This window comes from Somniosus microcephalus, unplaced genomic scaffold, assembly GCF_052327205.1.
Source record: "Somniosus microcephalus isolate GS21.2 unplaced genomic scaffold, FLI_Smic_1.0 unresolved_chr1, whole genome shotgun sequence".
In the NCBI taxonomy this organism is placed as follows: Eukaryota; Metazoa; Chordata; class Chondrichthyes; order Squaliformes; family Somniosidae; genus Somniosus; species Somniosus microcephalus.
Window position 1 is genome coordinate 82,006,924 of NW_028225179.1, and position 142,633 is coordinate 82,149,556.

Sequence of the window (142,633 nt, forward strand, 5' to 3'; positions counted from 1 at the left end):
GCTGAACATCAGTGTGGATATTATGGGATGCACTCTACACAAACCCTGCTCCCTCACTGGATATTCAGAGCTGAACATCAGTATGGATATTATGGGACGCACTCTGCACAAACCCTGCTCCTTCTCACTCACTGGATATTCAGAGCTGAACATCAGTGTGGATATTATGGGATGCAGTCTGCAGAAACTCTGCTCCCTCACTCACTGGATATTCAGGGCTGAACATCAGTGTGGATATTATGGGATGCACTCTGCACAAACCCTGCTCCCTCAGTCACTGGATATTCAGAGCTGAACATCAGTGTGGATATTATGGGATGCACTCTGCACAAACCCTGCTCCCTCACTGACTGGATATTCAGAGCTGAACATCAGTGTGGATATTATGGGATGCACTCTGTACATACCCTGCTCCTTCTCACTCACTGGATATTCAGAGCTGAACATCAGTGTAGATATTATGGGATGCACTCTGCACAAACCCTGCTCCCTCACTGACTGGATATTCAGAGCTGAACATCAGTGTGGATATTATGGGATGCACTCTGTACAAACCCTGCTCCCTCACTGACTGGATATTCAGAGCTGAACATCAGTGTGGATATTATGGGATGCACTCTGTACATACCCTGCTCCCTCACTGACTGGATATTCAGAGCTGAACATCAGTGTAGATATTATGGGATGCACTCTGCACAAACCCTGCTCCCTCACTGGCTGGATATTCAGAGCTGAACATCAGTGTGGATATTATGGGATACACTCTGCACAAACCCTGCTCCCTCACTGACTGGATATTCAGAGCTGAACATTAGTGTGGATATTATGGGATGCACTCTGCACAAACCCTGCTCCTTCTCGCTGGATATTCAGAGCTGAACATCCGTGTGGATATTATGGGATACACTCTGTACAAACCCTGCTCCTTCTCACTGGATATTCAGAGCTGAACATCAGTGTGGATATTATGGGATGCACTCTGTACAAACCCTGCTCCCTCACTGACTGGATATTCAGAGCTGAACATCAGTGTGGATATTATGGGATGCACTCTGCACAAACCCTGCTCCCTCACTGACTGGATATTCAGAGCTGAACATCAGTGTGGATATTATGGGATGCACTCTGCACAAACCCTGCTCCTTCTCACTCACCGTCTCCTCACTTGGTTTTCAGACACTAGCAGGAAATGAACCAGCTGCGGAAGAGGAGGAGAGAATGGGCAGAGAGGGTGGGCTCTGTGGTGTATGTAACCTGTTCCACCTTAAGAGAACTAGTTTAAGAGATGTACTACTTTCTCTTGGCTGCTGTATACTGTAATACCGGTGGTGACCACACCGGTATATAAGTGTTGTGTAGGGATTTGCTGGGCAGTTCAGCCCTGACCTCCGAATAGTAAAGACCTGTTAAAAGTTATTCTTGTTGTTTGTGTCCAGTGATTGATCCTAAACATAACTGGGACACACAGACTCAACAGTGGCGACGAGTCCGATCTTACCCTGCGGCAGTTTTACATCCAAGGCAGCTTCATCCTCAGAACGGGCGTCGAGAAGAGGCATCTGCCCTCATCATCCTGCTGAGCACCATCGCACGGGAGGCATCGAGAACCCGAGTTAAAAAAAAAATTCTGACCACGAAGCCCTCCATCAGCGACAGGCAGTGATCATCCCTTCCACCACGGTGGTGGGTAAGCAGATCAGCGACACGAGCAGAAAGTTGGCCGCGTTGGCTGTGGAGTAGGGGAGGGAAAACGGAGGAATAAGGGCGGAGAACTCGACCACGGCCGGTAAAAAGGGTCGGGCTGCAATCGAGGCCGAGAGGCGCAGCGACTGGGGCAGCTTAAGGCACGAGAGCCGTGGAGAACTCAAACGCAGCCGGTGTAAAGGACCGGGCTGCAGCGGGGCTGCGAGGCAAAGCAGCGTCGGGGAATTGAGAACCGCTGGGGAGGCGAGAACGGCAGCAGCACGGCAATCGCCATTGCAGCCAGCGGGGGAAGAAGGCAAACGCGGGAATCCACCATTGTAGTCGGCGGGGGAAGAAGACGAGCGCGAGAAAGACCGCCAAGCACGGGAAGCCGCCATTTTAGTAGGCGGGGGAAGAAGACAAGCGCGGGAAGCTGCCATTTTGACAAAAAGAAAAATTTAAAACTTGCAAGGATGCCTAAACATGGGACCATTAATACCTTTGATAGCGATATCGAAGATTGGACCACGTATGTAGAACGCATGGAAGTTTATTGTAAAGCAAATAAGGTACCAGATGATGAGAAAGCACTAACCTTATTAAGCTCAATGGGTGCGAAGACATATGGGCTATTGAAGCACCTTCTATCACCAAATAAACCGGCAGATCAGACTTTCGCGAATATTGTTACTGTCCTGAAAAATCATTTAAACCCCGCGCCGCTGATGATAGCGGAACGATTTAAATTTTACAGAAGAACGCAGCTGAAAGACAAAAGCAACGCTGAATTTTTAATTGAACTGCATAAGCTATCGAAGTACTGTCAGTTTGGAACAGGACTAGCAGATGCACTGAGAGATAAATTTGTGTGTGGATTGTTAAAAGAAGGAACACAAAAGCGACTGCTTGAGGAGAATGATCTTACGCTTGATAAAGCTGTCACTATTGCAGCATCGCAAGAAGCCGCAGCGAGAGGCACGGCGGAAATGCAGCTACGGTCACCGGAACTCAGCACCAATCAAATGGTCTTGGGTACAGTAAAATGTTATCGATGTGGAAAGACAACGCACGATCAGAACCAGTGCTGGTTCAAAAATCAGGAATGCAGAAAATGTGGCAGGCTTGGTCACATAGCTAAAGTATGCCGGTCAGGAAAGAAGACCAGCAACAAAAAGTCACCGCAGGAAAAGTACAGAAAGGTACACAAGGTGACAGAGAACAGTTCGAACGAACAGAAGTCAGATTCAGACTCCAGCAGTAATGAACTGGGTAGTCTAAGAGTACACAATGTTGGTAAGGAAGCAGACCTCCAAACAATTTGGGTCACACTTCAGATAGCAGGAGTCCAAGTGAAGATGGAATTGGACACTGGATCGGCATTGATGGTCATGAATAAGCAAGATTACAAAAGGTTATTCCCACATATTCCCCTACGGGATACGGAGATGGTATTGAAAACATACACGGGGCAAAGAGTATACCCCATCGGGAAGATAGAGGTAAAGGTGGTCCACAAGGGCAAAGAAAGCCGAGGAATGGACTTATATGTGCTACCTGAGGGAGGTCCACCACTACTGGGACGGGAGTGGATTAGGAAAATAAATATGGACTGGCATTCCTTAAAAGCACTAACGGTAGATTCCGGTAAAAAAGATGTCAAACCTAAACGATTGTCCAGAATATTGGACGATGCTAAAGAGGTGTTCCAACAGGGACTGGGAACACTGAGAGGAATTACAGCAAACATCAAGGTTGAAGAACATGCAAACCCGAAATTTTTCAAAGCCAGACCTTATGCAATACCACCTGCTGTGGAAGCTGAGCTGGAAGGGCTAGAACGTTCAGGAGTACTGTCTAAGGTAGACTGGAGTGAGTGGGCCACGCCCATTGTTCCCGTCATGAAGCGTTCATCGAGCAACAAGCCGGGGGACCCGGGGAAGGTTCGCATCTGTGGAGATTTCAAGATCACTGTTAATCCGGTGCTTCACACGGTGCAGTAACCGCTTCCGCGGATTGAGGATATCTTCGCTTTGTTGTCTGACGGGAAACACTTCACCAAGATGGACCTGGCGCAGGCGTACTTACAGATGGAAGTTGAGGAAGAGTCACGCCAGTATCTCACGATCAACACGCATAGAGGCTTGTACCGGTATAATAGACTGGTTTTTGGAGTGGCATCGGCTCCAGCAATTTGGCAGAGGGCCATGGAGCAGGTATTACAGGGAATTCCAGGTACACAATGTTACCTGGACGATATTCTGATTACAGGAGATGATGATGAGGAACACCTTGCAAATTTGGAACTGGTGCTCACCAGATTGAAAGAATATGGACTTCGAGTTAATCGCCAGAAATGTGAGTTCTTTCAGAAGAGGATCTCGTACTGTGGTCATGTCATTGACCAGGAGGGGCTTCATAAGTCTCCTGACAAGATCGAAGCTGTTGTGAAGGCTCCCGCTCCAGATAATGTATCCCAGTTGAGGTCGTTCCTAGGGTTGATTAACTATTACCATAAGTTTCTGCCAAATTTATCCACGGTGCTGCACCCGCTGAACGCTCTTTTGCAGAAGGGAGTACCATGGAAGTGGAGCGAGGACTGTAAGAGGGCCTTTCGCGAAAGCAAGGCATTGATCTCCTCAGAGGAAGTGTTGGCTCACTTCAACCCAACGCTGCCTATTCGTTTGGCTTGTGATGCTTCTCCATATGGTATTGGGGCAGTACTCTCACACAAGTTGCCGAATGGCCTGGAGAGGCCAGTTGCGTTTGCATCCAGATCATTGACCTCCGCTGAGCGCAACTATGCTCAGATAGATAGGGAGGCTCTCAGCCTTGTGTGGGGAGTAAAGAAGCTTAATCATTACCTGCAGGGCCAAAAGTTCACGCTTCTGACAGACCACCAGCCGTTGGTATCCATTTTTAACCCTAAGAAGGGTGTTTCGGTGATGACAGCACAGAGACTCCAGAGATGGTCCCTTTTCGTAGGGGCACATCAATATCAGATTGAATTCAAAGGTACAAAGCAGCATGGTACTGCTGATGGGCTGTCGCGCCTGCCACTACCTACAGAGGAGGAGGCACCGACGGTTGACCCTGTTGAGTTATTTCACTCGACCATCATCGAGTGTTTACCAGTCACCAATGCAAGTATTGAAAGAGAAACCAGGAACGACCTGACACTGTCCCGGGTCTACGAAGTGACAGTGAAGGGATGGCCAGCACATGGTGATCCACTGTTACCGGCATTCTCAGCAAGACGAGAACAGCTGTCCGTCTGTCAAGGAACATTGATGTATGGAACAAGGGTGATTATTCCTCCTAAGTTAAGAGAGAGATTTCTAAAGGAACTGCATGAAGGTCATCTGGGGGGAGTCAAGATGAAAAGCCTTGCTCGGGCTTATGTGTGGTGGCCGGGTATCGACCAACAGATAGAGGATCTGACAAAAAGCTGCTCAGGGTGCCAAAAAGTGCAAAATGCACCTTCGATTGCACTGCTGCATCCATGGGAATGGCCTTCAACCCCATGGCAATGTGTACATATTGACCTTGCTGGTCCATTCATGGACTCCATGTTTTTAATTGCGGTGGACGCACATTCTAAATGGCCAGAAGTGATTAAGATGACTACCACTACCTCGGAAAAGATGATCGCGGTGCTAAGAACGATATTTGCAAGAAATGGATTGCCAGAACAAATATGTTCAGACAACGGACCGCAGTTCGTGTCAGAAGAATTCCAGAAATTCATGAAGAAGAATGGGGTGAAACATTATACCTCTGCCCCATATCATCCGGCTACAAACGGGTTGGCCGAGAGATTTGTACAAACGTTCAAAAAAGCAATAAAGGCCATGAGCGAAGATCAGATTCCACTACAACACAAGGTGGACAAATTCCTACTTGTGGTGTATGTAACCGTTCCACCTTTAAGAGAACTATTTTAAGAGATGCACTACTTTATCTTGGCTGCTGTATACTGTAATACCGGTGGTGACCACACCGGTATATAAGTGCTGTGTAATGATTTATTGGGCAGTTCAGCCTGACCTTCGACTAGTAAAGACCTGTTGAATTTATTCTTGTGGTCTGTGTGCAGTGATTCTTATTAACAATAACTAGAACACACAGACTTAACAGTGGCGACGATGACGATCTTACCCTGCGGCAGAGATATATCCAAGGCAGCTTAACGGGAGTCGAGAAGAGGCATCCGCCCTCATCATCCTGCTGAGAAAAGACTCGGGTCTGAAGAGCAAGGAAGAATCCTGACACGAAGCCTTCCATCAGCAACAGGCAGTGATCATCCCTTCTACCACGGTGGTGGGTAAGCCGATCAGCGACGAGCAGCAAGTCGGCCACGTTGGCTGTGAAGTAGGGGAGGGAAAACGGAGGATATAAGGGCGGAGAACTCGACCACGGCCGGGGAAAAGAGCCGGACAGAAGTCGGGGCCAGAGGCGCTGAGACTGGGGCAGCGTAAGGCACGGGAGCCGCGGTGAATGCAAACGCAGCCGGTGTAAAAGACCGGGCTGCAAGCGGGCTGGGAGACGCAACAGCGTCGAGAGAGAGCTCGACCGCGACCGGGGAAAAAGGCCGGGCAGCTACCGAGGCCGCGAGGCGCGGGAGAAAATAAAAATAATTTTTTTAAAAACCGCGGAGAACTCAGCCGCAGCCGAGGGAAAGGACCGGACTGCAAGAGGGGCTGGGAGGCACGATTTGAGAACCGCTGGGGAGGGCAAACGCAGCAATATGGCAATCGCCATTACAGCCAGCGGGGGAGAAAGGCAAATGCGGGAAGCCGCCATTTTCGTAGGCGGGGGAAGACAAGCGCGGGAAACCGCCATTTTGAAAAAAAAAATAAAAGAAAAATTTCTTTTTGTTTCTCAAGAAGATTGCGAGGATGCCTAAGCGTGGTAACATCAACGATTTCGATGCCGATGTTGAAGATTGGGCCACGTATGTAGAACGCATAGAGATTTATTGTAAGGCAAATAAAATATCAGATGAAGATAAAGCACTAACCTTACTAAACTCAATGGGTGCGAAGACATACGGGCTATTGAAGCATCTTCTATCACCAGCTAAACCGACGGATCAGGCTTTCGCTAATATTGTTGCTGTCCTGAGAAATCATTTGAACCCCACACCGCTGATGTTAGCGGAACGATTTAAATTTTATGCGAGAACGCAACTGAAAGAGGAAAGCAACGCGGAGTATTTAATTGAACTGCGTAAGCTAGCGAAATACTGTCAGTTTGGGGAAAGACTGACAGAGGCACTGAGAGACAAATTCGTGTGTGGATTGTCGAAAGAAGGAACACAAAAGCGGCTGCTTGAAGAGAATGATCTTACACTTGATAAGGCTGTCACTATTGCAGCATCGCACGAAGCCGCAGCGAGAGGCACTGCGGAAATGCAGCTGAAGGCAGCGGTACTCAGCGTAGATCAAATGGCTTTGGGTACAGCGAAATGTTATCATTGTGGAAAGACAACACACGATCAGAACCAATGCTGGTTTAAAAATCAGGAATGTAGAAAATGTGGCAAGCTTGGTCACATAGCTAAAGTATGCCGGTCAGGAAAGAAGACCAGCAACAAAAAGTCACCGCAGGAAAAGTGCAGAAAGGTACATAAGGTGGCTGAGAAGAGTTCGGATGAACAGAATTCGGATTCAGACTCCAACAGCAAGGAACTGGGTAGTCTGAGAATTCATAATGTGAGTAAGGAAGCTGACCTACAAACTATCTGGGTCACACTTCAGATAGCAGGAGTCCAAGTGAAGATGGAATTGGACACCGGATCGGCGTTGACGGTCATGAATAAGCAAGATTACAAAAGGTTATTCACACATATTCCCCTACGGGATACGGAGATAGTATTGCAGACATACACGGGGCAAAGAGTATACCCCATCGGAAAGATAAAAGTCAAGGTGGTACACAAGGGCAAAGAACACCAAGGAATGGACTTATAAGTACTACCTGAGGGAGGTCCACCACTTCTGGGATGGGAGTGGATCAGGAAAATAAATATGGACTGGCACTCCCTAAAAGCAATAACAGTAGATTCCGGAAAAAAAGATGTCAAACCTGAACGATTGTCCAGAATATTGGATGAGGCTAAAGAGGTGTTCCAACAGGGACTGGGAACGCTGAGAGGAATTATGGCAAAAATCAAGATTGCAGAACATGCAAACCCAAAATTTTTCAAAGCCAGACCGGTACCTTATGCGATACGACCTGCTGTGGAAGCTGAGCTGGAAGGGCTAGAACGTTCAGGAGTACTGTCTAAGGTGGACTGGAGTGAGTGGGCCACGCCCATTGTTCCCGTCATGAAGCGTTCATCGAGTAACAAGCCAGGGGAACCGGGGAAGGTCCGCATCTGTGGAGACTTCAAGATCACGGTTAATCCGGTGCTTCACACGGTGCAATATCCGCTTCCGCGGATTGAGGATATCTTTGCTTCATTGTCTGGCGGGAAACACTTCACCAAGATAGACCTGGCGCAAGCGTACTTACAGATGGAAGTTGAGGAAGAGTCGCGCCAGTATCTCACAATCAACACGCACAGAGGCTTGTATCGATATAATAGACTGGTTTTTGCAGTGGCTTCGGCTCCAGCAATTTGGCAGAGGGCCATGGAGCAGGTATTACAGGGAATTCCAAGCACTCAATGTTACTTGGACGATATCCTGATTACAGGAGATGACGATGAGGAACACCTTGCAAATTTGAAACTGGTGCTCACCAGATTGAAGGAATATGGACTTCGAGTTAATCGCCAGAAATGTGAGTTCTTTCAGAAATGGATCTCGTAGTGTGGTCATGTCATTGACCAGGAGGGGCTGCACAAGTCACCTGACAAGATCGAAGCTGTTGTGAAGGCTCCCGCTCCGGAAAATGTATCCCAGTTGAGGTCGTTCCTAAGGTTGATTAACTATTACCATAAGTTTCTGCCAAATCTATCCACGGTGCTGCACCCGCTGAACGCTCTTTTGCAGAAAGAAGTACCATGGAAGTGGAGCGAGGACTGTAAGAAGGCCTTTCGCAAAAGCAAGGCATTGATCACCTCAGAGGAAGTGTTGGCTCACTTCAACCCAACGCTACCTATTCGTTTAGCTTGTGATGCTTCTCCTTATGGTATTGGAGCAGTACTCTCACACAAGTTGCCAAATGGCTTGGAAAGGCCAGTCGTATTTGCATCCAGATCATTGACCTCCGCTGAGCGCAACTATGCTCAGATAGATAGGGAGGCTCTCAGCCTTGTGTGGGGAGTAAAGAAGTTTAATCATTACCTGCAAGGCCAGAAGTTTACACTGCTGACAGACCACCAGCCGTTGGTATCCATTTTTAACCCTAAGAAGGGTGTTTCGGTGATGACAGCACAGAGGCTCCAGAGATGGTCCCTTTTCCTAGGGGCACATCAATATCAGATAGAATTCAAAGGTACAAAGCAGCATGGTAATGCTGATGGGCTGTCGCGCCTGCCACTACCTACTGAGGAGGAGGCACCGACGGTTGACCCGGTGGAGTTATTTCACTCGACCATCATCGAATGTTTACCTGTCACCAATGCAAATATTGAAAGGGAGACTAGGAATGACCCGACACTGTCCCGGGTCTACGAATTGACAGTAAAGGGATGGCCAGCCCATGGTGATCCACTGTTACCGGCATTCTCAGCAAGACGAGAACAGCTGTCCATCTGTCAGGGAACATTGATGTATGGAACAAGGGTGATTATCCCTCCTAAGTTAAGAGAGAGAGTTCTAAAAGAACTACATGAAGGTCATCTGGGGGGAGTCAAGATGAAAAGCCTTGCTAGGGCTTATGTGTGGTGGCCGGGTATCGACCAACAGATAGAGGATCTGACGAAAAGCTGCTCAGGGTGCCAAAAAGTCCAAAATGCACCTCCAATTGCACCGCTGCATCCATGGGAATGGCCTTCAACCCCATGGCAACGTGTACATATTGACTTTGCTGGTCCATTCATGGACTCCATGTTTTTAATTGCGGTGGACGCACATTCTAAATGGCCAGAAGTGATTAAAATGACTACCACTACCTCGGAGAAGACGATCGCGGTGCTAAGAACGATATTTGCAAGAAATGGATCACCAGAGCAAATATGTTCAGACAACGGACCACAGTTCGTGTCAGAGGAATTCCAGAAATTCCTGAAGAAGAATGGGGTGAAACATTATACCTCTGCCCCATATCATCCAGCTACGAATGGGCTGGCCGAGAGGTTTGTACAGACGTTCAAAAAGGCAATAAAGGCCATGAGCGAAGATCAGATTCCACTGCAACACAAGGTGGACAATTTCCTACTGGCATATCGAAACGCCACCCATGCAACAACAAACCAAAGTCCTGCCATGATGTTCTATAACAGGAGGTTGCGGTCCAGGTTGGACTTGTTAAAACCAAATGTGCGGAGGGAAGTCGAAAACAAACAGTTCCAGCATATCAATAACAAGCCCACTCGGAGTTTTGAAATAGGACAACCGGTGTTAGCCAGGGACTATAAAAATGAGAAATGGCAGTCTGGAACAATTCGGGCCAGACAAGGACCCCTGATGTACACGGTAGATGTTGGTGAAAATGTAATGCGACGTCATGCTGACCAACTGGTGGGATCGAGAACAAGGGTCGAGCCCATGGTTACGACAGAGACAACCGTGGAGGAAGTTAGTGAACCTGAAGCATCTACCTCAGAAGTGAATATACCTGATGATGATGTCCTATCCATAGGGGATCAACTAGATGAGTCACCCCAGCAACGAGAACCAGAGACCCCTGAAAGGCGTTATCCGTCTCGGATCAGGAGGCCTCCTCAGAGACTGAATCTGTGAACTGTTTTTACATGAAGTTGTGTATATATGTTATTATGTTATGTTAAATGGGGAATATATACTGTTAAGCTAAAAAGGGAGGATTGTGGTGTATGTAACCTGTTCCACCTTAAGAGAACTACTTTAAGAGATGTACTACTTTCTCTTGGCTGCTGTATACTGTAATACCGGTGGTGACCACACCGGTATATAAGTGTTGTGTAGGGATTTGCTGGGCAGTTCAGCCCTGACCTCCGAATAGTAAAGACCTGTTAAAAGTTATTCTTGTTGTCTGTGTCCAGTGATTGATCCTAAACATAACTGGGGCACACAGACTCAACATCGTCCTATCTCGACTCTATCTTTTCTCCCCTTGTCCAGACTCTTCCCACCTACATCCGCGACTCTTCGGATGCCTGCCGTCACTTTAACAGTTTCCAGTTTCCTGGCCCCAACCGCTTCCTTTTCACCATGGACGTACAATCCCTCTACACCTCCATCCCCCACCAGGGTGGCCTGAGGGCGCTCCGCTTCTTCCTTGAACAGAGGCCCGTCCAGTCCCCATCCACCACCACCCTCCTCCGCCTGGCTGAACTTGTTCTCACATTGAACAACTTCTCCTTTAACTCCACTCATTTCCTCCAAATCAAAGGTGTTGCTATGGGTACCCGCATGGGTCCCAGCTATGCCTGCCTTTTCGTGGGCTATGTGGAACAATCTTTGTTCCAGTCCTACTCAGGTCCCCTCCCTCACCTCTTTTTCCGATACATTGATGACTGTATTGGTGCCGTTTCCTGCTCTCGCCCCGAACTAGACAATTTCATTCACTTTGCCTCCAATTTCCACCCTTCCCTCACCTTCACATGGTCCATCTCTGACTCTTCCCTTCCCTTCCTCGACTTCTCCGTCTCCATCTCTGGGGATAGTTTATCGGCCAATATTCACTACAACCCCACTGACTCCCACAGCTACCTGAACTACACTTCCTCCCACCTTGCCTCCTGTAAGGACTCTAGTCCATTCTCCCAGTTTCTCCGTCTCCACCGTATCTGCTCCGACGATGCCACCTTCCACACCAGTGCTTCCGACATGTCTTCCTTTTTCCGCAAACGAGGATTCCCCTCCACCGTGGTTGACACGGCCCTCGACCGTGTCCGTTCTATCTCCCGCACTTCTGACCTCACCCCTGCCCCTCCCTCCCAAAACCACGATAGGGTTCCCCTTGTCCTCACCTTTCACCCCACCAGCCTCCACATTCAACGGATCATCCTCCGCCATTTCCGCCACCTCCAAAATTATCCCACCACCAAACGCATCTTCCCCTCCCCTCCCCTTTCAGCATTCCGTAGGGACCGCTCCCACCGAGACACCCTAGTCCACTCCTCTATCACCCCAAACAGCCCAGTCCCCTTCGCCTGGCACCTTTCCGTGCAAGCGCAGGAGATGTAACACCTGCCCCTATACCTCCCCCCTTCCCACTGTGCAGGGCCCCAAACACCCCTTCCAGGTGAAACAGCGATTTACTTGTACTTCTTGCAATCTAGTATACTGTATTCGCTGCTCACGATGCGGTCTCCTCTACATTGGGGAGACCAAACGCAGATTGGGTCACCGCTTTGCGGAACACCTCCGTTCAGTCCGTAAGGGTGACCCCGAGCTTCCGGTCGCCTGTCATTTTAATTCACTGCTCCATTCACACTCGGACCTCACCGTCCTTGGCCTCTTGTATTGTTCCACAGAAGCTCAACGTAAACTCTAGGAACAGCACCTCATCTTCCGATTAGGCACTTTGCAGCCTTCCGGACTCAATATCGAGTTCAACAATTTCAGATCATAACCTCGGCCCCTATTACTTTTTTACTTATAATTTTTTCCACCCCTTTGTTTCGGGTCTTCCCTCCACCCCACCCCGTTTCCTTTTGTATCTCTCCCCCACCTGGCAGCTGTCTCCTATCCTGCTAATACACTTCACACCTAATCTCAGCTGTCTTTTGTCTCCACTGGCCTATTACCATCTCGTCTGGTTTCGAATACCTTTTATTGTCTCTTTTACTTCTTTTGTTCGATCGCAGCCCTGCCTTCAATCTATTTTCTTTTCTTTCCAGTTTTGAAGAAGGGTTTCGACTCAAAACGTCAACTCAAATTTCTCTCCACGGATGTTGGCTGACCTGCTGAGTTTTTCCAGCATTTTCTGTTGCTATTTCGTAATTTGTAGACCCTCCTCGAACGGGCACAATCGGCGGAAATGTGCCACGCTCATTACTTCCATCTGGGGGCATGGCCAGTTTTGTGGGCGGGGCCAGCTTCCAGCGCCATGGATTTTAAACCAGCGTTAAAGATCGAGGAAACTCGATTTACACTCGATGTAACTTCCGTTTAAAATTTCCCCAATCCTTTGCGCTGGTTCGGCCGATTTCAGCCAGATTGCGCTGATTATACCAGCGCAAACTCTGGGCCACAGCCTGTGTGTTTGTGATTGTTGCATGTTTGGTAACCAGTTTTACTAAAGCCAACATAGCTTTAAAAAAAAATTGTATGTGACAAAATATAGCAGTTTTATTTAAGCATGATTGGCTTTATGATCAACTAGCTGAAGTGCCCGGCGGTGCCGAGGGATTTTTGAGGGGATGTTGTTGTTGGAAGAGAGAGAGAGAGAGCGACTGGGGGAAGAGAGAGCGCGACTGGGGGGGGAAGGGAGAGCGCGACTGGGGGGAAGAGAGAGAGCGACGGGGGAAGAGAGTGTGTGACTGGGGGGAAGGGGGGGAAAGGGGTGGGGGGAAAGGGGAGGGGGGAAGGGAGGGGAGGGGGAAAGGGGGGGAGGGGAGGGGGAACAGAGGGGAGGGGGAAGGAGGGTGGGGAAAGGGAAGGGAGGGGGGGAAGGAGGGGGGTGAAGGGGTGGAGAAGGGGGAGGGGAAGGGGGGAAGGGGGAGGGGGGAGGAAGGGGAGGGGGGGAGGAAGGGGAGGGGGGAGGACGGGAGGGGAGAGGAGAGGGAGGGGGGAGGTGGGGGAAGGAGGGGGGGAGAAAGGGAGGGAGGAGCCAGCAGACCCTCTCCCCTCTGCCGGCGATGGGGGGGAAAGGGGGAAGGAGGGAGGGGGGTGGGGGGAGTCCCCGAGCCTCGCCCCCCGATCTCCCGATGTCCCGCCCCCGATCTACCGATGTCCCGCCCCCCGATCTCCCGATGTCCCGCACCCGATCTCCCGATGTCCCGCCCCCCGATCTCCCGATGTCACGAGCCCTGCCCCCCGATGTCCCGAACCCCGCCCTCCCAAGGCCCGATCTCACGAGGCTCGATCTCCCCAGCCCCGCCCCCCGAGGCCCGATCTCCGATCTCCCGAGCCCCGCCCCCCCCATCTCCCGAGGCTGGCCACCCCCCCCAATCTCCCGAGGCCCAATCTCACGAGCCCCGCCACCACCCCCCCAGCCCCGATTTGCCGAACCCCGATCTCCCGAGCCCCGCCCCCACCCGAGACGGCTTCAAGAGTAGAGAGACGCCGCCGCGCAACCTACCACGTGAGGCCCGGCCGGACTCAAGTCGCGCGCGCTGACTCCTGCCCCACCCGCCTTTACTAAGATGGCGGCGGTGGCGACGCTCGGCTCAGGCCCGCCCCCTCCAGCCTTCACAAAGATGGCGGCGACCGCAAGCCGCTTGTTGAGAGCGATGGGTGGTGCCTAGCTCGGGCGTGGCTGGGCAAGAGACTGGAAAAACGGTGAAAGGTAGGAAAATTCTAGGTGTTAGAGAAAAGATTTACAAATTAATTAACTTTTTTTTAAAAACAATGTGTTTTAAAAGCAACTTTTTTTTTGCTGGAAATGTAGATTTGAAAAGAAACACACAGAAAGTGGGAAAAAGAAATGAAAAGTTTGGAATCAAGATGGCGGCGACTCACCTTGGTTCAGAATGATAAGGCCCGCCCACACACGCACCGATTGGTCAACCATCAGGTCACTGAACTGTAGGATTGGTCAATCATCACGTCACTCAACTGTAGGATGGCCCGCCCACACACACAATGAACCCGCCCCCACTCGATGCAAATGAGCGGATAATGAGAGGAATTTTGAAAGTTTTTTGGATACCGTCGGCACAATTTTTGTCCGAGCAAAAAGTAAATACGCCTACAAGAGTCCCCTAATGATGAGCTTTCTTTTGATATAACATATGTGTAGGTACGTTCTATAACTTTTGATTGTATAGCCGGCCAGAGAGACAGACAGACAGAGAGTCAGACAGATAGACATATCCTTTTATATATATAGATAGAAGATGCAGTGTGTAAACATTCTACAGGACAATTTCTTCATGCATTTTACTGCACAGGTTTGTGTTTCAATGGCTAGCGGGCGAGTTGTCCGGGGAGCCCAGAGCCTCAATAATTCTTAGTGCAGTCCTGCCAACAACCTGAATTCATGTGCGTGGAATAATACAGCTTCAAAGAGGAGTGTCATACTTCCTGTGAACTGGAATTTATAAACCTATTGATGGAGAAAGTAGACCAGCTCGCAGTGTCATTGACCATTTTATTGTGCACAGCACCTTTGCGGAGTGTTTCAGTGGCTGGGGACACACCATGATGACAGACCAGGTAGTTTGGGTTAAACAAAAAAACTAAATTTATTGTGAGGTGTAAATTTATACAGAAGATTGATAAATCAGCAGACAAACAGCAACACAATATTCTGCTTACAGCAAAGCTTTCAATAACAAAGCATTTGAAAATGACTGGAGACTTTTCCCAGCACACTAACTGGATGGAAGAGCATACGGCGAACATCCCTCACCATTATTACATCGAGGGACGATGGGTTGAGGGAACTCGGATCTGTAGGCCCACCCACCCCCCCCACTCAAATTCAGGAGAGTAGTGCTTACTCAGCCCCCAGACTCAGGAGTGTCGGTCTTCCCACGCACCGCACCCACCGCCCCCCACCCCAGATATAAACTACACTGTCATGGAGGTTACAGGCATTTTCTTTGGGGGACATTGTCCCTCTGACCCAGGCACCTATTGCAGGTCAGGGTGTTGATGCTGATAATGGTTAAACGGACAAACATTGCCCATGGTATTAGTCACACACCTGATGGGGACCTGTCTATAATCCACACCACCAACTAAAGCAGGGTCTGATTCTACCCCGTGCCCACCATTGAGAGCTGGCTCAGTTTATTTACACACAAACCCTCACATCAGGGGAAGCTCTCTCAGAATAAAGCTCTATTTAAAATCCCAGTGCTTTGGTCTGGCTCCAAATTCCAATGTTCAAAAACGACACAACTTTAATGGCACAGGATGGAGTTCGTATCCGTCATAAAAACCCACCAATGGTCACATGGGTCCCATGGACCAATCAGTTTCCATTCCTGGAAGACACTCTTCCCCCCCCCCACCACCCCCCCCCCAGGTGACTTCTATGGAACTTCCTAAATCCCAACTCTCCGGCCTTTGACCCTCCGTTCACCACAATACTTCTGCAACTGTCAATCTGATTTAACCACTCCCTCATGTTCACCTTCTATACCCTTGTCTCCTTGTTTACTATTTCCTTCCTGGTCAATCCCCCCTGGCATGCTCCCATCTTCAAGCCCAAGGGGCAAAAACTTGAGCATATCTGACGCAAAATTGGTTGAACCATCCATCGCCAGATCTGTCTGGGCCACATCAAGCACTATCGGACCCTGCTCTCCTCTGCCAAAGCTGCTCACTACTCCAGGACCATCCTAGAGAGCAAATATAACCCCTGGCTTCTCTTCTCCACAACCAACTGTCTCCTTATGGAAGTTATGTTACAACTGTACAAAGCTCTGGTTAGTCCACATCTGGAGCACTGTGTTCAGTACTGGGCACCGCACCTCAGGAAGGATATATTGGACTTGGGGGTGCAGCTCAGATTGACCAGAATGATACCGGGGCTAAAAGGGTTAAATAATAAAGACCGTCTACTTCCACCTCCGTAACATCACCCATCTCTGCCCCTGCCTCAGCCCATCTGCTGTTGAAATCCTCTTCCATATTGTTGTTGTCTTTAGACTCGACTTGACTATTCCACTACCCTCCTGGCCAGCTTCCCATTTCCCACCCTCCATAAACTTCAGGTCAGCTGAAACTCTGTGGCCCCTATCCTAACTCGCACACCTATCACTCCTGTAGCTCGCTGACCTACACTAGTTTCCGGTTCCCCAATGCCTCCAATTTAAAATTCTCATCCTCGTGTTCAAATCGCTTCATGGCCTCGCCCCCTCCCTATTTCTGTAACCTCTAACCCTATCACCCTCCTAGATGTCTGCGCACCTTCAATTCTGGCCTTTTGACCATTCCCTTCACCCTTCCTAATCTCTCCGCCTCTCTACCTCTCCATCCTCAATTAAGATCCTTCTTAAATCCCACTTCTTTGACCAAGTTTTTGGTAACCCCTCCTAATATCTCCTTCTTTGTCTCAGTGTCCATTTTTGTCTGATTACATCTGTGTGATGAGCCTTGGGATGTTTTATTATGTTAAAGGCGCTGTATAAATGCGAGTTGTTGTTGAAGGGCAGGCACCCTCTTTCCCCTCTAGCGTTCCCTCCGCTCCTGAAGGTGCTGACGTGGAGTACAGACTATGGGCACTGTTGGCCTCTACTGCTCTGCTCAAGTGGCCATTCCGCGTGCGTAGACCCAGACAGCGAGTGTTGCGAGATTATGGAGACTGTCACTGGGCAGTGATGCGGAGCGGGATCCCTGGCTGATTCTCCCGCTCCATAGACCAGAGGTGCTAAGGCTAACTGAAGTACCTCCACTACTGCCCCAGGAATGGCCTCTCCCCGGTGTCCTGGTGGCTCAGAAGCTGAAGCCGTTCTAACTAGCGAGCATCTGATTGTCTTCTTGCCCAGAGGGAGAGTCAGTGAGTGTCTTGTACCTGACGTTGCACTGAAAGAATGCCGAGCTTCTACAGGAGCCTCTTTGCATATCGATGGCTTCTTGAGCTGCTGTTTGGCGATCTGGTCAAATCGGTCTTCTTGAAACTGTTGGACTGATGGTGGGAGAGGATGGAGACATTCCTGGGACAGAAACTGTTGAACTGGAACGGCAGCTCCCCTGTGCGAGCACTGGAGGGTAAGCAACATGGACAGCTCTTACTGCAACTGAAGCAGGAGACCTGGCTCCAAGCCGGTGTGAAGACGTTGGTGTATGGCCAGAGAGGAGGAGTAGGTGAAACAGTCCTGGCACAGGTCACTCTGGGAGGGTTTCTATCCGGTGTGGAGACGTTGGTGTATGGCCAGAGAGGAGGAGTAGGTGAAACAGTCCTGGCACAGGTCACTCTGGGAGGGTTTCTATCCGGTGTGGAGACGTTGGTGTATGGCCAGAGAGGAGGAGTAGGTGAAACAGTCCTGGCACAGGTCACAATGGAAGGGTTTGTCTCCTGTGTGGGTTCGTTGGTGTTCCAGGAGGTCAGACAACTGCGGGAAGGCTTTGTTACAAAACTCACACCGGAAGGGTTTCTCGTCAGTGTGAGTGCGCTGGTGCACCAGGAGGTACGCTGATTGTGTGAAGGCTTTGTCGCACACCTCACACCTGAAGGGTTTCTCACCAGTGTGGATGCGCTGGTGTTTCAGGAGATACGATGACTGGGTGAAGGCCTTGTTACAAACATCGCACCGGAACGGTTTCTCCCCTGTGTGAATCCGCTGGTGTTCCAGGAGGTTCGAAGACTTCAGGAAAGCTTTATCACACACCTCACACTTGAAGGGTTTCTCCCCTGTGTGCATCCTCTGGTGGACCAGCAGGTACGATGACTGGGTGAAGGCTTTGTCACACACCTCACACTTGAACGGTTTTTCACCTGTGTGAATGCGCTGGTGTACTCGGAGGTACGATGACTGCGAGAATGATTTGTCGCACACCTCACACTTGAATGGTTTCTCGCCGGTGTGAATGCGCCGGTGATTCACCAGGCCCGATAATTGTGCAAAGCCCTTGTTACACACCTCACACTTGAAGGGCTTCTCTCCCGTGTGGATGCGCCGGTGATTCACGAGTGTGGATGACTGTGCGAAGGCCCTGTCACACACCTCACACTTGAATGGTTTCTCTCCCATCTGGCTGCCCGTGTATTACAGGTGGTAGAACAAGTGCACCTTGTGTATTAAGAGGTCTTATGACCCTGTGAAACCCTCCTCACACACCTCACACTTGAACAGCCTCTCACCTGTAAGAATGTGTCACACTCAAAGCCCTCCTCGCACTCAAAGCCCTCCTCGCACTCAAAGCCCTCCTCGCACTCAAAGCCCTCCTCGCACTCAAAGCCCTCCTCGCACTCGAATCCCTCCTCACACTCGAAGCTCTCTCACACTCGAATCCCTCCTCACACACCCGAAACTCTCACACCCGATGCTCTCTCACACCCGAAGCTCTCTCACGCCCGAAGCTCTCTCACACCCGAAGCTCTCTCGCACCAGAAGCTCTCTCGCACCAGAAGCTCTCTCGCACCTGAAGCTCTCTCGCACCTGAAGCTCTCCTCACACCCGAAGCTCTCTCATATCCGAAGCTCTCTCACGCCCGAAGCTCTCTCACACCCGAAGTTCTCCTCACACCCGAAGTTCTCCTCACACCCGAAGTTCTCCTCACACTTCTTCCCAGTCTCACCCGTTACAGCTCCCTCCACCCGCTGGGCTGACCGATCTCCCACAGCCGAACCTCCAGAAAAGTTGTATCTGATGGAAGGCGCCACACCACTGACCAGTTTCAGTTCTGGTGATATGTCAAAGCTCCCCTGACCAGGTCGATTTCCAGAAGATGGTTTTACTGCCCAACCCTCTCTGTGTCGAGCAATGCTGCGAAGCGACTGAATGTCTTCCCACGGGTGACACCGTCGAGTTGTTCTTTGGGTGATGCTCAGGACCTATCTGTGGAGTCTATCCTCTCTGTATTCTCTGGTGTAGTATGATGCAATCCTTCTGTAAAACAGTAAAATAAATCATGATTTCCTCCAACTCCCTCTCCTCCTTTGCTGAAGGTGCTGACTCCTCAGTTAGAGGCTGTTCCACAGTGAGTGTCTGTCTGCTATTCCACTGTGGCGGCATCAGATCCAAGCCCCATGTTGTCCTCACTTGACTGCCCCACACTCTCTCTTTCCAGCAGGGGCACTGGATAGTGAGCAGGAGCAGGCACTGTGGCTACTTTCTTTACTCCACCCCCTCCCCATCTTCCCTGGCATACCTGGACAATTTTCCTTTTTGTCGGGTAGATGCCAGTGTTGTAGAAGAAAACCCACTGAGCAGCAAGTGCTAGAAGCTAAGGAAAATATTCCCTCAGCGTAGTCGACTGAAGGGTACTGATTTCTCCTGGGAAATGAGATACACTGCACTTGCTTGGACTGCACAACCCAAATTCAGCTATCAGTCTCAGCACTGGGCAAAACTATCAAATCCAAGCCCAGGCCTCTGGGACAGGCTGAGGCCTTCAAGTAAAAACTTTAATTAAGGCATTAAAAGACATTTCAATAGATAAGTTTACAGGTATGGCAGCCTATAGAGCTGGAGTAACAACCCAGAGGATCGTGAGTTCAAATCCAACCACGAAAACTTGTGAAACTGATTTAAAAAAATCTGGTAATAATGGAAACTTTCAGATTGTCGTAAAAACAAAATAGTGTCCTTCATGGAAGGGAACTGTTGTATGAACGCATTAAAGCATGGAACCAGGCAGACAGGCTTCCAACTACGATGTTCTCTTTATTGGTAAAATGGCTGACTGCTGCTTTCCCGGGTAATTCCCATAATGCATTACACATTACATTACCGTATTTGTTGTGTATGTACCTTTAAGAGAGAACTGGCTTTATACTGTAGTACCGCCAGTGACCACACCTGTATATAAAGCCATAGCAGGCTTCTGTACTTTCAGTTTTAAGCTTACCCCCTGTTCAGTAAATACCTGTTATTATTGTTCTCTTGCAGTCGTGTATTATTGATACGCGGACACTACACTGGCGACGAGCAGGTTCGAACTCACCTGCAGTACTGCATCACCTCACGGGGATCTTTCCCTGAAAAGAAGCTTCTTGGAGGTCGCAGTCAGAGCAACGGGCGTCGACCGCGGGCAACCGCCCAGCGATCCATCGGAGTTCAGAGAATTGCAGGGGAGGCTGTGGAGAGCTGGGCTTGGCTCCCCAGTCAAGGTGTTCCAGCAAATCGTGCTGGTAGCAGGTCGTGCGCTGACCCTTCCGGACTGCGGCGGGCTCGAGCTCGATTGAGCGGCTCTGCAAAGGGGCCGTGCAGCGTCGTCGGGAGGAAAAGAGAGAGAGAGAGAGGGTGGAGCGCACAGGGCACGGTCGGTGCTCAAGAACCGGGCAGCGTAGAGAAAATAAAACGAGGGGAAGGAAAAGTGAGATGCGCCGAAGCCGCGGGTCGCCGCCATTACCCTGTAGAGCGCTAGGAGCAGCGTGGCAGCAAGCGGAAGAAGGAAAAGCGCGGGAGGCGCCATTTTATTCCATTGGGGAAGAAGGAAAAGCGCGGGAGGCGCCATTTTAATCCATTGGGGAAGAAGAAAAAGCGCGGGAGGTGCCATTTTAAACCACCCAAGATGCCGAAGAGTGGCAGTATCACTGCTTTCGACAACGAGGTAGAAGACTGGACCACGTATGTGGAAAGAATTGAAGTGTACTGCAAGGCAAATGAGGTGGCTGATGGAAAGAAGGCGTCGGTATTATTAAATTTGATGGGCGCGAGAACGTACGGCCTATTGCGGAATTTAAGTACCCCAGCTAAACCAATGGAGAAAAGTTTTGAAGAGATTGTTAATATCTTACAGGAACACCTAAACCCTACACTGCTGCTGATAGCAGAAAGATTTAAGTTCCATAAAAGAAACAAGCACAAAGATGAGAGCAATGCTGACTATCTTACGGAACTACGCAAGTTATCGAAGCACTGCCAGTTCGGAGCAGGACTGGCAGACACCTTAAGGGATAAGTTTGTCTGCGGGCTCCAGAGTGAAGGAACCCAGAAATGACTACTTTCGGAAAAGGACCTGACGCTAGAACAGGCTTTCAGCGTGGCAGTATCCTACGAAGCAGCAGCACGGGGAGCTGCGGAAATACAACAGAAACCACAAGAATACAGCGCTAACGAAATGGCGTATGGAGCAGAAAAGTGCTATCGCTGCGGCAGAACAACCCATGATCAGAAGGACTGCTGGTTTAAGGACAAAGTATGCAGGCAATGTGGGAAAATGGGACACATAGCAAGAGTCTGCAGGTCGGGAAAGAAAACCAACACTAAAACAACTACTGAGGAAAAGTACAAGAAAGTAAAAAAAATGACAGACAGTAGTTCAGAAGATCAGGAGAGTGATAATGACTCCGGGAGCAGGAGACTAAGTTGTCTAAAGTTACACAACGTGATCGCAAAGGAGGATCACCGAACCATTTGGGTCACCCTCATGATAGCAGGGTCCCAAGTAAAGATGGAATTGGACACAGGATCAGCCCTAACTGTCATGAATCAACGAGACTATGAGCGGCTATTCTCACAAATACCCTTGAAGGACACGTCCATTGTATTGAAGACATACACAGGGCAAAAAGTCTACCCCAGAGGAAAAATAAGGGTGCCAGTTAAATACAACGGCAAGGAAACACAGGAACTGTATCTATATATACTACAAGATGGAGGACCACCATTATTGGGACGTGAATGGATCCGAAAAATACAATTGGATTGGCATTCCATTCAGGCGCTGTGACTGACAAAAAGGATGACGACGTCACACCTGGACGACTGTCAAAAATTCTAACTGACGTGAAAGAGGTGTTCCAACAAGGACTTGGGACTCTAAAAGGAGTAACGGCAACGATAAAAATCGAAGATAACGCAAACCCAAAATGTTTTAAGGCCAGACCGGTACCGTACGCGATCCGTCCAGCCGTTGAAGCAGAGCTGGAGAGTCTGGAGTGTTCGGGTGTGCTGTCCAAGGTGGAATGGAGCGAGTGGGCCACACCCATCGTTCCTGTAATGAAGAAATCATTGAGCAGCACGCCTGGGGAGCCGAAGAAGGTTCGCATCTGTGGGGACTTCAAGGTAACTGTGAACCCAGTCCTGCACACAGTACAATATCCACTTCCACGGATAGAAGATATTTTCGCCTCACTATCTGGAGGGAAACGCTTTACGAAGATTGATCTGGCCCAAGCGTATCTACAAATGGAGGTGGAAGAAGCATCTAGGAAATACCTCACGATAAACACTCACAAAGGTCTTTACCAGTCCAACCGACTGGTATTTGGGGTAGCATCAGCCCCGGCTATTTGGCAGAGGGCGATGGAACAAGTTCTGCAAGGGATCCCGGGGACCCAGTGTTATTTGGACGACATCCTGGTTACAGGCGAAAATGACAGTGAACACCTTGCCAACCTGGAGCAGGTGCTCACTAGATTACAAGAATATGGGCTACGAGCCAACCGCCCCAAATACGAGTTCTTCAGGAGACAAATCTCGTATTGTGGCCACATGATTGATGAGGAAGGGTTGCATAAGTCCCCAGACAAGATTGAGGCAGTAGTCAAGACTCCAGCACCGGAAAATGTGTCGCAACTGAGGTCGTTCCTCGGGTTGGTGAACTACTACCATAAGTTCTTGCTGAATTTATCTACAATTCTGCACCCACTGAACGCCCTGCTGCAAACTGGAGTAACATGGAAATGGGGTGATGAGTGTAAGCGTGCCTTTCAGAAATGTAAATGCCTAATCGCTTCAAAAGAAGTATTGGCCCACTACAAGCCAACACTACCGATTCGGTTGGCATGTGATGCGTCTCCCTACGGCATCGGAGCGGTGCTGTGACACAAATTCCTTGACGGTTCAGAGAGGCCAATAGCCTTTGCGTCACGCTCGTTAACCTCAGCTGAGCGTAACTATGCCCAGATTGACAGGGAGGCCCTCAGCCTGGTGTGGGGGGTGAAGTTCAATCACTATCTGCACGGGCAGAAATTCACCCTACTGACTGATCATCAGCCTCTGGTCTCCATTTTTAACCCAAAGAAGGGCGTTCCGGTGATGACGGCGCAACGGCTGCAAAGATGGTCACTTTTTCTAGGGGCACATCAGTATGACTGTGGTGATTATTCTTTATGTTTAGTAAGAAGTATTGTAATTGGTTGTTTGTTTCCTGCCATGAGATGTATGCTGTAAACTCATTGGTAGTTGATGTCATGTGATTTGTGGTGGCCATCTTAAATTCAGTTCTCTACAGCCTTGGTTGGGACTGGGTGTTGAAAGATGTGCTACTGGATTTTTAAAGTTAATAAAGCCTAGATTAGAAAGGCAAATCTACTCCTTATTTCAATTTATTAACTTTAAGTCAGAATGGAGCGATATCTTCAACCGGAACGATTCAATGCTGACCCTAATTCTGCAGGAGTGGATGATAAATGGAAACACTGGTATCGTACATTTAAAAACTTTTTGGGTGTGTTGGATCAAGAGTCTCTAAATAAGCTGAATATGCTGATCAACTACATTGCTCCGGATGTGTATAAGTATATTTTGGACTGTGAAACTTACGAATTGGCAATTTCTACATTGGAAAAGATTTTTGTTAAACCAAAGAATGAGGTATTTGCACGTCACCTTCTATCTGCCCGTAGGCAGCAGGTGGGAGAATCTTTGGATACTTATTTACAAGCACTTCGGCGTCTTAGTGCTAACTGTAATTATAAGGCCGTGACGGCTGAAGAATATAAGGAAGAATCGGTACGGGATGCTTTTATTAATGGATTACTGTCTAGATCAATTCGTCAGCGGTTGTTAGAAAATAAGACTTTGGATCTTAAGAGTGCTTTTGAGCAAGCTTCTACATTGGATGTGGCTCAGAGAAGTTCGGATTCTTATGCTCTTTTTAATCGGCCTGCGACTGTGGTTTCGGCAGTTCCGGATGAAAAGGAATTATGTGGACTTAATAGGAGTGGTTTACTAGATTCTGAAACAGTTTCTACTTCGGCAGCTGTTGCCTCTAGGATTCAGAAGTGTTATTTTTGTGGGAACGTCCGGCACCCTCGTCTGAAGTGTCCTGCTCGGGAGGCTGTGTGTAGTAAATGCGGCAAGAGAGGTCATTATGCACGTGTTTGTAAATCATCAGGTTCAATTACCTCCTCTGCGGTTATTCAGTCTTTAGATAGGGCGTTTATTGCATCAATTTCTGCTGCATTTGCTCATGGCCTAAACAAAGCTATAGTTACGGCCCAAGTTAATGGGTTAGAAGTGAAGGCCCTTATAGATACGGGCAGTACCGAGAGTTTTATAAGTCTTCAGTTTGCGAAGGAGAAGCGTTTGAAAATTTCGCCTGTTACTTATCAGGTGTGTATGGCTCAGACGACTCTCACTTCACAAGTAGCTGGTTGTTGCCTTGTGAAATTGATTCTTTTAGGTAATACGTATACTGATATACGCCTATCTGTTTTGCCTAATCTCTGTGCGGATATTTTGATTGGTCATGATGTGCTTCAATTACACGAGTCTCTCAGTCTTTCGTTTGGAGGGACTAAGCCACCTTTATCTATTTGTGGATTAACCTCTTTATCCATTTCTCCATTATCACTTTTTTCCAATTTGATGCCGGATTGTAAGCCAATTGCTACCAAGTCAAGAAGGTATAGCAGTCAGGATAGAGAATTTATTAATTCTGAAGTTCAACGCCTTTTATTGGAAGGAATCATTGAACCTAGTTGTTCGCCTTGGTGGGCACAGGTAGTTGTCACCACTAACGAGAGACATAAGAAACGAATGGTGATAGACTACTCTCAAACTATTAATAGGTATACTCAATTAGATGCGTACCCTTTGCCTAAGATTGATGAGCTTATCAACAAAGTATCTCAGTATAAGGTTTTTAGCACTATTGACTTAAAGAGTGCTTATCATCAGATTCCTATTGTTAAGAGGGATCAACCATATACGGCCTTTGAGGCCGGCGGAAAGCTGTATCAGTTTTGCCGAATACCATTTGGTGTTACTAATGGTGTTGCTTGTTTTCAACGGGCAATGGATGCTTTTATAAGTGATAACTCTCTCTCTGACACCTTTTCATACTTAGATGACATCACGGTGTGTGGCAAATCAAGGGTGGAGCATGATTCTAATTTAGAAAGATTCCTTCAAGCTGCGGAAAAAGTTGGTTTAACTTTCAATAAAGAGAAGTGTATCTTTTCGACTACTGAGGTAAATCTACTGGGGTATATTATCTCGGGAAACAAGATTAAACCAGATCCAGAACGTCTGCGACCATTGATTGATTTACCTTGTCCTACTAATTCTAAGGGTTTGCAACGAGTTGTTGGACTGTTTTCTTATTATTCTAATTGGATTGCAAACTTTTCACAGAAGATCCAGCCCCTTATTCGGGTTACGACATATCCTCTATCATGGGAGGCCAGGACGTGTTTTGATAATTTTAAAAAGGATATCCTTGGAGCAGTTGTGCATTCTATTGATGAGCAGGTTCCCTTTGTGATTGAGACGGACGCTTCTGATTTTGCAATTGGGGCTACTCTGAACCAAAATGGAAGACCTGTGGCCTTTTTCTCACGTACCTTGAACAATAGTGAAAAAAGACATTCTTCAATAGAGAAAGAGGCGTATGCAATAGTAGAAGCACTGCGTAAATGGAGACATTATTTATCGGGGCGACATTTTATGTTGGTAACTGACCAAAAGTCTGTGTCCTTTATGTTTGATGTCAAACATTTTGGAAAGATCAAGAATGATAAAATAATGAGGTGGAGGATTGAGTTGGCATGTTACCATTTTGATATAGTTTATCGTCCGGGGAAGGATAATGTTGCTGCTGATGTGCTGTCGAGGGCTTATTGTTCTGTGATTCACGGAGATACGCTTATTAATCTTCACAATGCCCTATGCCATCCTGGGGTTACGAGGATGATACACTTCGTACGCAGTAAGAATTTGCCCTTTTCAGTTGAAGACGTCAAGCGGATGACTTCATCATGTTCTATCTGTGCTCGGTGTAAACTGAATTTCTTTAAGCCTCAACGAGCTCATCTTATAAAGGCTACTTCTCCTTTTGAACGTTTGAGCGTTGATTTTAAGGGGTCTCTTCCTTCAACGACTCAAAATCGATATATATTTACTGTTGTGGATGAGTTTTCAAGGTTCCCCTTTGCTTTTCCTTGTGCAGATGTATCAGCTGCTACAGTTATCAAATGTCTGACTCAACTTTTTGTCATTTTTGGGATGCCTGCGTATATCCATTCGGATCAGGGAAGTTCTTTTATGTCTTCCCAGTTGAAGGAATACCTTCAGAGTCGGGGAATCTCTACTAGTAGAACTACCCCGTATAATCCCCAGGGTAATGGACAGTGTGAACGATACAATGAGGTGATCTGGAAGGCAGTCATGTTGGCTTTGACATCCCGGAACCTTAAGAATACACAGTGGGAAATGGTACTGCCTGATGCCCTGCATTCCATTAGATCATTGCTTTCAATGGCTACTAATGTGACCCCCCATGAAAGGCTCTTTAACTATCCGCGGAGATCTACTACGGGATATTCGGTACCTTCATGGCTTACTATGCAGGGACCTGTGCTGCTTCGACGCCATGTTAGATTGTCAAAATATGATCCTTTAGTGGAAGAGGTGGAGCTGTTGGAGGCAAATTCCCAATATGCTCATATTCGATTCCAAGATGGGAAAGAAAGTACTGTTTCAATTAAAGACTTGGCTCCTTGTGGTGGCCAGCCCTCTTCTGAGGATATTAACAATAGTCATGATTCAGATAATGCGGATGTTGTTACAGATACTACGAATATTTCCAATCCTATTGCAGATAATTATACTTCTATTAGTCAGCCTTCGATGGATGTTCATGACCGTCCCAGTTTACCTCCTGATGGGATTTCCAATCCAGAAACCATTGATAATCGGGATATGGATAGCCTTCCTGCAGAAGATACTTCTGTGTCTCCTGGTGTGGGAGGGCAAGGAATTTCACCAGGTTTAAGAAGGTCGACACGAACAAGATATCCGGTCGACCGATTGAAAATGGACTTTTAAATTGATAGTAATGTTTTAAAATTGTTGAAATATTATATTTGTATTGTTTTAGTTGAGAGATACTTAATACTTATGTGCAATGTTACCATTTGTTGCTGCTTACTTAGTATTGTGTCATGTTGAATAGTTTTATTTTGTCTGTGCATAGTTTTAGTTGTAAATAATTAATTATAAATTGTAAAGGTTATTTAGGTTGGAGTATATTTTAAAAGGAGGGGTGAATGTGGTGATTATTCTTTATGTTTAGTAAGAAGTATTGTAATTGGTTGTTTGTTTCCTGCCATGAGATGTATGCTGTAAACTCATTGGTAGTTGATGTCATGTGATTTGTGGTGGCCATCTTAAATTCAGTTCTCTACAGCCTTGGTTGGGACTGGGTGTTGAAAGATGTGCTACTGGATTTTTAAAGTTAATAAAGCCTAGATTAGAAAGGCAAATCTACTCCTTATTTCAATGACATAGAGTACAAGGGTATGAAACAGCATGGAAACGCTGATGGGCTGTCGCGCCTACCATTGCCTACGGTGGAGGAAGCACCTGCAGTGGACCCTGTTGAGATATTCCATTCGACCATAGTCGAATGTCTACCTGTTACAAACTCAAGTATAGAGAAGGAAACCCAAAATGACCCGACACTCTCTCGGGTCTATGATTTGACGGTGAAGGGATGGCCAGCACATGGCGACTCACTGTTGCCAGCATTCTCGCCAAGGAGAGAACAGCTGTCAGTGTGCCGGGGGACCTTGATGTGTGGAACCCGAGTGGTAATTCCACCCAAGTTGAGAGATAGAGTGCTCAATGAGCTTCATGAGGGTCATCTGGGAGGGGTAAAAATGAAGAGCCTAGCCAGGGCGTTTGTGTGGTGGCCGGGAATCAATAAAGAAATCGAGGATATGACCAAAAGATGCACAGGATGCCAGAAGGTCCAAAACGCTCCACCACAGGCCCTGCTGCACCCATGGGAGTGGCCCTCATCTCCATGGCAACGGGTACACATTGATTTTGCTGGTCCATTTATGGACTCAATGTTTCTAATCGCCGTGGATGCCCATTCGAAATGGCCAGAGGTCATCAAAATGTCCTCCACCACCACGGAGAAAACTATTGCAGTCCTACGGACCATCTTCGCCAGGAATGGCTTGCCAGAACAGATTTGCTCCGACAATGGGCCACAGTTTGGATTTCCGGAGGTTTCTGAGGAATAATGGGTGTGTAAGATTTGAAATTTTCATTAATAATCGCGCAGTAAAATAGGGTTAATAAGACAGTTTTATTGACCAAAAGAAGCTTGTACAGAGAAACCTTTGATAAAAGGGCACACAAAATGGCCGCTGGACCTCGTGACCAGCTTCTGGGACCATTTGAATTTCTGTTACTGCAAGTCAGACAGGCTTGTGGATTGAGGACATTAAGCCTGCAAAAACCAGTTTCGGGAAACCGAAACTCAGGGAACTGAGCATACATATTGATTAGATTATAAGTACAGGACAGTTTTGGGTAGCAGGATGAGGCCCATCTAGAAATGGGCGGACAATTGAACGAACACTTTAACCCATTTACTGTACAAAGAAAAGCCGTTTAACAGCCATCAAGGGCAATCTCCAGACCAATCAATATACAAACCCAGTTACGGTGACAAAGCAAAGACATTATCGGCCCAGGAAGGCCAGTTAAGCTATCACCGACTCCCATTATGAAGACAAAACATCCCTGCAGAGAATTCTGCCCGCCAAAATTATTACAAAAGACAGGACAATGATGTGGTGGGAGATAAGAATGTCCCAAAAAGGTATAACTGTGGATTGAAAAAGTCCATCAGGGGCTTCACTTCGGCTTCACTTCTTCAACGCTTCCATCAGAACGCTTCGGAGTAGCTTTTTCGGAACTCCTACGGTACCTTTCTTCAACTTTTCAGTGAAACGCTTCGGGACGATCAGAGACTTTCACACAGCATTGTCGGTTCGGAGCGTGGTCGGTGTTCGGCCAGGCAAGGCTCGGCCACAACGGGAAGATGACGAGGGTGGCCCGGGTACTTTTGTCGGGAGATCATCGACGACCCAGGCCGAAGGAGAAGACACCCTCCAGCTCTGCTCAGAAGGACAATTATGACTGCATAAAGAGGGCTTCTTGGGACCAGCGTCCCGGCCCCGGGGAAGACCATCGAGAGACCGACGACTCAGGCCGGAGAAGAAGACACTCCGGGCCCAGCACTCCAGTGCTTCAACATCACATCGGTAACGGATTCTCCAATGTGTATCCAGTTCTTCAACATCACGTCGGTAGCGGATTCATCCGTGGCGAGCGCTCACCAAGGCTGTATCGGCTGCCTCACCGCATGAGAACCAAGAGGAAAACAAGCTGCGCCAGAAGTTTCCAAATCCACGTGACGACGGAAAGCTGCGCCAAAAAGGCTGCGAACCCCTTTTCGCAATTCTGAAAGTGGTGAGCATGATCCCGAGTTCCTCAAGTCGAAACTTAGTTAGGTCTAGGGGAGGGGGTTAAGGGTAGTTGTAATGTGTTACCCCTTTTACGATGTGCCGTGTGTTCCCCATTTCCATAGAGTTAAGTTCATAGATGTGTGCATGCTTGTAGTAGCTTTAATCTGTGCTTATGACATGTATTTTATAATGCTGCAAACTGTTTAATAAAAGCATCCATTTCGTGCTATTCAACCTGGTCTATTGAGTTTTCTCTGCACTACAGTTCCCTGCACCTAAGTCCAAGGTCTAGAACCGTAGGGAAGAGTGGGTCGAACCACTCAAGGGTAATTATTGCAAGAAGCCTGGCAGGAGACCAGAGCAAGCAAGAGAAACCCCCTACAGAGATGGCGACCACGGCAGGACCTTGGCAGCAGGAATGTAGTGTTTTAGATCAAGGTCTGAATAAACGAAATGTGATGGATGAGAGAATAGCGGATTATGTTTTTGGGAAGGTAAACCTTACAAAACAATGGATATCTGACCTATTAAGAGATAGGTGCCCGCTAGACGCAGCCATCAAATGGACAGAAAGCAAAGAGCACAAAAGATCTGTAGAAAAGGCGGTCTGGCTGATGTGCTACAAGAAGCAAGTCCAGCTTTTGGACCAAGTCGTTGTAGCACAGACGGCCCAGATAAAAGGGTTACTAGCAGAAGTAGAGGAAAAGGTTGCGGGAGGTCAGAAACTGATTGAATCGCTTAACGCGCTGAATCAGGAACGCCAATCCGTAACTCACCGCCATGAGACCAGGATAGATTACTTGGAGTGTCAGGTCGTTGAGGCCAAGGCCAGTGAAGGTAGAATGAGAGATAGGTGTTTCCGCCTAGCTGAGCAGGTAGAGGCACAGGAGGAAAGTATTCTGGGAGCTAGGACAGCATATAAGATGGCCATGGAGGATAGGTCTGAGAACACCGACCATAGCGCTTGCCACAGGCAGCTAGAGGACCTGAGAACGGCCCTAGCGAAGGCAAACGGCTTGGTGTGCCTCATAAACCCACCAGCGAGCCAGCTACTGTTAGCCAAGGAATCCAAAAGACCGATTCCGCAAGAGGCAGTTGGGGTACCAACCCCCGAGCCCTCGGCACCTCCCGCCTATACTGAGTCTTGGACTCCGGGGAAGGATACGGTGAAGTTAGACAAAGAGGTCCCTGAGGTAGAGCAACCCCAGGTAGTAGAGTCGGGGCCGGCGCCGATGTGTCCCACTCGACACCGGAGGCGCGGTCCAGGCAACAATGATGGCGAGGACGGACCCCTCGTGAATCAGATCATAATGCCCCACAGCGCACAACAGCTGAGGGCAATGATAAGTCACATCCCAAAACTCTCCGAGTCAGGAGATCCCTCCGTCCATTTTAGGGACGTGGAGCAGACCGCAGCAGTTAATGACTGCGACGGGGTTGAACAGTCCAAAATGCTGCTGTTCTCCCTGGACAGCTCGCTCCTCCAGTGTCTCCCTGATGAGAGCAAGAGAGGGCACAAGGCGTATGAGGAGTTACGGGACGAGATCCTGGAGATTATAGGGGAGGGCGATGGAAGTCCGTTCCTCCGATTGGAAAGGACGGTACAACTAGAGGGAGAACCCCCACGGGTTTTCGCCGGAAGGTTGTGGCCAGTGTATCGGTACAGCTGTCCAGGCGGGCCGGCCCGGACCGGGCTGAATAATGACCAAAGGGCTCATTGGCTCCGGTGCCTGGTCGCCAATTGCTTGCCACAGGTGAGGGAGCAGGCCAAAACATGGTTTGACCCCACTAACCCCCGCTCCACGGAGGACGTAGTACTTGATCAGCTCATGATAAGTTACAGGAACAACAAGAGTAGGGATGTGCCTTCCTCAAAGGGAAAGGTGCATGAGGCGAGGCCTGCAGCTCCTGCTAAAAAGGAATGGCATCAGGAGGGGAATCGCCCTCCCCAAGCCAAGAGCAGTTGTTACGGGTGTGGGAAGGAGGGTCATTGGCGCCAGGACTGTAAAAATCCCTGGAAGGATTTAAAGGGAAAAACTCCCATGGCCCCAGCCCAAACGCCCATCCGGGAGAAAGGAGCCGAGGGGTCGATACATCCCGATGCGATCGAGTCAGTTTTAGAGGCAATGCGGTCTCTAATGACCTCGCAGGGGAAAGTGGCAGTCGCCAACAGCCCTGTCGCTCCCCCAACCCCAACCGAAGCGCCCAAATGACTGAAGCCCGCGCAGCCCGTCTACCTGTGTCCACTCCGCTATGACGCGTGGAGAAGACCCCTTGTGGAGATGGAGGTAGAGAAGGAAAAGGGTAGTTACCTGTTGGATATGGGAGCATCATGTACCGTGATCCACACAGCTAAACCTTTTGCCTCGCCTCTGTCTACCCAGGCTCCATTCTCATTAGCGGGTTTCACAGGCAAAGAACAGGCTGGCGCATACTCCATCCCGCTCTCCATTCATTTGGGAGCACTCCACACCACATGGACGTGTATCCTGTTGAAGTGGAATGAGGGGGGTGGTAAAGGCATCCTCGGGTCGGATTTCTTGGTGGAACACGGGATCCTCGTGGACCTCAGAAATCACTGTCTCTGGGGAGCCGAGAATGGGTTAGGTAAGGTAGTTGTGATCCCAGGGAAGGGAGGAAAGGGGACCCTGTGCACCATGAAGCCGTCAGGAGGTTACGATCTCGAGCTTATGGTCGCGGACGTCCCAACGGACTTGCAAGCGTGTGTGTCAGACAATCTGACCGCATTTGCCACCCACAAGCACGACTGTGGGAGAGTTACCGGGTTTGAGGTCAGCGTAGACGGGGACCCCATGATCCGACCCCAAAAGCAGTATAACTTCCCCAAGGAAGCAGAACCCGACATGGAGATAGCAATATCTTCATTGGTGCAGCAGGGCATGTTGAGGCCAATAGCCACTCACGTGAACTCCCCATTATGGCTAGTAAAGAAGCCGGACAATTCATGGAGGGCTACGGTGGACTATAGAGTCCTCAATAGTAACATCCCAGCCTGCACGCCCACGGTAGCAGCAGTTGCCGACCTAATAGGGAGTATTCCAGCATCGGCGACCACGTTCACGGTGCTGGATATCTCGAACGGTTTTTGGTCCATTCCGCTGCGGCGGGAGGATCAGTACAAGTTTGCCTTTACTTTTAAAGGGCAACAGTACACTTGGAACTGCTTGCCACAGGGTTTTCACAACAGCCCCAGCATTTTCCATCAGTGCATGGCAGGAAGTTTAAAGGAATTTAGCCAGCCCAATCAGATAGTGCAGTATGTGGACGACTTGCTCCTGTTCACAGACTCAAGAGAGGAGCACGGCCCACTATTAGCCGAATTATTGGAGCTATTGGAAAGGAAGGGTTTCAAAGTAAACCCAAAGAAAGCACGGATCGGCCAGCAAGAGGTGAAATTCCTGGGTCTGGCCATCCGAGCTGGGGAAAGAGCCATAGATAAGGCTAGGCGGGAATCGGTGCAAGACTTGCCGATTCCTAACACAGTAACGGGTGTGAGGTCCTTTTTGGGACTGACCGGGTACTGCAGAGATTTCATCGAGGACTATGCAGCCACAGCAGCCCCGCTACTCTGACTCTTACACAAGGGAGTCGAGTGGTCTTGGGATGAGGGTTGTCAGGCAGCATTCGAGAAGTTGAAAAGGGATCTGCAGACCGCGCCAGCCCTAGGGGCCATAGATGGGGGGGGAGGAGTTTTTCCTGGAAGTAGCCGCTAGTGGGGACAGCCTGAGCGCCGTGCTGCTCCAGGAGCGACACGGCAAGCTGAGACCAGTGGTCTATTCCTCCAGGGTGCTTACGGATGTGGAGAGGAGTTTTTCCAATTGCGAACGGCATCTCCTGGCCACGCATTGGGCTGTGAACAGATCAGTGATCTTCACAGGAACCTCTCCCATCACTCTCCTCACCCATCACACCCCCACAAAGATGCTTCTGGATGGAAGGATTAAGGATGGGACCGTAAGCAGCGCTCGGATTGCGCGCTGGACCCTCCTCCTTTCCCAGATGGATCTCAAAGTTAAAGGTCTTTGCGAGCCGAAGCTCGCGGCGAACATGGTATATCCCGGAACAGCCCATCGGTGTTCCGTCGAAGGGGTATGGGAGGTCAACATAGATTTACGGGCCGGGATGCACCCCACAGGCCGCGAGATCTACGTAGACAGTTCCAGCACGGTATCTGCTGGCGAACGACTCACAGGGTGTGGAGTTTATGACCCCGTGGCAGACATTGCCCTGGCGATTAAGCTCCCCAGCACTATGAGCGCACAGCAGGCTGAACTGTCCGCGGTGGCGTACGTGGTTACCCACCCCGAGATCTTCCCAACCCCATACATGATCTGCTCGGACAGCATGTTCACATGCAATTCGTGTACGGAGTACCTCGCCATCTGGTCCCGCCGCGGATATACCTCCGCGGACGGACGACCTTTAACAGTTAAGCCCTTGCTGGAAAAGATCCTGGCAGCAGTGGGGGAGGAAGGGGAGGTGTTCATCCACAAGGTGAAGGCTCATTCCGCCACAGAACCCCGCAGTCAGGGCAACCAGCAGGCGGATGCGCTAGCCAGGGAGGGTGCCCGCAACGGCATTTTCTGGGACCCCTAAGGACCCGGACCCGTGGCAGCGATCCGAGGCAGGGAGGGGACTCCAGGGAACACAGGGGTGACACCGCCCCTAGACCTAAAGACCGTCCAAACCCTAGCTCCCACCCTAAAAACAGTCCTCAAAGCCATTACTGAGGGCAAGCAGGTAGAGGGTCCGTACAGTACGGCAGCTCTCTCCGTCAAGGAAGGCATGTTGTTCCGAGAGGAACAGTGGGTTGTGCCGCAGCAGCACCGGAGGGAATTCCTTCAACTGGCCCATGTGGGTCCAGGGGCAGGACACCCCGGGCCTGAGGTTACCTGGCAACGGGTGGAGCAGGCGGGATGGTGGCCGGGGCTTCGAGACGATGTCCGCGAGTTCTGTGCATGCTGTCTTGTGTGCGCTGCGAACAACCCAGACCCCCAGAAAAGAAGGTGCCCATGGGGCACATCAGGAGGGTAGAGGGACCATGGCAATCGATACAGGTCGACTACATAGGGCCCCTGCCCACCGCCCAGGGAGGCTATAAGTACTGCCTTGTCCTGGTGGATGTGTTTACCAAGTGGGTAGAAGCCTTCCCGTGTAGAACAGCTACGGCGCTGGGTACTGCTAAGATCTTGGTCCGGGAAGTGTTCTCACGGTGGGGACTCCCCCGTTTTGTTGAGTCCGACCAAGGGAGTCAGTTCACCGGTCAAGTGATGCAGAACACCCTCATGCTCTTGGGCATTGAGGGGAAGTGACACGTAGTGTACAATCCCCAGTCATCCGGGATCGTTGAACGTATGAACCGGACCCTCAAGGAAAAGCTGAGGAAAGAGGTGATGGGCTCGCCCCAGAAATGGGCGGAGATCCTGCCTCTAATCCTCATGGGGATCTGGGCCAGCCAGTCCAAAAGTACGGGGCACTCCCCGCACGAGTTAATGACTGGAAGGATCATGCGAACACCCACCCATGTACTAGCCCCGGTGCTCACTGAGGGCCAGCTCCAAGAGGTGAATCGGGACAAGTTCGTCCAAACCCTCTTGGAGCGCCTGAAACGGATTTATGAGCAAGCGGCTGGGAACATGGGGAGACAGCATCAGGGAAATCGACTGTTGCTGGAACCTCGTAAGCAGCAAGAGTGGGAAGTCGGAGACCAGGTCATGGTTAGGAACTATGCCCGAGTAGGGAGTCTAGAACCACTGTACATGGGGCCCTACAGCATTGTAGACAAGGCCAGCCCCATGGTGTACGCAGTGAAGGTGCCCCGACGTACTAAATGGTTTCACATTAACCAGTGTAAACTGTTTAAGCCGGGTGCACCAGGGCCAACAACAGGGGCCAGGTCTGAGGACAAAAATCCTCAGCCTGCGACAGAGTCACAGACCACACAGGCTGGAACTGTAGCCTGTGTGAGGGGAGGAGTCATCCCATCGGAGTGGGAGGTCTCCCCTCTAGTTTGGGATTCGGACGAGGAAGAGCCCGAACAGCTCGACCCCGCCCTTGACCCGATCACGGAGGAGGAAGAGTCGGAGGACGAAGATCCCGCCCTCGACTCAAGCTTAGGGGAGGTAGGGATTGGGGGCGGAGACTCACCACCTGTAGGGACAGGTGAGGTGGAGTCGGATGCCACAGATCCCGGCCCCGGGGGGGGGCGGAGCCTGAGGAAAGGGAGCCGGAGCTGGTGTGGTAAACCACTGTTTGTATTCCTGTTTGTCCTGTTTGTATTCCACTGTGTACATGCCTGGACATGCCTTGGCTGACTCCTCCCACAGGTCCTAGTATAAAGGTGATTGCTCCCCAGCCCTTTGTATTCCTGGACCGGTCGACCACTCGAGGCAGACCTTCATTCTTTTTGTTAATAAAAGCCTTTAGTTACCCTTCTAACTCTCAGTCTTTTATGAGTAATTGATAGCGCATCAATTTTATTAACAAAAATTTTTATAATGGAGAAGATCCTCACACCAGCATGCCTGGACTTAGATCATCGGGAGGCGGACTCATCCACCAAGTTTACTCACTGGCTTAAGTGTTTCGAAAAATTCCTGACCGCCTCCGAAGCAATCAAATCGGAAGAGGACAAACTGGATGTCCTGACCTCCAAAGTGAACCACCGAGTGTACTCGGTCATCCAAGACGCGACCTCGTACGCGGATGCTATCAAGCTCCTCAAGGACCAGTATACGCGCCCAGTGAATGAAGTGTACGCCAGGCACCTTCTGGGGAGTCGTAAACAACAACCTGGGGAATAGACCGTGGAATACCTTCAGGCACTGTCTGTGCTTGGCCGGGCCTGTGGGTGTAAGGATGTAAAGGCCGCCGTGTACACAGAGGAACTTATCCGGGACGCTTTTGTAGCAGGCCACAGATCCAATTACACCCGACAGCGACTGTTGGAGCAGAGTAACCTCGACCTCAACAAGGCCTCTGAACTCGCACTATCATTGGATGCAGCCTACCAGGGCATGGATGCCTACTCCTCTGCACCGTGGATGCCGCGGGGAATGACAGCCTGGGACACGGTAGGACCGCCTCATAGCGCCGTGCCACCCCAGCCACACCCCAACAACGGCCCAACTACCGCAGCAGTGTCCCAAGGCCAGACAGCAGTGCCCCAAGGCCAGAAATGCTACTTCTGTGGCCAGGCAAAACACCCCAGAGCGCGCTGCCCGGCGAAAAACGCGATCTGCTCGGGCTGCGGGAAGAAGGGACACTACGCTAGCGTCTGCAGGGCCAAAGCCACCCCGAACCCCAGCAGCGCCGCGTGTGGGCCATGCGGGCCGCCATCTTGGGCCTCCCCGGCCATGTGCGAATCACCGGTACAGCAGCCATTTTGGACGCCTCCAGCCACATGGGGATCATGGACGCCGCCATCTTGGACGACAGCCGGGACACAGCAGGCCCCCGACACCGCCTCATCTGATACCCGCAGCGACACACCGACCCCTACGCTGGCATCCGTTACACTGGACCAAGCGAGACCGCACCAACTGGCCAGTTCCACAATGGACATTAAGGTAAATGGTCACGATACAATCTGCCTTTTTGACTCTGGGAGCACGGAGAGCTTCATCCACCCCGACACGGTGCGGTGTTGCTCTCTCCCAGTCCTGCCTGCGCAACAGCGGATTTCTATGGCCTCCGAGTCCCAGTCGGCGGACATCGGCGGCTACTGCGTGGTGACACTCGTAGTAGACGGGACCGTGTACGATCATTTTAAACTTCTGGTCCTGCCTGACCTCTGCGCTGCCGTCCTGCTGGGGTTAGATTTTCAGTGCCACCTTAAAAGTGTTACGATGGCGTACGGTGGACCGCTACCCCCACTCACAGTCCGCAGCCAGCAGCTTCCAAATTGCCCGCCGCGCACCAGGTGCAACCTCTCCACACTCAGAGTCACCCCCCCACCACTGTTTGCTAACCTCACCCCCGACTGTAAGCCCATCGCCACAAAGAGCAGGCGATACAGTGCCGGGGACAGGGTTTTCATTAAAACCGAAGTGGAGTGGCTCCTGAAGGAGGGGATTATTGAGGGCAGCACCAGCCCCTGGCGAGCCCAGGTTGTGGTCGTTAAGACCGGCGAGAAGCAGCGCCTGGTCATCGACTACAGCTAGACAATAAATCGCTACACCCTGCTGGACACCTACACACTCCCCCGTATAGCTGATATGGTCAACCAGATCGCGCAGTACCGCGTCTTCTCGACCATTGACCTGAAATCAGCGTACCACCAGCTCCCCATCCGCCCTGAGGACCGCCAGTACACTGCCTTTGAGGCAAACGGCCGCCTCTATCACTTCCTTAGGGTTCCCTTTGGCGTCACCAATGGGGTCTCCGTCTTCCAAAGGGAGATGGACCGGATGGTAGATCAAAATGCGTTGCAGGCCACTTTCCCATATCTGGACAATGTGACCATCTGCGGCCATGACTTGCAGGACCATGACGCAAACCTCGAAAAATTCCTCCGCACCGCCCAACTCCTAAACCTGACATACAACAAGGAGAAGTGCATATTCCGCACAAACCGCCTCGCCATCCTTGGCTGTGTTGTGGAACACGGAGTCATCGGCCCCGACCCCGACCGGATGCGTCCCCTTATGGAACTCCCACTGCCCCACTGCCTCAAGGCCCTGAAGAGGTGCCTAGGGTTTTTCTCCTATTACGCCCAGTGGGTCCCCTACTATGCGGACAAGGCCCGTCCGCTGATCAAGTCCACCTCTTTTCCCTTGACGGCAGAGGCCCGCTTAGCCTTCCACCGTATCAAGGAGGGCATTGCCAAAGCCACTATGCACGCAGTGGACGAATCCATCCCCTTCCAGGTGGAAAGCGACGCGTCCGACTTTGCCCTGGCCGCTACCCTCAATCAGGCGGGGAGACCCGTGGCCTTCTTTTCACGAACCCTCCAAGGCCCGGAGACCAGACACTCCGCTGTTGAGAAGGAGGCCCAGGCGATTGTGGAGGCTGTGCGTCATTGGAGGCACTACCTGGCCGGAAAACGATTTACCCTGCTCACTGACCAGCGTTCAGTTGCTTTTATGTTTAACAACAAGCAGAGGGGCAAAATCAAAAATGACAAGATCTTGAGGTGGAGAATCGAACTTTCCACCTACAACTATGAGATCTTGTCCCGGCCCGGGAAGCTAAATGAACCCCTGGACGCGCTATCGCGTGGCACCTGCGCCAGCGCGCAGATCGATAGGCTGTGGGCCCTCCACAATGACCTCTGCCACCCGGGGGTCACCAGGTTCTTCCACCTCATCAAGGCCCGCAACCTGCCTTACTCTATTGAGGAGGTCAGGACCATGACCAGGAACTGCCAAGTCTGCGCTGAGTGCAAACCGCACTTTTATAGACCAGACAGGGCCCACCTGATAAAAGCCACTCGCCCCTTCGAGCGCCTGAGCGTTGATTTTAAAGGGCCTCTCCCCTCCTCCGACCGCAATGTGTACTTCCTCAATATTATTGATGAGTACTCCCGTTTCCCGTTCGCCTTCCCCTGCCCGGACATGACCAGTGCCACGGTCATTAAATGTCTGAACAACCTCTTCACCCTGTTCGGCTTCCCCAGCTACATCCATAGCGACCGGGGCTCATCGTTTATGAGCGACGAACTCCGTCAGTACCTGCTAACTAGGGGTATTGCCACAAGCAGGACCACCAGTTACAACCCCCGGGGGAACGGACAGGTGGAAAGAGAAAATGCGACAGTTTGGAAGGCCGTCCTGCTAGCCTTAAAGTCTAGGGGCCTTCCAACCTCCCGCTGGCAGGATGTGCTCTCTGATGCGCTCCACTCTATTCGGTCACTGCTCTGCACTGCCACTAACGCCACCCCTCATGAGAAAATGTTTGTCTTCCCAAGGAAGTCCACATCGGGGACATCGCTACCGCCATGGCTGACGTCCCCAGGGCCGGTCCTACTGAGAAGACACGTGAGGACCCATAAAACGGACCCCCTGGTCGAGAGGGTCGACCTCCTCCCCGCCAACCCCCAGTATGCTTACATTGCATACCCGGACGGGCGGGAGGACACAGTCTCCATAAGAGACCTTGCACCCTCGGGGGCCACAGTAACCCACTACTCACTACCACCCCCCCCCACGATCCGATATCCAGCCCCAGCAGACGGCAGGCCTGGGCCCCGCGACCCGCTCGACATCTACGAGGACGACACGCCTGTGCCACAGCCTACGCTGGACTCGACGCCGGAAGCTTCACTACCCCTGCCGTCGCCACGCCGATCACAGCGGCAGACAAGACCTCCGGAGAGACTCCAATACACTAACTTTTAATACACTTCACCCCGCCGGACTCAATTTTAAACAAGGGGTGAATGTGGTAAACCACTGTTTGCATTCCACTGTGTACATGCCTGGACATGCCTCGGCTGACTCCTCCCACAAGTCCTAGTATAAAAGTGCCTGCTCCCCAGCCCTTTGTATTCCTGGACCGGTCGACCACTCGAGGCAGACCTTCATTCTTTTTGTTAATAAAAGCCTTTAGTTACTCTTCTAACTCTCAGTCTTTTATGAGTAATTGATAGCGCATCAGCCGGCAGCTGTGGTGGGACCACAGGCTGTGATGGTGAAGGTCCCGATCCCCGGTCCGTTAGCCCTGGGAGCCTCGCCCAAGGCGCCCCCTCGTAGGTCGGTTCGGACACCTCAGCCCAGAAAGACTTGGCCAGATTCTCCGTATTTTCCCCAACCTCGGTCCAGGGTAGCCCCAGAAAGACACGGTTCCCATTCAGCAGCGACAGGCTGCGGGGGATCAAAGCCGAAGGTCAGTGCAGCCCCGCCACAGGGAGCGGCACGCTGCAGCCCTCACAGGAATTAGGTAGGCCGCCCGAAGGAGGGCGGCGCTGTACATAGGTTAGGTATGTTAAGTTTAGGTAATAATAAGTTAAGTTAAGTAATTTTTAATGTTAGTTTAAGGTATGTAAAGTTTAAGATGATGGGGATGTTTTGAAAGGTAGTTTTCGAAATCTGCCCAGTATGTGTGTTTGTTTGGAAGCAGGGTCAGGGGACCCGGACGTCAGTTTAATTAGGCCAGCACCTATTGGGAGCCTGGCTACATCATCTTATCGGTTACAGAAACCAGGAATACAATGGAGAGGATTCTCGTGGTGCTCGCGGCGATCGGGTGCGGGCTGGCCTACCAAGGCCGCACCAAGGACGTCGTCGTGTTCGGATGCTCCGGGGACACAGCCCCCATCGTGACGGATGGGATGGGGAAGCGAGAGGTTGAGGAAACTGCCACCTACTTCCACCAAGGGAGGTGGCCAGGATGGCTGGGGTCGAATTCTACAGAATACTCCAGCAATTTCGGGTTTGCCTACCAAGAGACTTCGTTATCGTGTCCTTGGGTGAGGATCCTTGCACCCAGAGTCAGCGTTACCGTGGGAAAGAGGATCTGTTTGGTGTGTAATGGGAACGTACCGCTAAGTAGATGGTGGTGGTTCCGAAAGCTGGGAAAGAATATGAAGAACTCTACAATCGAGTGGGAGCGACTGGGTAACAATACCCATCGGACAATTACGGGGACTCACGGACAGTTACGTGTGTGTTGGGACAAATGGTGGGAACCAGATGAAGGGATATATGTCTGTATGTGGGGTTCGAAGCGCGTTTGCCCCAAAGGCATATCCATCTTTTTCCAGAGGCAGTGGCAGGATGCCGGGAAAGGGATGAGGTGGGACGTCAGCACCCAGGCATGCGGAGTCCCATTCTCCCCGATTCCGGTAAACGCCACTGAACTCATCACCCGCCCACGCAAGCCCCTGCCCACGGTTCCGGTAGCACTAGCCCAGAAAGAAGGGTGCCCCACCACCACAAAGGGACCCGGGAACGGTTTAGTATTGGTACCCACCGGTCAGATGCTGTACCAAGGGGTACACTACGCGGTGGCCTCAGTGATTTTAAACCTCACTGAGGTACGATTGCCGGAGTGGTGTCCCAAGGAAACGGAACAATTGTACCAGGTCCTGTTAACCAGAATGTTCAGACAATTTTACGAGTTTGACTTTGCCGACATCGACAAAGCCAAATTGTACACCACACCGCAGGAAGTTTTGGATCGGGGAGGGAGGCAAAGAAGGGGTACTGTAAATGACATTTTCACTGCTTTTAATACCGGGACGTCTGTTGTCAACGCTCTAGACAACGTGGAGCTGCAGACACAGATTAATGGTTTAAAGGCCCAGTTAAGGAACATACTGACAAACGAAAATAAGGTATTGGGTTCTGAGCTACATGAGGACCAGGCCATGACACTACACTTAAAGGAAATAATCGCTGAGCTGGAGAAACACGCTAGAACGGTAAATGCACTCATTAGGGAGGATCGGAATGCATCCGATCAGGCTGCACAGAACGAGACTTGTGTGCTATACGGGGCGTGGTTACTGGGCGAGGGCCGCAGTAATCTGGAGGATTTAAAACAAGGTTTGGTCCCGTCCTGGATTAGCAACAAGCACTTGCAAGCGCTCCACCCTTTTGAGAATGCATTAAGTCCGTGCCAGCTCAGACTAGCTGCAGAGGCGTACCCAGTCCCAGTGGACTGCGGACGCTCGAATCACACTATCATGGGAATAGTGGTAAGGATGCCGGTGTTGGGTCCCACAGCAAAGCCCGCCCCGGTATACAGGGTGGAGAACATTGGAGTCATACAGGGGGGTGCGCACATTCGTTACGCAGTGGTCCCGCCTTATGTCATCAGATGGGAGCGTACGATGACAGGCACCGACCTCTCGGGGTGTCGAAGCCGGGGAGCACACATCATCCTGTGTCCCCAGCACTTGAATGCCTTTTTGAAACCACAGTGCGGGTTCAGAGCCGCTAGCGCGAAGCCGATAAATTGCACCATGGAGGCAATGGCAAAGGACCATGTGCCCCCGCAGGTGGCATATATCGGAGGTGGAACATACTGTGTTACCACTGCAGCGCCTCACTACCACCACGGACAGCATGGGTGGTGCCCGGTCAGTGACAGCAGTTTCTGTTTCAAACCCAGGGCTGAAGTTCAAGTGGCACAACAACGGATTGTCCCCATTCCTGTACCTTCCACCGTTCACCTCACTGTAAAAGAGAATTTCACGGATTTGCAGCGATTCATTGCGCATTTTGGTTATGACATTCCCCCTCTTCCCGAACACCTCACCAAGATTTTAAAAGCCGTAATAGTTTCACAGAAGCATTTCTACACACTAGAGCAGTAGACATTGGAGATAGGGAAAGACATATTAGACATAGTCACCCCACCATGGTGGGACCTGTTCACTAATATAGAGATCCCGCCCTGGATTAGAATAGCATCCCACATCCTAGTAGTGTGTCAGGTTTTGATTGTTATATTTTTACTGTTCGTGCATTGCAAGAGAGGCAAACGCCTCCAGAGGCACGAGAACACAGGAGAATGGAGAGACCGCTATATACGAGTGGGTGAGGACACCCCCGTTTAAGCTGCTAAGTATTAAAGGATAAAGCGTCCCTCCACTCGTGGTTTTAGTTACTGTACGATTTAAGTGTGTGAATACTGTTGTGTTATAGCCATTCAGAAGGTTTTCTGTTTTTTGATTAATAAAAGGTGTATGCAGGTGGTGTAAGGGGTATTGGCCCCTTCACATCTGAAAGATGAATGTGTTATAGTTTAAGGTAGTACTGCCTATGATTGCCCAACTGTACACAATGTAATTTTTCTGAAATGGGAACTGCATGTGTCGTGGGGGTCATAGATAGTTAATTACCAGGAATGTTTGGATGTGGGGAATCAGGGAAAATTTGCTCACCAAGGGTTATTGATACTTTAAGCAAGCTATCAGTATCACAGGAGGGACTGTAAGATTTGAAATTTTCATTAATAATCACGCAGTAAAATAGGGTTAATAAAACAGCTTTATTGACCAAAAGAAGCTTGTACAGAGAAACCTTTGATAAAAAGGGCACACAAAATGGCCGCCGGACCTCGTGACCAGCTTCTGGGACCATTTGAATTTCTGTTACTGCAAGTCAGACAGGCTTGTGGATTGAGGACATTAAGCCTGCAAAAACCAGTTTCGGGAAACCGAAACTCAGGGAACTGAGCATACATATTGATTAGATTATAAGTACAGGACAGTTTTGGGTAGCAGGATGAGGCCCATCTAGAAATGGGCGGACAATTGAACGAACACTTTAACCCATTTACTGTACAAAGAAAAGCCGTTTAACAGCCATCAAGGGCAATCTCCAGACCAATCAATATACAAACCCAGTTACGGTGACAAAGCAAAGACATTATCGGCCCAGGAAGGCCAGTTAAGCTATCACCGACTCCCATTATGAAGACAAAACACCCCTGCAGAGAATTCTGCCCGCCAAAATTATTACAAAAGACAGGACTATGATGTGGCGGGAGATAAGAATGTCCCAAAAAGGTATAACTGTGGATTGAAAAAGTCCATCAGGGGCTTCACTTCGGCTTCACTTCTTCAACGCTTCCATCAGAACGCTTCGGAGTAGCTTTTTCGGAACTCCTACGGTACCTTTCTTCAACTTTTCAGTGAAACGCTTCGGGACGATCAGAGACTTTCACACAGCATTGTCGGTTCGGAGCGTGGTCGGTGTTCGGCCAGGCAAGGCTCGGCCACGACGGGAAGACGGCGAGGGTGGCCCGGGTACTTTTGTCGGGAGATCATCGACGACCCAGGCCGAAGGAGAAGACACCCTCCAGCTCTGCTCAGAAGGACAATTATGACTGCATAAAGAGGGCTTCTTGGGACCAGCGTCCCGGCCCCGGGGAAGACCATCGAGAGACCGACGACTCAGGCCGGAGAAGAAGACACTCCGGGCCCAGCACTCCAGTGCTTCAACATCACATCGGTAACGGATTCTCCAATGTGCATCCAGTTCTTCAACATCACGTCGGTAGCGGATTCATCCGTGGCGAGCGCTCACCAAGGCTGTATCGGCTGCCTCACCGCATGAGAACCAAGAGGAAAACAAGCTGCGCCAGAAGTTTCCAAATCCACGTGACGACGGAAAGCTGTGCCAAAAAGGCTGTGAACCCCTTTTCGCAATTCTGAAAGTGGTGAGCATGATCCCGAGTTCCTCAAGTCGAAACTTAGTTAGGTCTAGGGGAGGGGGTTAAGGGTAGTTGTAATGTGTTACCCCTTTTACGATGTGCCGTGTGTTCCCCATTTCCATAGAGTTAAGTTCATAGATGTGTGCATGCTTGTAGTAGCTTTAATCTGTGCTTATGACATGTATTTTATAATGCTGCAAACTGTTTAATAAAAGCATCCATTTCGTGTTATTCAACCTGGTCTATTGAGTTTTCTCTGCACTACAGTTCCCTGCACCTAAGTCCAAGGTCTAGAACCGTAGGGAAGAGTGGGTCGAACCACTCAAGGGTAATTATTGCAAGAAGCCTGGCAGGAGACCAGAGCAAGCAAGAGAAACCCCCTACAGGTGAAACATTACACATCTGCCCCATATCATCCAGCCACAAATGGATTGGCTGAGAGGTTTGTTCAGACCTTTAAAAAGGCAATAAAGGCGATGTATAATGACGACATACCACTACAACACAAGGTGGATAATTTCTTGTTTGCTTACCGGAATGCGACACATGCAGTCACCAACCAAGCTCCAGCCATAATGTTCTTCAACCGAAGGCTAAGATGTCGCCTGGATTTGCTCAAACCAAACATAAGACGAGATGTTGAGGATAAGCAATTCCAGCACATCAATGAGAAGCCAACCAGGAGCTTCAAGATAGGGTAACCAGTCTTGGCCCGCGACTACCGAACAGAAAAATGGCAGCCAGGAACGATATGCACACAGCAGGGACCACTAATGTACACAGTGGACGTTGGAGAGAGCATCGTGAGACGCCATGCTGACCAGATTCTAGAGTCACAGGAGCAAGCCAAACCCATACCACGAGCATGTGCACCTGGTAATGAACCCGAAGTACAGATTGCGTCTACCTCAGAATCAGTGGTATTGGAAGCTGACGAACCAACCAATGACAATGAGCCAGAATCGACTCCGCCGCAAGAACAGGATACTCGAGGAAGGCGCTATCCAGTCAGGATCAGGAAGCCTCCTCAAAGACTGAACTTATAAATGATTATTTCAGTTGATGTATATAGTACAGAGAAAATTGTAATTGTAATTAGTTATTATTTAATTGTTAAAAGAATGTTATGTACTGTTTATCTAAAAGGGGAGGAATTGTTGTGTATGTACCTTTAAGAGAGAACTGACTTTATACTGTAGTACCGGCAGTGACCACACCTGTATATAAAGCCATAGCAGGCTTCTGTACTTTCAGTTTTAAGCTTACCCTCTGTTCAGTAAATACCTGTTATTACCGTTCTCCTGCAGTCCGTGTATTATTGATACGCGGACACTACAGTATTGACTGGTGTCAAACTCGCACATTACATTACCGTATTGACTGGTGTCAAACTCGCAATCAATACACGACAGGAACCTGCCATCCTTCCCTGGTCTGGCCTACATGTGACTCCAGTCCTACACTATATGGTTGACTCTTATCTGCCCTCTGAAGTGGCCTAGCAAACATTGATAAACAATCGCTACACAGTTCAATAATAGTAATAAGAAAATCAGGCAGATCTAGACAACCCAAGCATTGTGTCAGAATAAGACTAAGGTGATCTCAGCCCAATGACCTCATTAAAGTCCTTCTTACCAAGGTCTGAGGGCTCGTACCCAAGTGGGGAGAGCTGTCCCACAGACTGCTCAACTAGCAGTAATACTCACTGAATCATATCTATCAGCCAACATCCCAGACTCCTCCATCACCATCCCTGGGTATGTCCCATCCCACCGGCATGTGGGGTAGTCCTCAACATTGATACTGGACCCCATGGAACCTCATGGCTTCAGGTCAAACAAGTTCAAGGAAACCTCTCGCTGATCCCCACCTCCCACCCCCTCCCAACTGATGAATCAGTACCCCTCTATGTTGGTCATCACTTGGGAATTAGACTAAGGACAGATCCCAAAACTGGGCAGCCATGAGGTGCAGTGGGCCATCAGCAGTAGGAATGTATTCCACCACAATCTCACAGCCCTCACCCCTTGATTACCATCAAACCAGGAGACAGGCATGCCAGGAACAGCACCAGGTATACCTTAGAGTCCAGGTATGAACCCACTGAAGATACTACACAAGGCTACCTGCAGGCTAAACATCAAGAGCAGCAGGTTATAGACAGAGCTAAACGGCCCCACAGCCAACAGATCAGAGCAAAGTCCTACCACATGCAGTCAAGAATGATGGACAACCAGGAAAGTAATAGGGGAAGGGCAGAGGAATAAACCCAGCAACTACAGACCAGTCAGCATAATGTCGATGATGGGGAAACCTTTAGAGAAAATAATCCGGGACAAAATTAATTGGCATTTGGAACAGTATGGGCTAATAAACGAAAGTCAGCACAGATTTGTTAAAGGCGAATCATGTTTGACTAACTTGATCAATTTCTTTGCTGAAGTAATGGAGAGGGTTGATGAGAGTAGGGCAGTTGATGTGTATATGGACTTTCAAAAGGCAAATGAAAAAGTACCACATAATAGACTTGTTGGCAAAATTAAAGCCCATCAGATTAAAGAGGCAGTGGCAGGGTATTAGGACCACTGCTCTTTTTGATATAGATTAATGATCTGGACTTGGGTATACAGGGCACAATTTCAAAGTTTGCAGATGACACGAAACTCGGAAATGTAGTAAACAATGAGGAGGATACGAACAGACATCAGGAGGACATAGGCAGGTGGACACATGGCGGATGAAATTTAATGCAGAGAAGTGTGAAGTGATATATTTTGGTAGGAAGAGTGACGAGCGGCAATATAAACTAAATGGTACAATGTTAAAGCGGGTGCATGAACAGAGAGACCTCGGGGTATATTAGCACAAGTCTTTGAAGGTGGCAGGGCAGATTGAGAAGGTTGTGAAAAAAACAAATAGGATCCTTGGCTTTATTAATAGAGGCATTGAGTACAAAAGTAAGGAGGTTATGCTAAACGTTTATAAAATACTGGTTAGGCCTCAGCTGGAGTAATGTGTTCAATTCTGGGCACCACACTTTAGGAAGGATGTCAAGGCCTTTGAGGGTGCAGAAGAGATTTACTAGAATGGTTCCAGAGATGAGGGACTTCAGTTACGTGGGGAGACTGGAGAAGCTGGGGTTATTCTCCTTAGAGCAGAGAAGGTTCAGAGAAGATTTGATAGAGGTGTTCAAAATTATGAATTGTTTTGTTAGAGTAAATAAGGAGAAACTTTCCAGTGGCAGAAGGGTCTGTGATCAGAGGACACAGATTTAAGGTAATTACCAAAAGAACAAGAGGCAACATGAGGGGTTGTTGTGATCTGGAATGCACTGCCTGAAAGGGAGGTGGAAGCAGATTCAAGAGTAACTTTCAAACGGGAATTGGATAAATACTTGAGGGGAAAAAAAGTACAGGGCTATGGTGAACGAGCAGGGGAATGAGATTACTTGGATAGCTGTACCAAAGAGCCAGTACAGGCACGATGGGTCGAATGGAAACCTTCTGTGCTGTATCATTCTATGATTCTATAACCTGCTCACTGATGCTCAGTTTGGATTCCGCCAGAACCACTTGGCTCCAGACCTCATTACAGCCTTGGTCCAAACATGGACAAAAGAACTGAATTCCAGAGGTGAGGTGAGAGTGACTGCCCTTGACATCAAGGCAGCATTTGACTGAGTGTGGCACCAAGGAGCACTAGTAAAACTGAAGTCAATGGGGATCAGGGGGAAAACTCTCCACTGGCTGGAGTCATACATAGCAAAAAGGAAGATGGCTGTTGGAGGCCAATCATCTCAGCCCCAGGACATCACTGTAGGAGTTCCTCAGGGCAGTGTCCTAGGCCCAACTATGTTCAGCTGCTTCATCAATGACCTTCCCTCATCATAAGGTCAGGAGTGGGGATGTTCGCTGCTGATTGCAGTGTTCAGTTCCATTCCCAATTCATCAGCTAATGAAGCAGTACACGCCTGCATGCAGCAAGACCTGGACAACATCCAAACCTGGGCTGATAAGCTGCAAGTAACATTTGTGCTGCATTCATGCCAGGTAATGACCATCACGAACAAAGAAAACCCAGACACCTCCCCTTAACTTTCAATGGCTCCATCATCACCAAGACATCTCCATCAACTTCTGATGGATCATCAGTGACCAGAAGCTGAGCTGGACCAGGCATATCAACACCATAGCTACAAGAGCAGGAAGAGGCTGGGAGCATTCCCCTCCAGACCACTCAAATCCTCTCCACCATCGAGAGGCACAAGTCAGAAGTGTGATGGAACACTCTCAACTCGCCTGGATGGGTACACCTGAAACAACATTGAAGAAACTAGACAGTACCCAGAACACAGCAGCTCCCCTGATCAGAGCCACTAACATTAGACACAATATCCACTCCCTCCACCAGCAGTGCACTGTGCCAGTGATACCCACATGACGAGAACAAACACTGCTCCCTCACTGACTGGATATTCAGAGCTGAACATCAGTGTGGATATTATGGGATACACTCTGTACAAACCCTGCTCCTTCTCACTGGATATTCAGAGCTGAACATCAGAGTTGATATTATGGGATGCACTCTGCACAAACCCTGCTCCCTCACTCACTGGATATTCAGAGCTGAACATCAGTGTGGATATTATGGGATGCACTCTGCACAAACCCTGCTCCCTCAGTGACTGGATATTCAGAGCTGAACATCAATGTGGATATTATGGGATGCACTCTGCACAAACCCTGCTCCTTCTCACTCACCGTCTCCTCACTTGGTTTTCAGACACTGGCAGGAAATGAACCAGCTGCGGAAGAGGAGGAGAGAATGGGCAGAGAGGGTGGGCTCCCTGACTGACGTCTCTCACAGCCAAACAGAGAAGCAAACCATACACAGGCTGAGCACATTCTAAGCCAATGAGCCGAAGCGAAGAGCCAGCTCACTCCCCCCTCCCCCACTCCAGGGTGAAATACTGAGCAGACTTCTGCTGGTTAACCCTTGATGGGTCACTACACAACACAAACAAACAGACCCCGATATGCACAGCAGGAGATGTGCGAGGAAAGCAGTTTGGTTATATTGAGAGAAAAATAGACTTGAGAAACGGAGTGGGCCCACTGAAAATGGGATCGGGTAAGGGCATGACAACCGATAGTACACAGGCTGCAAACATGCTAAATATGTTATTATCCTCAGTTTTTACCAGGGAGGGGGCTTATTTGATGTGGAAAGTGAACTCGAGGGTGTTGCAAAGGTGACTTGAGAGAGTGCACACATTACAACCAGCATGGTTACCAAACAGCGGTGCAAATTTAAGGTCAATAATTCATAGAAACATAGAAGATAGGAGCAGGAGTAGGCCATTCGGCCCCTCGAGCCTGCTCTGCCATTCAATGAGATCATGGCTGATCATCCAAATTCAGTACCCCGTTCCTGCCTTCTCTCTTGATCCATGAAGAAATATATCCAACTCCTTCTTGAATATATTTAATGAATTGGCCTCTACTGCCTTCTGTGGTAGAGAATTCCACAGGTTCACCACTCCCTGGGTGAAGAAATTCCTCCTCATCTCTGTGCTAAATGGCTTACCCTTTATCCTTAGACTGTGACCCCTGGTTCTGGACTCCCCGACCATCGGGAACATCCTTCCTGCGTCTAGTCTGTCTAGTCCTGATAGAATTTTATTTTTCAATGAGGTCCCCTCTCATTCTTCTAAACTCCAGCGAGTATAAGCCCAATCGATCCAATCTATCCTCATACGTCATTCCTGCCATCCCAGGTATCAGCCTGGTGAATCTTCGCTGCATTCCCTCCATGGCAAGAACATCCTTCCTCAGATAAGGCGACCAAAACTGCACACAATACTCAAGATGTGGTCTCACCAAGACCCTGTACAACTGCAGCAAGACATCCTTGTTCCTGTACTCAAACCCTCTCGCTACGAAGGCCAACATACCATTTGCCTTCTTAACCGCCTGCTACACCTGCATGCTTACCTTCAGCGACTGGTGCACAAGGACACCCAGGTCTCGTTGCACTTCCCCTTCTCCCAATCTATTGCCATTCAGATAATAATCTGCCTTCCTGCTTTTGACACCAAAGTGGATAACCTCGCATTTATCCAAGTTATATTGCATCTGCCATGCTTCTGCCCAATCACCCAACCTGTCCAAATCATACTGGAGTTTCTCGGCATCCTCCTCACAGCACACACGCTCACCCAGCTTTGTGTCGTCTGCAAACTTGGAGATATTACATCCAGTTCCCTCGTCTAGATCATTAATATATATTGTGAATAGCTGGGGTCCAAGGACCGATCCCTGCGGTACCCCACTAGTCACTGCCTGCCACTCAGAAAAAGACCCGTTTATTCCAACTCTTTGCTTCCTGTTTGCGAACCAGTTCTCTATCCAAATCAATACCTTGCCCCCAATCCCATGTGCCTTAACTTTACACGCTAATCTCTTATGCGGGACCTTATCGAAAGCCTTTTGAAAGTCCAAATACACTGGTTCTCCCTTATCTATTTTACCAGTTACATCCTCAAAAAATTCCACAAATTCTGGCACAAATCTTCCAGAACGCACGCATTACTGGAGAACTGCTGGAGGAAAGGAGAAAGGCAGATGTTGCAAGTCCTTTAAAGAAGTAAAATTCACCCAGGAAACTCTGGACTAATCATCACTGAGGGTACCAGGAACACATGTAAACACCTGGTGTCCAGTATCACTGATGGTGCCAGGAACACCTGTACACACCTGGTGACCAGTATCACTGAGGGTACCAGGAACACCTGCACACACCTGGTGACCAGTATCAGTGAGGGTACCAGGATCACATGTACAAACCTGGTGACCAGTAGCATTGAGGGTACCAGGATCACCTGTACACACCTGGTGACCAGTACCACTGAGGGTACCAGGAACACCTGTACACACCTGGTAACCAGTATCACTGAGGGTACCAGGAACACCTGTACACACCTGGTGACCAGTATCACCGAGGGTACCAGGAACACCTGTACACACCTGGTGACCAGTATCACCGATGGTACCAGGAACACCTGTACACACCTGGTGACCGGTATCACTGAGGGTACCAGGATCACCTGTACACACCTGGTGACCAGTATCACCGAGGGTACCAGGATCACCTGTACAAACCTGGTGACCAGTATCATTGAGGGTACCAGGATCACCTGTACACACCTGGTGACCAGTATCACTGAGGGGCACCAGAAACACCTGTACACTCCTGGTGACCAGTATCACTGAGGGTACCAGGAACACCTGTACACACGTGGTGACCAGTATCACTGAGGGTACCAGGAACACCTGTACACACCTGGTGACCTGTATCACTGAGGGTACCAGGAACACCAGTACACACCTGGTGACCAGTATCACTGAGGGTACCAGGAACACCTGTACACACCTGGTCACCAGTATCACTGAGGATACCAGGAACACCTGTACACACCTGTTGACCTGTATCACTGAGGGTGCCAGGAACACCAGTACACACCTGGTGACCAGTATCACTGAGGGTACCAGGAACACCTGTACACACCTGGTGACCAGTATCACTGAGGTGCACCAGGAGCACTTGTACACACCTGGTGACCAGTATCACTGAGGTCTACCAGGGACACCTGAACACACCTGGTGACCAGTATCATTGAGGTGTACCAGAAACACCTGTACACACCTGGTGACCAGTATCACTGAGGGTACCAGGAACACCTGTACACACCTGGTGACCAGTATCACTGAGGGTACCAGGAACACCTGTACACACCTGGTTACCAGTATCACTGAGGTGTACCAGGAACACTTGTACACACCTGGTGACTAGTATCACTGAGGGTACCAGGAACATCTGTACATACCTGGTGACCAGTATCACTGAGGTGTACCAAGCACACCTGTACACACCTGCTGACCTGTATCACTGAGGCTACCAGGAACACCTGTACACACCTGGTGACCAGTATCACTGAGATGTACTAGGGACACCTGTACACACCTGGTGACCAGTATCACTGAGGTGTACCCGGAACACCTGTGCACACCTGGTGACCAGTATCACTGAGGGTACCAGGAACACCTGTACACACCTGGTGACCAGTATCACTGAGGTGTACCAGGAACACCTGTACACAACTGGTGACCAGTATCACTGAGGGTACCAGGATCACCTCTGCACACCTGGTGACCAGTATCACTGAGTGTACCAGGAACACCTGTACACACCTGGTGACCAGTATCACGGAGGGTACCAGGAACACATGTAAACACCTGGTGACCAGTATCACTGATGGTACCAGGAACACCTGTACACACCTGGTGACCAGTATCACAGAGGGTACCAGGAACACCTGTACACACCTGGTGACCAGTATCACTGAGGGTACCAGGAACACCTGTACACACCTGGTGACCAGTATCACAGAGGCTACTGGGAACACCTGTACACACCTGGTGACCAGTATCACTGAGGGTACCAGCCTCCCCTGTACACACCTAGTGACCAGTATCACTGAGGGTACCAGGATCACCTGTACACACCTGGTGGCCTGTATCACTGAGGGTACCAGGAACACCAGTACACACCTGGTGACCAGTATCACTGAGGGCACCAGGAACACCTGTACACACCTGGTGACCAGTATCACTGAGGTGTACCAGGGACACCTGTACACACCTGGTGACCGTGTCACTGAGGTGTACCAGAAACACCTGTGCACACCTGGTGACCAGTATCACTGAGGTGTACCAGGAACACCTGTACACACCTGGTGACCAGTATCACTGACGTGTACCAAGCACACCTGTACACACCTGGTGACCAGTATCACTGAGGTGTACTAGGGACACCTGTACACACCTGGTGACCAGTATCACTGAGGTGTACTAGGGACACCTGTACACACCTGGTGACCAGTATCACTGAGGTGTACCAGGGACACCTCTACACACCTGGTGACCAGTATCACTGGGGGTACCAGGAACACCTGTGCACACCTGGTGACCTGTATCACTGAGGGTACCAGGAACACCAGTACACACCTGGTGACCAGTATCACTGATGGTGCCAGGAACACCTGTACACACCTGGTGACCAGTATCACTGAGGTGTACCAGGAGCACCTGTACACACCTGGTGACCAGCATCACTGAGGTGTACCAGGGACACCTGTACACACCTGGTGACCAGTATCACTGAGGTGTACCAGAAACACCTGTACACACCTGGTGACCAGTATCACTGAGGGTACCAGGAACACATGTAAACACCTGGTGTCCAGTATCACTGATGGTGCCAGGAACACCTGTACACACCTGGTGACCAGTATCACTGAGGGTACCAGGAACACCTGCACACACCTGGTGACCAGTATCAGTGAGGGTACCAGGATCACATGTACAAACCTGGTGACCAGTAGCATTGAGGGTACCAGGATCACCTGTACACACCTGGTGACCAGTACCACTGAGGGTACCAGGAACACCTGTACACACCTGGTAACCAGTATCACTGAGGGTACCAGGAACACCTGTACACACCTGGTGACCAGTATCACCGAGGGTACCAGGAACACCTGTACACACCTGGTGACCAGTATCACCGATGGTACCAGGAACACCTGTACACACCTGGTGACCAGTATCACTGAGGGTACCAGGATCACCTGTACACACCTGGTGACCAGTATCACCGAGGGTACCAGGATCACCTGTACAAACCTGGTGACCAGTATCATTGAGGGTACCAGGATCACCTGTACGCACCTGGTGACCAGTATCACTGAGGGGCACCAGAAACACCTGTACACTCCTGGTGACCAGTATCACTGAGGGTACCAGGAACACCTGTACACACCTGGTGACCAGTATCACAGAGGGTACCAGGAACACCTGTACACACCTGGTGACCAGTATCACTGAGGGTACCAGGAACACCTGTACACACCTGGTGACCAGTATCACAGAGGCTACTGGGAACACCTGTACACACCTGGTGACCAGTATCACTGAGGGTACCAGCCTCCCCTGTACACACCTAGTGACCAGTATCACTGAGGGTACCAGGATCACCTGTACACACCTGGTGGCCTGTATCACTGAGGGTACCAGGAACACCAGTACACACCTGGTGACCAGTATCACTGAGGGCACCAGGAACACCTGTACACACCTGGTGACCAGTATCACTGAGGTGTACCAGGGACACCTGTACACACCTGGTGACCGTGTCACTGAGGTGTACCAGAAACACCTGTGCACACCTGGTGACCAGTATCACTGAGGTGTACCAGGAACACCTGTACACACCTGGTGACCAGTATCACTGACGTGTACCAAGCACACCTGTACACACCTGGTGACCAGTATCACTGAGGTGTACTAGGGACACCTGTACACACCTGGTGACCAGTATCACTGAGGTGTACTAGGGACACCTGTACACACCTGGTGACCAGTATCACTGAGGTGTACCAGGGACACCTCTACACACCTGGTGACCAGTATCACATGGGGGTACCAGGAACACCTGTGCACACCTGGTGACCTGTATCACTGAGGGTACCAGGAACACCAGTACACACCTGGTGACCAGTATCACTGAGGGTGCCAGGAACACCTGTACACACCTGGTGACCAGTATCACTGAGGTGTACCAGGAGCACCTGTACACACCTCGTGACCAGCATCACTGAGGTGTACCAGGGACACCTGTACACACCTGGTGACCAGTATCACTGAGGTGTACCAGAAACACCTGCACACACCTGGTGACCAGTATCAGTGAGGGTACCAGGATCACATGTACAAACCTGGTGACCAGTAGCATTGAGGGTACCAGGATCACCTGTACACACCTGGTGACCAGTACCACTGAGGGTACCAGGAACACCTGTACACACCTGGTAACCAGTATCACTGAGGGTACCAGGAACACCTGTACACACCTGGTGACCAGTATCACCGAGGGTACCAGGAACACCTGTACACACCTGGTGACCAGTATCACCGATGGTACCAGGAACACCTGTACACACCTGGTGACCAGTATCACTGAGGGTACCAGGATCACCTGTACACACCTGGTGACCAGTATCACCGAGGGTACCAGGATCACCTGTACAAACCTGGTGACCAGTATCATTGAGGGTACCAGGATCACCTGTACACACCTGGTGACCAGTATCACTGAGGGGCACCAGAAACACCTGTACACTCCTGGTGACCAGTATCACTGAGGGTACCAGGAACACCTGTACACACCTGGTGACCAGTATCACTGAGGGTACCAGGAACACCTGTACACACCTGCTGACCTGTATCACTGAGGGTACCAGGAACACCAGTACACACCTGGTGACCAGTATCACTGAGGGTACCAGGAACACCTGTACACACCTGGTGACCAGTATCACTGAGGTGTACCAGGAGCACTTGTACACACCTGGTGACCAGTATCACTGAGGTGTACCAGGGACACCTGAACACACCTGGTGACCAGTATCATTGAGGTGTACCAGAAACACCTGTACACACCTGGTGACCAGTATCACTGAGGGTACCAGGAACACCTGTACACACCTGGTGACCAGTATCACTGAGGGTACCAGGAACACCTGTACACACCTGGTGACCAGTATCACTGAGGGTACCAGGAACACCTGTACACACCAGGTGACCAGCACCACTGAGGGTACCAGGAACATCTGTACATACCTGGTGAAGTATCACTGAGGTGTACCAAGCACACCTGTAAACACCTGGTGACCGGTATCACTGAGGTGTACTCGGGACACGTGTACACACCTGGTGACCAGTATCACTGAGGTGTACTAGGGACACCTGTACACACCTGGTGACCTGTATCACTGAGGTGTACTAGGGACACCTGTACACACCTGGTGACCAGTATCACTGATGTGTACCAGGAGCACCTGTACACACCTGGTGACCAGCATCACTGAGGTGTACCAGGGACACCTGTACACACCTGGTGACCAGTATCACTGAGGTGTACCAGAAAGACCTGTGCACACCTGGTTACTAGTATCACTGAGGGTACCAGGAACACCTGTACACACCTGGTGACCGGTATCACTGAGGGTACCAGGAACACCTGTACACACCTGGTTACCAGTATCACTGAGGTGTACCAGGAACACTTGTACACACCTGGTGACTAGTATCACTGAGGGTACCAGGAACATCTGTACATACCTGGTGACCAGTATCACTGAGGTGTACCAAGCACACCTGTACACACCTGCTGACCTGTATCACTGAGGCTACCAGGAACACCTGTACACACCTGGTGACCAGTATCACTGAGATGTACTAGGGACACCTGTACACACCTGGTGACCAGTATCACTGAGGTGTACCCAGAACACCTGTGCACACCTGGTGACCAGTATCACTGAGGGTACCAGGAACACCTGTACACACCTGGTGACCAGTATCACTGAGGTGTACCAGGAACACCTGTACAAAACTGGTGACCAGTATCACTGAGGGTACCAGGATCACCTCTGCACACCTGGTGACCAGTATCACTGAGTGTACCAGGAACACATGTAAACACCTGGTGACCAGTATCACTGATGGTACCAGGAACACCTGTACACACCTGGTGACCAGTATCACAGAGGGTACCAGGAACACCTGTACACACCTGGTGACCAGTATCACTGAGGGTACCAGGAACACCTGTACACACCTGGTGACCAGTATCACAGAGGCTACTAGGAACACCTGTACACACCTGGTGACCAGTATCACTGAGGGTACCAGCCTCCCCTGTACACACCTAGTGACCAGTATCACTGAGGGTACCAGGATCACCTGTACACACCTGGTGACCTGTATCACTGAGGGTACCAGGAACACCAGTACACACCTGGTGACCAGTATCACTGAGGTGTACCAGGGACACCTGTACACACCTGGTGACCGTGTCACTGAGGTGTACCAGAAACACCTGTACACACCTGGTGACCAGTATCACTGAGGTGTACCAGGAACACCTGTACACACCTGGTGACCAGTATCACTGACGTGTACCAAGCACACCTGTACACACCTGGTGACCAGTATCACTGAGGTGTACTGGGGACACCTGTACACACCTGGTGACCAGTATCACTGAGGTGTACTAGGGACACCTGTACACACCTGGTGACCAGTATCACTGAGGTGTACCAGGGACACCTCTACACACCTGGTGACCAGTATCACTGGGGGTACCAGGAACACCTGTGCACACCTGGTGACCTGTATCACTGAGGGTACCAGGAACACCAGTACACACCTGGTGACCAGTATCACTGAGGGTACCAGGAACACCTGTACACACCTGGTGACCAGTATCACTGAGGTGTACCAGGAGCACCTGTACACACCTGGTGACCAGCATCACTGAGGTGTACCAGGGACACCTGTACACACCTGGTGACCAGTATCACTGAGGTGTACCAGAAACACCTGTACACACCTGGTGACCAGTATCACTGAGGGTATCAGGAACACCTGTACACACCTGGTGACCAGTATCACTGAGGGTACCAGGAACACCTGTACACACCTGGTGACCAGTATCACTGAGGTGTACCAGGAACACCTGTACACACCTGGTGACCAGTATCACTGAGGTGTACCAAGCACACCTGTACACACCTGGTGACCAGTATCACTGAGGGTACCAGGAACACCTGTACACACCTGGTGACCAGTATCACTGAGGTGTACCAGGAACACCTGTACACACCTGGTGACCAGTATCACTGACGTGTACCAAGCACACCTGTACACACCTGGTGACCAGTATCACTGAGGTGTACTAGGGACGCCTGTACACACCTGGTGACCAGTATCACTGGGGGTACCAGGAACACCTGTGCGCACCTGGTGACCTGTATCACTGAGGGTACCAGGAACACCAGTACACACCTGGTGACCAGTATCACTGAGGGTACCAGGAACACCTGTACACACCTGGTGACCAGTATCACTGAGGTGTACCAGGAGCACCTGTACACACCTGGTGACCAGCATCACTGAGGTGTACCAGGGACACCTGTACACACCTGGTGACCAGTATCACTGAGGTGTACCAGAAACACCTGTACACACCTGGTGACCAGTATCACTGAGGGTATCAGGAACACCTGTACACACCTGGTGACCAGTATCACTGAGGGTACCAGGAACACCTGTACACACCTGGTGACCAGTATCACTGAGGTGTACCAGGAACACCTGTACACACCTGGTGACCAGTATCACTGAGGTTTACTAGGGACACCTGTACACACCTGGTGACCAGTATCACTGAGGTGTACTAGGGACACCTGTACACACCTGGTGACCAGTGTCACTGAGGTGTACTCGGGACAGCTGTACACACCTGGTGACCAGTATCACTGAGGTGTACTCGGGACACCTGTACACACCTGTTGACCAGTATCACTGAGGTGTACTCGGGACACCTGTACACACCTGGTGACCAGTATCACTGAGGTGTACTCGGGACACCTGTACACACCTGGTGACCAGTATCACTGAGGTGTACTAGGGACACCTGTACACACCTGGTGACCAGTATCACTGAGGTGTACTAGGGACAGCTGTACACACCTGGTGACCAGTATCACTGAGTTGTACTAGGGACACCTGTACACACCTGGTGACCAGTATCACTGAGGTGTACTAGGGACAGCTGTACACACCTGGTGACCAGTACTGAGGGAACAAACTCTCACAAAATTTATTTTAGATCTTAGCACTGTTCCCATTTTCTCAGACAGCAGGTACTGGTACTGGTGGATGTCTGCAGCAGAGTCATTTGGAGTGGAGGAGGGTTGGGCTGGTGCTTGGGGTTTGGATCCCCTATAATACCCGTCTGGTGGGATTGTCTGTACCCCTGTCGTCTACCCACTTTTCTCCACTGCATTCCCGAGCCACAGAGCCCAGGAAGCCCTCTCATCTTTGCCACATTTTCCATGCTTCTCCCCTCTTCTTTTATTCTACTGTAACCATCGACACCTCCTCTGGTCCCATATTTTGTCTCTATATTCATCCCATTACCACCAACATTTGCCTCCATCCCTTGTGTCATTCACTCCCTCCTGCCCTCCACTCTATTAAGGGTTGCCAACTCCGATCGAACATGCTCTGTTGAGTTTCAATACATGTCATTCCTGACGCCCCCACGCCCCCGCTTATTGCTGGCCTGACACGCCCATCTTTGCTTATTGTGGTATATACCAATGATTTGGACTTGAATGTAGGAAGTGTGATTACAAAGTTTGCAGATGATACAAAAATTGGCCATGTGGTTGATAATGAAGAATAAAGCTGCAGACTGCAGGAAGATATCAATGGATTGGTCAGAACTGATAAGTGGCAGGTAACATTCGTGCCACAGAAGTGCCAGACCATGACTATCTCCAACAAGTGAGAGTCTAACCACCACCCCTTGACATTCAATGGCATTACCATCGCTGAATACCCCACCATCAACATCCTGGGGGTCACCATTGACCAGAAACTTAACTGGACCAGCCACATAAATACTGTGGCAACAAGAGCAGGTCAGAGACTGGGTATTCTGCGGTGAGTGTCTCACCTCCTGACTCCCCAAAGCCTTTCCATCATCTACAAGGCACAAGTAAGGAGTGTGATGGAATACTCTCCACTTGCCTGGATGAGTGCAGCTCCAACAACACTCAAGAAGCTCGACACCACCCAGGACAAAGCAGCCCGTTTGATTGGCACCCCATCTACCACCTTAAACATTCACTCCCTCCACCACCGGCGTACTGTGGCTGCAGTGTGTACCATCTACAAGATGCACTACAGCAACTCGCCAAGGCTTCTTCGGCAGCATCTCCCAAACCCACGACCTCTTCCACCTCGAAGGACAAGGGCAGCAGACGCATGGGAACACCACCACCTCCAAGTCCCCCTCCAAGTCACACACCATCCTGACTTAGAAGTATATCGCCAATCCTTCATCGTTGCTGGGTTAAAATCCTGGAACTCCCTACCTAACAGCACTATAGGAGTACATTCATCACACGGACTGCAGCGGTTCAAGAAGGCGGCTCACCACTACCTTCTCAAGGGCAATTAGGGATGAGCAATAAATGCTGGCCCTGCCAGCGATGCCCACATCCCATAAACGAATTTAAAAAAAGAACAGTGGCAATGGAATTCTAGTGTGAGGTAATGCATTTGGGGAGGGCTAACAAGGCAAGGGAATACTCGATAAATGGTAGGACACTGAGAAGTGCAGAAGATCAGAGGGACCTTGGAGTGCATGTCCACAGATCCCTGAAGGTAGCAGGCCCGGTAGATAAGGTGGTTACGAAGGCATACGGGGTACTTGCCTTTATTAGCTGAGGCATAGAATACAAGAGCAGGGGGTTTATGTTTGAACTATATAAAACACTAGTTAGGTCACAGCTAGAATACTGCATGCAGTTCTGGTCACCACATTACAGGAAGGATGTGATTACGTTAGAGAGGGTACAGAGATTTACGAGGATGTTGCCTGGGCTGTGGAATTTTAGCTATGAGGAAAGTTTGGATAGGCTGAGGTTGTTTTCTTTGGAAAAGAGGAGGCTGAGGGGAGATCAACTTGAGTTGTATAAAATTATGAGGGGCCTAGATAGAGTGGATAGGAAGGACCTATTTCCCTTAGCAGAAGGGTCAATAACCATGGGGCATAGATTTAAAGTAATTGGGGGAAGGTTTAGAGGGGAAATTTCTTCACCCAGAGGGTGGTGGGGGTCTGGAACTCACTGCCTGAAAGGGTGGTAGAGGCAGGAACCCTAACCACATTTAAAAAGTAAAAACCCCACTTTTCCCTGACTCTGTTCTGGCTTAAAAACTGTTTATCACCAACAGTTTCCAGTTCTGATAAAAAGTCATCGACCTGAAACGTGAATTCAGTTTCTCTCTCCACAGATGTTGCCTGGCGTGTTGAGTATTTCCAGTATTTTCTGTTTTTATATGAGATTGGAATAGTCGAGACTAGAGGTGACAAAGGAAGGGATGAGGGTTTCAGCAGCAGATGGGCGGAGACGGGCGATGTTACAGAGATGCAAGTAGATGGTCTTGGTGATGGAGAGAATATGGGGGTCGGAAGCTCAGCTCAGGGTCAAATAGAATGCTGATATTGCAAACAGTCTGGTTCAGCCTCAGACAGTGACCAGGGAGGGGATGGATTCGGTGGAAAGTGTACAGAGTGTATGTCAGGGGCTGAAGACAATGGCTTCATTCTTCCCAATGTTTAGCTGGAGGAAATAGCAGCTCATCTCAGAATTGATGTCTGACAACAGAGGTGGTGGAGGGACCGAGAGAGATGGTGGAGAGGTATAGCTGGGTGTCGTCAGCGTACGTGTGAAAGCTGGCCCCATGTCTCATGGAATCATAGAAAGTTACACCACGGAAGGAGGCCATTTCAGCCCATCGTGTCCGCGCTGGCCAACAAAGAGCTATCCAGCCTAATCCCACTTCCCAGCTCTTGGTCCGTAGCCCTGCAGGTTACAGCACCCCAAGTGCACATCCAATTACTTTTTAAATGTGGTTGGGGTCCCTGCCTCTACCACCTTTCAGGCAGTGAGTTCGAGACCCCCACAACCCTCTGGGTGAAGACATTTCCCCTCAAATCCCCTCTAAACCTTCCACCAATTACTTTAAATCTGTGCCCCCTGGTTTTTGACCCCTCTGCTAAGGGAAATAGGTCCTTTCTATCCACTTTATCTATGCCCCTCATAATTCTATACACCTCAATAAGGTCTCCCCTCAGCCTCCTCTATTCCAAGGAAAACAGACCCAGCCTATCCAGTCTTTCCTCATAGTTAAGATTCACTACTCCCGGCAACATCCTTGTAAATCTCCTCTGTAGCCTCTCTAGTGCAATCACATCTTTCCTGTAATGTGGTGACCAGAACTGCACGCAGTATTCTAGCTGTGGCCTAACTAGTGTTTTATACAGTTGAAGCATAACCCTCCTGCTCTTGTATTCTATTCCACGGCTAATAAAGGCAAGCATTCCGTATGCCTTCTTAACCACCTTATCTACCTGGCCTGCTACCTTCAGGGATCTGTGGACATGCACTCCAAGGTCCCTTTGTTCCTCTACACTACTCAGTGTCCTACCATTTAATGTGTATTCCCTTTCCTTGTTAGCCCTCCCCAAATGCATTACCTCACACTTCTCTGGATTGAATTCCATTTGCCACTATTCTGCCCACCTGACCAATTTATTGATATCTTCCTGCAGTCTGCAGCTTCCTTCTTCAGTATCAACCACACAGCCGATTTTAGTATCATCTGCAAACTTCTTAATCATAGCCCATATATTCAAGTCTAGATCATTGATATATACCACAAAAAGCAAGGGACCTAGTACTGAGCCCTGCGGAACCCCACTGGAAACAGCCTTCCTGTCACAAAAACACCCATCAACCATTACACTCTGTTTCCTGTCTCCGAGCCAGTTTTGAATCCAACTTGACACTTTGCCCTGGATCCCATGGGCGTTTAAGTTCGTGACCAGTCTGCCATGTGGAACCTTATCAAAAGCCTTGCTAAAGTCCATATACACTACATCAAACGCACTACCCTCATCTACCCTCCTTGTTACCTCCTCAAAAGATTCAATCAAGTTTGTCAGACACGGCCTTCCCTTCACAAATCCGTGCTGACTATCCTTGATTAATCCGTGTCTTTCTAAATGAAGAATTATCCTGTCCTTTAGAATTCTTTCCAGTAATTTTCCCATCACCGAGGTTAGGCTGACTGGCCTGTAATTACTCGGTCTATCCTTTTCTCCCTTTTTAAACAAGGGTACCACAATAGCAGTTCTCCAGTCCTCTGGCACCACACCTGAAGCCAGAGAGGATTGAAAAATGATGGTCAGGGCCTCTGCCATTTCCTCTTTTGCTTCGCTTAACAGCCTGGGATACATTTCATCCGGGCCTGGGGATTTATCCACTTTTAAAGCTGCTAAACCCCTTAATACTTCCTCTCTCACTGTTTATTTCATCTAATATTTCACCCTCCTCCCCCCCGATAGCAATGTGTGCCTCGCCCCTCTCCTTTGTGAAAACAGGCACAAAGTATTCATTAAGAACCCTACTGACGTCTCCCGTCTCCACACACAGATTATCCTCATGATCTCTAATAGGCCCTACCCTTTCTTTAGTTATCCTCTTACTCTTAATATATTTATAAAACATCTTTGGGTTTTCCTTGATTTTACTTGCCATGTCTGTTGGCAATGTTGCATAGAATTACAACACCAAAACAGGCCATTCGGCCCAACTGGTCCATGCCGGTGTTTATGTTCCACACAAGCCTCCTCCCACCCCTCTTTATCTAACTCTGTCACCACAACCTTCTATTCCTTTCTCTCTGATGTGCTTATCTAGCTTCCCCTTAGAGGCATCTCTGCTATTCACCTCAACCACTCCCTCAGGCAGCAAGTTCCACATTCTAACCACTCTCTGAATAAAGGATTTTCTCCTGAATTCCCTATTGGATTTACTGGCGACTATTTTATATTTATGGCCTCTAGTTTTGGTCTCCCCCGCAAGTGGAAACATCTGCTCTACCTCTACCCTATCAAACCCTTTCATAGTCTTACAGACCTCTATCAGGTCACCCCTCAGCCTTCTCCTTTCTAGAGAAAAGAGCCCCAGCCTGTTCAGCCTTTCCTGATAAGCCTAGCCTTGCATCCTTATGAATCTTTTTTGCACCTTCTCCAGTACCTCTATATCCTTTTTATAATTTGGAGACTAGAACTGTACACAAGTGTGGTCTAACCAAGGTTCAATACATGTTTAACATAACTTCTCTGTTATGTTTACACTTGCCTTGGAGGCGGTGCAACAAAGGTTCACTGGATTGATTCCTGGGATGAAAGGGCTGTCCTATGATGAGAGATTGTGTAGAATGGGCCGATACTCTCTGGAGTTTAGAAGAATGAGAGGTGATCTCATTGAAACATACAAGATTCTGAAGGGGATTGACAGGGTAGATGCTGAGAGGTTGTTTCCCCTGGCTGGAGTGTCTAGAACTAGGGGGCATAGTCTCAGGATAAGGGGTCGGCCATTTAAGACTGAGATGAGGAGGAATTTCTTCACTCAGAGGGTTGTGAATCTTTGGAATTCTCTGCCCCAGAGGGCTGTGAATGCTGAGTCTTTGAGTATATTCAAGGCTGAGATCGATAGATTTTTGGACTCTAGGGGAATCAAGGGATATGGAGATCGGGCGGGAAAGTGGAGTTGAGGTCGATGATCAGCCATGATCTTATTGAATGGTGGAGCAGGCTCTAAGGGCCGTATGGCCTACTCCTGCTCTTATTTCTTATGTTCTCTGCTTTTCAATTCTATCTCTCTAGAAATGAACCCCAGTGCTTGGTTTGCTTTTCATCATGGCCTTATTAACCTGTGTCGCTACTTTTGGTGATTTGTGTATCTGTATCCCTAGTACCCTTTGCTCCTTTACCCCATTAAGACTCTTATTATCTAAGCAATATGTGGCCTCCTTTTTCTTCCTAGATTTTTGGACTCTAGGGGAATCAAGGGATACGGAGATCGGGCTGGAAAGTGGAGTTGAGGTCGAAGATCAGCCATGATCTTATTAAATGACGAAGCAGGCTCGAGGGGCCGTATGGCCTACTCCTGCTCCTAGTTCTTATGTTATGTAACACCTCACACTTACCGATATTGAAATGAATTTGCCAATTACACACCCCAAATGTATTAATATTGTCTTGTATTTTGTCGCAGTCTTCCTCAGTGTTAACTATACCCCCACAATTTAGTGTTCTTTGCAAATTTTGAAATTCTACTTCCGATTCCCCGAGTCCAAATCATTAATGTAAATTGTGAACAACAGTGGTCCCAGCACCGATCCCTGTGGGACACCAATTCCCACCTTTTGCCAGTCTGAGTAACTGCCCTTATCCCTTACTCTCTATATTCTGTTTTGTAGCCAGCTTGCAATACATTCTGACTACCCTTTATTATATTTTCAGTTTCTAGATTTTTTCTATTATATCTTTGAGTAAGGATTCCATTATCTTTCCTACCACTGACGTAATGCTAATTGATCTATAGATCCCTGGACTTGTTCTATTTCCTTTTTTATATGTAGGAATCACATTAGCTGTCTGCCAGTCCTTTTCTAATGAATTTTTATCTATATGCAATTGTGCCTCTGCTATCTCTTCCCTAACTTATTTTATTATGCACGTATGCAATCCATCCAGACCAGGGGTTTTATCCTCTCTAAGACTGACTAGTTTACCAATGATCTCCCCCCTTTCTATCTTAAATGACTTGATATCTTTTTTGATCTTTTCTTCTGATGTCATGTCCACCATGTTAACGTCCCTGGTAAATACAGAGGCAAAGTAATTATTTAATATTTCTGCCATTTTGCTGTCATTACCTGTGAGTTTATCATGTGCTTAGTGGCCCTATCACGATCCTGATTTTCCTTCTGTTATTGATGGTCTGTAGAATACTTTACTATTTCTTTTTATTTTCCTTGATAACATTCCCTTATCCTCTTTAACTCCCTTTTCTTGCCAGTTTATTTGAATGTAATTGAAATCTCACTTGATTATCATTCTACAGGAAACTTTCGATTTACCAGCACCTAAATAACCGGAAATCTCGGTTAACCGGCAAAATTCAGGAGTAGGTTCAGGTAACTTTTAGGACTTGCCTTCCTCCATTTGCTGCTGTGCAAGGGTGTGGCTGCAGCTGTTGCTAAGCTAGAGATGCTTGCAACTTGTGGCCATCGTTTTGAACCTGAGGGTTTGTTGCTTTATACGGAGCTGTCAGCTCTCCGTATGTTTTACTATAGCGTTCGGTTATCTGGAATTTTTGATGAACCGGCACCACGTCGGTCCCGTCCGTGCCGGATAAAAAAAAGTTTCCTGTATGTCTTTTACTCATTTCATTGATTTGCTTACATATTTCTTCCTTCTCCTCCTTTCTGCTATTAGGTAGTCTGTATTAACGAGTTCGATTCCTTCCTATCCTTTATCTCAAATCATACAGATTCTATTTCTATCTTTCTGTTAGTTATGTCCCTTTATTTTACTGTTAGTAGAAAAAATGTTGCCAAGGGGCAGCATGTAGACTAGGAAGAGCAGAGGTCCAAGGATAGATCCTTCGGGCATTCTGGCGGTAATGGTGCGAAGAGAAGCCCTTGCAGGAGATTCTCCAACAGTAAACAGTATAGGGAAGAGTGGAACCAGTGGAGGGCACTCCCGCTGAGCTGGTCCAAGGAGGAGAGGTGTTGGAGGAGAATGGTTTGGTCAACCGTGCCAAAGGCTGCAGAGGTATGATCAGCAAATTCGCAGATGACACGAAAATTGGTGGAGTGGTAAATAGCGAGGAGGGAAGCCTCGGGCTACAGGATGATATAGACGGGTTGGTCAGATGGGCAGAACAGTGGCAAATGGAATTTAACCCTGAAAAGTGTGAGGTGATGCATTTTGGGAGGACTAACAAGGCAAGGGAATACACAATGAATGGTAGGACCCTAGGAAGGACAGAGGATCAGAGGGACCTTGGTGTGCATGTACATAGATCCCTGAAGGCAGCAGGATTGGTAGATAAGGTGGTTAAGAAGGCATATGGGATACTTGCCTTTATTAACCGAGGCATAGAATATAAGAGCAGGGAGGTTATGATGGAGCTGTACAAAACACTAGTTAGGCCACAGCTGGAGTACTGTGTGCAGTTCTGGTCGCCACACTATAGGAAGGATGTGATTGCTTTGGAGAGGGTGCAGAGGAGATTCACCAGGATGTTACCTGGGCTGGAGCGTTTCAGCTATGAAGAGAGACTGGACAGGCTGGGATTATTTTCCTTCGAGCAGAGAAGGCTGAGGGGGGACCTGATTGAGGTGTACAAAATTATGAGGGACAGAAATAGAAAGGAAATTTTCCCCTTAGTAGAGGGGTCAATAACAAGGGGGCAATAACAAGGGGGCATAGTTTCAAGGTAAGGGGCAGGAGGTTTAGAGGGGATTGGAGGAAAAACTTTTTCACCCACAGGGTGGTTGGAATCTGGAACTCACTGCCTAAAAGGGTGGTAGAGGCAGGAACCCTCACAACATTCAAGAAGCATTTAGATGAGCACTTGAAACGCCATAGCATACAAGGCTATGGACCAAGTGCTGGAAAATGGGATTAGGATAGGGCTTGATGGCTGGCGCAGACACGATGGGCCTCTATCTGTGCTGTATAACTCAATGACTCAGTGATACTGGTCACCAGGTGTGTACAGGTGTTCCTGGTACCCTCAGTGATACTGGTCACCAGGTGTGTACAGGTGTTCCTGGTACAACTCAGCGATACTGATCACCAGGTGTTCCTGGTACACCTCAGTGATACTGGTTACCAGGTGTGTACAGGTGTTCCTGGTACCCCTCAGAGAAGGATGAGGAGAGATAGTGCACCATAATCAGTCATAGAAACATAGAAGATAGGAGCAGGAGTAGGCCATTCGGCCCCTCGAGCCTGCTCCGCCATTCAAAGAAATCATGGCTGATCATCCAAACTCAGTACCCTGTCCCTGCCTTCTCCCCATATCCCTTTAGCCTTAAGAAATATATCTAACTCCTTCTTGAATATATTTAATGAATTGGCCTCAACTGCCTTCTGTGGTAGAGAATTCCACAGGTTCAGCACTCTCTGGGTGAAGAAATTCCTCCTCATCTCTGTCCTAAATGGGTTACCCCTTATCTTTAGACTGTGACCCCTGGTTCTGGACACCCCCCGCCATCGGGAACATCCTTCCTGCATCTAGTCTGTCTAGTCCTGTTAGAATTTTAAGTTTCAATGAGATCCCCTCTCATTCTTCTAAACTCCAGCGAGCATAAGCCCAATTGACCCAATCTCTCCTCATACGTCATTCCCGCCATCCCAGGTATCAGCCTGGTGAATCTTCGCTGCACTCCCTCCATGGCAAGAACGTCCTTCCTCAGATAAGGCGACCAAAACTGCACACAATACTCAAGGTATGGTCTCACCAAGACCCTGTATAACTGCAGCAAGACATCCTTGTTTCTGTACTCGAACCCTCTCGCTACGAAGGCCAACATACCATTTGCCTTCTTAACCACCTGCTGCACCTGCATGGTTACCTTCAGCGACTGGTGCACAAGAACACCCAGGTCGCGTTGCACTTCCCCTTCTCCCAATCTATTAGCGTCACTGAGGTTGTCATTGGTGACTTTGGTTAGGGTTGTGGCAGGGGCGCACAACCTGATTGAAATTTCAGACAGGAAGTTGTGTGAAAGATTGGCACAGATTTGGGAAGTGACAACATGTTCAAGGGCTTTGGTGAGGTAAGGGAGGGTTTTTGAGGCAAGGCTGATCACATGCTCTCTCAGGTAGCTGACAGTCACATGATCTCAGGTATCTGGTGGTCACATGATCTCAGGTATCTGGTGGTCACATGCTTTCTCAAGCATACATAGAAACTACAACTCAATTACAATTCAGTCCAGTTTGTCCATGTTAACACTGACCCTCCACATGAGCCAATAATCCTAATCAAGTTTACCTTCCCTATTTCCACATCTCTTTATTCCCTTTCCCTTCATCCGCCTCTCCAATTGAATCTTGAATGTTGACACAGTTTCTGCCTCAACCACTAACCCTGGGAGTGAATTCCACAGCTGATGAGCTATTTTATTTCTGTTGTGCTTGTGAATATTCACGTTTGTTTTTACATTAAACTGTGCACTGTGTCTAATTGAGTTTTCTTTTCTTTGGGACAAGCCAATAGTTACAGTCTAAGCTGATTCACTTTGGTCGTAGTCTCGTTCTATGTTAATGGAGTTAATTCCCTCCTACCAGAATTAGAGTCAGACAGGCAGGCAGAGGCGTTACAGGTCTACTCATTTATTCAACACCCATGTGAACACAAGTAGTTCTCTCGTAAGATGAAGCATCAATATTACAACAGGTAAGTAGTGGGGCCTTCAGATACAGCTAGAGTTGCCAACTCTGGTTCAATGCATCCCTGGAGGTTTCATCACCCCGCCCCCACACTCCCGCCATTGGTCACCCAACATGTCCGTCCTCGCGGTGCCCTGCCTTCCCACGCCAATCTGAAAGCCAGCATACTCTTCATTACCCAATTGGATGGTCAGCCAAACAGCCTTTATTCCCATCGCCAATATTGTTAGAACTAATAGACAATCTTGTTTAATGCCTCATAACAACAGAAAACACTGGAAAAACTCAGCAGGCCAGGCAACATCCGTGGAGAGAGAAACAGAGTTAACGTTTCAGGTCGAAACCCTTCTTCAGAACTGAGAAAAAAAGCAGGAAATGAAACAGATTAAAAGGCAGTTTGGGGGCTGGGAAATGGGGGAGGGGATGAAAGAACAAAAGGGAAGGTCTGAGAGGTGAATAGACATCAAGAGATATTCAAGACGAGACGAGACGGTAATAGGACAGGTAAAGAGACAAAGGATGGCTCGAGATGAAGTGTGAAATGCGCTGGCAGAATGAGAGACAGCTGCCATGTGGGAGAGAAAAAGAGAGTTTTTCCAGCGTTTTCTGTTGTTATTTTGGATTTCCAGCATCCGCTATCATATTATTGTTTAATGCCTCGATGATTTTCCTCCCAGGTTGCTCGCAGCAGTGTGCTGGAGATTACAATCTTTAATTCCTGGAGACTCCAGGAGAATTGGCAACCCTAGTTACAGCATACATTTTATTAAACAGTGGGCCTCGAGTTTACAGCAGACATTCTAGTCACCAGTGGATTTACAGCAGGGATTTCAGTTAGCATCGAGTTCCAGCCAGCATGGAGCTAGAACATTCACAGGGATTGCGAGGTCCTTCATTTTGACAGGTTCTAAATTATCAGTACAAACGTAATTTGAGCAAATCCCCATAGCTCAGTGGTGAGCGAGAATAGTTCGAACTCCGAGGTCACGGTGCAGTTTACTCATTTCATTTATTACCTGGTCCTCCAACAGAGGGGACCTTGAGGTCCCGTCAGTGAACTTCCTTCTGGAGTCTTGCGGTGTATCACTGTGTGTAGCCGTCACCCTTGATCCTCATCTCACCGTGGCTCAGCAAACCGGCAGCGACCTGTCCTGCAGGTACTGGTGTCTTATACATTAACCCCGCACTGTGTTCAGAGGCATCCGATCCAATGCCACGGTGACACACTTAACATGAGCCATATTACAACCAAATTCAGGCGTTCCGTCGATGCTCAAGGACTGTTTCATACAACTGGTGCAGTGATTGCACTCGTATCAAGAGGTTCTGTCAGGCACAGCGGGCATTGCTCGATTTGAAAATCCCAGTGCTACAAATTCAGAAATATTTTACAACCCAACACAGATGGAGCACGCATCCGCAGCGTTCAAATGGACCGATGGCTGCACAGATCTGGCAGTCGCATGCTGTCTGAAATATCTGGTGGTCTCACATGGCTCTCACTAAGGCCTGGAATAGCACATCATTGAAAATGACCTATGACAGGAAGCTCTTTGCTCTTGACCGTTCCCTGCCCTGTGGGATGCGTGTGTGTTGGTGAGCTGCTCAGGTTGTTCAACAGGCTTGTCAGAAACATTGCACTGCTACACTTCCTCACCGGTCTGGGTACAGCGAGAGTGTGAGAACTTGGCGACGTTGCTGCAAATTCTGAGACAATGTCCACACTGGAACAGCTGCTTACCTGGATGGGGATGAGGCCACTTGGAGGCGTCTCGGAAGACCATTGCAATGCTGGAGGACTTGAGTCTGCTCCAAGCTTATGTGGCTATGTCGGTGTGTCAGTGCGGCAGTTCTAGCAGTGATCAGGAGGAGCTGGTGAAACTGTTCTGGTACATGTCACACTGGAAGGGTCTCTATCCAGTGTGAAGCCGCTGGTGTAGCTCTAGAGAGGAGTAGTAGGTGAAACAGTCCTGGCACACGTCACACTGGAAGGGTCGGTCTCCTGTGTGGGTACGTTGATGTTCCAGGAGGTCAGGCAATTGTTTGAAAGCTTTGTTGCAGAACTCACACTTGAACGGTCTCTCTCCTGTGTGCAGTCGCTGGTGAGCCACGAGGTCCGACAACTGTGTGAAGGCTTTGTTACAAAACTCACACCGGAAGGGTTTCTGCCCCATGTGGGTTCTGTGGTGATCCAGCAGGTTCGACGACCGTGTGAAGGCTCTGTCACACACCTCACACCTGAAGGGTTTCTCTCCCGTGTGAACGCGCTGGTGTTCCAGGAGACGAGACGGGTGTGTGAAGGCTCTGTCACACACCTCACACCTGAAGGGTTTCTCTCCCGTGTGAACGCGCTGGTGTTGCAGCAAGCTCGACGGGTGCGTGAAGGCTTTCTGGCATACCTCACACGCGAAGGGTTTCTCCCCTGTGTGGATCCTCTGATGGTGGAGGAGGGTCGAGGACTGGGTGAAAGCCTTGTCACAAACCTCACACTTGAAGGGTCTCTCCCCTGTGTGGGTCCTCTGGTGTATCAGGAGGGTGGAGGACAGCGTGAAGCCTTTACTGCAAACCTCACACCTGAAGGGTTTTTCCCCTGTGTGCGCTCGCTGGTGAACCAGGAGCGTAGACGACTTCACAAAAGCTTTGTCACACACCTCACACCTGAAGGGCCTCTCCCCCGTGTGCGCGCGCTGGTGTTGCAGGAGAGTTGAGGAGTGCGTGAAGGCTTTGTCGCAAATCTCGCACCTGAACCTCCTCTCTCCACGGTGGATGCGCCGGTGCTGTAGGAGGGTCGACGACTGGCTGAAGGCCTTGTCGCACACCTCACACCTGAAGGGCCTCTCTCCAGTGTGGGTGCGCTGGTGGACCAGGAAGCTCGAGGAGTTCACAAACGCTTTGTCGCAAACCTCACACCTCAGCAGCTTCTCGCCGGTATGGATGCGCTGGTGCTGTAGGAGGCTCGACGGGTGTGTGAAGGCCTTGCCGCACACCTCACACCCGAAGGGCCTCTCCCCCGTGTGGGTGCGCTGGTGTTGCAAGAGATTCGACAACTTCAAGAAAGCTTTGTTGCAAATTTCACAGGCGAAGGGTCTCTCCCCGGTGTGGGTTCTCCGATGGACCAGGAGGTACGACGACTGAGAGAAGGTTTTGTCACACACCTCACATTTGAACGGTTTCTCCCTTGTGTGGGTTCGCTGGTGTTTCAGGAGGTACGATGACCGTACGAAGGTCTTCTCACACGCTTCGCACTTGAATGGCCTCTCCTCTGCGTGGGTGAGTTGCTGTTTCACAGGGACCGATGCCTGTGCAAAGGCCCCGTGAAATTGTCCACACTGAATTGGTTTCTCTCCCATGTGGCTGCCCTGGTGTTGCAGGAGGCACAATGACTACACTAAGACTGTCTACACTTGTGCCTCTGTAGATCATCTGTGGATCAGGAGATCCTCCAACTATGTAAAGCCCTCATCACACGTCAGACCCCTGTCAGGATCTGCAATGCTTCACGAGGCGTAATGAACACTCAAAGTCCTCCTCACACTCGAATACCCTCCTCACACTCGAAGCTCTCCTCACACTCAAATACCCTCCTCATGCCCCTCACCGTGAATGACCTCTCACCTCAGTGGATGTTCCAGTGTTTCAGGAGCGTTGATGACTGTGTGAAAATCACTGCTTGTGGAACCCGAGAGGCTTCTTCCCAACTTCACACTCCCTCCACCCCTGGACTAACTGATCTCCCATAGCCGAACCTTCGGAAGTGTTAGTTTTGATGGGGCGCTGGACACTGGTCACTTTCACTTCTCTTGACCAATCGGATTTATTGGAGATGCTTCTACTGTGGAGTTGTTCCTTGGATGAAGGCCGGGATCTCCTCGGGTGAATGCCGGGATCTATCTGTGGTGTCCTCTCTCCGTCCTCTCGTTTAATGCAGGGCGATTCTTCTGTAAAACAAGAAGGTAATTTGTGATTTTCCTCCAATTCTCTCCCATCTCTGAAGGTGCTGCTCCCTCACTGGGAGACTGGTCCACAGCCACAGGGTCAGCAGGCTATTGAACTGTTGGGGCTAAATGAATGTTTGCCTGGATTGCCTGTGTTGGATTTTTTAAACTTAAGACTTGCATTTCTATAGCGCTTGTCACGACCTCATGATGTCTCATACAGCCAATTAAGTACTTTTGAAGTGTAGTCACTACAGACAGCAAGCTCCCAAACAGCAATGTGATAATGACCAGCTAATTTTTTTTTTTTAGTAATGTTCATTGAGGGATAAATGTTGGCCAGGACACCGAGGATAACTCTCCTACTCTTCTTCGAAATAGTGTCATGGGATCTTTTACGTCCACCTGAGAGATGGCACCTCCGATAGCGCAGCACTCCCTCAGTACTGCCCCTCCGACAGTGCAGCACTCCCTCAGTACTGCCCCTCCGACAGTGCAGCACTCCCTCAGTACTGCCCCTCCGACAGTGCAGCACTCCCTCAGTACTGCCCCTCCGACAGTGCAGCACTCCCTCAGTACTGCCCCTCCGACAGTGCAGCACTCCCTCAGTACTGCCCCTCCGACAGTGCAGCACTCCCTCAGTACTGCCCCTCCGACAGTGCAGCACTCCCTCAGTACTGCCCCTCCGACAGTGCAGCACTCCCTCAGTACTGCCCCTCCGACAGTGCAGCACTCCCCCAGTACTACACTGGAGTGTCAGCCTCAATTTTTATGCACAACTTTCTGACACAGAAGTGAGAGTGCTACCCACTGAGCCACTGCTGACAATAATTTATAATATTCAGCTCCGAAGGGGTTAAGTCCCAAGGCTATATACAGAATGCTTTTTCTCCTGTAAGCTAGCAGCCTGAATGTTGGAGTAGGTTCAGTGATTTAAAAGTGGTAACTAGTTAGACCTGCAGGTGTCAATGTTGTTTGTGTGTCTGGGTTACTGAAGCTGTGTCAGCTAGAATGGTCAATTCATTGATGGACATCTTAGGTCACCAATGAAGACTGTCTTCAATCAGTACTGGTGATTAACCATTCTGGTTTCATTAACTCATGAAAGTTATATTGTTTGGTCACAGTTCTAACAGTAGGTAAGGAATAAAGCTCGAGGAATAACCCACTGTTCCCAGGAAAGCTCACACATGTTTCTTAGCTTTAGGATGAGGCTACTGAGCTTGTATTCAATTCCCTCCATGACCTCGCCCCTCCCTATCTCTGTAACCTCCTCCAGCCCTACAACCGCCCCCCCCCCCCCCCCCAGATCTCTGTGCTCCTCCAATTCTGACCTTTCCGCATCCCTGATTTTAATCGCTTCACCAATGGTGGCCGTGCCTTCACCTGCCTCGGCCCTAAGCTCTGGAATTCCCTCCCTAAACCTCTCCGCCTCTCTTTCCTCCTTTAAGACGCTCCTTAAAACCTACCTCTTTGACCAAGCTTTTGGTCACCTGTTCTAAAAGCTCCTTATGTGGCACGGGAGTGCAAAAGACAAGGCTGAAGCGTTTGCAACCATCTTCCGCCAGAAGTGCCGAGTGAATGATCCATATCGGCCTCCTCCTGAGGTCCCAACCATCTCAGAGGCCAGTCTTCAGCCAATTTGATTCACTCCATGTGATATCAAGAAACGGCTGAGCTCACTGGATACAGCAAAGGCTACGAGCCCCGACAACAACCCGGCTATCGTGCTGAAGACTTGTGCTCCAGAACTAGCCGCTCCTCTCGCCAAGTTGTTCCAGTACAGCTACAACACTGGCATCTATCCGACAATGTGGAAAACTGCCCAGGTATGTCCTGCCCACAAAAAGCAGGACAAATCCAAACCGGCCAATTACCGCCCCATCAGTCTACTCTCAATCATCAGCAAAGTGATGGAAGGTGTCATCAGATCTGTGAGCCACAAGGTTCACCTCAGCTGCAGTCAGGTCATTCAAATTCCCAGGATCCGCTCAATACCAGGCCATTCTACCCTCCACATTTGCCAGATAACCACCCACATGATCCCATCACCAAGCGCATACTTCTCGCCCCTCTCTGCTTTCCAGAGAGACCGTGCCCTCGGCAATAAGCGGGACCATTCCTCCACCACCCCTATCTCTTGCTGCCTTGCTCTGGTATCTACCCGTGTCATTGCAGGAGATGCAAGGCCTGCCCATGGGAATCAACCCATTGCTGGTACACTGTACTCACTGCCCACGGTGCTGTCCCCTCACTGGCACACTGTACTCACTGCCCACGGTGCTGTCCCCTCACTGGCACACTGTACCCACTGCCCACGGTGCTGTCCCCTCACTGGCACACTGTACTCACTGCCCACGGTGCTGTTCCCTCACTGGCACACTGTACTCACTGCCCACGGTGCTGTCCCCTCACTGGCACACTGTACCCACTGCCCACGGTGCTGTTCCCTCACTGGCACACTGTACTCACTGCCCACGGTGCTGTCCTCTCACTGGCACACTGTACCCACTGCCCACGGTGCTGTTCCCTCACTGGCACACTGTACTCACTGCCCACGGTGCTGTCCTCTCACTGGCACACTGTACCCACTGCCCACGGTGCTGTCCCCTCACTGGCACACTGTACCCACTGCCCACGGTGCTGTCCCCTCACTGGCACACTGTACCCACTGCCCACGGTGCTGTCCCCTCACTGGCACACTGTACCCACTGCCCACAGTGCTGTCCTCTCGCTGGTACACTGTACTCGCTGCCCACGCTGCTGTCCTCTCGCTGGTACACTGTACACCCTGCCCATGGTGCTGTCCCCTCACTGGCACACTGTACTCACTGCCCACGGTGCTGTCCTCTCGCTGGTACACTGTACTCACTGCCCACGGTGCTGTCCCCTCACTGGCACACTGTACTCACTGCCCACGGTGCTGTCCCCTCGCTGGTACACTGTGCTCACTGCCCACGGTGCTGTCCCCTCGCTGGTACACTGTACTCACTGCCCACGGTGCTGTCCCCTCGCTGGTACACTGTACTCACTGCCCACGGTGCTGTCCCCTCGCTGGCACACTGTACCCACTGCCCACGGTGCTGTTCCCTCACTGGCACACTGTACCCACTGCCCACGGTGCTGTTCCCTCACTGGCACACTGTACTCACTGCCCACGGTGCTGTCCTCTCACTGGCACACTGTACCCACTGCCCACGGTGCTGTCCCCTCACTGGCACACTGTACCCACTGCCCACGGTGCTGTCCCCTCACTGGCACACTGTACCCACTGCCCACGGTGCTGTCCCCTCACTGGCACACTGTACCCACTGCCCACAGTGCTGTCCCCTCGCTGGCACACAGTACCCACTGCCCACGGTGCTGTCCCCTCACTGGCACACTGTACCCACTGCCCACGGTGCTGTCCCCTCACTGGCACACTGTACCAACTGCCCACAGTGCTGTCCTCTCGCTGGTACACTGTACTCGCTGCCCACGCTGCTGTCCTCTCGCTGGTACACTGTACACCCTGCCCATGGTGCTGTCCCCTCACTGGCACACTGTACTCACTGCCCACGGTGCTGTCCTCTCGCTGGTACACTGTACTCCCTGCCCACGGTGCTGTCCCCTCACTGGCACACTGTACCCACTGCCCACGGTGCTGTCCCCTCACTGGCACACTGTACCCACTGCCCACGGTGCTGTCCCCTCACTGGCACACTGTACCCACTGCCCACGGTGCTGTCCCCTCACTGGCACACTGTACTCACTGCCCACGGTGCTGTTCCCTCACTGGCACACTGTACCCACTGCCCACAGTGCTGTCCCCTCACTGGCACACTGTACCCACTGCCCACGGTGCTGTCCCCTCACTGGCACACTGTACCCACTGCCCACGGTGCTGTCCCCTCACTGGCACACTGTACCCACTGCCCACAGTGCTGTCCTCTCGCTGGTACACTGTACTCGCTGCCCACGCTGCTGTCCTCTCGCTGGTACACTGTACACCCTGCCCATGGTGCTGTCCCCTCACTGGCACACTGCCCACGGTGCTGTCCTCTCGCTGGTACACTGTACTCACTGCCCACGGTGCTGTCCCCTCACTGGCACACTGTACTCACTGCCCACGGTGCTGTCCCCTCGCTGGTACACTGTACTCACTGCCCACGGTGCTGTCCCCTCGCTGGCACACTGTACTCACTGCCCACGGTGCTGTCCCCTCGCTGGTACACTGTACTCCCTGCCCACGGTGCTGTCCCCTCGCTGGCACACTGTACTCCCTGCCCACGGTGCTGTCCCCTCACTGGCACACTGTACCCACTGCCCATGGTGCTGTCCCCTCGCTGGCACACTGTACCCACTGCCCATGGTGCTGTCCCCTCACTGGCACACTGTACTCCCTGCCCATGGTGCTGTCCCCTCATTGGCACACTGTACCCACTGCCCATAGTGCTGTCCCCTTACTGGCACACTGTACCCACTGCCCACAGTGCTGTCCCCTCGCTGGCACACTGTACCCACTGCCCATGGTGCTGTCCCCTCACTGGCACAGTGTACCCACTGCCCATGGTGCTGTCCCCTCACTGGCATAGTGTACTCCCTGCCCACGGTGCTGTCCCCTCACTGGCACACTGTACACCCTGCCCATGGTGTAGTCCCCTCACTGGCACACTGTACCCACTGCCCATGGTGCTGTCCCCTCGCTGGCACACTTTACCCACTGCCCATGGTGCTGTCCCCTCGCTGGCACACTTTACCCACTGCCCACGGTGCTGTCCCCTCACTGGCACACTGTACACCTTGCCCATGGTACTGTCCCCTCACTGGCACACTGTACACCTTGCCCATGGTGCTGTCCCCTCACTGGCACAGTGTACCCACTACCCACAGTGCAGTCCCATCACTGGCACGCTGTACACCCTACCCATGGTGCTGTTCCCTTGACATCGGGGGACTAAACACAGGTTAGTTCACCTCTTTGCCAAACACCTCCATTTTCTCTGCCATTCCTAGTCTGACCCCTCAGTGACCCTGTACAATGTTCTAAGAACAGTGCACCCTCTTTCTCCAGCTCTCCCTATAACCCGGAGGTCTGAACACGTACCGAGACATTCAGACTGGAACTATAGCCTCATTTTCTGACCGGTTTTATTTTGAACCTGACCACCCCCACCCTGGTTTCCATCTTGCCCACATTTCCCCCAGCCTGTCCATCCACAGTTTACACAGGCTCTGTTCCTTCACGCCACAATGCTTCTGTTCGTCGCTTGACTGACATGACCTGTTCTAGTCCTGAAACCCCCCTCTCTGTGTTTGTTTTTTTAAGATGTATTTTCTCCTCTCTCTTTTCTGATTGTAGTAATATGTCTGTTCACCTTCTCGTCTTCAGCTTGAAGGAGGATCCACATTCGACACACAAAATTGTCTGCTCTCTCCACTGATGCTGACTGCCTTGCTCAGGGTTTTTGCAGTATTTTACTCACTTATTCTTTTTTGGATCCTCTGGTCCCAGCTATCAAACCCAGCCCACCATCTCCTCACCTTCCCCCGAGACATACACAACACTCAGGGTCACCTCCAGGGCAAAGAACGGTTTCTCTCCACACCAGGCTCGCTCTCTCTCCCCTGGGTCCTTGCACTCTCTATCTCCCCCCCCCCGGGTCCCTGCTCTCTTCCTCCCCCCCGCCGGTATTCTCTCTCTCTCTCTCTCTCTTCTCCCCACCCCCCCCCATGTTCTCTACGTCTACCCAATCAAACCCCTTCATAATTTTAAAAACCTCTATCAGGTCACCCTTCCGAGTTCTCTTTTTAGAGAGCCCCAGCCTGTTCAGACTTTCCAGAGTGTTAAATGCTCTCAGTTCTGCCATCAACCTTACTTCTCCAGTGCCTGGACACCCACATCTCTTTGCTCCTCCCCAGTTTTGAGTTACTCACCATGAAGAATATATCCTGATCTGTCTTTCTCAGATCCAAAGTGGATGACCTCACATTTGCCCACAGCTGCCAGTTTTGCCCACTCAATCTATCAATGTCCCTTTGTAACTTTCTACTCCCATCTACCTTCCCCTACTGACCGGTCCTTTTATTTGTCACCAGCTATGGTAGTTGTCAGGCCAGACAAACTCTGGAATGATTCTGATGTTAAACTCCCTTCAAAGAAAACAGTCACGGAGTTAAAACTAGGCAGCCTGTGTAAACAGAGTACAAACAAGCAGAATTTAAATCACTGGCTAATCTTTCCCAATCTCGCAGCCAATCGTATACAAATCTGAACAAATCACGGCAAATGGGACAGCTTTACCTCCCCCCTGGACAAACCACATTAACCTGGAGCATTCAACTTAGAAGGGAAGCTGTTTCTAGCCCCTGCAATCCTGCAAAACAGCAATGGGATCTTCACACACTGGATATTCAGAGCTGAACATCAGTGTGGATATTATGGGATGCACTCTGCACAAACCCTGCTCCCTCACTGACTGGATATTCAGAGCTGAACATCAGTGTGGATATTATGGGATGCACTCTGCACAAACCCTGCTCCTTCTCACTGACTGGATATTCAGAGCTGAACATCAGTGTGGATATTATGGGATACACTCTGCACAAACCCTGCTCCCTCACTCACTGGATATTCAGAGCGGAACATCAGTGTGGATATTATGGGATGCACTCTGCACAAACCCTGCTCCCTCACTGACTGGATATTCAGAGCTGAACATCAGTGTGGATATTATGGGATGCACTCTGCACAAACCCTGCTCCCTCACTCACTGGATATTCAGAGCTGAACATCAGTGTGGATATTATGGGATGCACTCTGCACAAACCCTGCTCCTTCTCACTCACCGTCTCCTCACTTGGTTTTCAGACACTGGCAGGAAATGAACCAGCTGCGGAAGAGGAGGAGAGAATGGGCAGAGAGGGTGGGCTCCCTGACTGACGTCTCTCTCAGCCAATCAGGGTTCCTGAACCTGCCCACATCCTTGTCCAATCAGTTTGTGCTGGGAGCGGGACTTCCACCTCATCCTAGGAAACTATTAGAAAATTGAAGTGAGACACTGCAACACTGCTTAGAAATAAAGGAAGAAACTTGCATTTGTAACAGTGGGCCAGAAATTCGGGTCGGCGGCTTCCCGCGGGTGCAAGCCCCTGACCTGCATTTACCTAGCGCGCCGGCCATTGTGCTGTGGGCTCGCGTGGGATTCCGATCCTGGGCCTGCTCCAGCTGCCGGCGAGCCGTGCTTGTGTATCCCAGGGGCACAGTTATTTCGAAGCGTCCCCTGGGATCACGTGGGCCATGGCGAGCCAGTCGTAGCAGGGAATCACTATTCATAGATTTGACAGGTCTTGCTGTCAAATCTATGAATTAGAGATCAACCCCAAAACATAACTAAAACTTCAAATACATTTTTTTTTTAAATCACATTTTAAAATAACTATAAATGACAAAATAACTATTTTAAACAATAATTTAAATGTTGAAAAAATTAATTACAGTTTTTAACAGGGCTAAAAATAAACTTACCTTTCTTTAAAGTATTTAAAAATAATAAACCTGTGGAAAAAATGTTTTAATTTTACTTAATTCACCACTTACCTTGTTAAAAGCAGGCCTTGCGACTGCTTTTTATAAGCGTAGCTGCTGGAGACTTGCCCTCCCGGAAAAACCTGTAAAAAAAATGGAAGTTCCAGGCGTACGCGCTGCCTCTCCGGCGCAGCGCGTTCGACCTGTGAACCCCTTCTTTCAAGGGAACGGAATTTCCGGTTTCCCGCACATGCACGAAACTGGCACTTTCGTTGGCCCTACGAGTGAGTACTCACCCGTGGGGACCCGAATTTCTGGCCCAGTATTTTTCATGATCTCAGGGTATCCCAAAGCGCTTTACAGCCAATGAATTACTTTTGAAGTGTAGTTACAGTTGTAATGTAGGAAACAGGCTTATTTACGCTGTGTGATATTTTACGTTTGCTTGAGGGCAGGCAGGTCCCTGGTTTAACATCTCATCTGAAAGATGGCACCTCCGACAGTGCAGCGCTCCTTCATTACTGCCCCTCCGACAGTGCAGCGCTCCCTCAATCCTGCTCCGACAGTGCGGCGCTCCCTCAGTACTGCCCCTCCAACAGTGCGGCGCTCCCTCAGTACTGCCCCTCCGACAGTGTGGCGCTCCCTCAGTACTGCCCCTCCGACAGTGCGGCGCTCCTTCATTACTGCCCCTCCGACAGTGCAGCGCTCCTTCATTACTGCCCCTCCGACAGTGCAGCGCTCCCTCAATCCTGCTCCGACAGTGCAGAGCTCCCTCAGTACTGCCCCTCCGACAGTGCGGCGCTCCCTCAGTACTGCCCCTCCGACAGTGCGGCGCTCCCTCAGTACTGCCCCTCCGACAGTGCGGCGCTCCCTCAGTACTGCCCCTCCGACAGTGCGGCGCTCCTTCATTACTGCCCCTCCCACAGTGCAGCGCTCCTTCATTACTGCCCCTCCGACAGTGCAGCGCTCCCTCAATCCTGCTCCGACAGTGCAGTGCTCCCTCAGTACTGCCCCTCCGACAGTGCAGCGCTCCCTCAGTACTGCCCCTCCGACAGTGCAGCACTCCCTCAGTACTGGCCCTCGGATAGTGCTGCATGCCCTCAGTACTGCTCCCCCTCAGTACTGCGCCTCCGACACTACAAGTTTGATGCAAGGAATCCAGGGTTAAATTATAGGGTAAATTGAAGGAATCTGGGGGTTATACTTTTGTGTGAATTATCCAATTGCACCCTTAATATGAAAGGAGAGAAAATGGCTGTCAGCCTGCATGTGATTGCCTGATATATGCTCCCACTGGGTGATGCTCCACCCCAGGAGCCTGAAATGGGAAATTCTGCTCTTAGATAGGAAGAGTCTTGCAGCTGCAAAAACCAGAACTTCTTTCAGAGGCGGACACCTTCAGGAATATTTCAAATCATTGCTGCTCGCTGATCTACATTGGCTCCTGGTCCGGCAACACCCGAGTTTTAAAATTCTCGTCCTGGTTTTCAAATCCCTCCATGGCCTCGCCCCTCCCTATCTCTATTAACCTTCTCCAGCCCTACAACGCTTCGAGATCTCTGCACTCTTCCAATTCTGGCCTGTTGTGCATCCCCGATTTTAATCGCTCCACCATTGGCGGCCGCGATTTCAACTGCCTTGGCCCCGAACTCTGGAATTACCTCCCCAAACCTCTCCGCCTCTCTCTCCTCCTTAAAACCTCTCACTTTGACCAAGCTTTTGGTCATCTGCCCAAATATCTTTTGCGTGGCTCAGTCTCAAATTCTGTTTGAGATCACTCCTGTGAAGCACCTTGGGGCGTTTTACCACGTTAAAGATGCTATATAAAGGCAAGTTGTTTTTGGTGATCTGCTGTCAACACAAGTAACCCCTTTCCTGCCAGGACTTGGGCAGTGTCTGTGCAAGAGATAAAAAGACTGAAATCAAGAGTGAATCAAAGTGATTAGAAAATTGTGACAATCGATCAGTCTTTGTCGTCAACAAAAAAACCTTATTCATCACCAATGGTTACCAGATCACCAGATCATTTGGTAAAGCTGATCACCAGCAACTGAAGGAGGTTAGGGCCCCCTACCCTGCTGAGTATCGTCATTACCCGAGCTTACTCCATGAAAAGCCAGACAGTTCCCACGGGCAGGTCCACACCTCCCACTGCCTGAAACGGAGACCTCACGGGTGGAGAGAGTAGGCAAGCACGGTCACTGGGAACAATTACACTTCACCACACTACTTTAATCAAACACATGGGGATGCCAATCACGCTTCTAAATCATTTCCATAGGTGAGAAACACCATGCTAATACAGCATATCGTGTAGGCTAAGGCTAATAAAGGAGATTTATTGTAGGAATGTACATTTATACAGAAGCAAGATCAATCACCAGATGAACAACAATGCTGTATTTAACTTGTACCAATACAGCAAACTATTTTTTTTAAACCAAAATAACAAAGGGTTTCAACATTCTTGGAGTCCTTTAACTGAATTCTGGATGATGGAGTTCAGCCTCACCCTTATATCGAAGTCCGGTTGGACTGAGGGATCTCAGGAGACTGGAGCTGCTCGCCCAGGTATGATCTTCATTTTTGAAGAACATCCTTCTTCTTGATCAAAGCACACCTGTTGTCTCGCAGGTGATAATCTTGAGCTGATTATTTTCCCAGAAGTACACCCCCTTGATGGGTTAGCCAGTACAGGTAAAGCTCAAACTCCCCACAGTCAGAAACTTGCAAAGATTGCCTTGAGTTATCAGCCAAACAATCCTGACCTGATGGGAGATCTATCCACAGGCCTTAATACAAACAACATCAGGCATCCTCTTCAAACCTCAATGCCTACTCAAAAGCATTGATGCCGAGTACTCAATCGCACATTACACGAGGGAATGTTTGCAGAAACAGCAGACTCGATTTAAAGATCACAGTACATCAGTCCAGCTACAAAATCATACTTGGAAATACATGACACAGGCTGGAGCTCACATCCCTCAAGCCCACATTCATCAGAATGGCCAATAGCTGCATGAGATCTCTGCTCCCTCCCTGCAGCTTGCCTCTCTGCCCAGTGCCTCCTCTCCAGCTGGGCTGAGATCAGGAACTCCCCCCACCGCCCTCGGTCCACGCAGGGAGGGGGACTGCAACCTGTAGCTGTATCCCAGCGCTCCTTGAACACACCGAGTTAGAATTAGTGCGCAGCCATTCCTGCACCTGCTCTGCTGCCAGTTTTGGGTTATAAACTGTCCCCATTTACAGGGTGTCTCCTCCAAGTACTGCTCTTCACCATCTCCTGTTTGGAGTGGGTGCAGTGGAGATAATATTCCTACACAGGACCTGACCTCAATCTCTGGCCTCCTCCAGCACTAGTGATGGGATCAACCCATGCTTCGTGTCACAGTAGTGCTGACTCTTTCTTTATCATTGGCAATTGCCAACTCAAAGTCAACCACGTGCCCCCTTTTTAAAGGGGCACAAACAATAACGACTGTAACTTAAAACAAATAAAAAGGAACCTTAACAAATCAAATTAAAATGTTGTTTCCAGTAGTGATGATGCACTCCAGTCAACACAGTAGTGCTGTACCTCCACACACTGCCACAATAGGCAGTTCACAGGATCCATGGAGGAGTGAGGTCCCTCTGAATGGACAGCCACACAGGTCAGAAAAACAAAGCAAGACCATAGTTACACTATCATATTTTTTCCAGGGAGTTACCATCCTCCTTCATGTAAAATCTCTGCAGGAAAATGAAGCCACTCGACACCTACAGCTAAATTAAACGCACATTCCCACACCAGCCAGGGCCTTTTACCCATTCTAATGGTTTGGCCTGGGACCTATGTTGCCTGAAGCAGATTTGCTTTAACTTTTTTATATTTCTGTAATGTTAAATTCAGCCAGCAGGGCTGGAACCAGCCTGGTTGCTATGGTAATTTGAAGTATTAATCAGCTACCCACAGAGGGAGTCACCCTTGATTCAGGCCGACATCAATGCTGATTGATTAGTCCATTGGAATGGCCAACCATGGACAAGATTTTAGACTAGTCTAAGATTGTTTTTGTTCATCATTAATATTTAGCCTTTCTGGGTGAATTTGACAAGGAGAGACGTGCTGCTTGCCCATAATTTTAAGGTCGGCCCCAATCTGGAGTCCTCGTGATTGACAGCTGAGTGAGCCAATCCCCCTCCCCCAATCACACAGACATAAGGCACATCTTAAAGAGCGAGCGAGAAAGCCCTTGTAGCCAGTAACAAAAGTCAGGATCAGCTAGCTTCGGAATAGCTTAGCTTGAAAGTAGGCCGAAGCATCAGGAGACAGTAAGATTGAGTCTTTATTATTTGTCACAACCTGACCAGTTTAGGAAATTGTCTGGTCTGATTGTGTATTCTGTTCATTCGTGTACTTTCTATAAAATAAACCACTTTGTTGGTTTGAAGTCGAGCCTCGTCTCAATCGGCTGCTTTCCAGTCCACCTCCTGTACAGAAATGAGAAAGCACATGGCAGTATGCATGATACGACAATGTGTGCTACGATCCCTGGGTCATGATACCATTTAACGAGCGATCAGTAAAGGTGTGCTCCGGATCATAGGGAGCGGAGCTGGACCAGAGACAACATCAAGCGCAAATCCAGAAAATTATGGCACCCATCCACCTCAGGTCCAAATTAAGCGCCCAATGAGCACGATTCTCGAGCACTGCCACCTGAAGTTGTATCCCAGCGCTCCTGGGAGATGTCACACTGGGAGTGAGGAGGAGTTGGTGAATCTGTTCCGGGAGATGTCACACTGGGAGTGAGGAGGAGGAGTTGGTGAATCTGTTCCGGGAGATGTCACACTGGGAGTGAGGAGGAGGAGTTGGTGAATCTGTTCCGGGAGATGTCACACTGGGAGTGAGGAGGAGGAGTTGGTGAATCTGTTCCGGGAGATGTCACACTGGGAGTGAGGAGGAGGAGTTGGTGAATCTGTTCCGGGAGATGTCACACTGGGAGTGAGGAGGAGGAGTTGGTGAATCTGTTCCGGGAGATGTCACACTGGGAGTGAGGAGGAGGAGTTGGTGAATCTGTTCCGGGAGATGTCACACTGGGAGTGAGGAGGAGGAGTTGGTGAATCTGTTCCGGGAGATGTCACACTGGGAGTGAGGAGGAGGAGTTGGTGAATCTGTTCCGGGAGATGTCACACTGGGAGTGAGGAGGAGGAGTTGGTGAATCTGTTCCGGGAGATGTCACACTGGGAGTGAGGAGGAGGAGTTGGTGAATCTGTTCCGGGAGATGTCACACTGGGAGTGAGGAGGAGGAGTTGGTGAATCTGTTCCGGGAGATGTCACACTGGGAGTGAGGAGGAGGAGTTGGTGAATCTGTTCCGGGAGATGTCACACTGGGAGTGAGGAGGAGGAGTTGGTGAATCTGTTCCGGGAGATGTCACACTGGGAGTGAGGAGGAGTTGGTGAATCTGTTCCGGGAGATGTCACACTGGGAGTGAGGAGGAGTTGGTGAATCTGTTCCAGGAGATGTCACACTGGGAGTGAGGAGGAGTTGGTGAATCTGTTCCGGGAGATGTCACACTGGGAGTGAGGAGGAGGAGTTGGTGAATCTGTTCCAGGAGATGTCACACTGGGAGTGAGGAGGAGGAGTTGGTGAATCTGTTCCGGGAGATGTCACACTGGGAGTGAGGAGGAGGAGATGGTGAATCTGTTCCGGGAGATGTCACACTGGGAGTGAGGAGGAGTTGGTGAATCTGTTCCGGGAGATGTCACACTGGGAGTGAGGAGGAGGAGTTGGTGAATCTGTTCCGGGAGATGTCACACTGGGAGTGAGGAGGAGGAGTTGGTGAATCTGTTCCGGGAGATGTCACACTGGGAGTGAGGAGGAGGAGTTGGTGAATCTGTTCCGGGAGAAGTCACACTGGGAGTGAGGAGGAGGAGTTGGTGAATCTGTTCCGGGAGATGTCACACTGGGAGTGAGGAGGAGGAGTTGGTGAATCTGTTCGGGAGATGTCACACTGGGAGTGAGGAGGAGGAGTTGGTGAATCTGTTCCGGAGATGTCACACTGGGAGTGAGGAGGGGGAGTTGGTGAATCTGTTCTGGGAGATGTCACACTGGGAGTGAGCAGGAGGAGTTGGTGAAACTGTTCCGGGAGATGTCACACTGGGAGTGAGGAGGAGCTGGTGAAATGCTTTTGAAAGATGTCCCACTAAATGGTCTTTATCCCATGTGTGTTTGCTGGTGATTGAGGAGGTCTGATAATTGTGTGAAAGCTGTGTTGCATAACTCACAGCTGAACGGTTCTTCATCTGTGTGTCTGCGCTGGTGTCGGAGGAGGCTCGAAGACAGCGTGAAGGCCTTGTTGCAAATCTCACACCTGAAGGGTTTCTCACCTGTGTGGACACGCTGGTGTCTCAGGAGGGTTGACGACTTCAAGAAAGCTTTGTCACAAACCTCACACTTGAAGGGTTTCTCTCCTGTGTGGATCCGTCTGTGATGTAGAAGGTCTGATGACTGTGAGAAAGCTCGCTCACAAACTTCACACCTGAAGGGTTTCTCCCCTGTGTGGGTCCTCTGATGGACCAGGAGAGTGGATGAATAGGTGAAACCTCGGTCGCAAACCCCACACCTGAAGGGTTTCTCTCCAGTGTGAATTCTCTTGTGTTCCAGGAGGTTTGATGACTTTGTGAAGGCTTTGTCACACACCTCACACCTGAAGGGTCTCTCCCCTGTGTGGATCCTCTGGTGTTCCAGGAGACTCGATGACTGTGTGAAGGCTTTATTGCAAACCTCACACCTGAAGGGCTTGTCATCTGCGGGAGTGCTCTGGTGTTGCAGCAGTTCGGACGATTCTGTGAAAGCTTTGTCACAACCCTCAGACCGGAATGGTTTCTTATACCTGTGAGTGCGCTGGTGTCTTAGGAAGCCCGATAACCGTGTGAAGGCTCGGTCACACACTTCACACGTGAAAGGCCTCTCACCTGTGTGAATGAGTCGGTGGTTCACTAGAGTCGATAACTGTGCAAAAGCCTTGTCACACACCTCACACTTGAATGGCCTCTCACCCGTGTGGGTGCGCTGGTGTTGTAGGAGGACCCATGACTGTTTAAAGCCTCGGTCACACACCTCACACTTGAAAGGCCTCTCACACGTGTGGGTGCGCTGGTGTTGTAGGAGGACCCATGACTGCTTGAAGGCTCGGTCACACACCTCACACTTGAATGGTTTCTCTCCCATGTACTGGCCCTTGTGTTACAGGAGAAACAATGAGTGCACTAAGGCTTGGTCACACACCTTGCACCTGAATTTGTTCCACTGTGTAGATGTGCCTGTGGATCAGAAGGTCTAAGGACCTCGTGAAGCCCTCCTCACACACCTCACACTTGAACAGCCTCTCACCTGTAAGAAAGCGTCAGTGGTTCATGAGGGTTGATGAATGATTGAAGCTCTCCTCACACCCCTCACCGTGAATGACCGCTCACCTCAGTGGATGTTCCAGTGTTTCAGGAGCTTCGATGACTGTGTCAAAACCACTGCTTTTGGATCCCGAGAGACTTCTTCCCAGTCTCAACCGTTACACTCCCTCCACCCCCTGGGCTGACCGATCTCCCACAGCCAAACCTTCGGAAGTGTTGGTTTGATGGGATGCTGGACACTGGTCACTTTCACTTCTGATTATGCATCAAAGTCCTCCTGACCAATTGGATCGCTGGAGATGGTTTTACTGTGGAGTTGTCCCTTGGGTGAAGGCTGCAATCCCCTCGGGTGACAGGTGGGATGTCCTTGGATGAATGCCGGGATCTATCTGTCCACTCTCTATCCTCTCGTTTAATACAGGGCGATTCTTCTGTAAAACAATAAAATGAATTCCACAAATTCTCTCGATTCCTCTGAAGGTGCTGCCCCCTCACTGGGAGGTTTGTTACACAGCGAGGGTCAGCAGGTTATTGAACCGTGGGGGGAAATCATGCTGCTCTCTCTGAACACGGGAAAGTGGAGTTGAGGTCGATGATCAGCCATGATCTTATTGAATGGCGGAGCAGGCTCGAGGGGCCGTATGGTCTACTCCTGCTCTTACTTCTTATGTAACACCTGGGTTCACTTTCTGGCTTTTTACACTAGATATTTTCTTGGGTTTAGCGTCACCGGTCTCTCGCGTGAGTGGACCGTGCACCTCCTCCTATCCATGGTGTCCCTATTCCTGGCCAACGTAGGTAAATGACAGTCAGAGCCAGGGATGGTAACGGAGAACCCTTCATAGAATCATAGAATAGTGCAGCAGAGAAGGAGGTAATTCGGCCCATCGAGTCTGTGCCGGCTCTTTCAAAGACCAATCCAGTCAGTCCCACTCCCCCGCTCGTTCCCCGTATCCCTGCAATTTTTTCTCCTTCAAGTATTTATCCAATTCTCTTTTGAAGGCCACTATTGAATCTGTATCCAGCACCCTATTAGGCAGTGCATTCCAAATCCCAACCACTCATTGCGTAAAAAAGGTTTTTCCTCATGTCGCCTCTGGTTCTTTTGCCAATCACCTTAAATCTGTGCCCTCTGGTTATCAACCCTTCAGCCATTTGAAACAGTTTCTCTTTATTTACTCTATCTGAACCCTTCATGATTTTAAACACCTCGATCAAATCTCCTCTTAACCTCCTCTGCTCTAAGGAGAACAACCCCAGCTTCTCCAGTCCATCCACGTAACTGGAACCATTCTAGTAAATTCTGTACCCTCTCCAAAGTTACTCATAGTACACGAGGCCACTTCAGCCTCGCTTCAAAAGGCAGGCTGAATATACAGTCTTAATGCCCGAGATTCAGCCGACAAGCTGTTTTCATTTACACAAGACAGATGAATGATCAGGAAACAGAACAAAATAGTGCATCATACATTTCTCTCCTTAGAATAAGATGTCACTCACCTCCTCCCTACACATCCACTTCAAAGCACAACCTCACTTCTGAGCCCTTCTGCTGGTCAGGATGAATTCCAGCGTCGACCTCTGCAGCAGCTAGCTGCAAAACCTGAAACATGGACGGTAGACTTAAACACACAAAACTCAATATAATCCTGAAAGAGGGACCTGGTCACTTTGCTATCCAGGAACAACATAGCAAAATGTCGCCAGGTGCTTCACAGGACCGTTATAAAACAAAATTTGACACCAGGACACATAAGGAGATATTAGGACAGATGACCAAAAGCTTGGTCAAAGAGGTAGGCTTTAAGGAACGTCTTCAAGGAGGAGGGAGAGATAGAGAGGCGGAGAGGTTTAGGGAGGGAATTCCAGAGCTTAGGGCCTAGCTAACAGAAGGCACGGCCGTCAATGGTGGAGCGATGAAAATCGGGGATGTGCAAGAAGCCAGAATTGGAGGAGCGCGGAGATCTTGGGAGGGTTGTAGGCTGGAGGAAGTTACAGAGATAGGGAGGGGCGAGGCCATGGAGGGATTTGAAGACACAGACACTGAATGGACAGTCCACAAACAATAACCAGCTGCCAACGCACACAGAACTGACAATAATCAGACACAGACAACAACCAGGTCCCAAAACACACAGAACCGACAATACATAATCTCCAGGATAATAAGAAAGACTTGCATTTATATAGCGCCTTTCACGCCCACCAGACATCTCAAAGTGTTTTACAGTCAATGAAGTACTTTTTGAAGTGTTGTCACTGTTGTAATGTAGGAAAGGCAGCAGCCAATTTGCGCATAGCAAGGTCCCACAAACAGCAATGTAATAATGAGCAGATAATCTGTTTTTGTTCTGTTGATTGAGGGATAAATATTGGCCAAGACACCTGGGATAACTCCCTTGCTCTTCTTCGAAATAGTGCCACGGGATCTTTTACGTCCACCTGAGAGAGCAGACGGGGCCTCGGTTTAACGTCTCATCCGAAAGACGGCACCTCCGACAGTGCAGCACTGCACTGGAGTGTCAGCCTAGCTTTATGTGCTCAAGTCTCTGGAGTGGGACTTGAACCCACGACCTTCACAGCTGACACAGACAATAACCAGCTCACAACACACACAGAACTGACAGTGCACAGTCCCCAGGATAATAACCAGCTCACAACACACACAGAACTGATTGTCTGGGGACTGTGCACTATCAGGAGAGAAATGCTGTGTCCAAATCCCAGATTCCAATAAACATATTCAAAAATCCTACACTCAGTCCCAGCGAAACAGTTCATCACAAAGCAGGGGAGTAAACAAGCCTCTCAGCTGGGTCCTCTCACACAGCACAAAAGGCATTTCTGTTCCCTTCCCGCTTCCCCCACAGGATATTCAGACTGCCTGAACATTAATGGGTATTTTACTATATAAAACCTGCTCCCTCACTGGATATTCAGAGCTGAACATCAGTGTGGATATTATGGGATACACTCTGCACAAACCCTGTTCCCACACTCACCGTCGACTCACTTGGTTTTCAGACACTAACAGGAAATAAACCAGCTACGGAAGAGGAGGAGGAGAATGGGCAGAGGGAGGGCTCCCTGACTGACGTCTCTCACAGCCAATCAGGGACTGCAATACATTGAATCCCCACCCACACTGTGCATGTCATTCGCTGCTCAGCCAATCCTCCTGAACTGGGAGCAGGGTTTCCCTGCACACAGTGAAACCGTCACAGCGCTGTTTTAAGTTGTATCAATGGGTCAACCATTCAACCTCCAGCAATTTAATACAGGGTTAGCTGGGATCCTAATCACCATCTCTCACTGAATTAACTCCAGTCATGGACCTTCTGTGAATCTGGCCCACTCACCAATTTAATACAGGGTTAGCTGGGATCCTAATCACCATCTCTCACTGAATTCACTCTAGTAACGGACCCTCTGTGAATCCAATCCTTGTTATGCACTGAAGGATTTTGGACCTTTCAACATGGCCTTTTAATGATTTGTCAACTTTGACCACAATCAGGAGGCATGCCGAGTCTAAAAGGTTTCATGGATTATTATTCCTTCAGACTGTTGAAGACTAACCAGTCTGTTCGTGGGCCAGCTGTACTGGTGGAGATAAGGGCGAGGTTAGAGAGAAAACTGGTGTCTGGTTGGAGAGTCATAAACATCAGCAAACTGCTATGCAGCAGCAGCAAAACGGTACAAGAACAATCAGGACTGACGGGCAGGAAAAGACCAGCTGGTCCACCACCAGCCCCACATCATGATGGCTGAAGCATCACGGCTAAACACTTACTCTCCCTCCCCACACCCCGTCTCCCTCCCTCCCCACCCCACTACCCGCCTCCCTCCCCACTCTCCGCCTCCCTCCCCACACCCCGTCTCCCTCCCTCCCCACCCCACTACCCGCCTCCCTCCCCACTCTCCGCCTCCCTCCCCACACCCCGTCTCCCTCCCTCCCCACCCCACTACCCGCCTCCCTCCCCACTCCCCGTCTCCCTCCTTCCCCACCCCACTCCCTGCCTCCCTCCCCACTCTCCGCCTCCCTCCCCACACCCCGTCTCCCTCCCTCCCCACCCCACTACCCGCCTCCCTCCCCACTCCCCGTCTCCCTCCTTCCCCACCCCACTCCCTGCCTCCCCACCCCACTACCCGCCTCCCTCCCCACACCCCGTCTCCCTCCCTCCCCACCCCACTACCCGCCTCCCTCCCTCCCCACCCCACTCTCCGCCTCCCTCCCCACTCCCCGTCTCCCTCCTTCCCCACCCCACTCCCCGCCTCTCTTCCCCACTCCCTGCCTCCCTCCCGACTCCCTGCTTCCCTCCCCACTCCCCGCCTCCCTCCCCACTCAATTCAATTCAATTCAATTCAAATCGCTTTATTGGCATGACAAGTTACATCTTATGTTGCCAAAGCATCGAAAAACATTCATGTTTGTTCACAAAAATACAGATCTATCCATAAAGTGTATAAACAGATATATCCCTGAGTGTATAAATATACTTTCATATAATTTATATATACTCTTTTCTTATATTTAGTGGTTGTCCCTCTGTTTATGGCAAGCTGTAACATAGTGTGCCGCTAGTGTTACACAATTTCTCTCTTCCCCTAGTAGGTATGGGAGTTTTTGGTCGTCATTCAAATTTCTGAATTCCAGGCATATTTTTGTGAATTTTGGGTAGAAATTCTCCCTTATGCCCTGATATTTTCTACAAGCTGTGAGGAAGTGCATCTCTGTCTCCACCACTCCCTGACTGCAGTGAGAGCATATCCTGTCCTCTCTTGGGAGCCGGGTCTGCCTGTGTCTACCTTTTTTGATCGCCAGGCTATGTTCACTGCGTCTGTACCACTCCCGTCTCACTCCTTCCCCACCCCACTCCTCGCCTCCTTCCTTCCCCACCCCACTCCCCGCCTTCCTCCCCATTCCCCGTCTCCCTCCATCCCCACTCCACTCCCTGCCTGCCTCCCTCCCCACTCCCCGTCTCCCTCCCCACTCCCCTCCCCACTCCCCGCCTCCCTCCCCACTCCCCGTCTCCTTCCTTCCCCACCCCACTCCCCGTCTCCCTCCTTCCCCACCCCACTCCCCGCCTCCCTCCCCACTCCCTGCCTCCCTCCCCACTCCCCATCTCCCTCCTTCCCCACCCCACTCCCCGCCTCCCTCCCCACTCCCCGCCTCCCTCCCCACTCCCCACCTCCCTCCCCACTCCCCGTCTCCCTCCTTCCCCACCCCATCCCCCTCTCCCTCCCTACTCCCCGTCTCCCTCCCCACTCCTCGCCTCCCTCCCCTCCACACTCCCCGCCTCCTTCCCCACTCCCCGCCTCCCTCCCCACTCCCCGCCTCCCTCCCTCCCTCCCCACTCCCCCCTCCCTGCGTCCCCACTCTCTGCCTCCCTCCCACCCCACTCCCTGCCTCCCTCCCTCCCCACTCCCCCCTCCCTCCCCACTCCCCCCTCCCTCCCCACTCCCTCCCCACTCCCCCCTCCCTGCCTCCCCACTCCCTGCCTCCCTCCCTCCCCACTCCCCGTCTCCCTCCCTCCCCACTACCCGGCTCCCTCCCTCCCCACTCCCCATCTCCCTCCTTCCCCACCCCACTCCACTCTCTCCCTCCTTCCCCACCTCACTCCCCGTCTCCCGCCCCACTCCCCGTCTTCCTCCTTCCCCATGCCAGTCCCCGCCTCCCTCCCCACTCCGCGTCTCCCTCCATCTCCACTCCACTCACCGCCTCCCTCCACACCCCACTCACCACCTCCCGCCCACCCCACTCCCCGCCTCCCTCCTTCCCCACCCCACTCCCCGCCTCCCTCCCCACTTCCCGTCTCCCTCCATCCCCACCCCACTCCACCACTCCCTCCTCACCCCACTCCCTGCCACCCTCCCCACACCCCGTCACCCACCCCACTCCCGATCTCCCTCCCTCCCCACTCCCCGTCTCCCTTCCGACTCCCCGCCTCCCTCCCCTTCCCGCTCCCCGCCTCCCTCCCCACTCCCGGTCTCCCTCCTTCCACACCCCACTCCCCGCCTCCCTCCCGACTACCCGCCTCCCTCCCCACTCCCCGTCTCCCTCCTTCCCCCCCCACTCCCCATCTCCCTCCCCACTCCCCATCTCCCTCCTTCCCCACCCCACTCGCCGCCTCCCTCCCCACGCCCCGCCTCCCTCCCCACTCCCGTCTCCCTCCCTCCCCACGCCACTACCCGCCTCCATCCCCACTCCCCATCTCCCTCCCTCCCCACGCCACTACCCGCCTCCCTCCCCACTCCCCATCTCCCTCTTTCCCTACCCCATTCCCCGCCTCCCTCCCCACCCCACTCCCCGTCTCCCTCCCTCCCCACGCCACTACCCGCCTCCCTCCCCACTCCCCATCTCCCTCCCTCCCCACGCCACTACCCGCCTCCCTCCCCACTCCCCATCTCCCCCTTTCCCCACCCCATTCCCCGCCTCCCTCCCCACCCCACTCCCTGCCTCCCTCCTTCCCCACCCCACTCCCCGCCTTCCTGCCATTCCCCATCTCCCTCCATCCCCACCCCACTCCCTGCCTCCCTCCCTACTCCCCATCTCCCACCCCACTCCCTGCCAGCCTCCCCACTCCCCGCCTCCCTCCCGACTCCCCGCCTCCCTCCCCGTCTCCCTGCCCCGCTCCCCGTCTCCCTGCCCCACTCCCCGCCTCCCTCCCCACTCCCCGTCACCTTCCCCTCCCCACTCCCCCTCCCCACCTCCCTCCCCACTCCCCGTCTCCCTCCTTCCCCACCCCACTCCCCTCCTCCCTCCTTCCCCACCCCACTCCCCTCCTCCCTCCTTCCCCACCCCACTCCTCCCTCCTCCCTCCTTCCCCACCCCACTCCCCTCCTCCCTCCTTCCCCACCCCACTCCCCGCCTCCCTCCTTCCCCACCCCACTCCCCGCCTCCCTCCTTCCCCACACCACTCCCCGCCTCCCTCCTTCCCCACCCCACTCCCTGCCTCCCTCCCCATTCCCTGCCTCCCTCCCACTCCCCGTCTCCCTCCCCACTCCCCGCCTCCCTCCCCACTCCCCGCCTCCCTCCCCACTCCCCGCCTCCCTCCCCACTCCCTGCCTCCCTACTCCCTGCCTTACTCCCTACTCCCTCCCCACTCCCTCCTTCCCCACCCCACTCCCCGCCTCCCACCCCACTCCCCGCCTCCCACCCCACTCCCCGTCTCCCTCCCCACTTCCCGGCTCCCTCCCCACTCCCCGCCTCCCTCCCCACCTCCCTCCCCACCTCCCTCCCCACTCCCCGCCTCCCTCCACACTCCCCGCCTCCCTTCCCACTCCCTCCTTCCCCACCCAACTCCCCGCCTCCCTCCCCACACCCCGCCTCCCACCCCACTCCCCGCCTCCCTCCCCACTCCCCGCCTCCCTCCCCACTCCCCGCCTCCCTCCCCACTCCCTGCCTTCCTCCCCTCCACACTCCCCGCCTCCCTCCCCACTCCCTGCCTCCCTCCCCACTCCCTGCCTCCCTCCCCACTCCCTGCCTCCCTCCCCACTCCCTGCCTTCCTCCCCACTCACCGCCTCCCTCCCCACTCCCTGCCATCCTCCCCTCCACACTCCCCGCCTCCCTCCCCACTTCCCGCCTCCCTCCCTCCCTCCCTCCCTCCCCCCCTCCCCCTCCCTCCCTCCCCCCCTCCCCCTCCCTCCCTCCCTCCCCCTCCCTCCCTCCCCCCCTCCCTCCCACCCCACTCCCTGCCTCCCTCCCTCCCCGCTGCCCCCTCCCTCCCTCCCTCCCCGCTGCCCCCTCCCTCCCTCCCCGCTGCCCCCTCCCTCCCTCCCCGCTCCCCCTTCCCTGCCTCCCCACTCCCCCTTCCCTGCCTCCCCACTCCCCGCCTCCCTCCCACCCCGCCTCCCCACTCCCCGCCTCCCTCCCACCCCACTCCCCCTTCCCTGACTCCCCGCCTCCCTCCCACCCCACTCCCCGTCTCCCTCCCACCCCACTCCCCGTCTCCCTCCCACCCCACTCCCCGTCTCCCTCCCTCCCCACTCCCCGCCTCCCTCCCTCCCCACTCCCCGCCTCCCTCCCTCCCCACTCCCCGCCTCCCCCACTCCCCGCCTCCCTCCCTCCCCACGCCCCGCCTCCCTCCCTCTCCACGCCCCACCTCCCTCCCGCCCCACGCCCCACCTCCCTCCCGCCCCACGCCCCACCTCCCTCTCTCCCCACGCCCTGCCTCCCTCCCTCCCTCCCCACGCCCCGCCTCCATCCCTCCCCACTCCCCGCCTCCCTCCCCACACCATTCCCCGTCTCCCTCCATCCCCACCCCACTCCACCACTCCCTCCGCACCCCAATCCCCATCACCTACATGAGTGTGGACTGTGTACACGGTGTGAGTGTGGAGTGTACAAGGTGTGAGTGTGGAGTGTGTACAAGGTGTGAGTGTGGAGTGTAAAAGGTGTGAGTGTGGAGTGTGTAAGGTGTGAGTGTGGAGTGTACAAGGTGTGAGTGTGAAGTGTGCAGAACATGTGAGTGTCGAATGTGTAGAAGGTGTGAGTGTGGAGAGTGTACAAGGTGTGAGTGTGGAGTGTGTACAAGGTGTGAGTGTGGAGTGTACAAGGTGTGAGTGTGGACTGTCTACAAGGTGTGAGTGTGGAGTGTACAAGGTGTGAGTGTGGAGTGTGTACAAGGTGTGAGTGTGGAGTGTACAAGGTGTGAGTGTGGAGTGTGTACAAGGTGCGTGTGTGTGGAGTGTACAAGGTGTGAGTGTGGAGTGTACATGGTGTGAGTGTGGAGTGTACAAGGTGTGAGTGTGGAGTGTGTACAAGGTGTGAGTGTGGAGTGTAAATGGTGTGAGTGTGGAGTGTACAAGGTGTGAGTGTGGAGTGTAAAATTTGTGCGTGTGGAGTGTACAAGGTGTGAGTGTGGAGTGTGTACATGGTGCGAGTGTGGAGTGTACAAGCTGTGAGCATGGAGTGTACAAGGTGTGAGTGTGTAGTGTGTACAAGTTGTGAGTGTGGACTGTCTACAAGGTGTGAGTGTGGAATGTACAAGGTGTGAGTGTGGAGTGTGTAGAAGGTGTGAGTGTGGTGTGTACAAGGTGTGAGTGTGGACTGTCTACAAGGTGTGAGTGTGGAATGTACAAGGTGTGAGTGTGGAGTGTGTACAAGGTGTGAGTGTGGAGTGTGTACAAGGTGTGAGTGTGGAGTGTGTACAAGGTGTGAGTGTGCAGTGTGTACAAGTTGTGAGTGTGGAGTGTACAAGGTGTGAGTGTGGAGTGTGTAGAACGTGTGAGTGTGGAGTGTGTAGAAGGTGTGAGTGTGGTGTGTACAAGGTGTGAGTGTGGACTGTCTACAAGGTGTGAGTGTGGAATGTACAAGGTGTGAGTGTGGAGTGTGTACAAGTTGTGAGTGTGGAGTGTGCACAAGGTGTGTGTGTGTGGAGTGTACAAGGTGTGAGTGTGGAGTGTACAAGGTGTGAGTGTGGAGTGTACAAGGTGTGAGTGTGGAGTGTGTACAAGGTGTGAGTGTGGAGTGTAAATGGTGTGAGTGTGGAGTGTACAAGGTGTGAGTGTGGAGTGTACAAGGTGTGCGTGTGGAGTGTACAAGGTGTGAGTGTGGAGTGTATACACGGTGTGAGTGTGGACTCTACAAGGTGTGAGTGCGGAGTGTGTACAAGGTGTGAGTGTGGAGTGTACAAGGTGTGAGTGTGGGGTGTACAAGGTGTGAGTGTGGAGTGTGTACAAGGTGTGAGTGTGGAGTGTGTACAAGGTGTGAGTGTGGAGTGTACAAGGTGTGAGTATGGAGTGTACAAGGTGTGAGCGTGGAGTGTGTACAAGGTGTGAGTGTGGAGTGTGTACAAGGTGTGAGTGTGGAGTTTGTACAAGGTGTGAGTGTGTAGTGTGTACAAGGTGTGAGTGTGGAGTGTACAAGGTGTGAGTGTGGAGTGTGTACAAGGTGTGAGTATGGAGTGTACAAGGTGTGAGTGTGGAGTGTGTACAAGGTGTGAGTTTGGAGTGTACAAGGTGTGAGTGTGGAGTGTGTACAAGGTGTGAGTGTGGAGTGTGTACAAGGTGTGGGTGTGGAGTGTACATGGTGCGTGTGTGGAGTGTACAAGGTGTGAGTGTGGAGTGTGTACAAGGTGTGAGTGTGGAGTGTACATGGTGTGTGTGTGGAGTGTACAAGGTGTGAGTGTGGAGTGTACAAGGTGTGAGTGTGGAGTGTGTACAAGGTGTGAGTGCGGAGTGTGTACAAGGTGTGAGTGTGGAGTGTGTACAACGTGTGAGTGTGGAGTGTACAAGTTTGAGTGTGGAGTGTGTTCAAGGTGTGAGTGTGGAGTGTACAAGGTGTGAGTGTGGAGTGTACAAGGTGTGAGTGTGGAGTGTACAAGGTTTGAGTGTGGAGTGTGTACAAGGTGTGAGTGTGGAGTGTACAAGGTGTGAGTATGGAGTGTACAAGGTGTGAGCGTGGAGTGTGTACAAGGTGTGAGTGTGGAGTGTGTACAAGGTGTGAGTGTAGAGTTTGTACAACGTGTGAGTGTGGAGTGTGTACAAGGTGTGAGTGTGGAGTGTACAAGGTGTGAGTGTGGAGTGTACAAGGTGTGAGTGTGGAGTGTGTACAAGGTGTGAGTTTGGAGTGTACAAGGTGTGAGTGTGGAGTGTGTACAAGGTGTGAGTTTGGAGTGTACAAGGTGTGAGTGTGGAGTGTGTACAAAGTGTGAGTGTGGAGTGTGTACAAGGTGTGAGTGTGGAGTGTACATGGTGTGTGTGTGGAGTGTACAAGGTGTGAGTGTGGAGTGTGTACAAGGTGTGAGTGTGGAGTGTACATGGTTTGTGTGTGGAGTGCACAAGGTGTGAGTGTGGAGTGTACAAGGTGTGAGTGTGGAGTGTGTACAAGGTGTGAGTGTGGAGTGTGTACAAGGAGTGAGTGTGGAGTGTGTACAACGTGTGAGTGTGGAGTGTACAAGTTTGAGTGTGGAGTGTGTTCAAGGTGTGAGTGTGGAGTGCACAAGGTGTGAATGTGGAGTGTACAAGGTGTGAGTGTGGAGTGTACAAGGTTTGAGTGTGGAGTGTGTACAAGGTGTGAGTGTGGAGTGTACAAGGTGTGAGTGTGGAGTGTGTACAAGGTGTGAGTGTGGAGTGTGTACAAGGTGTGAGTGTGGAGTGTACAAGGTGTGAGTGTGGAGTGTGTACAATGTGTGAGTTTGGAGAGTACAAGGTGAGTGTGGAATGTGTACAAGGTGTGAGTGTGGAGTGTACAAGGTGTGAGTGTGGAGTGTGTACAAGGTGTGAGTGTGGAGTGTGTACAAGTTGTGAGTGTGGAGTGTACAAGGTGTGAGTGTGGAGTGTACAAGGTGTGAGTGTGGACTGTCTACAAGGTGTGAGTGTGGAGTGTACAAGGTGTGAGTGTGGAGTGTGTACAAGGTGTGAGTGTGGAGTGTACAAGGTGTGAGTGTGGAGTGTGTACAAGGTGCGTGTGTGTGGAGTGCACAAGGTGTGAGCGTGGAGTGTACATGGTGTGAGTGTGGAGTGTACAAGGTGTGAGTGTGGAGTGTGTACAAGGTGTGAGTGTGGAGTGTAAATGGTGTGAGTGTGGAGTGTACAAGGTGTGAGTGTGGAGTGTAAAATTTGTGCGTGTGGAGTGTACAAGGTGTGAGTGTGGAGTGTGTACATGGTGCGAGTGTGGAGTGTAGAAGCTGTGAGCGTGGAGTGTACAAGGTGTGAGTGTGTAGTGTGTACAAGTTGTGAGTGTGGAGTGTACAAGGTGTGAGTGTGGAGTGTGTAGAACGTGTGAGTGTGGAGTGTGTAGAAGGTGTGAGTGTGGTGTGTACAAGGTGTGAGTGTGGACTGTCTACAAGGTGTGAGTGTGGAATGTACAAGGTGTGAGTGTGGAGTGTGTACAAGTTGTGAGTGTGGAGTGTACAAGGTGTGAGTGTGGAGTGTGTACAAGTTGTGAGTGTGGAGTGTGCACAAGGTGTGTGTGTGTGGAGTGTACAAGGTGTGAGTGTGGAGTGTACAAGGTGTGAGTGTGGAGTGTGTACAAGGTGTGAGTGTGGAGTGTAAATGGTGTGAGTGTGGAGTGTACAAGGTGTGAGTGTGGAGTGTACAAGGTGTGCGTGTGGAGTGTACAAGGTGTGAGTGTGGAGTGTATACACGGTGTGAGTGCGGACTCTACAAGGTGTGAGTGCGGAGTGTGTACAAGGTGTGAGTGTGGAGTGTACAAGGTTTGAGTGTGGAGTGTGTACAAGGTGTGAGTGTGGAGTGTACAAGGTTGGAGTGTGTACAAGGTGTGAGTGTGGAGTGTGTACAAGGTGTGAGTGTGGAGTGCACAAGGTGTGAGTGTGGAGTGTGTACAATGTGTGAGTTTGGAGAGTACAAGGTGAGTGTGGAATGTGTACAAGGTGTGAGTGTGGAGTGTACAAGTTGTGAGTGTGGAGTGTGTACAAGGTGTGAGTTGGAGTGTGTACAAGTTGTGAGTGTGGAGTGTACAAGGTATGAGTGTGGAGTGTACAAGGTGTGAGTGTGGACTGTCTACAAGGTGTGAGTGTGGAGTGTACAAGGTGTGAGTGTGGAGTGTGTACAAGGTGTGAGTGTGGAGTGTACAAGGTGTGAGTGTGGAGTGTGTACAAGGTGCGTGTGTGTGGAGTGCACAAGGTGTGAGCGTGGAGTGTACATGGTGTGAGTGTGGAGTGTACAAGGTGTGAGTGTGGAGTGTGTACAAGGTGTGAGTGTGGAGTGTAAATGGTGTGAGTGTGGAGTGTACAAGGTGTGAGTGTGGAGTGTAAAATTTGTGCGTGTGGAGTGTACAAGGTGTGAGTGTGGAGTGTGTACAAGTTGTGAGTGTGGAGGGTACAAGGTGTGAGTGTGGAGTGTGTAGAACGTGTGAGTGTGGAGTGTGTAGAAGGTGTGAGTGTGGTGTGTACAAGGTGTGAGTTTGGACTGTCTACAAGGTGTGAGTGTGGAATGTACAAGGTGTGAGTGTGGAGTGTGTACAAGGTGTGAGTGTGGAGTGTGTACAAGGTGTGAGTGTGGAGTGTGTACAAGGTGTGAGTGTGGAGTGTGTACAAGTTGTGAGTGTGGAGTGTACAAGGTGTGAGTGTGGAGTGTGTACAAGTTGTGAGTGTGGAGTGTGCACAAGGTGTGTGTGTGTGGAGTGTACAAGGTGTGAGTGTGGAGTGCACAAGGTGTGAGTGTGGAGTGTACAAGGTGTGAGTGTGGAGTGTGTACAAGGTGTGAGTGTGGAGTGTAAATGGTGTGAGTGTGGAGTGTACAAGGTGTGAGTGTGGAGTGTACAAGGTGTGTGTGTGGAGTGTACAAGGTGTGAGTGTGGAGTGTATACACGGTGTGAGTGCGGACTCTACAAGGTGTGAGTGCGGAGCGTGTACAAGGTGTGAGTGTGGAGTGTACAAGGTTTGAGTGTGGAGTGTGTACAAGGTGTGAGTGTGGAGTGTACAAGGTGTGAGTGTGGAGTGTGTACAAGGCGTGAGTGTGGAGTGTGTACAAGGTGTGAGTGTGGAGTGCACAAGGTGTGAGTGTGGAGTGTGTACAATGTGTGAGTTTGGAGAGTACAAGGTGAGTGTGGAATGTGTACAAGGTGTGAGTGTGGAGTGTACAAGTTGTGAGTGTGGAGTGTGTACAAGGTGTGAGTGTGGAGTGTGTACAAGTTGTGAGTGTGGAGTGTACAAGGTGTGAGTGTGGAGTGTACAAGGTGTGAGTGTGGACTGTCTACAAGGTGTGAGTGTGGAGTGTACAAGGTGTGAGTGTGGAGTGTGTACAAGGTGTGAGTGTGGAGTGTACAAGGTGTGAGTGTGGAGTGTGTACAAGGTGCGTGTGTGTGGAGTGCACAAGGTGTGAGCGTGGAGTGTACATGGTGTGAGTGTGGAGTGTAAATGGTGTGAGTGTGGAGTGTACAAGGTGTGAGTGTGGAGTGTAAAATTTGTGCGTGTGGAGTGTACAAGGTGTGAGTGTGGAGTGTGTACATGGGCGAGTGTGGAGTGTAGAAGCTGTGAGCGTGGAGTGTACAAGGTGTGAGTGTGTAGTGTGTACAAGTTGTGAGTGTGGAGTGTACAAGGTGTGAGTGTGGAGTGTGTAGACGTGTGAGTGTGGAGTGTGTAAAATGTGTGAGTGTGGAGTGTACAAGGTGTGAGTGTGGAGTGTGTACAAGTTGTGAGTGTGGAGTGCACAAGGTGTGAATGTGGAGTGTGTAGAAGGTGTGAGTGTGGAGTGTGTAAAAGGTGTGAGTGTGGAGTGTGTACAAGGTGTGAGTGTGGAGTGTGAACAAGGTGTGAGTGTGGAGTGTACAAGGTGTGAGTGTGGAGTGTACAAGGTGTGAGTGTGGAGTGTGTAGAAGGTGTGAGTGTGGAGTGTGTAAAAGGTGTGAGTGTGGAGTGTGTACAAGGTGTGAGTGTGGAGTGTGTACAAGGTGTGAGTGTGGAGTGTACAAGGTGTGAGTGTGGAGTATGTACAAGGTGTGAGTGTGGAGTGTGTACAAGGTGTGAGTGTGGAGTGTGAACAAGGTGTGAGTGTGGAGTGTACAAGTTGTGAGTGTGGAGTGCACAAGGTGTGAATGTGGAGTGTGTAGAAGGTGTGAGTGTGGAGTGTGTAAAAGGTGTGAGTGTGGAGTGTGTACAAGGTGTGAGTGTGGAGTGTGTACAAGGTGTGAGTGTGGAGTGTACAAGGTGTGAGTGTGGAGTATGTACAAGGTGTGAGTGTGGAGTGTGTACAAGGTGTGAGTGTGGGGTATGTACAAGGTGTGAGTGTGGAGTGTGTACAAGGTGTGAGTGTGGAGTGTACAATGTGTGAGTGTGGAGTGTACATGGTGTGTGTGTGGAGTGTGTACAAGGTGTGAGTGTGGAGTTTGTACAAGGTGTGAGTATGGAGTGTGTACAAAGTGTGAGTGTGGAGTGTACAAGTTGTGAGTATGGAGTGTACAAGGTGTGAGCGTCGAGTGTGTACAAGGTGTGAGTGTGGAGTGTGTACAAGGTGTGAGTGTGGAGTGTGCACAAGGTGTGAGTTTGGAGTTTACAAGTTGTGAGTGTGGAGTGTGTACAAGGTGTGAGTGTGGAGTGTATACACGGTGTGAGTGCGGACTCTACAAGGTGTGAGTGCGGAGCGTGTACAAGGTGTGAGTGTGGAGTGTACAAGGTGTGAGTATGGAGTGTACAAGGTGTGAGTGTGGAGTGTGTACAAGGTGTGAGTGTGGAGTGTGTACAAGGTGTGAGTGTGGAGTTTGTACAAGGTGTGAGTGTGGAGTGTGTACAAGGTGTGAGTGTGAAGTGTACAAGGTGTGAGTGTGGAGTGTACAAGGTGTGAGTGTGGAGTGTGTACAAGGTGTGAGTGTGGAGTGTACAAGGTGTGAGTGTGGAGTGTACAAGGTGTGAGTGTGGAGTGTGTACAAGGTGTGAGTGTGGAGTGTACAAGGTGTGAGTGTGGAGAGTACAAGGTGAGTGTGGAGTGTGTACATTGTGTGAGTGTGGAGTGGAGAAGGTGTGAGTGTTGTATTGATTTCTTTGTGGGTTCAATGATGAGACATTTATGAAAGAGAATATCTTTTAATCTAAAGCTTGTTCAACTCTTTTATACAGCTTTTGCAGGAGACATGACGCTGTGATGCTTCTAGAACAAAACTGAAACTAAACTCCACTGACTTGCCTTTCCCGGTCACATGACCTCCGCTGGTCAGGCACAAGCAATCAATACCTGCAAACATGCTATTAAGGCACCATAATCGAACAGGCAAACACCATCTCTATTTGCTGATATCATTACAAGTGTGGAGTTTGTACAAGGTGTGAATGTGGAGTGTAGAAGGTGTGACTGTGGAGTGTGTACAATATGTGAGCATGGAGTGTACAAGGCGTGAGTGTGGAGTGTACAAGGTGTGAGTATTGAGTGTACAAGGTGTAGGTGTGGAGTGTGTACAAGATGTGAGTGTGGAGTGTGTACACGGTGTGAGTGTGGAGTGTGTACAAGGTGTGCGTGTGGAGTGTACAAGGTGTGAGTATGGAGTGTACAAGGTGTGAGTGTGGAATGTGTACAAGGTGTGAGTGTGGAGTGTACAAGGTGTGAGTGTGGAGTGTGTACAAGGTGTGAGTGTGGAGTGTGTACAAGTTGTGAGTGTGGAGTGTACAAGGTGTGAGTGTGGAGTGTGTAGAACGTATGAGTGTGGAGTGTGTAGAAGGTGTGAGTGTGGAGTGTGTACAAGGTGTGAGTGTGGAGTGTACAAGGTGTGAGTATGGAGTGTAAAAGCTGTAGGTGTGGAGTGTGTACAAGGTGTGAGTGTGGTGTGTGTACAAGGTGTGAGTGTGGAGTGTACAAGGTGTGAGTGTGGAGTGTGTACAAGGTGTGAGTGTGGAGTGTGTACAAGATGTGAGTGTGGAGTGTGTACAAGATGTGAGTGTGGAGTGTGTACATGGTGTGAGTGTGGAGTGTGCACAAGGTGTGCGTGTGGAGTGTACAAGGTGTGAGTGTGGAGTGTGTACAAGGTGTGAGTTGGAGTGTACAAGGTGTGAGTGTGGAGTGTACAAGGTGTGAGTGTGGAGTGTGTACAAGGTGTGAGTGTGGAGTGTACAAGGTGTGAGTGTGGAGTGTACAAGGTGTGAGTGTGGAGTGTGTACAAGGTGTGAGTGTGGAGTGTGTACAATGTGTGAGTGTGGAGTGCACAAGGTGTGAGTGTGGAGTGTGTACAAGTTGTGAGTGTGGAGTGCACAAGGTGTGAGTGTGGAGTGTGTAGAAGGTGTGAGTGTGGAGTGTGTAAAAGGTGTGAGTGTGGAGTGTGTACAAGGTGTGAGTGTGGAGTGTGTACAAGGTGTGAGTGTGGAGTATGTACAAGGTGTGAGTGTGGAGTGTGTAGAAGGTGTGAGTGTGGAGTGTACAAGGTGTGAGTATGGAGTGTACAAGGTGTGAGCGTGGAGTGTGTACAAGGTGTGAGTGTGGAGTGTGTACAAGGTGTGAGTGTGGAGTTTGTACAAGGTGTGAGTGTGGAGTGTGTACAAGGTGTGAGTGTGGAGTGTACAAGGTGTGAGTGTGGAGTGTACAAGGTGTGAGTGTGGAGTGTGTACAACGTGTGAGTTTGGAGTGTACAAGGTGTGAGTGTGGAGTGTGTACAAGGTGTGAGTTTGGAGTGTACAAGGTGTGAGTGTGGAGTGTGTACAAGGTGTGAGTGTGGAGTGTGTACAAGGTGTGTGTGTGGAGTGCACATGGTGTCTGTGTGGAGTGTACAAGGTGTGAGTGTGGAGTGTGTACAAGGTGTGAGTGTGGAGTGTACACGGTGTGTGTGTGGAGTGTACAAGGTGTGAGTGTGGAGTGTAAAAGGTGTGAGTGTGGAGTGTGTACAAGGTGTGAGTGTGGAGTGTGTACAAGGTGTGAGTGTGGAGTGTGTACAACGTGTGAGTGTGGAGTGTACAAGTATGAGTGTGGAGTGTGTTCAAGGTGTGAGTGTGGAGTGTACAAGGTGTGAGTGTGGAGTGTACAAGGTGTGAGTGTGGAGTGTACAAGGTTTGAGTGTGGAGTGTGTACAAGGTGTGAGTGTGGAGTGTACAAGGTGTGAGTGTGGAGTGTGTACAAGGTGTGAGTGTGGAGTGTGTACAAGGTGTGAGTGTGGAGTGTACAAGGTGTGAGTGTGGAGTGTGTACAATGTGTGAGTTTGGAGAGTACAAGGTGAGTGTGGAATGTGTACAAGGTGTGAGTGTGGAGTGTACAAGGTGTGAGTGTGGAGTGTGTACAAGGTGTGAGTGCGGAGTGTGTACAAGTTGTGAGTGTGGAGTGTACAAGGTGTGAGTGTGGAGTGTGTAGAATGTATGAGTGTGGAGTGTGTAGAAGGTGTGAGTGTGGAGTGTGTACAAGGTGTGAGTGTGGAGTGTACAAGGTGTGAGTATGGAGTGTACAAGCTGTAGGTGTGGAGTGTGTACAAGGTGTGAGTATGGAGTGTACAAGCTGTAGGTGTGGAGTGTGTACAAGGTGTGACTGTGGAGTGTGCACATGGTGTGAGTGTGGAGTGTGTACATGGTGTGAGTGTGGAGTGTGTACAAGGTGTGTGTGTGGAGTGTACAAGGTGTGAGTGTGGAGTGTGTACAAGGTGTGAGTGTGGAGTGTGTACAAGGTCTGCGTGTGGAGTGTACAAGGTGTGAGTGTGGAGTGTGTACAAGGTGTGAGTGTGGAGTGTACAAGGTGTGAGTGTGGAGTGTACAATGTGTGAGTGTGGAGTGTATATGGTGTGAGTGTGGAGTGTGTACAAGTTGTGAGTGTGGAGTGCACAAGGTGTGAGTGTGGAGTGTGTAGAAGGTGTGAGTGTGGAGTGTGTAAAAGGTGTGAGTGTGGAGTGTACAAGGTGTGAGTGTGGAGTGTACAAGGTGTGAGTGTGGAGTATGTACAAGGTGTGAGTGTGGAGTGTGTACAAGGTGTGAGTGTGGAGTGTACAAGGTGTGAGTGTGGAGTGTGTACAAGGTGTGAGTGTGGAGTGTGTACAAGGTGTGAGTGTGGAGTGTACAAGGTGTGAGTGTGGAGTGTACATGGTGTGTGTGTGGAGTGTGTATAAGATGTGTGTGTGGAGATTGTACAAGGTGTGAGTGTGGAGTGTGCAAGGTGTGAGTGTGGAGTGTACAAGTTGTGAGTATGGAGTGTACAAGGTGTGAGTGTGGAGTGTGTACAAGGTGTGAGTGTGGAGTGTGTAGAAGGTGTGAGTGTGGAGTGTACAAGGTATGAGTGTGGAGTGTACAAGGTGTGAGTGTGGAGTGTACAAGGTGTGAGTGTGGAGTGTACAAGGTGTGAGTGTGGAGTGTGTACAAGGTGTGAGTGTGGAGTGTACAAGGTGTGAGTGTGGAGTGTGTAGAAGGTGTGAGTGTGGAGTGTACAAGGTATGAGTGTGGAGTGTGTACAAGGTGTGAGTGTGGAGTGTAGAAGGTGTGAGTGTGGAGTGTACAAGGTGTGAGTGTGGAGAGTACAAGGTGAGTGTGGAGTGTGTACATTGTGTGAGTGTGGAGTGTACAAGGTGTGAGTATGGAGTGGAGAAGGTGTGAGTGTTGTATTGATTTCTTTGTGGGTTCAATGATGAGACATTTATGAAAGAGAATATCTTTTAATCTGAAGCTTGTTCAACTCTTTTATACAGCTTTTACAGGAGACATGACGCTGTGATGCTTCTAGAACAAAACTGAAACTAAACTCCACTGACTTGCCTTTCCCGGTCACATGACCTCCGCTGGTCAGGCACAAGCAATCAATACCTGCAAACATGCTATTAAGGCACCATAATCGAACAGGCAAACACCATCTCTATTTGCTGATATCATTACAAGTGTGGAGTTTGTACAAGGTGTGAATGTGGAGTGTAGAAGGTGTGACTGTGGAGTGTGTACAATATGTGAGCATGGAGTGTACAAGGCGTGAGTGTGGAGTGTACAAGGTGTGAGTATTGAGTGTACAAGGTGTAGGTGTGGAGTGTGTACAAGGTGTGAGTGTGGAGTGTGTACAAGGTGTGAGTGTGGAGTGTACAAGGTGTGAGTGTGGAGTGTGTACAAGTTGTGAGTGTGGAGTGTGTACAAGATGTGAGTGTGGAGTGTGTACACGGTGTGAGTGTGGAGTGTGTACAAGGTGTGCGTGTGGAGTGTACAAGGTGTGAGTATGGAGTGTACAAGGTGTGAGTGTGGAATGTGTACAAGGTGTGAGTGTGGAGTGTACAACGTGTGAGTGTGGAGTGTGTACAAGGTGTGAGTGTGGAGTGTGTACAAGTTGTGAGTGTGGAGTGTACAAGGTGTGAGTGTGGAGTGTGTAGAACGTATGAGTGTGGAGTGTGTAGAAGGTGTGAGTGTGGAGTGTGTACAAGGTGTGAGTGTGGAGTGTACAAGGTGTGAGTATGGAGTGTACAAGCTGTAGGTGTGGAGTGTGTACAAGGTGTGAGTGTGGTGTGTGTACAAGGTGTGAGTGTGGAGTGTACAAGGTGTGAGTGTGGAGTGTGTACAAGGTGTGAGTGTGGAGTGTGTACAAGATGTGAGTGTGGAGTGTGTACATGGTGTGAGTGTGGAGTGTGCACAAGGTGTGCGTGTGGAGTGTACAAGGTGTGAGTGTGGAGTGTGTACAAGATGTGAGTGTGGAGTGTGTACAAGGTCTGCGTGTGGAGTGTACAAGGTGTGAGTGTGGAGTGTGTACAAGGTGTGAGTTGGAGTGTACAAGGTGTGAGTGTGGAGTGTACAAGGTGTGAGTGTGGAGTGTGTACAAGGTGTGAGTGTGGAGTGTACAAGGTGTGAGTGTGGAGTGTACAAGGTGTGAGTGTGGAGTGTGTACAAGGTGTGAGTGTGGAGTGTGTACAATGTGTGAGTGTGGAGTGCACAAGGTGTGAGTGTGGAGATTGTACAAGGTGTGAGTATGGAGTGTGTACAAGGTGTGAGTGTGGAGTGTACAAGTTGTGAGTATGGAGCGTACAAGGTGTGAGCATGGAGTGTGTACAAGGTGTGAGTGTGGAGTGTGTATAAGGTGTGAGTGTGGAGTGTAGAAGGTGTGAGTGTGGAGTGTACAAGGTGTGAGTGTGGAGTGTGTACAAGGTATGAGTTTGGAGTGTACAAGGTGTGCGTGTGGAGTGTACAAGGTGTGAGTATGGAGTGTACAAGGTGTGAGTGTGGAATGTGTACAAGGTGTGAGTGTGGAGTGTACAAGGTGTGAATGTGGAGTGTGTACAAGGTGTGAGTGTGGAGTGTGTACAAGTTGTGAGTGTGGAGTGTACAAGGTGTGAGTGTGGAGTGTGTAGAATGTATGAGTGTGGAGTGTGTAGAAGGTGTGAGTGTGTAGTGTGTACAAGGTGTGAGTGTGGAGTGTACAAGGTGTGAGTATGGAGTGTACAACCTGTAGGTGTGGAGTGTGTACAAGGTGTGAGTGTGGAGTGTACAAGGTGTGAGTGTGGAGTGTGTACATGGTGTGAGTGTGGAGTGTGTGCAAGGTGTGCGTGTGGAGTGTACAAGGTGTGAGTGTGGAGTGTGTACAAGGTGTGAGTGTGGAGTGTGTACAAGGTCTGCGTGTGGAGTGTAGAAGGTGTGAGTGTGGAGTGTGTACAAGGTGTGAGTTGGAGTGTACAAGGTGTGAGTGTGGAGTGTACAAGGTGTGAGTGTGGAGTGTGTACAAGGTGTGAGTGTGGAGTGTACAAGGTGTGAGTGTGGAGTGTACAAGGTGTGAGTGTGGAGTGTGCACAAGGTGTGAGTGTGGAGTGTGTACAAGGTGTGAGTGTGGAGTGTGTACAATGTGTGAGTGTGGAGTGTGTACAAGTTGTGAGTGTGGAGTGCACAAGGTGTGTGTGTGGAGTGTGTCGAAGGTGTGAGTGTGGAGTGTGTAAAAGGTGTGAGTGTGGAGTGTGTACAAGGTGTGAGTGTGGAGTGTGTACAAGGTGTGAGTGTGGATTGTGTACAAGGTGTGAGTGTGGAGTGTACAAGATGTGAGTGTGGAGTGTACATGGTGTGTTTGTGGAGTGTGTACATGATGTGAGTGTGGAGTGTGTACAAGATGTGAGTGTGGAGTGTACAAGGTGTGAGTGTGGAGTGTGTACAAGGTGTGAGTGTGGAGTGTGTACAAGATGTGAGTGTGGAGTGTACAAGGTGTGAGTGTGGAGTGTGTACAAGGTGTGAGTGTGGAGTGTGTACAAGGTCTGCGTGTGGAGTGTACAAGGTGTGAGTGTGGAGTGTGTACAAGGTGTGAGTTGGAGTGTACAAGGTGTGAGTGTGGAGTGTACAAGGTGTGAGTGTGGAGTGTGTACAAGGTGTGAGTGTGGAGTGTACAAGGTGTGAGTGTGGAGTGTGTACAAGGTGTGAGTTTGGAGTGTACAAGGTGTGCGTGTGGAGTGTACAAGGTGTGAGTATGGAGTGGAGAAGGTGTGAGTGTTGTATTGATTTCTTTGTGGGTTCAATGATGAGACATTTATGAAAGAGAATATCTTTTAATCTAAAGCTTGTTCAACTCTTTTATACAGCTTTTACAGGAGACATGATGCTGTGATGCATCTAGAACAAAACTGAAACTAAACTCCATTGACTTGCCTTTCCCGGTCACATGACCTCCGCTGGTCAGGCACAAGCAATCAATACCTGCAAACATGCTATTAAGGCATCATAATCGAACAGGCAAATACCATCTCTATTTGCTGATATCATTACAAGTGTGGAGTTTGTACAAGGTGTGAATGTGGAGTGTAGAAGGTGTGAGTGTGGAGTGTGTACAATGTGTGAGTGTGGAGTGTACAAGGTGTGAGTATGGAGTGTGTACAAGGTGTGAGTGTGGAGTGTACAAGGTGTGAGTATGGAGTGTACAAGCTGTAGGTGTGGAGTGTGTACAAGGTGTGAGTGTGGAGTGTGTACAAGTTGTGAGTGTGGAGTGCACAAGGTGTGAGTGTGGAGTGTGTAGAAGGTGTGAGTGTGGAGTGTGTAAAAGGTGAGTGTGGAGTGTGTACAAGGTGTGAGTGTGGAGTGTGTACAAGGTGTGAGTGTGGAGTGTACAAGGTGTGAGTGTGGAGTATGTACAAGGTGTGAGTTGGAGTGTACAAGGTGTGAGTGTGGAGTGTACAAGGTGTGAGTGTGGAGTGTGTACAAGGTGTGAGTGTGGAGTGTACAAGGTGTGAGTGTGGAGTGTACAAGGTGTGAGTGTGGAGTGTGTACAAGGTGTGAGTGTGGAGTGTGTACAAGGTGTGAGTGTGGAGTGTGTACAATGTGTGAGTGTGGAGTGTGTACAAGTTGTGAGTGTGGAGTGCACAAGGTGTGAGTGTGGAGTGTGTAGAAGGTGTGAGTGTGGAGTGTGTTAAAGGTGTGAGTGTGGAGTGTGTACAAGGTGTGAGTGTGGAGTGTGTACAAGGTGTGAGTGTGGAGTGTACAAGATGTGAGTGTGGAGTGTACATGGTGTGTTTGTGGAGTGTGTACATGATGTGAGTGTGGAGTTTGTACAAGGTGTGAGTATGGAGTGTGTACAAGGTGTGAGTGTGGAGTGTGTACAAGGTGTGAGTGTGGAGTGTGTACAAGATGTGAGTGTGGAATGTGTACATGGTGTGAGTGTGGAGTGTGTACAAGGTGTGCGTGTGGAGTGTACAAGGTGTGAGTGTGGAGTGTGTACAAGGTGTGAGTGTGGAGTGTGTACAAGGTCTGCGTGTGGAGTGTACAAGGTGTGAGTGTGGAGTGTGTACAAGGTGTGAGTTGGAGTGTACAAGGTGTGAGTGTGGAGTGTACAAGGTGTGAGTGTGGAGTGTACAAGGTGTGAGTGTGGAGTGTGTACAAGGTGTGAGTGTGGAGTGTACAAGGTGTGAGTGTGGAGTGTGTACAAGGTGTGAGTTTGGAGTGTACAAGGTGTGAGTGTGGAGTGTGTACAAGGTGTGAGTTTGGAGCGTACAAGGTGTGAGTGTGGAGTGTGTACAAGGTGTGAGTGTGGAGTTTGTACAAGGTGTGAGTGTGGAGTGTGTACAAGGTGTGAGTGTGGAGTGTACAAGGTGTGTGTGTGGAGTGTGTACAAGGTGTGAGTTTGGAGTGTACAAGGTGTGAGTGTGGAGTGTGTACAAGGTGTGAGTTTGGAGTGTACAAGGTGTGAGTGTGGAGTGTGTACAAGGTGTGAATGTGGAGTGTGTACAAGGTGTGAGTGTGGAGTGTACATGGTGTGTGTGTGGAGTGTACAAGGTGTGAGTGTGGAGTGTGTACAAGGTGTGAGTGTGGAGTTTCTACAAGGTGTGAGTGTGGAGTGTACAAGGTGTGAGTGTGGAGTGTACAAGGTTTGAGTGTGGAGTGTGTACAAGGTGTGAGTGTGGAGTGTACAAGGTGTGAGTGTGGAGTGTACAAGGTGTGAGTGTGGAGTATGTACAAGGTGTGAGTGTGGAGTGTGTACAATGTGTGAGTGTGGAGAGTACAAGGTAAGTGTGGATGTGTGTATAAGGTGTGATTGTGGAGTGTACAATGTGTGAGTGTGGAGTTTGTACAAGTTGTGAATGTGGAGTTTGTACAAGGTGTGAATGTGGAGTGTACAAGGTGTGAGTGTGGAGTCTGTACAAGGTGTGAGTGTGCAGTGTGTACAATGTGTGAGTGTGGAGTGTACAAGGTGTGAGTGTGGAGTGTGTACTATGTGTGAGTGTGGAATGTGTACAAGTTGTGAGTGTGGAGTGTACAAGGTGTGAGTGTGGAGTGTGTAGAATGTATGAGTGTGGAGTGTGTAGAAGGTGTGAGTGCGGAGTGTGCACAAGGTGTGAGTGTGGAGTGTACAAGCTGTGAGTATGGAGTGTACAATCTGTTGGTGTGGAGTGTGTACAAGGTGTGAGTGTGGAGTGTAAAAGGTGTGAGTGTGGAGTGTGTCCAAGGTGTGAGTGTGGAGTGTGTACAAGATGTGAGTGTGGAGTGTGTACAAGGTGTGAGTGTGGAGTGTGTACAAGGTGTGAGTGTGGAGTGTACAAGGTGTGAGTGTGGAGTGTGTACAAGGTGTGAGTGTGGAGTGTGTAAAATGTGTGAGTGTGGAGTGTACAAGGTGTGAGTGTGGAGTGTGTACAAGTTGTGAGTGTGGAGTGCACAAGGTGTGAATGTGGAGTGTGTAGAAGGTGTGAGTGTGGAGTGTGTAAAAGGTGTGAGTGTGGAGTGTGTACAAGGTGTGAGTGTGGAGTGTGTACAAGGTGTGAGTGTGGAGTGTACAAGGTGTGAGTGTGGAGTGTACAAGGTGTGAGTGTGGAGTGTGTACAAGGTGTGAGTGTGGAGTGTACAAGGTGTGAGTGTGGAGTGTGTACAAGGTGTGAGTGTGGAGTGTGTAAAATGTGTGAGTGTGGAGTGTACAAGGTGTGAGTGTGGAGTGTGTACAAGTTGTGAGTGTGGAGTGCACAAGGTGTGAATGTGGAGTGTGTAGAAGGTGTGAGTGTGGAGTGTGTAAAAGGTGTGAGTGTGGAGTGTGTACAAGGTGTGAGTGTGGAGTGTGTACAAGGTGTGAGTGTGGAGTGTACAAGGTGTGAGTGTGGAGTATGTACAAGGTGTGAGTGTGGAGTGTGTACAAGGTGTGAGTGTGGGGTATGTACAAGGTGTGAGTGTGGAGTGTGTACAAGGTGTGAGTGTGGAGTGTACAATGTGTGAGTGTGGAGTGTCCATGGTGTGTGTGTGGAGTGTGTACAAGGTGTGAGTGTGGAGTTTGTACAAGGTGTGAGTATGGAGTGTGTACAAAGTGTGAGTGTGGAGTGTACAAGTTGTGAGTATGGAGTGTACAAGGTGTGAGCGTCGAGTGTGTACAAGGTGTGAGTGTGGAGTGTGTACAAGGTGTGAGTGTGGAGTGTGCACAAGGTGTGAGTTTGGAGTTTACAAGTTGTGAGTGTGGAGTGTGTACAAGGTGTGAGTGTGGAGTGTGTACAAGGTGTGAGTGTGGAGTATACATGGTGTGTGTGTGGAGTGTACAAGGTGTGAGTGTGGAGTGTGTACAAGGTGTGAGTGTGGAGTTTGTACAAGGTGTGAGTGTGGAGTGTGTACAAGGTGTGAGTGTGGAGTCTGTACAAGGTGTGAGTGTGGAGTGTACAAGTTTGAGTGTGGAGTGTGTACAAGGTGTGAGTGTGGAGTGTACAAGGTGTGAGTGTGGAGTGTACAAGGTTTGAGTGTGGAGTGTGTACAAGGTGTGAGTGTGGAGTGTGTACAATGTGTGAGTGTGGCGAGTACAAGGTGAATGTGGAGTGTGTATAAGGTGTGATTGTGGAGTGTACAAGTTGTGAATGTGGAGTTTGTACAAGGTGTGAATGTGGAGTGTAGAAGGTGTGAGTGTGGAGTGTGTACATTGTGTGAGTGTGGAGTGTACAAGGTGTGAGTATGGAGTGTGTACAAGGTGTGAGTGTGGAGTTTGTACAAGGTGTGAGTGTGGAGTGTGTACAAGGTGTGAGTGTGGAGTCTGTACAAGGTGTGAGTGTGGAGTGTACAAGTTTGAGTGTGGAGTGTGTACAAGGTGTGAGTGTGGAGTGTACAAGGTGTGAGTGTGGAGTGTACATTGTGTGAGTGTGGGGTATGTACAAGGTGTGAGTGTGGAGTGTGTACAAGGTGTGAGTGTGGAGTGTACAATGTGTGAGTGTGGAGTGTACATGGTGTGTGTGTGGAGTGTGTACAAGATGTGAGTGTGGAGTTTGTACAAGGTGTGAGTATGGAGTGTGTACAAGGTGTGAGTGTGGAGTGTACAAGTTGTGAGTATGGAGTGTACAAGGTGTGAGCGTCGAGTGTGTACAAGGTGTGAGCGTGGAGTGTGTACAAGGTGTGAGTGTGGAGTGTGCACAAGGTGTGAGTTTGGAGTTTACAAGTTGTGAGTGTGGAGTGTGTACAAGGTGTGAGTGTGGAGTGTGTACAAGGTGTGAGTGTGGAGTGTACATGGTGTGTGTGTGGAGTGTACAAGGTGTGAGTGTGGAGTGTGTACAAGGTGTGAGTGTGGAGTTTGTACAAGGTGTGAGTGTGGAGTGTGTACAAGGTGTGAGTGTGGAGTCTGTACAAGGTGTGAGTGTGGAGTGTACAAGTTTGAGTGTGGAGTGTGTACAAGGTGTGAGTGTGGAGTGTACAAGGTGTGAGTGTGGAGTGTACAAGGTTTGAGTGTGGAGCGTGTACAAGGTGTGAGTGTGGAGTGTGTACAATGTGTGAGTGTGGCGAGTACAAGGTGAGTGTGGAGTGTGTATAAGGTGTGATTGTGGAGTGTACAAGTTGTGAATGTGGAGTTTGTACAAGGTGTGAATGTGGAGTGTAGAAGTTGTGAGTGTGGAGTGTGTACATTGTGTGAGTGTGGAGTGTACAAGGTGTGAGTATGGAGTGCAGAAGGTGTGAGTGTTGTATTGATTTCTTTGTGGGTTCAATGATGAGACATTTATGAAAGAGCAGGGCCTAGAAATTCACTAGTCTTCGCGCCGCTTTTGAGGCGCTAGAGGGACTAGCGCCAGAGTTCTGGCCAGTTGAAAAATTCCCTGGGGCCCTAAAGCGGCGTTGCACCGGTAGCGCTGCGCCGGCACCGATGACGTCATCGGTGTGCGCAGCGTCCCGGTTGCCATGCCGACGGGCCCCAGCGCCGAAATTCAGTTGCGGCCGCCTTGCCCGTGGCAGCCGCAACTAAGACTCTGGCAACAGAGTCCAACATGTGTTTGCGCCGGCGCATTAAAGGCCCCGCGGCGGCCGGCCGCTTTCCCGCCGGCCGCCTGCCCGCAGCTCCCTCCCCGGACTTCTCCCCCCCACCCCCCGGAACAGATGCAAGCCCGGCACTTGTCCGAGTTGCCGGGCTCATTTTTAAACAGATTTGCGCGGGCCGCGGCCGGGTGCAGGCAGCTCTTCCTTAACGGAAGGAGGAGGCCTGCACTTCCCCAGCCTGCCGCACCGCATCGGGTGCCGCAGCGCCGGAATTGCGGCGCTAAACGCCTTTTCCAGGCGCTAAGACCCTTCAGTAGCGCCGGCAGCCGTTTGGGCGCGGCGCTACTGAATTTTTGGCGCGCGCAGGGGGACTTAGCGCCGTCACTAACTTCCAGCGCTAAAGCCCTGGCTAAGCCCAAACCCAATTTCTAGGCCAATGTCTTTTAATCTAAAGTTTGTTCAACTCTATAATACAGCTTTTACAGGAGACATGATGCTGTGATGCTTCTAGAACAAAACTGAAACTAAAATCCACTGACTTGCCTTTCCCGGTCACATGACCTCCGCTGGTCAGGCACAAGCAATCAATACCTGCAAACATGCTATTAAGGCATCATAATCGAACAGGCAAATACCATCTCTATTTGCTGATATCATTACAAGTGTGGAGATTGTACAAGGTGTGAGTGTGGAGTGTGTACAATATGTGAGTATGGAGTGTACAAGGTGTGAGTGTGGGATGTGTACAAGGTGTGAGTGTGGAGTGTACAAGGTGTGAGTGTGGAGTGTGTACAAGGTGTGAGTGTGGAGTGTGTACAAGTTGTGAGTGTGGAGTGTACAAGGAGTGAGTGTGGAGTGTGTAGAACGTATGAGTGTGGAGTGTGTAGAAGGTGTGAGTGTGGAGTGTGTACAAGGTGTGAGTGTGGCGTGTACAAGGTGTGAGTACTGAGTGTACAAGGTGTAGGTGTGGAGTGTGTACAAGGTGTGAGTGTGGAGTGTGTACAAGGTGTGAGTGTGGAGTGTACATGGTGTGAGTGTGGAGTGTGTACAAGGTGTGAGTGTGGAGTGTGTACAAGGTCTGCGTGTGGAGTGTACAAGGTGTGAGTGTGGAGTGTGTACAAGCTGTGAGTGTGGAGTGTACAAGGTGTGAGTGTGGAGTGTGTAGAAGGTGTGAGTGTGGAGTGTGTAAAAGGTGTGAGTGTGGAGTGTGTACAAGGTGTGAGTGTGGAGTGTGTACAAGGTGTGAGTGTGGAGTGTACAAGGTGTGAGTGTGGAGTATGTACAAGGTGTGAGTGTGGAGTGTGTACAAGGTGTGAGTGTGGAGTGTACAAGGTGTGAGTGTGGAGTGTACATGGTGTGTTTGTGGAGTGTGTACATGATGTGAGTGTGGAGTTTGTACAAGGTGTGAGTATGGAGTGTGTACAAGGTGTGAGTGTGGAGTGTACAAGTTGTGAGTATGGAGTGTACAAGGTGTGAGCGTGGAGTGTGTACAAGGTGTGAGTGTGGAGTGTGTACAAGGTGTGAGTGTGGAGTGTAGAAGGTGTGAGTGTGGAGTGTACAAGGTGTGAGTGTGGAGTGTGTACAAGGTATGAGTTTGGAGTGTACAAGGTGTGCGTGTGGAGTGCACAAGGTGTGAGTATGGAGTGTACAAGGTGTGAGTGTGGAATGTGTACAAGGTGTGAGTGTGGAGTGTACAAGGTGTGAATGTGGAGTGTGTACAAGGTGTGAGTGTGGACTGTGTACAAGTTGTGAGTGTGGAGTGTACAAGGTGTGAGTGTGGAGTGCGTACAAGGTATGAGTTTGGAGTTTACAAGGTGTGATTGTGGAGTGTGTACAAGGTGTGAGTGTGGAGTGTGTACAAGGTGTGAGTGTGGAGTGTACATGGTGTGTGTGGAGTGTACAAGGTGTGAGTGTGGTGTGTACAAGGTGTGACTGTGGAGTGTGTACAAGGTGTGAGTGTGGAGTTTGTACAAGGTGTGAGTGTGGAGTGTACATGGTGTGTGTGTGGTGTGTACAAGGTGTGAGTGTGGAGTGTGTACAATGTGTGAGTGTGGAGTGTACAAGGTGTGAATGTGGAGTGTGTACAAGGTGTGAGTGTGGAGTGTACATGGTGTGAGTGTGGAGTGTACAAGGTGTGAGTGTGGAGTGTGTAGAAGGTGTGAGTGTGGAGTGTGTAAAAGGTGTGAGTGTGGAGTGTGTACAAGGTGTGAGTGTGGCATGTACAAGGTGTGAGTGTGGAGTGTACAAGGTGTGAGTATGGAGTGTACAAGGTGTGAGTGTGGAGTGTGTACAAGGTGTGAGTGTGGAGTGTACAAGCTGTGAATGTGGAGTGTGTACAAGGTGTGAGTGTGGAGTGTGTACAAGGTGCGAGTGTGGAGTGTAAAAGTGTGAGTGTGGAGTGTGTACAAGGTGTGAGTGTGCAGTGTACAAAGTGTGAGTGTGGAGTGTACAAGGTGTGAGTGTGCAGTGTGTACAAGATGTGAGTGTGGAGTGTAGAAGGTGTGAGTGTGGAGTGTGTACAAGGTGTGAGTGTGGAGTGTACAAGGTGTGAGTGTGGAGTGTACAAGGTGTGAGTGTGGAGTGTAGAAGGTGTGAGTGTGGAGTGTGTACACGGTGTGAGTGTGGAGTGTGTACAAGGTGTGAGTGTGGAGTGTGTACAATGTGTGAGTGTGGAGTGTACAAGGTGTGAGTGTGGAGTGTGTACAAGTTGTGAGTGTGGAGTGCGCAAGGTGTGAGTGTGGAGTGTGTAGAAGGTGTGAGTGTGGAGTGTGTAAAAGGTGTGAGTGTGGAGTGTGTACAAGGTGTGAGTGTGGAGTGTGTACAAGGTGTGAGTGTGGAGTGTACAAGGTGTGAGTGTGGAGTATGTACAAGGTGTGAGTGTGGAGTGTGTACAAGGTGTGAGTGTGGAGTGTACAAGGTGTGAGCGTGGAGTGTACATGGTGTGTTTGTGGAGTGTGTACATGATGTGAGTGTGGAGTTTGTACAAGGTGTGAGTATGGAGTGTGTACAAGTGTGAGTGTGGAGTGTACAAGTTGTGAGTATGGAGTGTACAAGGTGTGAGCGTGGAGTGTGTACAAGGTGTGAGTGTGGAGTGTGTACAGGGTGTGAGTGTGGAGTGTAGAAGGTGTGAGTGTGGAGTGTACAAGGTGTGAGTGTGGAGTGTGTTCAAGGTATGAGTTTGGAGTGTACAAGGTGTGAGCGTGGAGTGTGTACAAGGTGTGAGTGTGGAGTGTGTACAGGGTGTGAGTGTGGAGTGTAGAAGGTGTGAGTGTGGAGTGTACAAGGTGTGAGTGTGGAGTGTGTTCAAGGTATGAGTTTGGAGTGTACAAGGTGTGAGTGTGGAGTGTGTACAAGGTGTGAGTTTGGAGTTTACAAGGTGTGAGTGTGGAGTGTGTACAAGGTGTGAGTGTGGAGTGTGTACAAGGTGTGAGTATAGAGTGTACATGGTGTGTGTGTGGAGTGTACAAGGTGTGAGTGTGGAGTGTGTACAAGGTGTGAGTGTGGAGTGTGTACAAGGTGTGAGTGTGGAGTGTGTACAAGATGTGAGTGTGGAGTGTGTACAATGTGTGAGTGTGGAGTGTACAAGGTGTGAGTGTGGAGTGTGTACAAGTTGTGAGTGTGGAGTGCACAAGGTGTGAGTGTGGAGTGTGTAGAAGGTGTGAGTGTGGAGTGTGTAAAAGGCGTGAGTGTGGAGTGTGTACAAGGTGTGAGTGTGGAGTGTGTACATGGTGTGAGTGTGGAGTGTAGAAGGTGTGAGTGTGGAGTATGTACAAGGTGTGAGTGTGGAGTGTGCACAAGGTGTGAGTGTGGAGTGTACAAGGTGTGAGTGTGGAGTGTACATGGTGTGTTTGTGGAGTGTGTACATGATGTGAGTGTGGAGTTTGTACAAGGTGTGAGTATGGAGTGTGTACAAGGTGTGAGTGTGGAGTGTAAAAGTTGTGAGTATGGAGTGTACAAGGTGTGAGCGTGGAGTGTGTACAAGGTGTGAGTGTGGAGTGTGTACAAGGTGTGAGTGTGGAGTGTAGAAGGTGTGATTGTGGAGTGTACAAGGTGTGAGTGTGGAGTGTGTACAAGGTATGAGTTTGGAGTGTACAAGGTGTGCGTGTGGAGTGTACAAGGTGTGAGTATGGAGTGTACAAGGTGTGAGTGTGGAATGTGTACAAGGTGTGAGTGTGGAGTGTACAAGGTGTGAATGTGGAGTGTGTACAAGGTGTGAGTGTGGAATGTGTACAAGGTGTGAGTGTGGAGTGTACAAGGTGTGAATGTGGAGTGTGTACAAGGTGTGAGTGTGGAGTGTGTACAAGTTGTGAGTGTGGAGTGTACAAGGTGTGAGTGTGGAGTGTACAAGTTGTGAGTGTGGAGTGTACAAGGTGTGAGTGTGGAGTGTGTACAAGGTATGAGTTTGGAGTGTACAAGGTGTGAGTGTGGAGTGTGTACAAGGTGTGAGTTTGGAGTTTACAAGGTGTGATTGTGGAGTGTGTACAAGGTGTGAGTGTGGAGTGTGTACAAGGTGTGAGTGTGGAGTGTACATGGTGTGTGTGTGGAGTGTACAAGGTGTGAGTGTGGAGTGTGTACAAGGTGTGAGTGTGGAGTTTGTACAAGGTGTGAATGTGGAGTGTGTACAAGGTGTGAGTGTGGAGTGTACAAGGTGTGAGTGTGGAGTGTACATGGTGTGTGTGTGGAGTGTACAAGGTGTGAGTGTGGAGTGTGTACAAGGTGTGAGTGTGGAGTTTGTACAAGGTGTGAATGTGGAGTGTGTACAAGGTGTGAGTGTGGAGTGTACAAGGTGTGAGTGTGGAGTGTGTACAAGGTGTGAGTTTGGAGTGTACAAGGTGTGAGTGTGGAGTGTGTACAAGGTGTGCGTTTGGAGTGTACAAGGTGTGAGTGTGGAGTGTGTACAAGGTGTGAATGTGGAGTGTGTACAAGGTGTGAGTGTGGCGTGTTCATGGTGTGTGTGTGGAGTGTACAAGGTGTGAGTGTGGAGTGTGTACAAGGTGTGAGTGTGGAGTTTGTACAAGGTGTGAGTGTGGAGTGTGTACAAGGTGTGAGTGTGGAGTGTGTACAACGTGTGAGTGTGGAGTGTACAAGTTTGAGTGTGGAGTGTACAAGGTGTGAGTGTGGAGTGTACAAGGTGTGAGTGTGGAGTGTACAAGGTTTGAGTGTGGAGTGTGTACAAGGTGTGAGTGTGGAGTGTACAAGGTTTGAGTGTGGAGTGTGTACAATGTGTGAGTGTGGAGAGTACAAGGTAAGTGTGGAGTGTGTATTAGGTGTGATTGTGGAGTGTACAATGTGTGAGTGTGGAGTTTGTACAAGTTGTGAATGTAGAGTTTGTACAAGGTGTGAATGTGGAGTGTAGAAGGTGTGAGTGTGGAGTGTGTACATTGTGTGAGTGTGGAGTGTACAAGGTGTGAGTATGGAGTGGAGAAGATGTGAGTGTTGTATTGATTTCTTTGTGGGTTCAATGATGAGACATTTATGAAAGAGAATATCTTTTAATCTAAAGGTGGTTCAACTCTTTTATACAGCTTTTACAGGAGACATGATGCTGTGATGCATCTAGAACAAAACTGAAACTCAACTCCATTGACTTGCCTTTCCCGGTCACATGACCTCCGCTGGTCAGGCACAAGCAATCAATACCTGCAAACATGCTATTAAGGCATCATTATCGAACAGGCAAATACCATCTCTATTTGCTGATATCATTACAAGTGTGGAGTTTGTACAAGGTGTGAGTGTGGAGTGTACAAGGGGTGAGTATGGAGTGTGTACAAGGTGTGAGTGTGGAGTGTACAAGGTGTGAGTGTGGAGTGTACAAGGTGTGAGTGTGGAGTGTGTAGAACGTATGAGTGTGGAGTGTGTAGAAGGTGTGAGTGTGGAGTGTGTACAAGGTGTGAGTGTGGAGTGTAAAAGGTGTGAGTATGGAGTGTACAAGCTGTAGGTGTGGAGTGTGTACAAGGTGTGAGTGTGGAGTGTGTACAAGGTGTGAGTGTGGAGTGTACAAGGTGTGAGTGTGGAGTGTGTACAAGGTGTGAGTGTGGAGTGTGTACAAGATGTGAGTGTGGAGTGTGTACATGGTGTGAGTGTGGAGGGTGTACAAGGTGTGCGTGTGGAGTGTACAAGGTGTGAGTGTGGAGTGTGTACAAGGTGCGAGTGTGGAGTGTGTACAAGGTCTGCGTGTGGAGTGTACAAGGTGTGAGTGTGGAGTGTGTACAAGGTGTGAGTTGGAGTGTACAAGGTGTGAGTGTGGAGTGTACAAGGTGTGAGTGTGGAGTGTGTACAAGGTGTGAGTGTGGAGTGTACAAGGTGTGAGTGTGGAGTGTACAAGGTGTGAGTGTGGAGTGTGTGCAAGGTGTGAGTGTGGAGTGTGTACAATGTGTGAGTGTGGAGTGTACAAGGTGTGAGTGTGGAGTGTGTACAAGGTGTGAGTGTGGAATGTGTACAAGGTGTGAGTGCGGAGTGTACAAGGTGTGAGTGTGGAGTGTACAACGTGCGAGTGTGGAGTGTGTACAAGGTGTGAGTGTGGAGTGTACATGGTGTGAGTGTGGAGTGTACAAGGTGTGAGTGTGGAGTGTACAAGGTGTGAGTGTGGAGTGTACAAGTTGTGAGTGTGGAGTGTGTACTAGGTGTGAGTGTGGAGTGTACAAATTGTGAGTGTGGAGTGTGTACATGGTGTGAGTCTGGAGTTTGTAGAAGGTGTGAGTGTGGCGTGTGTAAAAGGTGTGAGTGTGGAGTGTGTACAAGGTGTGAGTATGGGGTGCACAAGGTTTGAGTGTGGAGTGTACAAGGTGTGAGTATGGAGTGTACAAGGTGTGAGTGTGGAGTGTGAAAAGGTGTGAGTGTGGAGTGTGTACAAGGTGTGAGTGTGGAGTGTGTACAAGGTGTGAGTGTGGAGTGTACAAGGTGTGAGTGTGGAGTGTGTACAAGGTGTGAGTGTGGAGTGTACAAGGTGTGAGTGTGGAGTGTGTACAAGGTGTGAGTGTGGAGTGTACAAGGTGTGAGTGTGGAGTGTACAAGGTGTGCGTGTGGAGTGTGTAAAAGGTGTGAGTGTGGAGTGTGTACAAGGTGTGAGTTTGGAGTGTACAAGGTGTGAGTGTAGAGTGTACAAGGTGTGAGTGTGGAGTGTACAAGGTGTGAGTGTGGAGTGTGTACAAGGTGTGAGTGTGGAGTGTGTACAAGGTGTGAGTGCGGAGTGTACAAGGTGTGAGTGTGGAGTGTACAAGGTGTGAGTGTGGAGTGTGTACAAGGTGTGAGTGTGGAGTGTACAACGTGTGGGTGTGGAGTGTGTACAAGGTGTGAGTGTGGAGTGTGTACAAGGTGTGAGTGTGGAGTGTGTACAAGGTGTGAGTATGGAGTGTGTACAAGGTGTGAGTGTGGAGTGTACAAGGTGTGAGTGTGGAGTGTACAAGGTGTGAGTATGGAGTGTACAAGATGTGAGTGTGGAGTGTGTACAAAGTGTGAGTGTGGAGTGTGTACAAAGTGTGAGTGTGGAGTGTGTACAAGGTGTGAGTGTGGAGTGTGTACAAGGTGTGAGTGTGGAGTGTGTCCAAGGTGTGAGTGTGGAGTATAAAAGGTGTGAGTGTGGAGTGTGTCCAAGGTGTGAGTTTGGAGTGTACAAGGTGTGAGTGTGGAGTGTGTACAAGTTGTGATTGTGGAGTGTGTACAAGGTGTGAGTGTGGAGTGTACATGGTGTGTGTGTGGAGTGTACAAGGTGTGAGTGTGGCGTGTGTACCAGTTGTGAGTTTCGAGTGTGTACAAGGTGTGAGTATGGAGTGTGCAAGGTGTGAGTATGGAGTGTACAAGGTGTGAGTGTGGAGTGTACAAGGTGTGAGTGTGGAGTGTGTACAAGGTGTGAGTGTGGAGTGTAGAAGGTGTGAGTGTGGAGTGTACAAGGTGTGAGTGTGGAGTGTACAAGGTGTGCGTGTGGAGCGTGTTCAAGGTGTGAGTGTGGAGTGTGTACAAGGTGTGAGTGTGGAGTGTAAAAGGTGTGAGTGTGGAGTGTGTAGAAGGTGTGAGTGCAGAGTGTACAAGGTGTGAGTGCGGAGTGTACAAGGTGTGAGTGTGGAGTGTACAAGGTGTGAGTGTGGAGTGTGTACAAGGTGTGAGTGTGGAGTGTACATGGTGTGAGTGTGGAGTGTACAAGTTGTGAGTGTGGAGTGTACAAGGTGTGAGTGTGGAGTGTACAAGTTGTGAGTGTGGAGTGTACAAGGTGTGAGTGTGGAGTGTACAAGGTGTGAGTGTGGAGTGTCTAGAAGGTGTGAGTGTGTAGTGTGGAAAAGGTGTGAGTGTGGAGTGTGTACAAGGTGTGAGTGTGGAGTGTACAAGGTGCGGGTGTGGAGTGTACAAGGTGTGAGTATGGAGTGTGCAAGGTGTGAGTGTGGCATGTGTACAAGGTGTGAGTGTGGAGTGTGTACAAGGTGTGAGTGTGGAGTGTACAAGGTGTGAGTGTGGAGTGTGTACAAGGTGCGAGTGTGGAGTGTGAAGGTGTGAGTGTGGAGTGTGCACAAGGTGTGAGTGTGCAGTGTACAAGGTGTGAGTGTGGAGTGTACAAGTTGTGAGTGTGGAGTGTGTACAAGGTGTGAGTGTGGAGTGTACAAGGTGTGAGTGTGGACTGTAGAAGGTGTGAGTGTGGAGTGTGTAAAAGGTGTGAGTGTGGAGTCTACATGGTGTGAGTGTGGAGTGTACAAGGTGTGAGTGTGGAGTGTGTACACAGTGTGAGTGCGGAGTGTGTACAAGTTGTGAGTGTGGAGTGCGTACAAGTTGTATGTGGAGTGTACAAGGTGTGAGTGTGGAGTGTGTAGAAGTTGTGAGTGTGGAGTGTGTACAACGTGTGAGTGTGGAGTGTGTACAAGGTATGAGTGTGGAGTGTGTACAAGGTGTGAGTGTGCAATGTACAAGGTGTGAGTGTGGAGTGTACAAGGTGTGAGTATGGAGTGTACAAGGTGTGAGTGTGGAGTGTGTACAAGGTGTGAGTGTGGAGTGTGGAGTGTACAAGGTGTGAGTGTGGAGTGTACAAGGTGTGAGTGTGGAGTGTGTACAAGGTGTGAGTGTGGAGTGTACAAGGTGTGAGTGTGGAGTGTGCAAGATGTGAGTGTGGAGTGTGTACAAGGTGTGAGTGTGGAGTGTGTACAAGGTGTGAGTGTGGAGTGTACAAGGTGTGAGTGTGGAGTGTACAAGGTGTGAGTGTGGAGTGTGTACAAGGTGTGAGTGTGGAGTGTACATGGTGTGAGTGTGGAGTGTACAAGGTGTGAGTGTGGAGTGTACAAGGTGTGAGTGTGGAGTGTGTACAAGGTGTGAGTGTGGAGTGTACATTGTGTGAGTGTGGAGTGTACAAGGTGTGAGTGTGGAGTGTACAAGGTGTGAGTGTGGCGTGTACATGGTGTGAGTGTGGAGTGTACAAGGTGTGAGTGTGCAGTGTGTACAAGTTGTGAGTGTGGAGTGTACATGGTGTGAGTGTGGAGTGTGTACAAGTTGTGAGTGTGCAGTGTGTTCAAGATGTGAGTGTGTAGTGTGTTCAAGGTGTGAGTGTGGAGTGTGTTCAAGGTGTGAGTGTGGAGTGTACAAGGTGTGAGTGTGGAGTGTACAAGTTGTGAGTGTGGAGTGTACAAGGTGTGAGTGTGGAGTGTGTAGAAGGTGTGAGTGTGGAGTGTGGAAAAGGTGTGAGTGTGGAGTGTGTACAAGGTGTGTGTGTGGAGTGTACAAGGTGTGAGTGTGGAGTGTACAAGGTGTGAGTATGGAGTGTACAAGGTGTGAGTGTGGAGTGTGTACAAGGTGTGAGTGTGGTGTGTGTACAAGGTGTGAGCGTGGAGTGTACAAGGTGTGAGTGTGGAGTGTGTACAAGGTGTGAGTGTGCAGTGTACATGGTGTGAGTGTGGAGTGTACAAGGTGTGAGTGTGGAGTGTACAAGGTGTGAGTGTGGAGTGTGTCCAAGTTGTGAGTGTGGAGTGTAAAAGGTGTCTGTGTGGAGTGTGTAGAAGTTGTGAGTGTGGAGTGTGTAAAAGGTGTGAGTGTGGAGTGTGTACAAGGTGTGAGTGTGGAGTGTACAAGGTGTGAGTGTGGGGTGTGTACAAGGTGTGAGTGTGGAGTGTACAAGGTGTGAGTGTGCAATGTACAAGGTGTGAGTGTGGAGTGTACAAGGTGTTAGTATGGAGTGTACAAGGTGTGAGTGTGGAGTGTATACAAGGTGTGAGTGTGGAGTGTGGAGTGTACAAGGTGTGAGTGTGGAGTGTGTACAAGGTGTGAGTGTGGAGTGTACAAGGTGTGAGTGTGGAGTGTGTACAAGGTGTGAGTGTGGAGTGTACAAGGTGTGAGTGTGGAGTGTGCAAGATGTGCGTGTGGAGTGTGTACAAGGTGTGAGTGTGGAGTGTGTACAAGGTGTGAGTGTGGAGTGTACAAGGTGTGAGTGTGGAGTGTACAAGGTGTGAGTGTGGAGTGTGTACAAGGTGTGAGTGTGGAGTGTACATGGTGTGAGTGTGGAGTGTACAAGGTGTGAGTGTGGAGTGTACAAGGTGTGAGTGTGGCGTGTACAAGGTGTGAGTGTGGAGTGTTTACACGGTGTGAGTGCAGAGTGCACAAGGTGTGAGTGTGCAGTGTGTACAAGTTGTGAGTGTGGAGTGTACATGGTGTGAGTGTGGAGTGTGTACAAGTTGTGAGTGTGCAGTGTGTTCAAGATGTGAGTGTGTAGTGTGTTCAAGGTGTGAGTGTGGAGTGTGTTCAAGGTGTGAGTGTGGAGTGTACAAGGTGTGAGTGTGGAGTGTACAAGTTGTGAGTGTGGAGTGTACAAGGTGTGAGTGTGGAGTGTGTAGAAGGTGTGAGTGTGGAGTGTGGAAAAGGTGTGAGTGTGGAGTGTGTACAAGGTGTGTGTGTGGAGTGTACAAGGTGTGAGTGTGGAGTGTACAAGGTGTGAGTATGGAGTGTACAAGGTGTGAGTGTGGAGTGTGTACAAGGTGTGAGTGTGGTGTGTGTACAAGGTGTGAGCGTGGAGTGTACAAGGTGTGAGTGTGGAGTGTGTACAAGGTGTGAGTGTGCAGTGTACATGGTGTGAGTGTGGAGTGTACAAGGTGTGAGTGTGGAGTGTACAAGGTGTGAGTGTGGAGTGTGTCCAAGTTGTGAGTGTGGAGTGTAAAAGGAGTCTGTGTGGAGTGTGTAGAAGTTGTGAGTGTGGAGTGTGTAAAAGGTGTGAGTGTGGAGTGTGTACAAGGTGTGAGTGTGAAGTTTACAAGGTGTGAGTGTGGAGTGTGTACAAGGTGTGAGTGTGGAGTGTACAAGGTGTGAGTGTGGAGTGTGTACAAGGTGTGAGTGTGGAGTGTACAAGGTGTGCGTGTGGAGTGTGTACAAGGTGTGAGTGTGGATTGTGTACAAGGTGTGAGTGTGGAGTGTACAAGGTGTGAGTGTGGAGTGTGTACAAGGTGTGAGTGTGGAGTGTGTACAATGTGTGAGTGTGGAGTGTACAAGGTGTGAGTTTGGAGTGTACAAGGTGTGAGTGTGGAGTGTACAAGGTGTGAGTGTGGGGTGCGTACAAGATGTGAGTGTGGAGTGTACATGGTGTGAGTGTGGAGTGTACAAGGTGTGAGTGTGGAGTGTACAAGGTGTGAGTATGGAGTGTACAAGTTGTGAGTGTGGAGTGTACAAGGTGTGAGTGTGGAGTGTACAAGGTGTGAGTGTGGAGTGTGTAGAAGGTGTGAGTGTGTAGTGTGGAAAAGGTGTGAGTGTGGAGTGTGTACAAGGTGTGAGTGTGGAGTGTACAAGGTGTGAGTGTGGAGTGTACAAGGTGTGAGTATGGAGTGTACAAGGTGTGAGTGTGGCATGTGTACAAGGTGTGAGTGTGGAGTTTGTACAAGGTGCGAGTGTGGAGTGTACAAGGTGTGAGTGTGGAGTGTGTACAAGGTGCGAGTGTGGAGTGTGAAGGTGTGAGTGTGGAGTGTGTACAAGGTGTGAGTGTGCAGTGTACAAGGTGTGAGTGTGGAGTGTACAAGTTGTGAGTGTGGAGTGTGTACAAGGTGTGAGTGTGGAGTGTACAAGGTGTGAGTGTGGACTGTACAAGGTGTGAGTGTGGAGTGTGTAAAAGGTGTGAGTGTGGAGTCTACATGGTGTGAGTGTGGAGTGTACAAGGTGTGAGTGTGGAGTGTGTACACAGTGTGAGTGCGGAGTGTGGAAAAGGTATGAGTGTGGAGTGTGTACAAGGTGTGAGTGTGCAATGTACAAGGTGTGAGTGTGGAGTGTACAAGGTGTGAGTATGGAGTGTACAAGGTGTGAGTGTGGAGTGTGTACAAGGTGTGAGTGTGGAGTGTGTACAAGGTGTGAGTGTGGAGTGTACAAGGTGTGAGTGTGGAGTGTGTACAAGGTGTGAGTGTGGAGTGTACAAGGTGTGAGTGTGGAGTGTACAAGGTGTGAGTGTGGAGTGTACAAGGTGTGAGTGTGGAGTGTGTACAAGGTGCGAGTGTGGAGTGTGAAGGTGTGAGTGTGGAGTGTGTACAAGGTGTGAGTGTGCAGTGTACAAGGTGTGAGTGTGGAGTGTACAAGTTGTGAGTGTGGAGTGTGTACAAGGTGTGAGTGTGGAGTGTACAAGGTGTGAGTGTGGACTGTACAAGGTGTGAGTGTGGAGTGTGTAAAAGGTGTGAGTGTGGAGTCTACATGGTGTGAGTGTGGAGTGTACAAGGTGTGAGTGTGGAGTGTGTACACAGTGTGAGTGCGGAGTGTGTACAAGTTGTGAGTGTGGAGTGTGTACAAGTTGTATGTGGAGTGTACAAGGCGTGAGTGTGGAGTGTGTAGAAGTTGTGAGTGTGGAGTGTGTACAACGTGTGAGTGTGTAGTGTGTACAAGGTTTGAGTGTGGAGTGTGTGCAAGGTGTGAGTGTGGAGTGTGGAAAAGGTATGAGTGTGGAGTGTGTACAAGGTGTGAGTGTGGAGTGTACAAGGTGTGAGTATGGAGTGTACAAGGTGTGAGTGTGGAGTGTGTACAAGGTGTGAGTGTGGAGTGTGTACAAGGTGTGAGTGTGGAGTGTACAAGGTTTGAGTGCGGAGTGTGTACAAGGTGTGAGTGTGGAGTGTACAAGGTGTGAGTGTGGAGTGTACAAGTTGTGAGTGTGGAGTGTGTACAAGTTGTGAGTGTGCAGTGTGTACAAGTTGTGAGTGTGGAGTGTACATGGTGTGAGTGTGGAGTGTGTACAAGTTGTGAGTGTGCAGTGTGTTCAAGATGTGAGTGTGTAGTGTGTTCAAGGTGTGAGTGTGGAGTGTGTTCAAGGTGTGAGTGTGGAGTGTACAAGGTGTGAGTGTGGAGTGTACAAGTTGTGAGTGTGGAGTGTACAAGGTGTGAGTGTGGAGTGTGTAGAAGGTGTGAGTGTGGAGTGTGGAAAAGGTGTGAGTGTGGAGTGTGTACAAGGTGTGTGTGTGGAGTGTACAAGGTGTGAGTGTGGAGTGTACAAGGTGTGAGTATGGAGTGTACAAGGTGTGAGTGTGGAGTGTGTACAAGGTGTGAGTGTGGTGTGTGTACAAGGTGTGAGCGTGGAGTGTACAAGGTGTGAGTGTGGAGTGTGTACAAGGTGTGAGTGTGCAGTGTACAAGGTGTGAGTGTGGAGTGTACAAGGTGTGAGTGTGGAGTGTGTACAAGGTGTGAGTGTGGAGTGTACATGGTGTGAGTGTGGAGTGTACAAGATGTGAGTGTGGAGTGTTCAAGGTGTGAGTGTGGAGTGTACAAGGTGTGAGTGTGGAGTGTGTACAAGGTGTGAGTGTGCAGTGTACAAGGTGTGAGTGTGGAGTGTACAAGGTGTGAGTGTGGAGTGTACAAGTTGTGAGTGTGGAGTGTGTACAAGGTGTGAGTGTGGAGTGTACAAGGTGTGAGTGTGGACTGTACAAGGTGTGAGTGTGGAGTGTGTAAAAGGTGTGAGTGTGGAGTCTACATGGTGTGAGTGTGGAGTGTACAAGGTGTGAGTGTGGAGTGTGTACACAGTGTGAGTGCGGAGTGTGTACAAGTTGTGAGTGTGGAGTGTGTACAAGTTGTATGTGGAGTGTACAAGGCGTGAGTGTGGAGTGTGTAGAAGTTGTGAGTGTGGAGTGTGTACAACGTGTGAGTGTGTAGTGTGTACAAGGTTTGAGTGTGGAGTGTGTGCAAGGTGTGAGTGTGGAGTGTGGAAAAGGTATGAGTGTGGAGTGTGTACAAGGTGTGAGTGTGCAATGTACAAGGTGTGAGTGTGGAGTGTACAAGGTGTGAGTATGGAGTGTACAAGGTGTGAGTGTGGAGTGTGTACAAGGTGTGAGTGTGGAGTGTGTACAAGGTGTGAGTGTGGAGTGTACAAGGTGTGAGTGTGGAGTGTGTACAAGGTGTGAGTGTGGAGTGTACATGGTGTGAGTGTGGTGTGTGTACAAGTTGTGAGTGTGCAGTGTGTTCAAGATGTGAGTGTGTAGTGTGTTCAAGGTGTGAGTGTGGAGTGTGTTCAAGGTGTGAGTGTGGAGTGTACAAGTTGTGAGTGTGGAGTGTACAAGGTGTGAGTGTGGAGTGTGTAGAAGGTGTGAGTGTGGAGTGTGGAAAAGGTGTGAGTGTGGAGTGTGTACAAGGTGTGTGTGTGGAGTGTACAAGGTGTGAGTGTGGAGTGTACATGGTGTGAGTGTGGAGTGTACAAGATGTGAGTGTGGAGTGTTCAAGGTGTGAGTGTGGAGTGTACAAGGTGTGAGTGTGGAGTGTACAAGGTGTGAGTGTGGAGTGTACAAGGTGTGAGTGTGGCGTGTACAAGGTGTTAGTGTGGAGTGTTTACACGGTGTGAGTGCGGAGTGCACAAGGTGTGAGTGCGGAGTGTGTACAAGGTGTGAGTGTGGAGTGTACAAGGTGTGAGTGTGGAGTGTACAAGGTGTGAGTGTGGCGTGTACAAGGTGTTAGTGTGGAGTGTTTACACGGTGTGAGTGCGGAGTGCACAAGGTGTGAGTGCGGAGTGTGTACAAGGTGTGAGTGTGGAGTGTACAAGGTGTGAGTGTGGAGTGTACAAGGTGTGAGTGTGGAGTGTGTACAAGGTGTGAGTGTGGAGTGTACATGGTGTGAGTGTGGAGTGTGTACAAGGTGTGAGTGTGGAGTGTGTAGAAGGTGTGAGTGCGGAGTGTACAAGGTGTGAGTGTGGAGTGTACAAGGTGAAGTGTGGAGTGTGTACAAGGTGTGAGTGTGGAGTGTACATGGTGTGAGTGTGGAGTGTGTACAAGGTGTGTGTGTGGAGTGTACAAGGTGTGAGTGTGGAGTGTACAAGGTGTGAGTATGGAGTGTACAAGGTGTGAGTGTGGAGTGTGTACAAGGTGTGAGTGTGGTGTGTGTACAAGGTGTGAGCGTGGAGTGTACAAGGTGTGAGTGTGGAGTGTGTACAAGGTGTGAGTGTGCAGTGTACATGGTGTGAGTGTGGAGTGTACAAGGTGTGAGTGTGGAGTGTACAAGGTGTGAGTGTGGAGTGTGTCCAAGTTGTGAGTGTGGAGTGTAAAAGGAGTCTGTGTGGAGTGTGTAGAAGTTGTGAGTGTGGAGTGTGTAAAAGGTGTGAGTGTGGAGTGTGTACAAGGTGTGAGTGTGAAGTTTACAAGGTGTGAGTGTGGAGTGTGTACAAGGTGTGAGTGTGGAGTGTACAAGGTGTGAGTGTGGAGTGTGTACAAGGTGTGAGTGTGGAGTGTACAAGGTGTGCGTGTGGAGTGTGTACAAGGTGTGAGTGTGGATTGTGTACAAGGTGTGAGTGTGGAGTGTACAAGGTGTGAGTGTGGAGTGTGTACAAGGTGTGAGTGTGGAGTGTGTACAAGGTGTGAGTGTGGAGTGTACAAGGTGTGAGTTTGGAGTGTACAAGGTGTGAGTGTGGAGTGTACAAGGTGTGAGTGTGGGGTGCGTACAAGATGTGAGTGTGGAGTGTACATGGTGTGAGTGTGGAGTGTACAAGGTGTGAGTGTGGAGTGTACAAGGTGTGAGTATGGAGTGTACAAGTTGTGAGTGTGGAGTGTACAAGGTGTGAGTGTGGAGTGTACAAGGTGTGAGTGTGGAGTGTGTAGAAGGTGTGAGTGTGTAGTGTGGAAAAGGTGTGAGTGTGGAGTGTGTACAAGGTGTGAGTGTGGAGTGTACAAGGTGTGAGTGTGGAGTGTACAAGGTGTGAGTGTGGCATGTGTACAAGGTGTGAGTGTGGAGTTTGTACAAGGTGCGAGTGTGGAGTGTACAAGGTGTGAGTGTGGAGTGTGTACAAGGTGCGAGTGTGGAGTGTGAAGGTGTGAGTGTGGAGTGTGTACAAGGTGTGAGTGTGCAGTGTACAAGGTGTGAGTGTGGAGTGTACAAGTTGTGAGTGTGGAGTGTGTACAAGGTGTGAGTGTGGAGTGTACAAGGTGTGAGTGTGGACTGTACAAGGTGTGAGTGTGGAGTGTGTAAAAGGTGTGAGTGTGGAGTCTACATGGTGTGAGTGTGGAGTGTACAAGGTGTGAGTGTGGAGTGTGTACACAGTGTGAGTGCGGAGTGTGGAAAAGGTATGAGTGTGGAGTGTGTACAAGGTGTGAGTGTGCAATGTACAAGGTGTGAGTGTGGAGTGTACAAGGTGTGAGTATGGAGTGTACAAGGTGTGAGTGTGGAGTGTGTACAAGGTGTGAGTGTGGAGTGTGTACAAGGTGTGAGTGTGGAGTGTACAAGGTGTGAGTGTGGAGTGTGTACAAGGTGTGAGTGTGGAGTGTGTACAAGGTGTGAGTGTGGAGTGTGTAGAAGGTGTGAGTGCGGAGTGTACAAGGTGTGAGTGCGGAGTGTACAAGGTGTGAGTGTGGAGTGTACAAGGTGAAGTGTGGAGTGTGTACAAGGTGTGAGTGTGGAGTGTACATGGTGTGAGTGTGGAGTGTGTACAAGGTGTGTGTGTGGAGTGTACAAGGTGTGAGTGTGGAGTGTACAAGGTGTGAGTATGGAGTGTACAAGGTGTGAGTGTGGAGTGTGTACAAGGTGTGAGTGTGGTGTGTGTACAAGGTGTGAGCGTGGAGTGTACAAGGTGTGAGTGTGGAGTGTGTACAAGGTGTGAGTGTGCAGTGTACATGGTGTGAGTGTGGAGTGTACAAGGTGTGAGTGTGGAGTGTACAAGGTGTGAGTGTGGAGTGTGTCCAAGTTGTGAGTGTGGAGTGTAAAAGGAGTCTGTGTGGAGTGTGTAGAAGTTGTGAGTGTGGAGTGTGTAAAAGGTGTGAGTGTGGAGTGTGTACAAGGTGTGAGTGTGAAGTTTACAAGGTGTGAGTGTGGAGTGTGTACAAGGTGTGAGTGTGGAGTGTACAAGGTGTGAGTGTGGAGTGTGTACAAGGTGTGAGTGTGGAGTGTACAAGGTGTGCGTGTGGAGTGTGTACAAGGTGTGAGTGTGGATTGTGTACAAGGTGTGAGTGTGGAGTGTACAAGGTGTGAGTGTGGAGTGTGTACAAGGTGTGAGTGTGGAGTGTGTACAAGGTGTGAGTGTGGAGTGTACAAGGTGTGAGTGTGGAGTGTACAAGGTGTGAGTGTGGGGTGCGTACAAGATGTGAGTGTGGAGTGTACATGGTGTGAGTGTGGAGTGTACAAGGTGTGAGTGTGGAGTGTACAAGGTGTGAGTATGGAGTGTACAAGTTGTGAGTGTGGAGTGTACAAGGTGTGAGTGTGGAGTGTACAAGGTGTGAGTGTGGAGTGTGTAGAAGGTGTGAGTGTGTAGTGTGGAAAAGGTGTGAGTGTGGAGTGTGTACAAGGTGTGAGTGTGGAGTGTACAAGGTGTGAGTGTGGAGTGTACAAGGTGTGAGTATGGAGTGTACAAGGTGTGAGTGTGGCATGTGTACAAGGTGTGAGTGTGGAGTTTGTACAAGGTGCGAGTGTGGAGTGTACAAGGTGTGAGTGTGGAGTGTACAAGTTGTGAGTGTGGAGTGTGTACAAGGTGTGAGTGTGGAGTGTACAAGGTGTGAGTGTGGACTGTACAAGGTGTGAGTGTGGAGTGTGTAAAAGGTGTGAGTGTGGAGTCTACATGGTGTGAGTGTGGAGTGTACAAGGTGTGAGTGTGGAGTGTGTACACAGTGTGAGTGCGGAGTGTGGAAAAGGTATGAGTGTGGAGTGTGTACAAGGTGTGAGTGTGCAATGTACAAGGTGTGAGTGTGGAGTGTACAAGGTGTGAGTATGGAGTGTACAAGGTGTGAGTGTGGAGTGTGTACAAGGTGTGAGTGTGGAGTGTGTACAAGGTGTGAGTGTGGAGTGTACAAGGTGTGAGTGTGGAGTGTGTACAAGGTGTGAGTGTGGAGTGTACAAGGTGTGAGTGTGGAGTGTACAAGGTGTGAGTGTGGAGTGTGTACAAGGTGCGAGTGTGGAGTGTGAAGGTGTGAGTGTGGAGTGTGTACAAGGTGTGAGTGTGCAGTGTACAAGGTGTGAGTGTGGAGTGTACAAGTTGTGAGTGTGGAGTGTGTACAAGGTGTGAGTGTGGAGTGTACAAGGTGTGAGTGTGGACTGTACAAGGTGTGAGTGTGGAGTGTGTAAAAGGTGTGAGTGTGGAGTCTACATGGTGTGAGTGTGGAGTGTACAAGGTGTGAGTGTGGAGTGTGTACACAGTGTGAGTGTGGAGTGTGTACAAGTTGTGAGTGTGGAGTGTGTACAAGTTGTATGTGGAGTGTACAAGGCGTGAGTGTGGAGTGTGTAGAAGTTGTGAGTGTGGAGTGTGTACAACGTGTGAGTGTGTAGTGTGTACAAGGTTTGAGTGTGGAGTGTGTGCAAGGTGTGAGTGTGGAGTGTGGAAAAGGTATGAGTGTGGAGTGTGTACAAGGTGTGAGTGTGGAGTGTACAAGGTGTGAGTATGGAGTGTACAAGGTGTGAGTGTGGAGTGTGTACAAGGTGTGAGTGTGGAGTGTGTACAAGGTGTGAGTGTGGAGTGTACAAGGTGTGAGTTTGGAGTGTGTACAAGGTGTGAGTGTGGAGTGTACATGGTGTGAGTGTGGAGTGTGTACAAGTTGTGAGTGTGCAGTGTGTTCAAGATGTGAGTGTGTAGTGTGTTCAAGGTGTGAGTGTGGAGTGTGTTCAAGGTGTGAGTGTGGAGTGTACAAGGTGTGAGTGTGGAGTGTACAAGTTGTGAGTGTGGAGTGTACAAGGTGTGAGTGTGGAGTGTGTAGAAGGTGTGAGTGTGGAGTGTGGAAAAGGTGTGAGTGTGGAGTGTGTACAAGGTGTGTGTGTGGAGTGTACAAGGTGTGAGTGTGGAGTGTACAAGGTGTGAGTATGGAGTGTACAAGGTGTGAGTGTGGAGTGTGTACAAGGTGTGAGTGTGGTGTGTGTACAAGGTGTGAGCGTGGAGTGTACAAGGTGTGAGTGTGGAGTGTGTACAAGGTGTGAGTGTGCAGTGTACAAGGTGTGAGTGTGGAGTGTACAAGGTGTGAGTGTGGAGTGTGTACAAGGTGTGAGTGTGGAGTGTACATGGTGTGAGTGTGGAGTGTACAAGATGTGAGTGTGGAGTGTTCAAGGTGTGAGTGTGGAGTGTACAAGGTGTGAGTGTGGAGTGTGTAGAAGGTGTGAGTGTGGAGTGTGGAAAAGGTGTGAGTGTGGAGTGTGTACAAGGTGTGTGTGTGGAGTGTACAAGGTGTGAGTGTGGAGTGTACAAGGTGTGAGTATGGAGTGTACAAGGTGTGAGTGTGGAGTGTGTACAAGGTGTGAGTGTGGTGTGTGTACAAGGTGTGAGCGTGGAGTGTACAAGGTGTGAGTGTGGAGTGTGTACAAGGTGTGAGTGTGCAGTGTACAAGGTGTGAGTGTGGAGTGTACAAGGTGTGAGTGTGGAGTGTACAAGATGTGAGTGTGGAGTGTTCAAGGTGTGAGTGTGGAGTGTACAAGGTGTGAGTGTGGAGTGTGTACAAGGTGTGTGTGTGGAGTGTACAAGGTGTGAGTGTGGAGTGTACAAGGTGTGAGTGTGGAGTGTGTACAAGGTGCGAGTGTGGAGTGTGAAGGTGTGAGTGTGGAGTGTGTACAAGGTGTGAGTGTGCAGTGTACAAGGTGTGAGTGTGGAGTGTACAAGTTGTGAGTGTGGAGTGTGTACAAGGTGTGAGTGTGGAGTGTACAAGGTGTGAGTGTGGACTGTACAAGGTGTGAGTGTGGAGTGTGTAAAAGGTGTGAGTGTGGAGTCTACATGGTGTGAGTGTGGAGTGTACAAGGTGTGAGTGTGGAGTGTGTACACAGTGTGAGTGCGGAGTGTGTACAAGTTGTGAGTGTGGAGTGTGTACAAGTTGTATGTGGAGTGTACAAGGCGTGAGTGTGGAGTGTGTAGAAGTTGTGAGTGTGGAGTGTGTACAACGTGTGAGTGTGTAGTGTGTACAAGGTTTGAGTGTGGAGTGTGTGCAAGGTGTGAGTGTGGAGTGTGGAAAAGGTATGAGTGTGGAGTGTGTACAAGGTGTGAGTGTGCAATGTACAAGGTGTGAGTGTGGAGTGTACAAGGTGTGAGTATGGAGTGTACAAGGTGTGAGTGTGGAGTGTGTACAAGGTGTGAGTGTGGAGTGTGTACAAGGTGTGAGTGTGGAGTGTACAAGGTGTGAGTGTGGAGTGTGTACAAGGTGTGAGTGTGGAGTGTACATGGTGTGAGTGTGGTGTGTGTACAAGTTGTGAGTGTGCAGTGTGTTCAAGATGTGAGTGTGTAGTGTGTTCAAGGTGTGAGTGTGGAGTGTGTTCAAGGTGTGAGTGTGGAGTGTACAAGGTGTGAGTGTGGAGTGTACAAGTTGTGAGTGTGGAGTGTACAAGGTGTGAGTGTGGAGTGTGTAGAAGGTGTGAGTGTGGAGTGTGGAAAAGGTGTGAGTGTGGAGTGTGTACAAGGTGTGTGTGTGGAGTGTACAAGGTGTGAGTGTGGAGTGTACATGGTGTGAGTGTGGAGTGTACAAGATGTGAGTGTGGAGTGTTCAAGGTGTGAGTGTGGAGTGTACAAGGTGTGAGTGTGGAGTGTACAAGGTGTGAGTGTGGAGTGTACAAGGTGTGAGTGTGGCGTGTACAAGGTGTTAGTGTGGAGTGTTTACACGGTGTGAGTGCGGAGTGCACAAGGTGTGAGTGCGGAGTGTGTACAAGGTGTGAGTGTGGAGTGTACAAGGTGTGAGTGTGGAGTGTACAAGGTGTGAGTGTGGCGTGTACAAGGTGTTAGTGTGGAGTGTTTACACGGTGTGAGTGCGGAGTGCACAAGGTGTGAGTGCGGAGTGTGTACAAGGTGTGAGTGTGGAGTGTACAAGGTGTGAGTGTGGAGTGTACAAGGTGTGAGTGTGGAGTGTGTACAAGGTGTGAGTGTGGAGTGTACATGGTGTGAGTGTGGAGTGTGTACAAGGTGTGAGTGTGGAGTGTGTAGAAGGTGTGAGTGCGGAGTGTACAAGGTGTGAGTGTGGAGTGTACAAGGTGAAGTGTGGAGTGTGTACAAGGTGTGAGTGTGGAGTGTACATGGTGTGAGTGTGGAGTGTACAAGGTGTGAGTGTGGAGTGTACAAGGTGTGAGTGTGGAGTGTACAAGGTGTGAGTGTGGAGTGTACAAGGTGTGAGTGTGGAGTGTACAAGTTGTGAGTGTGGAGTGTGTACAAGTTGTGAGTGTGCAGTGTGTACAAGTTGTGAGTGTGGAGTGTACATGGTGTGAGTGTGGAGTGTGTACAAGTTGTGAGTGTGCAGTGTGTTCAAGATGTGAGTGTGTAGTGTGTTCAAGGTGTGAGTGTGGAGTGTGTTCAAGGTGTGAGTGTGGAGTGTACAAGGTGTGAGTGTGGAGTGTACAAGTTGTGAGTGTGGAGTGTACAAGGTGTGAGTGTGGAGTGTGTAGAAGGTGTGAGTGTGGAGTGTGGAAAAGGTGTGAGTGTGGAGTGTGTACAAGGTGTGTGTGTGGAGTGTACAAGGTGTGAGTGTGGAGTGTACAAGGTGTGAGTATGGAGTGTACAAGGTGTGAGTGTGGAGTGTGTACAAGGTGTGAGTGTGGTGTGTGTACAAGGTGTGAGCGTGGAGTGTACAAGGTGTGAGTGTGGAGTGTGTACAAGGTGTGAGTGTGCAGTGTACAAGGTGTGAGTGTGGAGTGTGCAAGGTGTGAGTGTGGAGTGTGTACAAGGTGTGAGTGTGGAGTGTACATGGTGTGAGTTTGGAGTGTACAAGATGTGAGTGTGGAGTGTTCAAGGTGTGAGTGTGGAGTGTACAAGGTGTGAGTGTGGAGTGTGTACAAGGTGTGTGTGTGGAGTGTACAAGGTGTGAGTGTGGAGTGTACAAGGTGTGAGTGTGGAGTGTGTAGAAGTTGTGAGTGTGGAGTGTGTACAACGTGTGAGTGTGGAGTGTGTACAAGTTGTGAGTGTGGAGTGTACAAGGTGTGAGTGTGGAGTGTACAAGGTGTGAGTGTAGCGTGTACAAGGTGTGAGTGTGGAGTGTGTACAAGGTGTGAGTGTGGAGTGTGTACAAGGTGTGAGTGTGGAGTGTACAAGGTGTGAGTGTGGAGTGGAGAAGGTGTGAGTGTGGAGTGTTTACAAGGTGTGAGTGTGGAGTGTGTACAAGGTGTGAGTATGGGGTGTACAAGGTGGGAGTGTGGAGTGTACAAGGTGTGAGTGTGGAGTGTGTACAAGGTGTGAGTGTGGAGTGTACATGGTGTGAGTGTGGAGTGTACAAGGTGTGAGTGTGGAGTGTGTCCAAGTTGTGAGTGTGGAGTGTAAAAGGTGTCTGTGTGGAGTGTGTCGAAGTTGTGAGTGTGGAGTGTGTAAAAGGTGTGAGTGTGGAGTGTGTACAAGTTGTGAGTGTGGAGTGTACAACGTGTGAGTGTGGAGTGTGTACAAGGTGTGAGTGTGGAGTGTGTGCAATGAGTGAGTGTGGTGTGTGTACAAGGTGTGAGTATGGAGTGTGTACAAGGTGTGAGTGTGGAGTGTACAAGGTGTGAGTGTGGAGTGTACAAGGTGTGAGTGTAGCGTGGACAAGGTGTGAGTGTGGAGTGTGTACAAGGTGTGAGTGTGGAGTGTACAAGGTGTGAGTGTGGAGTGCACAAGGTGTGAGTGTGGAGTGGAGAAGGTGTGAGTGTGGAGTGTTTACAAGGTGAGAGTGTGGAGTGTGTACAAGGTGTGAGTATGGGGTGTACAAGGTGGGAGTGTGGAGTGTACAATGTGTGAGTGTGGAGTGTGTACAAGGTGTGAGTGTGGAGTGTACAAGGTGTGAGTGTGGAGTGTACAAGGTGTGAGTGTGGAGTGTGTCCAAGTTGTGAGTGTGGAGTGTAAAAGGTGTCTGTGTGGAGTGTGTAGAAGTTGTGAGTGTGGAGTGTGTAAAAGGTGTGAGTGTGGAGTGTGTACAAGTTGTGAGTGTGGAGTGTACAAGGTGTGAGTGTGGAGTGTGTACAAGGTGTGAGTGTGGAGTGTACAAGGTGTGAGTGTGGAGTGTACAAGGTGTGCGTGTGGAGTGTGTACAAGGTGTGAGTGTGGAGTGTGTACAAGGTGTGAGTGTGGAGTTTACAAGGTGTGAGTGTGGAGTGTACAAGGTGTGAGTGTGGAGTGTGTACAAGGTGTGAGTGTGGAGTGTGTACAAGGTGTGAGTGTGGAGTGTACAAGGTGTGAGTGTGGAGTGTACAAGGTGTGAGTGTGGAGTGTACAAAGTGTGAGTATGGAGTGTACAAGGTGTGAGTGTCGAGTGTGTACAAGGTGTGAGTGTGGAGTGTGTACAAGGTGTGAGTGTGGAGTGTACAAAGTGTGAGTGTGGAGTGTGTACAAGATGTGAGTGTGGAGTGTACATGGTGAGAGTGTGGAGTGTGTACAAGGTGTGAGTGTGGAGTGTGTAGAAGGTGTGAGTGCGGAGTGTACAAGGTGTGAGTGTGGAGTGTGTACAAGGTGTGAGTGTGGAGTGTGTACAAGGTGTGAGTGTGGAGTGCACAAGGTGTGAGTGTGGAGTGTACAAGGTGTGACTGTGGAGTGTGTACAAGTTGTGATTGTGGAGGGTGTACAAGGTGTGAGGGTGGAGTGTACATGGTGTGTGTGTGGAGTGTACAAGGTGTGAGTGTGGCGTGTGTACAAGTTGTGAGTTTCGAGTGTGTACAAGGTGTGAGTATGGAGTGTACAAGGTGTGAGTGTGGAGTGTGCAAGGTGTGAGTATGGAGTGTACAAGGTGTGAGTGTGGAGTGTACAAGGTGTGAGTGTGGAGTGTGTACAAGGTGTGAGTGTGGAGTGTACAAGGTGCGAGTGTGGAGTGTACAAGGTGTGCGTGTGGAGCGTGTACAAGGTGTGAGTGTGGAGTGTGTACAAGGTGTGAGTGTGGAGTGTACAAGGTGTGAGTGTGGAGTGTGTACAAGGTTTGAGTGTGGAGTGTACACGGTGAGAGTGTGGAGTGTGTACAAGGTGTGAGTTTGGAGTGTGTAGAAGGTGTGAGTGCGGAGTGTACAAGGTGTGAGTGTGGAGTGTACAAGGTGTGAGTGTGGAGTGTGTACAAGGTGTGAGTGTGGAGTGTACATGGTGTGAGTGTGGAGTGTACAAGGTGTGAGTGTGGAGTGTACAAGGTGTGAGTGTGGAGTGTACAAGGTGTGAGTGTGGCGTGTACAAGGTGTGAGTGTGGAGTGTACAAGGTGTGAGTGTGGAGTGTACAAGGTGTGAGTATGGAGTGTACAAGGTGTGAGTGTCGAGTGTGTACAAGGTGTGAGTGTGGAGTGTGTACAAGGTGTGAGTGTGGAGTGTACAAAGTGTGAGTGTGGAGTGTGTACAAGATGTGAGTGTGGAGTGTAAAAGGTGTGAGTGTGGATTCTGTACAAGGTGTGAGTGTGGAGTGTACAAGGTGTGAGTGTGGAATGTGTACAAGGTGTGAGTGTGGAGTGTACAATGTGTGAGTGCGGAGTGTACAAGGTGTGAGTGTGGAGTGTGTACAAGGTGTGAGTGTGGAGTGCACATGGTGTGAGTGTGGAGTGTACAAGGTGTGAGTGTGGAGTGTACAAGGTGTGAGTGTGGAGTGTGTACACGGTGTGAGTGTGGAGTGTACAAGGTGTGAGTGCGGAGTGTGTACAAGGTGTGAGTGTGGAGTGTACAAGGTGTGAGTGTGGAGTGTGTACAAGGTGTGAGTGTGGAGTGTACAAGGTGTGAGTGTGGAGTGTGTACAAGGTGTGAGTGTGGAGTGTGTACAGGTTGTGAGTGTGGAGTGTACAAAGTGTGAGTGTGGAGTGTGTAGAAGGTGTGAGTGTGGAGTGTGTCCAAGGTGTGAGTGTGCAGTGTGTACAAGGTGTGAGTGTGGAGTGTGTACAATGTGTGAGTGTGGAGTGCGCAAGGTGTGAGTGTGGAGTGTACAAGGTGTGAGTGTGGAGTGTGTACAAGTTGTGATTGTGGAGGGTGTACAAGGTGTGAGTGTGGAGTGTACATGGTGTGTGTGTGGAGTGTACAAGGTGTGAGTGTGGCGTGTGTACAAGTTGTGAGTTTCGAGTGTGTACAAGGTGTGAGTATGGAGTGTACAAGGTGTGAGTGTGGAGTGTGCAAGGTGTGAGTATGGAGTGTACAAGGTGTGAGTGTGGAGTGTACAAGGTGTGAGTGTGGAGTGTGTACAAGGTGTGAGTGTGGAGTGTAGAAGGTGTGAGTGTGGAGTGTACAAGGTGCGAGTGTGGAGTGTACAAGGTGTGCGTGTGGAGCGTGTACAAGGTGTGAGTGTGGAGTGTGTACAAGGTGTGAGTGTGGAGTGTACAAGGTGTGAGTGTGGAGTGTGTACAAGGTGTGAGTGTGGAGTGTACATGGTGTGAGTGTGGAGTGTGTACAAGGTGTGAGTGTGGAGTGTGTAGAAGGTGTGAGTGCGGAGTGTACAAGGTGTGAGTGTGGAGTGTACAAGGTGAAGTGTGGAGTGTGTACAAGGTGTGAGTGTGGAGTGTACATGGTGTGAGTGTGGAGTGTACAAGGTGTGAGTGTGGAGTGTACAAGGTGTGAGTGTGGAGTGTACAAGGTGTGAGTGTGGCGTGTACAAGGTGTGAGTGTGGAGTGTTTACACGGTGTGAGTGCGGAGTGCACAAGGTGTGAGTGCGGAGTGTGTACAAGGTGTGAGTGTGGAGTGTACAAGGAGTGAGTGTGGAGTGTACAAGTTGTGAGTGTGGAGTGTGTACAAGTTGTGAGTGTGCAGTGTGTACAAGTTGTGAGTGTGGAGTGTACATGGTGTGAGTGTGGAGTGTGTACAAGTTGTGAGTGTGCAGTGTGTTCAAGATGTGAGTGTGTAGTGTGTTCAAGGTGTGAGTGTGGAGTGTGTTCAAGGTGTGAGTGTGGAGTGTACAAGGTGTGAGTGTGGAGTGTACAAGTTGTGAGTGTGGAGTGTACAAGGTGTGAGTGTGGAGTGTGTAGAAGGTGTGAGTGTGGAGTGTGGAAAAGGTGTGAGTGTGGAGTGTGTACAAGGTGTGTGTGTGAAGTGTACAAGGTGTGAGTGTGGAGTGTACAAGGTGTGAGTATGGAGTGTACAAGGTGTGAGTGTGGAGTGTGTACAAGGTGTGAGTGTGGTGTGTGTACAAGGTGTGAGCGTGGAGTGTACAAGGTGTGAGTGTGGAGTGTGTACAAGGTGTGAGTGTGCAGTGTACAAGGTGTGAGTGTGGAGTGTACAAGGTGTGAGTGTGGAGTGTGTACAAGGTGTGAGTGTGGAGTGTACATGGTGTGAGTGTGGAGTGTACAAGATGTGAGTGTGGAGTGTTCAAGGTGTGAGTGTGGAGTGTACAAGGTGTGAGTGTGGAGTGTACATGGTGTGAGTGTGGAGTGTACAAGATGTGAGTGTGGAGTGTTCAAGGTGGGAGTGT

General features: G+C 50.2%; 3 protein-coding genes across 3 annotated transcripts; all 3 read right to left on the minus strand.

The window, feature by feature from the left end:
* Positions 1-15,359: 15,359 nt before the first annotated feature.
* LOC147095537 (uncharacterized) lies at positions 15,360-90,565 on the minus strand. Its single transcript, XM_085974664.1, has 2 exons — positions 90,476-90,565; positions 15,360-19,441 (listed from the first exon to the last, which is right to left on the minus strand). Exon 2 carries the CDS (start codon positions 18,581-18,583, stop codon positions 17,819-17,821), a length of 765 nt encoding a protein of 254 aa, XP_085830790.1. The 5' UTR covers positions 18,584-19,441; positions 90,476-90,565; the 3' UTR covers positions 15,360-17,818.
* Positions 70,062-90,562, minus strand: LOC147095538 (uncharacterized). The gene is made up of 2 exons (XM_085974660.1): positions 90,476-90,562; positions 70,062-74,072 (listed from the first exon to the last, which is right to left on the minus strand). Exon 2 carries the CDS (start codon positions 73,482-73,484, stop codon positions 72,048-72,050), a length of 1,437 nt encoding a protein of 478 aa, XP_085830786.1. The 5' UTR covers positions 73,485-74,072; positions 90,476-90,562; the 3' UTR covers positions 70,062-72,047.
* Positions 87,267-90,566, minus strand: LOC147095539 (uncharacterized). Its single transcript, XM_085974662.1, has 2 exons — positions 90,476-90,566; positions 87,267-89,406 (listed from the first exon to the last, which is right to left on the minus strand). The coding sequence occupies exon 2, from the start codon at positions 88,794-88,796 to the stop codon at positions 87,780-87,782; it is 1,017 nt and encodes a 338-aa protein (XP_085830788.1). The 5' UTR covers positions 88,797-89,406; positions 90,476-90,566; the 3' UTR covers positions 87,267-87,779.
* Positions 90,567-142,633: the final 52,067 nt, after the last annotated feature.

Bases quoted from the DNA above. Each gene is read 5' to 3' on its own strand.
- LOC147095538 (XM_085974660.1), bottom strand. From the start codon at position 73,484: ATGGGAGAGAAACCAATTCAGTGTGGACAATTTCACGGGGCCTTTGCA.
- LOC147095537 (XM_085974664.1), bottom strand. From the start codon at position 18,583: ATGGGAGAGAAACCATTCAAGTGTGAGGTGTGTGACAGGGCCTTCGCA.
- LOC147095539 (XM_085974662.1), bottom strand. From the start codon at position 88,796: ATGGGAGAGAAACCATTCAAGTGTGAGGTGTGTGACCGAGCCTTCAAG.